General features: G+C 41.9%; 4 protein-coding genes, 1 long non-coding RNA gene and 2 pseudogenes across 7 annotated transcripts; 4 read left to right on the top strand and 3 right to left on the bottom strand.

The window, feature by feature from the left end:
• Window positions 1-29,714: 29,714 nt before the first annotated feature.
• Window positions 29,715-31,258, bottom strand: LOC137760985 (peflin pseudogene; annotated as a pseudogene).
• Window positions 31,259-35,839: 4,581 nt separating this feature from the next.
• RHBDL2 (rhomboid like 2) lies at window positions 35,840-89,386 on the top strand. Its single transcript, XM_068539563.1, has 8 exons — window positions 35,840-36,058; window positions 60,952-61,218; window positions 65,752-65,900; window positions 69,732-69,844; window positions 81,927-82,027; window positions 83,691-83,751; window positions 87,921-87,982; window positions 88,748-89,386. The coding sequence occupies exons 2-8, from the start codon at window positions 60,973-60,975 to the stop codon at window positions 88,925-88,927; spliced, it is 912 nt and encodes a 303-aa protein (XP_068395664.1). The 5' UTR covers window positions 35,840-36,058; window positions 60,952-60,972; the 3' UTR covers window positions 88,928-89,386.
• On the bottom strand, window positions 43,831-107,810 carry LOC137762128 (uncharacterized). 2 transcript variants are annotated; one of them, XR_011073499.1, is made up of 3 exons: window positions 107,477-107,810; window positions 105,607-105,692; window positions 43,831-44,048 (listed from the first exon to the last, which is right to left on the bottom strand). It is a non-coding gene; the product is annotated as an uncharacterized lncRNA (long non-coding RNA). The 2 variants fall into 2 exon arrangements; XR_011073498.1 differs by lacking the exon at window positions 43,831-44,048 and adding an exon at window positions 78,462-78,581.
• On the bottom strand, window positions 64,353-65,434 carry LOC137761688 (protein LTO1 homolog pseudogene; annotated as a pseudogene).
• On the top strand, window positions 95,171-96,715 carry GJA9 (gap junction protein alpha 9). The gene has a single exon (XM_068539561.1). The coding sequence runs from the start codon at window positions 95,171-95,173 to the stop codon at window positions 96,713-96,715; it is 1,545 nt and encodes a 514-aa protein (XP_068395662.1).
• MYCBP (MYC binding protein) lies at window positions 97,904-104,846 on the top strand. Of its 2 annotated transcripts, none has more exons than XM_068539565.1 (5): window positions 97,904-98,060; window positions 98,255-98,327; window positions 101,937-101,985; window positions 102,230-102,359; window positions 103,270-103,428. In XM_068539565.1, the coding sequence occupies exons 1-5, from the start codon at window positions 97,977-97,979 to the stop codon at window positions 103,282-103,284; spliced, it is 351 nt and encodes a 116-aa protein (XP_068395666.1). In that variant the 5' UTR covers window positions 97,904-97,976; the 3' UTR covers window positions 103,285-103,428. The 2 variants fall into 2 exon arrangements, with proteins under 2 accessions (XP_068395666.1, XP_068395665.1); XM_068539564.1 differs by lacking the exon at window positions 103,270-103,428 and adding an exon at window positions 103,625-104,846 and having other exon boundaries at window positions 97,910-98,060.
• Window positions 107,811-107,975: 165 nt separating the features above from the next.
• Window positions 107,976-124,636, top strand: RRAGC (Ras related GTP binding C). Its single transcript, XM_068539562.1, has 7 exons — window positions 107,976-108,297; window positions 110,009-110,212; window positions 111,180-111,379; window positions 113,959-114,073; window positions 115,046-115,188; window positions 117,460-117,608; window positions 121,728-124,636. The coding sequence occupies exons 1-7, from the start codon at window positions 108,061-108,063 to the stop codon at window positions 121,877-121,879; spliced, it is 1,200 nt and encodes a 399-aa protein (XP_068395663.1). The 5' UTR covers window positions 107,976-108,060; the 3' UTR covers window positions 121,880-124,636.
• The last annotated feature ends 19,543 nt before the right edge of the window (window positions 124,637-144,179 follow it).

The following is a 144,179-nucleotide window of genomic DNA, read 5'->3' as shown; positions in this document are numbered from 1 at the left end:
ATTTATTTATTTGGCTGCTCTGGGTCTTAGTTGCAACACACAGGATCTTCATTGAGGCATACAGGATCTTTTAGTTGTGGCATGCAGGCCCCCCTTTTTTTTTTTTTTTTTTTTGGCTGAGTTGGGTCTTCGTTGCTGCATGCGGGCTTTCTCTAGTTGCAGCTAACAGGGGCTACTCTTTTTTTTAAAATAAATTTATTTATTTTATTTATTTATTTTTGGCTGTGTTGGTTCTTCGTTGCTGTGCGTGGGCTTTCTCTGGTTGCAGCGAGCAGGGGCTTCTCCTGTTGCAGAGCACGGGCTCTAGGTGCGCAGGCTTCAGTAGTTGTGGCACATGGGCTCCATAGTTGTGGCTCATGGGTTCTAGAGTGCAGGCTCAATAGTTGTGGCACACAGGCATAGTTGCTCCACAGCATGTGGGATCTTCCCGGACCAGGGCTCAAACCTGTGTCCCCTGCATTGGCAGGTGGGTTCTTAACCCCTGCACCACCAGGGAAGCCCGAGGAAGGGCTACTCTTCACTGTGGTGTGTGGGCTTCTCATTGTGGTGGCTTCTCTTGTTGCAGAGCATGGGCTCTAGGCACGCAGGCTTCAGTACTTGTGGTGCTCGGGCTCAGTAGTTGTGGCTCATGGCCTCTAGAGCACAGGCTCAGTAGTTGTGGTGTATGGGCTTAGTTGCTCTGCAGCATGTGGGATCTTCCCAGACCAGGGATCAAACCCGTGTCCCCTGCATTGGCAGGCAGATTCTTAACCACTGTGCCACCAGGGAAGTCCTGGCATGCAGGCTCTTAGTTGCAGCATGTGGGATCTAGTTCCCTTACCAGGAATCAAACCCAGACCCTCTGCACTGTGAGTGTGGACTCTTAACCACTGGACCACCAGGGAAGTCCCTCAATAGTCATTCTTAACAAGAATGTGCAGTTTGCTCTAATCACATGCCAAAAGCAAGCTCACCTTATCAGTTAGGCACAGGCAAATTCGAGTCCTCTAATATACATGAGAACCACATTCATCTGAATAAATAAATGATAAAAAGGAAAAATTAACATTAAGAAGTGGAGAGAAATTTCTTAAACACGAAAAGAAAAAAAAAAAAGTATCTTTAACCAATGAAGAGCAGCATTCCAAATGGCAAAGTCCTGAACTATTTCAGTTAAAATATGACAGGGATGACCACAATCACCACTGTTATTAAATATTGCCTTGAAGTTACTACCATATGGATTAGAACAAGGTAATACATTGATAAAAGCATTGGGAAAGAAGAGATACTAATTTTGCTGATATCAACAATGACAAAAAAGCTACTAGAATTAGTAAGAGAATTTGGTAAGGCAGGTGGATGCAAGGTAAATATTTTTTAAAAAGTAAACACCTAGAAATGGAAATGGGAAAACTTTTATTCAATAACACTATAAATACCAAGGAACAGATCAGTATTCCCTATGAACATTGATACAAAAATTCTCAACAAAATACAAGCAAACAGAATTCAGTAGCATACTAAAAACACCCATGACCCAGTGGGATTTATTCTGGAATGTAAGAATGGTTCAACATACAAAAATTGATCCATGTAATACACCACATCAACAAAATGAAGAAAAAACCCCATCATTATCTCAATTGATGCAGAAAAAGCATTTGACAAAATTCAACACCCTTTCATGATAAAAACACTCAGCACAATAGGATTAGAAGGAAATTACCTCAACACAATAAAAGCAAATATCATACTCAGTGGTGAAAGACTAAAAGCTTTTCCTCTAATATCAGGAACAAGGGAAGGATGCCTGCTTTTGCCACTTCTATTCAACATAGTACTGTAGTTCTAACCAAAGCAATTAGGCAAGAAAAAGAAATAAAGTCATCCAAATTGGAAAGGAGGAAGCAAAATTATTTGTTTGCTGGTGTTATGATCTTATATGTAGAAAACCCTAAAGACTTCGTTAGAACAATAAATGAATTTATCAAAGTAGCAGGATGCAAACTCAACACACAAAAATCATTTTCTGTACACAGTGTATAGAAAATGATTTCATAATCTCAAAAGGAAATTACAAGAACAATTCCATTTACAGTAACATCCAAAAATAAAATACTTAAGAATTAATTTAACCAAGGAAGTGAAAGACTTGTACAATGAAAACTACAAAACATTGCTGAAAAAAATTAAAGAAGACATAAATTAATGAAAACATGTCACATGTTCATGGATTGGAAGACTTAATATTGTTAAAATGTCAATACTACCCAAAGTGATCTGCAGATTCAATGCAATCTCTATCAAAATCTCAATGACATTTTTTTGCCAAAATAGAAAAACGCATCCTAAAATTCATAGTGAATCTCAAGGGACTGGAATAGCCAAAAAATCTTGAAAAAGAAGAACAGACTGGAGGCTCACACTTTCTGTTTTAAAACTTAGCTACAAAGCTACAATAATCAGAACAGTGTGTTATTGGCATAAAGACAGACATACAGACCAATGGAATAGAACAGAGAGCCCAGAAATACCCCCTCACATGTATGATCAAATGATTTTTGACAAAGGTGCCAATGGGGAAAGAACAGTCTTTTCAACAAATGGTGCTAGGAAAACTGGATATCCACATGCAAAAGAATAAAGTTGGACCCTTACTTAACATTGTATACAAAAATTAATTCCAAATGGAGCAAGGACCTAAATGTAAGACCTAAGACAATAAAAGTCTTAGAAGAAAACATAGGACAAAATCTTCATGACCTTGGACTTGGTAAGGATTTCTTGGGTATGACATCAAAGGCACTAGCAACAAAAGAAAAAATAGACAAATTGGACTTCATGAAAATTTTTAAAATTTGTGCATCAAAAGACACTATCCACAGAGTAAAAAGGCAACCCACAAATGGGAGAAAATATTTGCAAATCATATATCTGATGAGGAATCAATATCCAGTGTACATAGAAAAGTTTTAAAACTCAACAACAACAACAAAAAACTGATTCAAAAATGGGCAAAGGACTTGAATTGACCTTTCCCAAAGAATATATATGAATGATCAGTAAGCACATGGAAAGATGTTCAACATCATTAGTCATTAGGGAAATGCAAATTAAAACTATAATGATATAACACCTCACACTCACTAAGATGGCTACTATAAAAAAATAGAAAATAACAAATGTTGGTGAGGATGTAGGGAAATTGGAACCCTTGTGCATTATTGATGGGAATGTAAAATGGTATAGCAACTGTAGAAAACAGTACGGCAGTTGCTCAAAAAGTTAAAAACAGAATTACTATATGATCTATCAATTCCACTTCTGAGTATATACTCAAAATAATCGAAAGCAGGATCTTGAAGAGACATTCATGCACCCATATTCATAGCAGCATTATTTACAATAGCTAAAACATGGAAGCAACCCAAGTATCCACTGACTTATAAATGGATAACAAAATGTGGTATATACAAACAATGGAATATTTTTCGGCCTTAAAAGGGAAGGAAATTCTGCAATATGCTACAAAAACATGGATAAACCTTGAGTGAAATAAGTCAGTCACAAAAAGACAAATACTGTATGATTCCTCTTATGTGAGGTACTTAGAGTAGTTAAATCATAGAGATGAAAAGTAGAATAGTGGTTGCCAGGGGCTGGGGGAAGGGAGGAAATGGGGAGTTATTGTTTAATGGATGTAGTTTCAGTTTTACAAGATGAAAAGATTTATGGGGATGGATGGTGGTGATGGTTGCACAACAATGTGATTGTACTTAATACTACTGAACTGTACACTTAAAAATGGTTAAGATGGGCTTCCCTGGTGGCGCAGTGGTTGAGAATCTGCCCGCTAACGCGGGGGACACGGGTTCGAGCCCTGGTCTGGGAGGATCCCACATGCCGCGGAGCAACTGGGCCCGTGAGCCACAATTACTGAGCCTGCGCGTCTGGAGCCTGTGCTCCGCAACAAGAGAGGCCGCGATAGTGAGAGGCCCGCGCACCGTGATGAAGAGTGGCCCCCACTTGCCACAACTGGAGGAAGCGCGCACCGTGATGAAGAGTGGCCCCCACTTGCCACAACTGGAGGAAGCCCTCGCACAGAAGCGAAGACCCAACACAGCCAAAAATAAATAAATAAATAAATTAATTAAAAAAAAAAAAAGGTTAAGATGGTAAATTTTATGTTATATGTATTTTGCCACAACAAGAAAAGGAAAAAAGAAAAAAAAAATACCCTAGGAATAAGTTGAACAAAATCACAGGTCATATATAAAGAATATGATTAAATCTTATTGAACAACATAAAATTAGAGCTAGACAAATGGAAAGTTATGTGTTCTTGGATAAGAAAACAATGTTATAAAAACAAAAATATTTTTTAAATATTTATATTTAATGCAATTCCAGTTAGAATACTGACAGGCAGTTGTTTTTTTTTAATTTTATTTTTTTTAAAATAAATTTATTTATTTATTTTTGGCTGCGTTGGGTCTTTATTGCTGCGCGCAGCCTTTCTCTAGTTGCGGCGAGCGGGGGCTACTCTTCATCGTGGAGCATGGGCCCTAGAGCGTAGGCTCAGTAGTGTGGTGCACGGGCTTAGCTGCTCTGCGGCATGTGGGAGTTTCCCGCACCAGGGTTTGAACCCGTGTCCCCTGCATTGGCAGGCGGATTCTTAACCACTGCACCACCAGGGAAGTCCTGACAGACAGTTTTTTAAAAAATCTATTGAACTGAATTGTTAAAATGATCTTAAACCCATATGGAAGACTATATAACCTAGAATAATCAAGAAAAGTATGAAAATTAAGTACAATGAAGGGAGACTACTTGCTTAACTAGATACCAGAAAACTCAGAAAACTGCTGTAATCAAATTAATACAACATTGGCATAAAAATATACCATCGGAAAGTAATAGAATATCTAGAACTAGATATTAGATTATAAGAGAGTTCAGCATATGACAACACTGTCATTTGTCATAGTCAGAGGGAAAAACATGGTTCCTCTAGTAAATGATGCTGTAAATCTGGTTCTATATATGGAAGAAAATAATTTGACCCCATCTCATACAATTTCAAAACATGGTTTAAATATTATCATTTAAATATAAACATATAATTAAAATCTTAGAAGAAAATCTAGGAGGGGATCTGACATACAACATAGTGACTATAGTTAATAATATTGCACTGTATACTTAAAATTTTCTGAGAGCAGACTTTAAGTGTTCTCACTATAGCACATACAAAAGGTAACTATGTGAAATGATGGGTGTGTTAATTAACTTGACTGTGATAATCATTTCAAAATGCATACCAATACTGATTCATCCCTGGGAATTCCCTGGCAGTTCAGTGGTTAGGACTCCTGCGCTCTCACTGCTGAGGGCCCAGGTTTGATCCCTGGTTGGGGAACTAGGATTCCCACAGCTGCGTGGCCCAACCAAAAAAAAAAAAAAATCATCCTACTGTACACCTTTAAAAAATAGGTGTACAATTGTACACCTTTAAAAAATCATGTTGTACAACCTAAATATATACAATTTTTACTTGTCAATCATATCTCAGTAAATCTAGGGGAAAAAAAGACACCTTCCCCGGTAAAGTAGCTGTGTAAACTGCAGGCTTAAAACATTTTGGTGAAATTTGAATATGTTTACATAATTTAAAGAAGAAAACATTTAAAAATAAAAGCAACTATTTTTATTTTGAATATGTTTTAAAAAAGAAAGAAAATGTAGGAGACCATATGTACAATCTAGGTATGAGGTAGGAGGGTAGCAGACTCAGAGATTATAAAATAAAAGAACTACTTGACCAAATGAAACCTTTTAAATGAATTTATAAAAGAGACAACAAATCTGGGAGGAAAATTCAACAGAGAGAATGGAAAGTTAATATTTATAACACGAGAGGAATACCTACAAACAGACAAGAAGGGGACTGATAACCCTGTAGAAAAAACGGACAGAGAACGTGACGAAGTAATTCATGGAAGAACAAGTCTGAATGGACGAGAAGCATATAAGAAGTGCTAAGTCTCACTAATAGCCAGAGAAATGCAAAATAAAGTAACAATAAGATATCACTTTATATTTATCGAACTGTGAAAGTTAAAAAATTCAGAAAATATTTATTGCTGGTGGAATTGCTGAAAAAGAGGAATTATTATATATTGCTGTAAACTGGTAGAGTCTTTTCCAGAAAGCATTTCAGCAACATCTGTTAAAAATAAAAACATACCTTTTCTTTTACAAATCCCACTTCTGGGTAGACACCCTAAGAAAGAAAAGCACTGGAATATATCTACTTAGATGTTTATTGCCACATTGTTCGCAACAGCCAAACTGAGATTAAAGAGAATATTCATCATTCAAGCAGTGATTGAGTAAAGTATGGTACATTTAATGCAGCTATTAAAAAGCATGGATCAGAAGTATGCAAATTTACATGGTAGGATTTTTGAAAGGAAACTAAGGTATGGAGAAATTACCTAAGTCATCCAAGATGGCACACCTAAAAAGGAGTTAGGGCCAGGATTCAAAAAGTCTGGGTCAGAGTCCATGAATCAGCCACTATACTATGTTCCTTCTGAGGGGGAGTGACTAGAAAGTTGGTAGAGGATGACAAATAAAAGGGAGAAAAAGAGAGAGGTCGCTAAATACCATGAACGTTTAGAGGATCATGGAACAAAGGTGGAATAATTATCTGGTAGCAACTGTGTCGTCCCCCAAGTCCTTCCCCGCCCAAGACAGGACAGGACAGGAGAGGCTCCCCTTCCTAGCTCTCAATGTGGTATGGGAATGGTGACTTTTCTTAGGTTACCAGAGGTCCTTCCGGCTTCCTTTGTTGGGTTACAGAAACTTGGCAACAGGTACCACAGTGCTTTGGGGCTTCTTACCATCCCTTCCTGAGCTGATCCTGTGTCTCCTCTCTGTTGGTGTGGCTCTGACTGCCCCTGCTGCTGGCCACTGCTGGTGCAGCTATTATCATTCCCAGAGATGGGAGACAGTGGAAGACTCTCTTCTCTCTGCCATGTAGCAGAGTGACGTGGTTAAGACACAGACCTGGGCACCTGGTAGATGTGGTTTCAAATCCCAGCTCTGTTATTGACCACTTGTGTTAGCCTAGGCCAGTCACAACTTCTCTGAGTATTAACTTGCCCACCTGTATAATGAACCTACATTACAGGTCAATTGTCAAAAATAACTGAGTAATGTATCTCAAATTCTTAGCACAGCTCTTATTAATAAAGTTCGAAAGTTTCCCTCAGTAACCCACAACCTTTCTTCCCATTATTTGCAATGGGACTCCAACAAAGAAAGAAGTTGGGCAGTGAGCAAACTGTTTTGCTTTCATATCTTCTAAGAAAATTTTGAAAAATTGTATACTCCTATGCATATATTTAAGCTGACATTTAAATTTTTTCACTCAGATGAAATATCGTAAAGAATAGGATTTCCAGCATATTGCAGATATTAACAATTTGAACTCAAAAAAACCATTATGTAACTATTTTGAATATATTGAGTAGAATCTGAACACTATCAAGTGGTCTAGAATGAGAGTTCTGACCAATAAGGGCACCATATCAGATAGTGCTTGACCAAACTAAGAAAAGTATGACCATGACACCACCACTGGATATTTGTTACTGCCAGAATCTTGATATCATTGCTGCAGGCTTTCAGAATCACAAATTGGATCTTTACAAGTGTCCAGTGTCCCAGCCTTGAGCATCTTACTGGTTATTGGCCCATGGCCAGTTGATAGGGGAGAGAGAAGGAAAATACCTGTCTCCCTTCAACCTTCTGTCATATAGTTTGGGCTTCTCCCTCCCACTGAGACCATAAATGGGACATTCCCTCAAAATAGGAAGGGTGCTCAGGTCAAAAAACAAGAAGGTACCTTTCAGAAATGAATAATAAAAACAGTAGCCAATATTTATTGAGAGATATTTACATGCAAGTTTTACATATGTTTACTCTGTTAATGCTCACAATAGCTCTATGAGGTACATTGCATTATTATGCTATGTGGTAGGCTAAACCATGGCCCCCAAAGATATCCACTCCCTAATCCCTAAACCTGGCAAAGGGTAAATATTACCTGTTATATACTAAAGAATTTGCTGGTCTTATCCCTGTGAAGTGAATTATATCTCAAACAAGCTGTTATAAAAACTTATTAATACATGGGATTTCCCTGGCTGTCCAGTGGTTAAGACTCCTTGCTTCCACTGCAGGGGTCACAGGTTCGATTCCTGGTCCGGGGAACTAAGATCCCACCTGCCAACACGGCATGGCCAAAACAAACAAAAAAACAAACAAACAAACAAACAACTTATTAATACATAGTAGAATTGCTATGGACGATAACTCTGATTTCACCTTGAAGGTGGATCTGTGGCTGCCAACAGTTCCAGAGTCACATAATCCCAGTATTTTAACCAGAAAGGAAAGGAGCATCTTTCTCCCAACTCTGCTTTGAAAAATCTCAGGGAAAATGCTGATTCACCTGTTTTGGGTTATGCTCGCATCCCTGTGTCCCAGGGAGTTACAGGTCTGTGATCAGAAGTGAGGGAGGAGTCTGGGAGGACAAAAAACAGGATTCCACTGCATTAGGGAATACATGCAGAATTAATTGCAGAAATTGCCTAGAGAAGTTTGGCAGAATCCGAGAGGGAATATTGGAGCTTGAATATCAAGAGTCTGCCACCAAGGAGCAGCAAGCGCACAGTTAGATCAGGCATGTTTGTTTGCTTTGAGGAGTCTCAGTAGAGACGCACGATTTAAGGAATTAATTAAAGCTGTAGCCATTGTCTTAATAGCTTACAGGGCTGTAAGGTAAATTCAGAACCAACACTCTGGCCAGCAAAGAACTTAGAACAATGTAGAGGAAGAAGTTCAAAGCTATAAACACCATACACACGCAGGGATAGATAGATAGATAGATACACAAACTGATTAGAGTAGTTGTTTTTCGGAAATGTGCTTGAGGGACACACTCATTTTTTTGTTTTCATTTTTGTATTGTTTAAATACTTTGCAATATTTTATAAGAAATAAAGATTTTTTTAAAAAAACAAAAACTGTGCGAAAAAGAAATGGAGCTCACTTTATTGTCAGACTGTCCTTATCTTCTCCAGGACTCTTCACTCTCACTGGCTATTAAAAGTAGATTAGGACTTCCCTGGTGGCGCAGTGGTTAAAAATCTGCCTGCCAATGCAGGGGATACAGGTTTGAGCCCTGGTCCAGGAAGATCCCACATGCCGCGGAACAGCTAAACCCATGCACCACAACTGCTGAGCCTGCGCTCTAGAGCCCGTGAGCCACAACTACTGAGCCCACGAGCCACAACTACTGAAGCCCACGCGCCTAGAGCCCGTGCTCTGCAACAAGAGAAACCACCACAATGAGAAGCCCGCGCACTGCAACGAAGAGCAGCCCCCACTCGACGCAACCAGAGAAAACCCGTGCGCAGCAACGAAGACCCAACGCAGCCATAAATAAATTTATTTTAAAATTTAAAAAATTTTAAAGAAAGTAGATTAGAAAAAAAGTGTGTATTTTATACTCCATACATGTAAAACAAAAAGGGAGAGGTGTACATTCACATACCCTTAGATAATCTTTGGAACAATAAACAGGAAACTGGTAGAAGTCAATTATTCTTGGGAGGAAAACTGCAGGATTGGAGGATAGAGGAGGGTACTTTTCATTGCATACTGTTGACAGTGTTTGAATTGTTTTACTATGTGACTGTATTGCCTATTAAAAATAATTTTTAGGGACTTCCCTGGTGGTGCAGTGGTTAAGACTCCGTACTCCCCATGCAGGGGGCCCAGGTTCGATCCCTGGTCCGGGAACTAGATCCCACATGCATGCTGCAACTAAGAGTTCACATGCCACAACTATGGAGCCCGCCTGCAACCAAATAAATAAAGACCCGATGCAACCAAATAAATAAATAAATATTTTTAAAAATAATAATTTTTAAAAAATTGAAGTATAGTTAATTTACAATGTTGTGTTAGTTTCAGGTGTACAGCAAAGTAATTCAGCTATTATATGTGTGTGTGTGTGTGTGTGTGTGTGTGTGTGTTCTTTTTCAGATTCTTTTCCATTATATGTTATTACAAGATACTGAGTACAGTTCCCTATGCTATACAGTGGGCCCTTATTGTTTACCTATCTTATATACAGTAGTGTGTATATGTTAATCCCAAACTCCTCATTTATCTCCCCCTACCCCCGCTAACCATAAGTTTGTTTTCTATGTCTGTAATTCTGTTTCTTTGTTGTAATAAGTTCATTTGTATCATTTGTTTTAGATTCCACATATAAGGGATATCAGATGATATTTATCTTTCTCTGTCTGACTTACTTCCCTTAGTATGATAATCTCTAGGTCCATTTATGTAGCTGCAAATGACATTATTTCATTCTTTTTTATGGCTGAGTAATATTCCATTGTATATATATACCACATCTTCTTTATCCATTCATCTGTCAATGGACATTTAGGTTACTTCCATGACTTGGCTCTTGTAAATAGTGCTTCTGTGAACATAGGGGTGCATGTATCTTTTCGAATCATAGTTTTGTCTGGGTATATGTCCAGGAGTGGGATTGCTGGATCATATGGTAACTCTATTTTTAGTTTTTTTAAGGAATCTCCATACTGTTTGCCATAGTGGCTGCACCAATTTACATTCCCACCAACATTGTAGGAGGGTTCCATTTTCTCCACACCCCCTCCAGCATGTGTTATTTGTAGACTTTTTAATGATGGCCATTCCAACTGGTGTGAGGTGATACCTCATTGTAGTTTTGATTTGCATTTGTCTAATAATTAGTGATATTAAGCATCTTTGCATAAAATTAATTTTTTTTAAAAGTAGCATTCAGAGATTGAATAAAGGTGGAATGGTAGTATCTGAGGCAGAGAGGGTAGATAGCTATCTCCACATATGTGCCAGTCCCCTCCTACCCTGACTCCCTATACTGCAGAAGCTGGAAAGCTAGAACTACATTTCCAAACCTCCTTGCAGCTGGATGTGTTTTAAATTCCCCGATGCATGCCTAAGGGGCTTGTTGAATCTGGAACTGAGTTAAGTGGGGGAGAAGTGAGGCAGCATGTGAGGATTTAAGGTGTCATCACTCTGGCAGTGGCTTCCTCTTCCCCACATCTTGGCTAAGGTGTTGGGTTCTCAGAACCAATAGTTGGGACAACAACTTCCTAATTCCCCAGTTTTCTGATGTGGCAGAGATAACAGTTTTCTTGGTGAAAGCTGTGCCTGACTTACATCAACCCCCATTCAATAACCAGCTCTAAGCATAGATCATTACAGTTTGTGAGTCTTGTTTGCAGCAGTCTCTGTGAGGTATATGGGGCCAGTCTCAAGTTGATGTACCTGACAGGGGCGGTCTTGAAGGTTAAGGGTGTAGTGGACACTTGACATTTCTTTAGGGCCCTCCGCATTGGAACCCCCTGTCCTGCATTTGGGGAATTCTCTCGGTTATGAAGCTAATCTATGGGGCCTATCAATCATCCTCTACAAAAGCTGAAGTGCTAGGAACTTCCTTTCCACATCCCTTGCAGCTAGAGCATCAGCATGTGGACAAGGCTCTGCCAGTCCAACACACCTGCCTCAAAGCTGGCTAGAAAAACTGGTTTCAGGAAGATCACTTCCTGGAAAAGCAGTGGCTGCAGAGGTAGTGGTCAGTCCAGTACTGAACACTGGTTGTATCATCGGCACAGTCTTCATGTCCAGAGTTCTGTAGCCATGGCAGTGGTGTCCTTATCACCAGACCAGTTCTGCACCTTGATATTAGCTGTTTCTCATTGTGTGGCCTAGAATGTGAGTCTTCTCTTCAGCTCTCCCACTGATTCTATGAGCTATTTAATATCCTTTTAATAAATTTCTTTTCTGCTTAAAACACGCAGAATTCGTTTCTGTTGTTTGAAATTAAGAATCTAGATGGATACAAATAAAGAAGACAAATCCTCCCACTTAGGTAGGGCTTTTGCCAGCAAGATTTGCAGTTTAAGGAACACACTTTGTGTTAACACAAGTATGGTAATAAGTGATAGCATGTATTCACCTGTGCTGTCATGTATCTTACTTATATTAGTCAGGCTTCTTTGGAGAAGAATAGATACATCAAATCGGCTCATACAGTTAGGGAGGCTGAGAAGTCCCACAGTCTGCTGTCTACAAGCTGGAGACCCAGGAAAGCCGGTGATGGTGACGTAATTCAGTCCAAGTCCAAAGGCCTGAGAACCGGGGGAGCTGATTGTTTAAATCCCAGTCTGAGGGCCAGAGAAGACAAGATGAGATGTCCCAACTCAAGCAAGTAGGAAGCAAAAAAGGATGAATTCCTCCTTCTTCTACATTTTGTTGCTCTATTCAGCCCCTCAATGGATTGGATGATGCCCATTCACATCTGGGAAGGCAAACCACTTTACTGAGTCCGCGGATTCAAGTGCTAATCTCATACAGAAAATCCCATCCATTCTTACAGACACATGCAGAAATAATGTTTAACCTGGGCACCCCTTAGCCAGTCAAGTTGACACATAAAACTGACCATCACATACTGTATTGATAAGGATTCTTTTGGTTGTAGAAAAACCCGAAAAACTCAATACAAATCATATTAGGCAAAATGGGAAAAATATTTTGGGCTCATCAAATCTGTTGCCTAGAGGAGAGTTAGGAATACAGGTGGGCTGCAGGACTCCCTCCCTATTTTGTCTCTGTTTTTTTGTTTTGTTTTGCTTTGTTTTTAGCACATTGGCTTCATTTTCTCTCATTGGTAACTGGCTTTCTCTACATGGCAGGAATGTGACTAGCAGGTCCTAATTTTTTCAATGTACAACTTCCACCCCTGGAGAAGGATGAACGTTATCAATTCAAGCCTGAAAAATCCTGGAGAAGGAGTTTAATTGGCCTGACTAGAATGAAATGCCCTCCCCAGACCAATCAACTGTGGCCAGGAGCGATGTGATTATGTAAAAATATGGTATCTCCCATGGGAGTCATATGAATTGTGAGAAGGGAGGAGTTAGTGTCCAAAACAAAGGAAAAGTGCTAGATGTGCAATACCACAGGTATTTATTATGGTCCACCTGACGATCACATACACACATATGTATAGGCACACACACGTGCTCTTTCTTCCCACACATACTTTTCCAAAAATTCCGTATGTAATACAATGCAATTAAACCATATACAACTTCAAGCACATTCACATCCAAAATTACACCTAGTTATTGAATCCATTTCTGAGTACCGAATCTCTAGGTGATGTCTAATCTCAATCAGATTCAGATCTTACAACTTACGGCCAAAATGATACATTTAACTATAAGCAATATACCATATATAAAACAGTACAGGAAAAACAGCATGACCTTGTTGTGGGCTGAATTATAGTCTTCAAAAATTCATATGTTGAAGACCTAATCCTCTGTACTTCAGAATGTGGCTGTATTTGGATAGTGTCTAAAGAGGTAATTAAAGACATTATTGGGGTGGGCCCTAATTCAATAAGACTGGTGGACTTACAAGAAGAGGAAATTTGGACACAGACATATACAGAGGGAAAATACAGGGAGAAGATGGCCATCTATAAGCCAAGGAGAGAACCTCAGAAAAAAATAACTCTGCCAACACCTTGATCTTGGACTGTAACCTCCACAACTGTGAGAAAATAAACTTTTGCTGTTCAAGCCATCCAGTCAGTAGTACTTTGTTATGGCATCCCTGGCAAATTAGTACAGTCATCAATTAAAACTCTCATTTTAAAAAGGGGGAAAATGGGTGTCACAGTGGTTAAGAATCCGCCTGCCGGGCTTCCCTGGTGGCGCAGTGGTTAAGAATCTGCCTGCCAATGCAGGGTACACGGGTTCAAACCCTGGTCTGGGAAGATCCCACATGCCGCGGAGCAACTAGGCCCGTGAGCCACAATTACTGAGCTTGCGCGTCTGGAGCCTGTGCTCCGCAACGAGAGGCCGCGATAGTGAGAGACCCGCGCACTGCGATGAAGAGTGGCCCCCGTTTGCCGCAACTGGAGAAAGCCCTCGCACAGAAACGAAGACCCAACACAGTCATAAATAAATAAATAAATAAATAAAATTAAAAAAAAAAAAATCTGCCTGCCAATGCAGGGGACACGGATTCGAGCCCTGGTCTGGGAAGATCCCACATGCCACAGAGCAACTAAGCCCGCGGGCCACAACGACAGAGCCCACATGCCACAACTACTGAAGCCCGTGTGCCTAGAGCCTGTGGTCCGCAACAAGAGAAGACACCGCAATGAGAAGCCCGCGCACCACAACGTAGAGTAGCTCCCGCTCACCGCAACTAGAGAAAGCCTGCGCACGGCAACGAAGACCCAACTCAGCCAAAAATAAATAAATAAATAAAATAAATTAAAAAGAAAAAGTAGGGGTGGGGATAAGATACAACATACAGATTTATTCCAAGCCCTGATAGAATATGGTAAGGCCTACACATTTCATAGATGTTCATTCATTAACTCATTTTCCTGACCAGGTCACCACATTTACACCTCTGGAGGGTACCATTCGCATGATAGCAGGTGTGCACTGAACAACCTGTGCAGCTGTATGTAGAGGTCACTTCCTTCCAGTAAGTAAATTCCTTGGTTAGAGAATCTGGTCATCCTGGATTATGACCATGAAGAGATTTTCCTTGTCCAGGATCCTTCAGAAATACTCCTTGAGAGGGGGATAGGAGAGGACTCCTCTCCAGGGAGCTGTTTCGATTCAGTGTCACTCCTTGTACTGGTAAAATATTTGGGACTGGAGACTGCCTTAGGGGTTGCACAATAGATCTCAGTTTTTATTTTGTTTTCGTTTCCTGGCAATATAATTTCCTTAAGACTTTTTTTTTTTTTGCTGCTTTGGGTCTTCGTTGCTGTGTGCTTTCTCTACTTGCGGTGAGCGGGGGCTACTCTTCCTTGTGGTGCGTGGGCTTCTCATTGCAGTGGCTTCTCTTGTTGCGGAGCACAGGCTCTAGGCGCGTGGGCTTCAGTAGTTGTGGCTCGCGGGCTCAGTAGTTGTGGCTTGTGGGCTCTAGAGCGCAGGTTCAGTAGTTGTGGCGCACGGGCTTAGTTACTCCGCGGCATGTGGGATCTTCCCGGACCAGGGCTCGAACCCGTGTCGCCTGCATTGGCAGGCGGATTCTTAACCACTGCTACAGCAGGGAAGTCCAAATTTCCTTAAGCCTTAAATTAGCTGGTTGCCATTTAACTTCATGGGGTGGGGGGGATTCTATTATCATCAACTATTTTGATTGTCCATTGCTCCATAACAAATGCTCCTAAAATTTAGTGAATTAAAACAACCACCATAGCTATTTATTTCTCACAATTCTGTGAGTTGACTGTGCTCAGCTGGACAGCTCTTCTCTCCTTTATGATATTAGCTGGGGCTTCGTTAATGCCATGTTCAAATGGGCTGGAACATCGGAAGATGGCTCCCTCATCTCACTGGCAGTTGACTGGGAGCTTAACAATTGGAGCTGTTGACCAGAGTTTCTCCGTCATCCTTCACATGGCCTCTCCACAATCTTGAGAGCATGCCAGCTGGGTTCCAAGAAGTGTTCCAAGTACCAGAAGTAGATGTTAGAGATCTTGTAACCCCTGCATCAAAAGTTAAACAGCATCAATCCCCCCACATTCTTTTAGTCAAAGCAAATTACAAGGCCAGCCCAAATTCAAGGAGAGAGGAAATAGCTTTACCTCTCAATGGAAACAGTGACAAAGAATTTGTAGCCGTCTTTAATCCACCACAGCAACCAATGCTTCTTACATAAAACATGATGTGAAAACCCTTGATCAATACTTTGCTAAGGAGAAGCAGGATCTGGTGCCAGATTATCTGGATTCTGTCACCCACCAGCTAGAATCACTTAATCTTCTATGTTTTAGGATTTATGAGTAAACATATATGTAAAAACTCTTAGGACAGTGTCTGGCACAAAATCTGTACTCTGTAAGTGCTTGTGATTGTTATTAAGGAGGAACCTAAATGGCCTTTAAATGAAAGAAACATCAAATAATTAGGCTTATGGTCTGGAAAACCTTCTTTTTCAGACTAAATTTCAAGTTTATTCAGATGAGATAAAATCTGTGGAATTAAGGTAAATAGGTGGGTGAGAATCAGAGTACATCAGTCAGAGTAATCTAAATGTTCTGCAACCAAATTGTCCTTAGTTCTTTACTTACCTTGAAATAGTTAAGCAAATTATCTAAATGGGGAAATATTATCAGGTCTCGTCCAGAAAAAATTTATAGTAATCATTGCAATTGACCTTGATCTACACTTGGTTGTTTTTTTTGTTTTTGTTTTTGTTTTTTAACACATGCACAAAATCTCCTACAAGGAAGGATTATTAGGCTTAATTTGCTTGAGGACTCTGAGATGCTGATAAGCTTTAAATTCCTGGGTAGCTTCTTCTTCTTCTTTTTTTTAATGTATCTTTATTGGAGTATAATTGCTTTACAATGTTGTGTTAGTTTCTGTTGTACAACAAAGTGAATCAGCTATAAGTATTCATATATCCCCATATCCCCTCCCTCTTGAGCCTCCCTCCCATCCTCCATGTCCTACCCGCCTAGGTCTTCATAAAGCATCGAGCTGATCTCCCTGTGCTATGCGGCTGCTTCCCACTAGCCATCCATTTTACATTTGGTAGTGTATATATGTCAGTGCTACTCTCTCACTTCGTCCAGGCTTCCCCTTCTGCCCCCTGTGTCCTCAATTCCATTCTCTACATCTCTGTTTTTATTCCTACCCTGCCACTAGATTCATCAGTACCATTTTTTTAGATTCCATATATGTGCATTAGCATATGGTATTTATTTTTCTCTTTCTGAGTTTCTTCACTCTGTATGATAGACTCTAGGTCCATCCACCTCATTACAAATAACTCAATTTCGTTTCTTTTTATGGCCGAGTAATATTCCATTGTATATATCTGCCACATCCTCTTTATGCATTCATCTGTCGATGGACATTTAGGTTACTTCCATGTCCTGGCAATTGTAAATAGTGCTGCAATGAACATTGTGGTACATGTATCTTTTTGAATTGTGTTTTTCCTGGGGTATATGCCCAGTAGTGGGATTGCTGGGTCATATGGTAGTTCTATTTTTAGTTTTTTAAGGAACCGCCATACTGTTCTCCATAGTGGCTGTATCAATTTATATTCCCACCAACAGTGCAGGAGGGTTCCCTTTTCTCCACCCCCTCTCCAGCATTTACTGTTTATAGATTTTTTGATGATGGCCATTCTGATCCGTGTGAGGTGATATCTCATTGTGGTTTTGATTTGCATTTCTCTAATGATTAGTGATGTTGAGCAACCTTTGATGTGTTTGTTGGCAATCTGTATATCTTCTTTGGAGAAATGTCTATTTAGGTCTTCTGTCCATTTTTGGATTGGGTTGTTTGTTTTTTTGATATGGAGCTGCATGGGCTGCTTGTGTTTTGGAGATTAATCCTTTGTCAGTTGCTTCATTTGCAAATATTTTCTCCCATTCTGAGGGTTGTCTTTTCATCTTGTTTATGGTTTCCTTTGCTGTGCAAAAGCTTTTAAGTTTCATTAGGTCCCATTTGTTTATTTTTGTTTTTATTTCCATTTCTCTAGGAGGTGGGTCAAAAAGGATCTTGCTGTGATGTATGTCATAGAGAGTTCTGCCTGTGTTTTCCTCTAAGAGTTTGATGGTGTCTGGCCTTACATTTAGGTCTTTAATCCATTTTGAGTTTATTTTTGTGTATGGTGTTAGGAAATGTTCTAATTTCATTCTTTTACATGTAGCTTTCCAGTTTTCCCAACTCCACCTATTGAAGAGGCTGTCTTTTCTCCATTGTATATTCTTGCCTCCTTTGTCAAAGATAAGGTGACCATAGGTGTGTGGATTTATCTCTGGGCTTTCTATCCTGTTCCATTGATCTATACTTCTGTTTTTGTGCCAGTACCATACTGTTTTGATTACTGTAGCTTTGTAGTATAGTCTGAAGTCAAGACGCCTGATTCCTCCAGCTCCTTTTTTTCTTTCTCAAGGTTGCTTTGGCTTCCTGGGATACTTCTACCGTGCTTTGTTTTGCATGTAACTTGCATACCATAAGTCTAGTAAAATTTTTTTGTTTTGCTTTGTTTTGGTTTTTATTTCTTCAACCACAAACTTGAAAGACATGGTGCACATTTGCCCAAAGGTAGAATAGACAGAACCTATTTTGTTTATGAATAATCTGCTAATAGAAAATGAGAGCAGAGCCTCCCTTCAAGGTACGATCAAGAAAGAGCTTCAAGGAATGCTTGAACAACAGTAATTTGTCAAGAAAATTCAACAGACTTTCATTAGCTCTCAATCTTTTTAATTCTTTTTTTTTTTTTGGTTGTGTTGGGTCTTCATTGCTGTGCGTGGGCTTTCTCTAGCTGCGGTGAGTGGGGGCTACTCTTCATTGCAGTGCACGGGCTTCTTATTGCGGTGGCTTCTCTTGTTGCAGAGTACAGGCTCTAGGTGTGTGGGCTTCAGTAGTTGTGGCTCACATGCTCTAGAGCTCGGGCTCAGTAGTTGTGGCACACGGGCTTAGTTGCTCTGCGGCATGTGGGATCTTCCCAGACCAGGGATCAAACCCATGTCCCCTGCATTGTCAGGTAGATTCTAAACCACTGCACCACCACAGAAATCCCTCTTTTTAATTCTTTAGTCTCATTCAGTTGTATGTACACATTAATTTCCAGTTTACTATGTCAGAGACTGAGGTGAGAGGGAAATATTTATTTTCAAAATAGTTCAGCATCTCTGTGGTAGCAGCCTCCAAGATGGCGCCCAATAATCCTCGCCTTGTGATATTTATTTATTTCTTATTTAAATTTTTTCCCAGCTTTATTGAGATCTGATTATATGACATTGTATAAATTTAAGGGGTATAACTTGATGATATGGTATGCCTATATATTGCAAAACGATTATCACAATGTTAGTGATGTATAATTACGCATATATGTCACTAATATATAACACATAATTACTTTTGTGTGTGTGTGGTGAGAACATTTAAGATTTACTCTCTTAGCAACATTCCTGGCCTTGTGATATTCATGCCCTTGTGTGTCCCCTCCCACATTTGATAAAGACTGACTTGTGAGATCAGTAGAATTCTACAAAAGTGATAGTATGAACCTATTGAGAATAGGTCATAAAAGACATTGCCTCTTCTGCTTTGGTCCCTTTGGTAACTTGCTTTTGAGGAAGTCGGTCACTATTTTATGAGGGCACTATGTAGCCCTGGGAGATACTCACATGGAGTGGAACTGAGGCCTCCTACCAACAGCTGACACCACCTTGCCACTTGGAAGCAGATCCTATAACCCCAGTCAAGCTTCCAGATGATTACTACTCTAGTTAACATCATTTATTTATTTATATTTTGGCTGCGCTGTGTCTTAGTTGTGGCATGCAGACTTCTCATTTGCGGCATGTGTGCGGGATCTAGTTCCCCTACCAGGGATTGGACCTGGACTCCCTGCATTGGGAGTGTGGAGTCTTACCCCACCAGGACCACCAGGGAAGTCCCTAGTTGACATCTTTATTGCAACCTCATGAAAGATCCTGAACGTTCCAGCCAAGCTGCTCCTGAATTTCTGACTCACAAACACTCCAAGATATAGTAGTTTATTGTTGCTGTAAGCAACAATGCTGTAACCCCCACTAAATTTGGGGGTTAGTTTATTATATAGCAATAGATAATTAATATAATCTCCATTTTCAAGAATAATGACAACGGCCCTCAGTTGACAGACAGCAAGAAAACAAGGACCTCAGTCTGACAACCATAAGGAACTGAATGAACTCTGCCAACATTTAGTGAGCTTCAGATAAGATTGTATCCCCCTTCGACACCTTGATTTTATCCTACTTCGACACTGTGAGGTACTGAGCAGAGGACTCAGCTAACCGGTACCCAGACTCCTTACACGTGGAAACTGAGATAATAAATTTGTGTTGTTTAAAAAAAAAAAAAGAAGAAGAATGGTAATCAGGGAAAAGTTAGCCATAATGTGACCTGTAACAATATAACAAAATCTCCTTCTCCAGCTTTATCCCATGAGATGTACTAAACATCAGTACATTTATTTTGTAAGTAAACTTGGCAAGAAATATCCTATTTAGTCCCCAAAGCTATTCCTAGAGGGCATTGCTAATTTGGGGGATGAACATGTTAGCAGGCATTACGGGAAATGTTACAGAAAAGAGGTCTGACAAGCTTGGGAAGTGCTAGGTGAAGCAAAGTTGAACAGACGTGTCTGTTTGTTACAGGACTTGTTAGAGCCTCATGATGCTGACATGCCCTGTGACTCTTCAAGGGACAGTTTATAATATGAAATATTTTCTACGCTTAATTAACCAAGAAACCCTTCTTTCGGGATCATCTAATGAGACTAGGATCTGTGGAATATACTTGGGACACTGGCCAAAGAGAAATGACCTATGGGATACAATCTTTTCAAGCAGAACACCCCATTGTCAATTTTGTCATTCAGAACTTTCAGAGATAATTATGTCTGCTTCAAGCACATAGAATAAATAGAAGTTTAAAATTCTTCTTGTAATAATCTATAATGGAAAAGAATCTGAAAAAGAAAAAAATATATATATATAAAACTGAATCACTTGGCTGTACAGGTGAAACTAACAGAACATTGTAAATTAACCGTACTTCAATTAAAAAAAAGTTTAAAATTTTATCAAACTGCAAAAAAAATGGCAGTAGAAAAATGAAATCATAAAACCCTGCAAAGAAAACAGGAGATATTATGAACAATCTAGGAGTGAGGCAGATCTTCCTAGCCAATACTGGAAATGCAGAAGCTGTAAGGAAAAGACAGACATATATTTTTTAAAATTTATTTTTTTATTTTATTATTTATTTTTGGCCGCATTGGGTCTTTGTTGCTGCGTGCGGGCTTTCTCTAGTTGCAGAGAGCGGGGGCTACTCTTCATTGCGGTGCACAAACTTCTCATTGCAGTGGCTTCTCTTGTTGCGGAGCGTGGGCTCTAGGCGCGCAGGCTTCAGTAGGTGTGGCACAGGGGCTCAGTAGTTGTGGCATGTGGGCTCACTAGTTGTGGCTCATGGGCTCTAGAGTGCAGGCTCAGTAGTTGTGGTGCACGGGCTTAGTTGCTCCGTGGCATGTGAGATCTTCCCAGACCAGGGCTCAAACCCATGTCCTCTGCATTGTCAGGCAGATTCTAAACCACTGTGCCACCAGGGAAGCCCAGACATATTTTATCATGTAAAAATTAAGCTCTTTTTTTTTTTTATAAATTTATTTATTTTATTTATTTATGTTTTTTGGCTGCATTGGGTCTTCGTTGCTGTGCATGGGCTTTTCTCTAGTTGTGGCGAGCAGGGGCTACTCTTCGTTGTGGTGCGCGGGCTTCTCATTGTGGTGGTTTCTCTTGTTGCGGAGCACAGGCCATAGGCATGTGGGATTCAGTAGTTGCGGCACGTGGGCTCAATAGTTGTGGCTCGCAGGCTCTAGAGCACAGGCTCATTAGTTGTGGCACAAGGGCTTAGCTGCTCCACGGCATATGGGATCTTCCCGGACCAGGACTCGAACATGTGTCCCCTGCATTGGCAGGTGGATTCTTAACCACTGTGCCACCAGGGAAGCCCTTAAGCTCTTTTGTATGCTTAAAAAATTGTAAACAGATTAATTGATGAGAAATAGGTTAGAAAAATACATATTTTCAATTTTGGGCTTATGCATAGGGAATTAATATTTATAATATAAAGATCTCACTAACTGATAAGAAAAGAAAAGAATAATCCACTTAAAATGAGCAAAAGACAGGAAGAGATAATTCACAGAGGCGCAAATCTTAATGACCTACAGCCATTTGAAAAGATGTTCAAACTAACATGTTAGAGAAATGTAAATTAAAGTTCAATGAAATACTACTTTAGACCCATTGGACCAGTAAATATTAAAAAAGATCAATAGCACCTATTACTGGAGGGGTTTTGAGGAAAAAGTGACCCTTACATATTGCTGTCGTAAACGTATATTTTTTAAGTTCTTTTTGGAAAGCCAACTGGCAGCAGCTTCTATAATTAAAAATATGCAACCATCGATCTAGCCCCTGTAAAATCTATTCTATACAAATAAAAGCACTCATATATAAAGACAAATGTATGATAATGGGTATATTAGTTTGCTTGGACTGCTATAACGAAATACCACAGACTGGGTGACTTAAACAACAGAAATTAATTTTCTCACAGTTCTGGAGGGTGGAAGTCCAAGATCAAGGTGCTGGCAGGTTTGGTTTCTCCTGAAGCCTCTCTTTCTTTGGCTTGTATTAAACCACCTTCTAGCTGTGTCCTCACATGGCCTTTCTTGTGCACTGCACCCCTGCTGTCACTTCCTCTTCTTGTAAGGACACCAGTCCATTGGATTAGGGCCCCACCCCTATGACCTCGCTTAACCTGAATTACCTCTTTAAAGATCCCATCTACAAATAAAGTCACATTGGGGTTAGGACTTCAACATATGAGTTTTGGGAAGGGACACAATTCAGTCCATAACAAGATGTTTACAGTGAAATTGTTCATGGTGATAAAATACTAAAAATAAAAAGAATGTTTACCAAGCATAAGAAGTAATATTAAAAGTCTCTTTGTAGCTGCTAATGTGTTTTGTCCCCCCATCCCAACTCTTCCCTCCACATCAGAATGGCCACTATCTTGATTTTTTTCATTTTTTCCTACTTATCTTTATAGTTATTTTTTAAAATTAATTTTTATTGGAGTACAGTTGATTTACGGTGTCGTGCTAGTTTCTGCTGTACAGCAATGTGAATCAGTTATAAATATACATATATCCACTCTTTTTTAGATTCTTTTCCCATACAGGTCACTACAGGGTATTGAGTAGAGTTCCCTGTGCTATACAGTAGGTTCTTATTAATTATCTATTTTGTATATAATAGTGTGTATATGTCAATCCCAATCTGCCAATTTATCCTTCCTGCCCTCCGGCTTCCCACTTGGTAACCATAAGTTTGTTTTCTACATCTGTGACTCTATTTCTGTTTTGTAAATAGGTTCATTTGTACCTTTTTTTTAACTTCTATTTTTTAATTTTATTTATTTATTTATTTATTTATTTATTTATTTATTTATTTGGCTGTGTCGGGTCTTAGCTGTGACACGCAGGATCTTTGTTGTGGCCTGCGGAATCTTTCCTTGCAGCGCGCGGGCTTCTCTAGTTGCGGTGTATGGATTTCTCTCTAGTTGTGGCGTGCAGGCTCCAGAGCACACGGGCTCAGTAGCTGCAGCGTGCGGGCTTAGTTCCCCTGTGGCATGTGGGATCTTAGTTCCCCGACCAGAGATCAAACCTGCATCCCCTGCATTGGAAGGTGGATTCTTAACCACGGGACCACCAGGGAAGTCCCTGTACCATTTTTTTTAGATTCCACATATAAGCAATATCATATGATTTTAGTCTTTTTCTGTCTGACTTACTTTGCTCAGTATGACAATCTCTAGGTCCATTCGTGTCATGTAGTTGTTTTATAATTAAAAATAACTAAAAAATATATACGTATATGAATGTTTAGTTGACTCGTGAAAAACTCAGGTTTGAACTTCCAGGATCCACTTATACAGATAAGGAAGGCTGACTAAGTTATATGCTGGTTAACCCCCTCCTTGTTCAAGAGTCAGCTGTAGATATAGATATAGATATCTGTGTATGTATAAATATGTGTGTATATATAAAATCTAAACAGTATTTTGGAAAATATTGTTAGATTTGTCCTAGGTACTTTATAGTTTTCAAAAATATAGTTAATGATATATTCTTAAAATATTATAATGATATCATTATCATATAAAGATATTATGTTAATTGCTGGTATGTAGCAATTGAATTGGCTTTTGAATATTGATCATAAAGCTGATAAATTTCCTAAATTATTAATTCAAATAAATTGCTTGTAGTTTTTTTTTGGGGGGGGGGGTTTCTATATAAGTAAGCATATTACCTGCATGTAATTTGTTTTGTTTTTTACTTTCCAATTCTTCAAAAAAAAAAGAAGTTTTCTTTTTTTACTTTTCCTTTTTTTTTGCCCATGCCATGCAGCTTGCGGGATCTTAGTTCCCCAACCAGGGATTGAACCTGGGACCAGCAGTGAAAGCACTGGGTCCTAACCACTGGACCACCAGGGAATTCCCCATTTTCTTTTTTTAATGTACAGTCTATCACCTCCAGCATAATATTGAGTAGAAATGGTGATGATGGGCATTCTTGTCTTATTTCTGATTCTAAAGAAAAAATGCTTTTAATATTTCACTATTTGTAGTAGTGGGCCCCTAAGATGGCCCTCAAGGGTCATTACCACTTAATATTCACACCCTTGAGTAGTTTCCTCCCTCAGTGAATCAGGGCTGGTTTCTATGATGGTAGAAGTGATGACGTGTGACTTTGAGGCTAGATGATGAAGGGCATTGTGGCTTCCACCTAAGTACATTGGATTGTTTGCTTTGGGGTGAGTCAGCCACCATGTTGTATGAACTCAAGGAGACCTGTGCAGGGGCCCACAAGGAGAGGAATGAAGGCTTCCTGCTAACAGCCTGTACCAACTTGCCGACAATATGAGTGAGGCACCTTAAAGTGCATCCTCTAGCCCCAGTCAAGCCTTCGGATGACTGCCACCTCATTAGAGTTTCTGAGCCAGGACCATCCAACCAAGATGCTCATGAATTTCTATCCCACAGAAAGTATAAGAGATAATAAATGTCTGTTGCTAAAACTAAGTCACTAAATTTTGGGGTAATCATTTATATAGCAGTAGATCTTTAATGCACTATTTAAATATATTATTTCTCTATAAGTACTACTTTTGCTGCATGCCAAAAATTTTGGCCTGTAATAGTTTGGTTTTAAGTGCATTCTTTTGTCTTTAATTTATTTTTTATTGGAGTATAGTCCATTTACAATATTGTGAAGTATTTTCTAATTTCCATGATGATTTCTTTTTGACCATTGGTCATTTGGAAATATGTATTTTAAATTTCCAGGTATATTTTTTGTTTTGTTTTTATTTATCTTTTTGGGGTTTTTCTTAAATGTTTTATTCTGGTAAAATATACATAACATGAAATTTGTCATTTGAAGCATTTTTAAATGTACAATTCAGTGGCATTAATTATATTCACAATGTTGTAAAACCATCACCGCTATCTATTTCCAAAACTTTTTCATCACCCCAAACAGAAACTCTATAACCATTAAGCAATAACTCCATGTCTTCCCCACCCCTCAGCCCCACCCCTGGTAACCTCTATTCTATTTTCTGTCTCTATGAATTTTCCTTTTCTAGATATTTCATTTAAGTCGATTTTTTGTTATTAACCTTTAGCTTAGTTATATTGTGATAAGAAAATGTGATTTGTATGATATGATTTCTCTGAAATGTCTTGACACTTGTTTTATTACTTAATATAAGTCAATTTTTATAAATATTTTTGTGTTCCTGGAATGATTGGTACAGTGTTCTATTTAAGTCCATTAGATCACGCTTGCTAATTATGTTATTTAAGTTGTTTGAATAAGTGTAGGGATATAAGGAGAAGTTAATAAATGTGTTATTATGGTAAGATATTTTAACATACTCCTCACAATCATTAATATGTAAATATTCAATTAAATTTATCAAAACTAATTAAACAGACTTGAAAAGGAATCCAATAAAATGTACAGAAAGAAAAAATGTAATAACTGACATTAGAAATCCATTGGATGGGTTAAATCACAGATTAAAAATGAAAGAAAGATTTAGTGAATTAGAAGCTGTGCGTGAAGAAGTTACGCAGAACACAACACAGAAACCAAGAGAGAGAAAATATAAAACAGAAGTTTAAAGACAAAGAGTGGACAGTAAGAAGATCCAGTGTCCATCTAATCAGAGTTCCATCCAGTAGGAGATAGCAGAGACTGGAGAAGAGATGCTCTTCAAGAAGGTCCTTGTAAGAATATTCCAGAACTGATAAATAATATCAATTCATAATCAGGAATCCAAATGAATACAAGCAGAGTAAATAAATAGAAAGTCATAATAGTGAAACTTAAAAACAAAGAGAAGACTTAAAAAGCAATGAGATGTACGCTTAAAGATGGTTAAAATGGTAAATTTTATGTTATGTGTATTTTATTCACAAAAAAGTTCTGAGAAACTTACCAAGATCAGCAGTTCTGAATTAAAACCTTCAGCAATCTCTGTAACTTGTGGCATGGTGAACTTCAATACTGTGATCTCAGCCAGGCAGCATGCCCCATATATTAATCCTTCCGTTTACCCTGCTGTTGGTTTTCTGGCAGTTCAAGGGTTCTTAAATTTCTCTAGTGAAATTAAACAAGGGAAAATATCGAGGATTTTTAGAATCTCTTGTTATTTGCCTAGACTTATTGTCATTGCTATTTACTTTTTCTTGGTTGTACTTTTAATTCCCTCTTTAATTTATTTCAACATATTAAACATAATAAAATTACAGTTTATAGCTGATAATAGCAGTATATCTGATCTTTATGAGTATGATTCTCTAGTTGGTTGCCTCTGCTTATCGGCATTTGTTTCTCTGTGTAGTTAGAGACTTTTTAAAAAAATTGTGAGTCATGTTGAAACTTTGTGGGAAAATGTTTGAGGCTTGGATTTAATGATATTCTTCAAGAGGAAGTTTGGGTTTGCTTCTCCCAGATGTCTGTCTGTCCTACCAGTCCAGAAACACTTTAAATTTTCATCTTGGAGTGTTTTAGGTCACACAGCTAAAGTGAGTATGTCCCTAGGTAAATATATATGAGTGGAGGTATGGGATAGAGAATTCTCAGGATAGAGAATTCTCAGGAGAGAGAGTTTTTTGTTTGTTTAATTTTTACTTTACGCTGATCCAAGTTAAGATAGGCCTGCATCCCCCCCCCCCCCCCCCCGTTTTTGGTGTTTGTTTTTAGTTTACCCACTGCCCACGAGGATATTAGTGGTTTGGGGATTGGAGAGGCTCAGCCTTATCTTCTGATTTTACTTTCTGCTCTCCTTAGACTCAGGCTTCCTTACCTCCATAACCCATGAAAACACAGATGCTGGATCACTAGGAATCTGTCTACGCCACTGGGGCAAATACGATTCTCACAATTGCTTACTCCTATTTTCTCTTAGGAATTCCTCACATCCAGTCAAGGTCAGTCATGCCTTAAAAAAGATTTCTTTACATTTTATCTAGTTTTTGTTTGTTTGTTTATTTTTGTTTTGTTTTGTTTTTAAGTTCTGCTGTATTGGGTTTTCTGTGAATGGCATGTCTTTTTTCATAAACAAATATCTTTTTAACAACTTATTTTTCCTTTAGGCATAGAATGGCTTAAAACCATAAGGAAGGGACTTCCCTGGCAGTTCAGTGGTTAAGACTTCGCCTTCTAATGCAGAGGGTGTGGGTTTGATCCCTGGTCTGGGAGCTAAGATCCCACCACATGACTCCTGGCCAAAAAACCAAAATGTAAAACAGAAGCAATATTGTAACAAATTCAATAAAGGCTTTACAGCTGGTCCACGTCAAACAAACAAACAAACCCAAAAAACCTAACAAAGCAAAACAAAACCATAAGGAAAGCTTATTGGGAGGCTTATGTTTGCAGTTCGTCTGACACATTGAGGAAAGAACTCAGCATCTGGGGAACATGCTCCATGCAGTCTGGAAGGATACAATGAGTAGCTTGTTGCAGCCTAGTTTAAATTGCTTCCTGTTAGAGCCTGACACACTAGGGCCTCAGAGCTGTCCAGGTGGTCACTCTGCATACCTCTAGCGACTCACCTGTACTTCTACCGCTCACTATGGATCAGACAGGTAGCTTGGTGGCCAGAAGCCACAGAGACATGTCCTGACACCTGCTAGTGGCTGAGGGAGTCTTCACCTGGAAAAGGTGGGAACATCCTTTATGTCGCCCAGTTTGAAAGTTCAGCAAACCTTCCTTGTTTCATGCTTAGTGTCAGATTTGGGGCATAATTGCATGGATACAAAGATGAAACAGTGAAGGTTACTGTTCTTCAAGAACTCATAATCTCAGGGCATGCCCTTTAGCAGGGAAAGAGAAAGACACACACTCAGGCACTTTAAATACATCGTGGTAGGTGTTAGGATGTGTGTCAGATAATAGAACATGTGTATTGGTCTCTGCACCCAGTTCCTGGCACAGAGCTGCTAAAACCCTTGTAATCTCCTAAGTGGTAAGAGCATCTTTCTTTCTAATGGGGCGACTCTGAGTGGGCTCCTGGATGGGGGCTGGTCACCAGAAGGACGAAGCCATGATTAGAAGCTTGGAATTTTCAGCCCTACCTCCCCACCCCCACTTCTCTAGTAAGGGTAGAGGGATTGGAAATGGAGTTAATAATTGATCATGCCCACATAAGGAAGCCTCTTTAAAGTGCCAGTAGCACGGGGTTCTGAGAGCTTTGAGGTTGGTGAGTACATCCATGTACTGGAGAGTGTGCACCCTGACTCCATGGGGACAGAAGCCCCTGCTCTTGGGACCCTCCCAGACCTCGTCTTACATGTCCTCACCTGCCTGTTCATCTGCATCCTTTATCATATATTTTTTAAAAATTTATTTATTTATTTATTTATTTTTGGCTGTGTTGGGTCTCCGTGTCTGTGCGAGGGCTTTCTCCAGTTGCGGCGAGCGGGGGCCACTCTTCATCGCCGTGCGCGGGCCTCTCACGTCGCGGAGCACAGGCTCCAGACGCGCAGGCTCAGTACTTGTAGCTGACAGGCTTAGTTGCTCCGTGGCATGTGGGATCTTCCCAGACCAGGGCTCGAACCCGCGTCCCCTGAATTGGCAGGCAGATTCCTAACCACTACGCCACCAGGGAAGCCCCTCCTTTATCATATTTTTTAACAAACTGGTAAATATAAGTGTTTCCCTGAGGTCTGTGATCCACTCTAGCAAATTAATCAAACCCTAGTAGGGGAATGTGGGAACCTCCAATCTGTAACCAAGTGGATAGAAGTCGTGGGTAAAAATGTAAAATGAATGGCTAGTGGGAAGCTGCTGCGTAGCACAGGGAGATCAGCTCGAAGCTTAGTGACGACCTAGAGGGGTGGGATAGGGAGGGTGGGAGGGAGACGCAAGAGGGAGGGGATATGGGGACATATGTATACATATAGCTGATTCACTTTGTTGTACAGCAGAAACTAACGCAACAATGTAAAGCAATTATCCAATAAATATATTAAAAAAAAGGAAAGAAGTTGTGGGTAACCTGGGGACCCATTACTTGGGACTGGCTGACATCTGAAGTGGGGATAGTCTCGTGGGACTGAGCCCTTCACCTGTGGGATCTGACCCTCTCTTCAGGGCGATAGTGTCAGAACTGAGTTAAATTGTAGGACACGCAGCTGGTGCCACAGAAAATTGCTTGGTGGTCACACATTTGATGACCGGAAGTGTCAGAAGTGAAGTGTTCTCTTTTTTTTTTGGTGAAAAAAGTGGAACTCCAGAGTTGTATGCTTGTATTGAAGCTTACAGTTGCACCAAACTTTTGGCCCCAAATGAAAACACATACACACACACACACACACACACACACACACACACACACACAAAAGCATTGGCAGTGGGAGGTAGCAACTTGTCCCCTGGGGACTGAAGCCAAGCAGAGGATGGCAGGCAAGTATGAGGAGTCCAAGCTGCAGAGGGGTAGCCTGGCCAAAGATGCCCAGAGAGCAGACTGCCCAAGCTCCCTGAGCAGGCAGCTAGAAGTCAACACACACGGACTTGTGGCTGGTGGAATCCAAGCCACTGGTCGCATGGGCAAATCTCTCACCCTGGTCAGATTCCATTTTGGAGAAACTGGGTTCATCTGACAAGACAGCATGGGTGAGGGAATGCAGGTGCTAATGGTAAGAGGCTGATGAACACTTACCACTGGCGTCAGGGCACAGAAGGGAAAGCTAGAGGCTGGAGTCAGCTGACTGGACACTAACCCCATTGCAATGACCAGCATCTCTTGCACCTGGCGCAAGGCTGTGCCATTTAAATACTCAGGGATGTAAAAGGACATTCAATTTCCAGTCCTCTCCTAGGTCAGGCCCCTACCTGTGTGGCCTCAGCCCAGCTCCCCACTACTTGGTAGCTATGACGCAGACCCCCAGCCCTCTTTGGGAACAATGCTGAACCAGGCAAGGGAGAATTCTTTTTCTAGGAAGGGCAGGAAATGAAGAGAGGCCCACATGCTTCTCCCACCCTAGGAGCCAGGAAAAGTCCCTTGGTGCACTCCCCACTTTACAGATGGGCTGGTCATAGCATCCGAGAAGCTGTCATGGTGACGAAGTGCTCGAAGCTGAGCCGAATGTTGCCCTGCACAGCTGTGTCCTTCTCCCGGAAGGCCTCGGTCAGCACCTGCAGCTGGGTGCACACCTGGATGAAGCGATCTAGCTGCGTGGCAGGACTGGCGGAGCGTGGGCAGTAGCGGGAGACCAGGAGCTGGGTGAACTGGGGGCTCAGATTGTAGCCCATCTGGGACAGAGCTTGCTGCAGCTCTGTGTAGCTAATGGAGCCCGAGCGGTCCTGGTCTTACTGCTGGAAGAGGTTCTTCCACTGCTGGATGAACTTCCACAGGGCTGAGAAACCGTAGACGTCGATGCGGCCTGACTTGGTCTTGTCAAACATGTTTATCATCATGAGGCATGTCTCGTCGCTGAACGAGGACCAGTTGGAGTTGACCAGGGCCTGCTTCAGCTCCCTGATGGAGATATAGCCACTGTGATCGGAGTTCACTGACTGGAACCAGGGGTAAGCCTTGGGATCCACATTGGGAGTGGTGCCACCTGGAGGAGGTGGTCCCTGTCCGTAAGGCCTGGGATGCTGGGCACCATAGGAATATGGAGGTGGTGGTCCATAGGGGCCCCCTGGGGCCGCACCACCATATGGTCCTCCCGGAGTTCCAGAAGGGAGCCCCCCAGCGTTGGGGTGTGCATAGGGCCCTCCACCAGCTGGTGGTCTGTGAGGCCCACCAGGGGCAGGACCTCCTCCATATCCGCCACCAGGGGGTACCCCGCTAGCATATTGCCCTCCAGCATGGGGGAGTCCGGGGTAGTAGCTACCTGGAGGGGTTCCGGGTGCTTGTCCTCCAGCTCCTGGGCAGCCCTGCCCGTAGGGGTAGCTGGCCATGGCGACTCTGTGAAGTGTTCTGTATGAGTAGAAGAGGACACACACGGGGGGAAAGACTGGAATTTTCTCCATACACAGTGGCAAGCTCAGAGTTCCAAGAAGAGTTTACTTTACCCCGCATCTCCACACAAGGAGCTCTCTGCAGCTCCCAGGTTAACTTCTTTTAGTTACACCTACAAGAAGAGACAGAGTAGAGTCTCTCTTCCCCTATGGCCAATTTTTAGGAAAAGGAAACGAACTGGCCCAGCCTGAGTCAAATGTCCTCCTTCTGTGGTCCAGTCACTGAGACCAATGCTGGGCATGGATTACATATATGACAGCCAAAGTCTTGAGGGATGGTGTGGGGAGGAGCTGGGTGTGGTGAGCTGGAAAGATACTTGGCCCTTGTCTTCCTGTAGCACCCAAACCCGAATCAGTCCTACCACCCTACTATCTACCACCCTACTATGTTCTTTGCCAGAGCAGCTAATAGCTGTAGGAGGGGGGGAAAAAAAGCCACACAAACAGTTGTAGAAATTTCAAATGCAAAATCTAAATGGGAAAAGATACTTTTTTTTTTTTTTTTTTTGGGCTGTGAGGCTTGTGGGATCTTAGTTGCCCGTTCAAGGATCGAACCCAGGCCCCTGAAGAGGAAGCACAGAGTCCTAACCACTGTACTGCAAGGGAATTCCCAGGGAAAAGATATTCTAAGTCTCATGATGTTGGCTGGGTGAGGAGGGATGGTGCTAGGTGTGGTGCTTTACAAAGAAGGCTGGTTCACTGACCCCAGAGGGCCATGATCTTTGTATACAATGGAATGCTACTCAGCCATAAAAAAGAATGAAATAATGCCATTTGCAGCAACATGACCTACAGATTATCATACTCAGTGTAGTAAGTCAGAAAGAGAAAGACAGGACTTCCCTGGTGGCGCAGTGGTTAAGAATCCGCCTGCCAATGCAGGGGACATGGGTTCAAGCCCTGGTCCGGGAAGATCCCACATGCCGCGGAGCAACTAAACCCATGCACCACAACTACTGAGCCTGTGCTCTAGAGCCCGCGAGCCACAACTACTGAGGCCGCGTGCCACAACTACTGAAGCCTGCGCACCTAGAGCCCGTGCTCCGCAACAAGAGAAGCCACTGCAATGAGAAGCCCGCACACCGCAACAAAGAGTAGCCCCTGCTCGCTGCAACTAGAGAAAGCCTGCGCACAGCAACAAAGACCCAACACAGCCAAAAATAAAAATAAAAATAAATAAATAAATTTATAAAAAAGAGAAAGAAAAAGACAAATACCATATGATATCACTTACATGTGGAATCTAAAGTATGACACAAATGAACTTATTTACAAAACAGAAACAGACTCACAGACATAGCGAACAGACTTGCAGTTGCCAAGGGGAAGGGTGGTGGGGGAGGAATGGATTGGGAGTCTGGGATTAGCAGATGCAAAGTATTATATAAAGGATGGATAAACAACAAGGTCCTACTGTGTAGCACAGGGAACTATATTCAATATCCTGTGATAAACCATAATGGAAAAGAATATGAAAAAGTATATAGGTATAACCGAATCAGTTTGCTGTACAACAGAAATTAACACAACATTGTAAGTCAACTATACTTCAATAAAATAAAGTTTTAAAAGTGGGGATATGACCCTGGCGTTCACCACAGTCCAAGGTCAGGCTCTGAATTTTTCAAGCTTAGAAACATGAGCTTGTCAATATTTCAGAACCGAAGTGATTTGTAGGTACTGATCCACATGAATGAGATCATAAGCAACCAATGTACAAACCCTGAATGAGAATTTATTAACTTACAAAATGTATTTAAGAGTATATCAGCCCTCCCCAGATCTGTTTTTCAAATACCTTTTTGAACCCCAACTCAATGCCGAACCCTGTGCTGGGTGCTGGGGACACAGAGATAAATTAGATACAGGCTTTGCTCTCTGAGAGCTCCCTAACTTACGTGTGTGTTGGGTGTGGGCAGACACCTTTGCTCTCTGAAATCACACAGCTTGGGAAGCCAAATCACAATCAGGAAGCAGCTCATTGAGGGTGAAAGAAGAACAAGGGAGGTTGGTTGGAGGGTTGGACTGCTCAGTGAGTGGTGTCTTCGGCAGCCTGGGTCCTGCTTTACTTGGTGGGGAGAACTGGGTACTGGAGTTGACCAGGCACAGCCACTGTCCCTGTGCAGTTCTGCGACCCAGCACTGCCACTGTTGGCTTCAGATGCTCTTTGCACTTTTATGGCTGCCCTCGGTCCTTTCGAGCAGGACCTTCTTTCTGTAGACAGTTCCCGTCTTACGGGAAAACTCCCTCCAGTCCTGGGAGCCTGTGGTGTTGGTGGCATTCCCCACGAGTCTCATCCATTTCGCAATGATCTTAATGTCATATCACTCAGGACACTATCTGCTTTCCCTGGTTTCTCACTCCCTGAGGGCCCCTCACTCTTGCCTCTTTGTTAATCTGTGTCATTCTGATTGGGTTCTCACCACCCCTCTGTGAGCCTCTACATTACTTTGGTCATGTTTCTCTCATCCTAACCGTTTTTTCAAACATTTGACAATTTCCTTCAATCTTTGGTTGAACCTCTTTCCCTCTAACTCCGAACAGGTGACCTTGCCACCTACTTTAGTTAGAAAATAGGGATGGGGTGCAACTTCCTTAAGCTCCTGACAAAAGGTTCTAGTGCTTTGGGGCATCTCCAAGTGCCACCCCTCCCCACTTCAGCCTACTTCCTCTGTCCCTTCCAGTTCTCATCTGCTTTTATCACCTTCCTGCTCAATCCCTGTAGTGCACAGGATGCCTGGTGCTATAGACTGAATTGTGTTCCCTCTCCCTCCACTTCATGTGTTGAAGCCCTAAGCCCCCGTGTGACGGTGCTGGACATGGAGCCTCTGGGGGGTAATTAGGTTATGAGGGTGGAGCCCTCATGATGGGATTAGAACCCTTCTAGGAAGAGACAACAGAGAGCTTGCTTCCTCTCTCTGCTTTCCACCATGTGAGGATACGGCGAGAAGGTGGCCATCTACAAACCAGGAAGAGGGCTCTCACCAGACACTGATCTGCCAGCACCTTGATCTTGGTCTTCTCAGCATCCAGAACTGTGAAAAATGAATGTTTGTTGTTTAAGCCACCCAGTCTATAGTATTTTGTTATAGCAGCTCGAACTGACTCAAATCCTTGGCTCTCACTACTGGCCTTTCCTCTTTCTTTCCCCTGCTCTATGCTCTGCATGTCCCTTGATGTTTCCCAGAGTCCTGTCCTAGATTTCCTTTTCTCCTTTCTCTGGTCTCTCTCCCTGAGTGATCTCATCCACTCCCAGGGCTTCAGCTGCTATTTCTGTGCAACTCCTAAATATCTTCTTCCCAGCTGTTTGCTTCCCCTCTGTGAGATACTAGAAAATACATATATTGGTCTCTGCCCCCGGTTCCTGGCACAGAACTCCTAAAACTGTTGTAATTTCCTAAGTGATAAGAGCGCTGCAAGCATCTTTTTGTTGTAATATTTGGTCTTTGACTCTGTCCCTGACACAGAGCTCTTAAAACCCTTGCAAACTCCTAAGTCCAGATAAGAGTACAAGGAGCATCTTTTGTTCGAACAAGGCCGCTCTGTGTGGGCTCCTGAATGGGAGCTGGTCACTAGGAAAACCCAGCCAGTATTAGAACACTGGAATTTTCAACCCGGCTCCCTCCACTCCTTTAGAGAGGATAGAGGGGCTGGAAATGGAGTTAATAAATGATCATGCCTACGTGAGGAAGCCTCCATAAAATCCCAATAGTAGGGGGTTCGGGGACCTTCCAGGTTGGAAAACACATCCACCTAGCGGTAGGGTGGTACATCCCAACTCCACGGGGACAGAAACTCCTGTGCTTGGGACCCTCCCAGACCTCGCCCTATATATCTCAGGAAGGGAACACGAGAACCTCTGATCTGTAGCTAAATTGGACAGAAGTTGTGGGTAAGCTGGGGACCTACTTCTTGCAATTGGCTTCTGAAGTGGAGGGCAGTCTGAGCCCTTCACCTGTGGGATTTGACACTCTCTTCAGGTAGATCATGTCAGAACTGAGATAAATTGTAGGACACCCAGCTGCTGTTGCAGAACTGTTTGGTGTGGGGAAAACCCACACATCTGGTGTCAGAAGTGTTGTGTGGTAGTCCTATATGAGTAACGGAGAAACACAGGAGGGAAGACTGTTTTTTTTTTTTTTTTTTCCTTAGTCGCCCTCCCACCATCCATTCTCTCTACCCGGCTCTGCCTTGCTCCGTGTCTTGGGGCGCTGACCCCTGTGGATTGCATCAATAAGCTCTCTTGCCCTCCGGCTTCTTGTTGAGTTGAGCCAGTGAGAAGAATCAGGAAATAGGAAGGCGGGAAAAGAAAGAAGTCCTCCTGCTGAGGTCTTTCCCCAGAGAGCTAAGAATGCCGGGCAGGAGACCCAGGAGGGTAGGACTTGGAAGAGGATCGGAGTTCAGGGCCTCGGCCAACGAGAAAGAGCAAAGGGGCGGTCACAGGCTCTCTGGCTCAGACCCAGGCAGGCGGAGCGAGAGAACTCATTCATCCAGGGCCAGCCCAGGGCTGAGACTGCCGAGCTGGCTGGACCGGCCCAGGCCCGTCTCAGGGCTGGGAGCGGATTTCCTCGGGCTCCCTCCCCCGGGGGCTGGGTCGGAGGGAACCTGTGCGGAGGATTTTAGTTTGGGGAGGGACCTAGGAGTGCCTGGCAGGGAGGGAACTTCAGGGCAGCTGAGGCAGTCCCTTGGCCTGGAACACGGGGAGCAGCCTGTCCTGCCTGGAACGGCCCTTGGCCTCCCCGAGGTAAGCTGCGTGAGCTGGTAGCTGGCGGACCGGGTCCCTCTGTCTGGCGGGTTGGGGGAGAGCCCGAGGCCCAGAGCCAACCGTGGGGTGCCCCTTGGCAGCCTCCTTCCGCAGTAGCCGTCACGAGTGGCCGCTTGGGACCCTGCCACTTTCATTTTAAAAGTTGGCAGCACGTTGGGCCAGGAGTCAGGGGGCTGGCTCTGACTCACCCCCCTCCCCCATGGCCGGAGGACCAGGTAATGCCATTGCGCCTCCCAGCGCTGGTCAATCACTGGCCTTCTTTCTCTCCCTTCATCCCATTCTCCTCAGTGACTTGCCTCCCAGTTTTTTCCTCCCTCCAGCTGAGCCAGACGCTAGTCCTCCTGTGCTGCCGGACCTCTGCCCCGGAGACCACAGCCAGGGGAGACATCTCTGGCTTCTTCCTGCACAGCAAGTCTCCAAGGTTATTTGTTTCCTCCTTCCTGGTACGGGTGTCTGAGGGATTCTGTTCACTCCTTCATCTGTTACTATTCATTCGTTTATTCATCGTTCTTTGAGCAAGTGGCTGGATCCTCTCTGGTGGGTAGGGCTGGGGTTGGGTAGGGGTGGGGTTAGTTTGGGGTGGGACACACAATTTCCTCTCTTCCTGGGAATAAGAAAACTGAAATTTATTTCACAAATGTGTAGTGATCGTCTATAATCTGGTGGCCAGCGTGGCAGAGTGGAAACTCATTTTGGAGTCATAGACATACTTGGATTTATATCCCGCCTCTTCCTGAGTCTCAGTTTCCGTATCTCTAAATAGTATTGTTATGAAGATGACATGAGAAGGTACATGTCAAGCACCAAGCCGAGTGCCAGGCACACACTGGGGCCTCAAGAAACATCTCTACTCTTTCCTTCTTCTTTGGCCCCCTTCCTGCCATGCCCCTCCCTAACTGCCACCTTCTCTATCTTGTAAAGATGTATCAGACACCCGTGGCCTTGAAGGCACTTGGGCAGACCTGGAAACACTGAGCTGGGAGTGAAGAAGGTGGTGGTGAAGGGAGGGGCTGAATAGGGAAAGCGCCTCCTGCCGGTTTGAGGTAAGAACACCTGCCAGGGCTGGAACCTCTAGTTGGAAGGAAAGGAAGGCTCTCCTGCTGTGTTTCTGAATTTGCATACTCACACTGAGCCAAAGATAGGAACTACCAGTTCCTAAAACCAACTCTGCCTGGCCTCAAGTTACAGGCTTGTAAATGCATAATCTCATTTAATCATAACCCTGTTACATTATTTTTTTTAAAAAATTATTTATTTATTTATTTATTTAATTTATTTATGGCTGTGTTGGGTCTTCGTTTCTGCGCGAGGGCCTTCTCCAGTTGCGGCAAGTGGGGGCCACTCTTCATCACAGCGCGCGGGCCTCTCACTATGGCAGCCTCTCTTGTTGCGGAGCACAGGCTCCAGACGCGCAGGCTCAGCAATTGTGGCTCACGGGCCCAGTTGCTCCGCGGCACGTGGGATCTTCCCGGACCGGGGCACGAACCCGTGTGCCCTGCATTGGCAGGCAGACTCTCAACCACTGCGCCACCAGGGAAGCCCACCCTGTTACATTATTAACAGCCCCATTTTACAGATGAGGAAATGAAGATACAAACAAACAAAGGGATTTGCCTAAGGTCACATGGCTAATAAGTAGTGCATCCAGAATTCAAATCTAGCTCAGACTCTAGACTCCATGGGCTTTGTTTAACTCCTTGCTGTCCTTCAAGCTTCTGTGTATCAGAAAGAACAAAAGGGCATCAGCATTCCCCCAACTTCCTAGATACTGGCTTCTCACTTCCTGTACATCTCCTGCTCTGGGCTGCTTCATCCAAGTGGGAAAGAGCACACTCCTTCCCTGATTCGTTTATTAATTCACTCATTCATATTTCATTCATTCAGTCAAGTGCTCTGTTAGTCCCAAGAGGGCAGGGACCATGTCTGTGTTCACAGTTTATAACAAGCACCCTATATGTCCCTGATAGAGAAATGTTCAATGAATCCTTTGTGAGTAAATGAATTCAACAAACATTAATTGACGCATTCTGTGGGCTCCATAATAGGGATTCAAAGATGAAGAATCCCTATTAAGAATCTATCTTCAGGGCTTTCACAGCCTTGTGGAGGAGACAGTGATAATACAAAGAAGACAACTGTACCTTAGACAGGAGCAGAGGTTGCTGAGGGGACTAAGAGCGGCATTTAATTTTACCATGTCTGCTTTGTTCGCTACTGCATCCAGTGCCTAGCACCATGGCATGCACACGGTAGATGCTTAATAAGGCTTTGCGGAGGAGGTTTAGGATAGTCTTGAAGACAGTGTTAGGCCTTTCCCAGAACAAATTAGAGAGAGAAGATATTCCAGCAGAAGGAGATGCTCCTGAAAAGGCCTAGTGGAGGGTGGGAGCTGGAATTGCATGGGGCTTAGTAAGGCTGAAACTAGTGGTTACCAGTGGGGAGAGGGGAGGGGGAGGGGGAGGGGGAAGGGCAAGATAGGGGTAGGAGATTGAGAGGTTCAGGCTACTCTGTGAAAAATAAGCTGCAAAGATATATTGTATAGCACAGGGACTATAGCCAATATTTTATAATAACTTTAAATGGATATAATCTATAAAAATTTTGAACCACTATGTTGTACCCCTGAAACTAACATAATATTGTAAGTCAACTATACCTCAATAAAAAATTAATTAATTAAAGGCAACAAGAAAAAAAATGAAGGTGGATTCTCTCATAGACAGAAAATTATTCTGGTTTGACTCACTGGCTTGACAGTGAGGACTGGTTTTGACAATTGGATTGTATGGTAGACATTTTCCATAAACTGAACAGGCTAAATCTGTAGCTCCAAGGCTTGGATGAAGATATATCTAAAGCGTGTCTCTAATAAAGACTATGCCAGAAAATTCTGTCTTGGAACCAATTTTAATTTGTGAGAAATAATTTTAGTTGTTGACTTAAAAATGTATGAGAGTAACATAGCTTGTCCAAAATTCTTATGGGGATTCATGAGCAAAAAACATGAAGACTACAGGTGTATGGCATAAATAGCATCACCGGCCAGGTGCATCATGGTGGGGATCCTGATCAGGTGAGGTGAAGTGGCTTGCCTGGAGGTAAGAGGGGGCAGAACCGGAGCAAGAACCAGGGTTTTCTGAGTGCGGTAATTGTAGTGCTCTTTCTATGACCCCAAACTTCCTCCTTCCTTCCTTCTTCCACTTACTTGATGGTTTATTCAGCGAACACTTAGTAGGCACCTTTAGATGGAGTAAAAAAAAGAAACATTTCCTACCTTCCTGGAGCTTACAGACAACAAATAAACAAACCAGTTATTTTTAGATAGTGGTAAGTACTAGAAGTGAGTTAGCAGGGGGATATGATAGCGAATGTGGGGTGGGCGGAGGTTGGCCTGCCACTTCAGAGAGGCCCGAAAAGGAGCTAGCCTTGAGGCAGGAGAGAGCTTGGTGTGTGCCTGAGACAGGAAGACGCCCCGTGGCAGCAGCACAGAGATGTTGGGGGAGTGGTAGAAGGCTACAAAGAAGGCAGGAGCTAGGTCACGCAGCATTTATCAGCCATAGTAAGGATCCTGTATTTATCCTGAAGACAATGGGACACCGCTGAAGGATTTGTAAGCAGAGAGTTGATGCACTCTGATTTATGGTTTGGTTTTGTTTTGGAAGGGGGGCAGGAGCGGAAGCAGAGATGGAGACTAAATGGGAGGCTCTGGCAGGTGAGACACCTGCAGTCTACCCTGCTGAGGGGTATGAAGATGAACAGTGTTAATGGGAAGGCAGAATGGTCTGGGATGTCATGTCGTCTTCTAGTTCTCCTGAGGAGTGCTGGTAGCTATTGCTGTATAACAAATCACCATGAAACGTAGTAGCTTCCAACAACAACCATTTGATTTTGTCATGATTCTGTGGGTCTGGAATTTGAGTTCAGCTGAGCAGTTCTGCTGCATGTGGTGTCAGCTGGGGTCATTCCCTTGGCTGTATTCAGTTGGTGGCTGAGCTGGGCTGGAAGGTCCAAGAAGGCTTCACTCATAGGTCTGGCACCTTGGTGCTCTTCTATGTGGCCTCTCTCTCCGTGTGAGTAGCTTGGGCTTCCTCATGGCATGGTGGCCTCAGTGTAGGTTGACCTTCTTATATGGTGTCAGGCTTCAAAGAGGGAGCATTCTAAGAAGAACAAAAGTGGGACTGCAGATCTCTCCAGGCCTGGCTTTGGGAGGTACCCAGCACTACTTCTGCTGCGCATTATCAGTCAAAACCAGTCACAGGACTGGCCCAGATTCAAAGTGGGGAAACAAACCCACCTTTCACTGGAGGAATGGCAAGTAATATGCTCCGTCTCTAATCTGCCACACTGGGCTTCTGGAAACTGAATAACCACAACTACCCTGATGATGTTGACCCACTTTTAAATCTAAACCACAGTTTAGTAGTCTCGCCCTCTTACCTGCGGTTTTGCTTTCCCCTGGTTTCACTTACCTGAGGTAACCTTGGTTTGAAAATATTAAATGGAAAATTCCAGAAATGAACAATTCATAAGTTTTAAATTGTGCATTGTTCTGAATAGCTTGATGAAATCTCGAGCTGCCCTGCTCCATCTGGCCCGGGATGTGAATCATCTCTTTGTCCAGTGTATCCTGCCCGTTCACCTAGTAGCAGTCTTGGTTATCAGTTGAGGTATTGCAGCGCTTATGCTGAAGTCACCCTTATTTTACTTAATAATGGCCCCAAAGCACAAGAGTAGTAATGCTGGCAATTTGGATCTGCCACAGAGAAGCCATAAAGGTGAAAGTTCTCGACTTAATAAGGAAAGAAAAATGGGGACTTCCTTGGCAGTCCAGTGGTTAGGACTCTGCTTCCATTTCAGGGGCACTCTGCATCCCTGGTAGGGGAGCTAAGGTCCCACAAGCTGCATGGAGTGGCCAAAAAAGTAAATAAGGAAAGAAAAAAAATCGTTGCTGAGGTTGCTAAGATCTATGGTAAAAATGAATCTTCTGTCTGTGAAATTGTGAAGAAGGAAAAAGAACTTCGTGCTAGTTTTGCTGTCTCACCTCAAACTGCAAAAGTTACAGCCACAGAGAGTGATAAGTGCTTAATTAAGGTGGAAAAGGCATTACATTTGTACAATAAGGTATTTGGAGAGAGACTGCATTCACATAAATTTATTACAGTATATTGTTTTAATTATTCTATTTTATTATTAGTTATTATTTTTAATGTCTAATTTATAAGTTAAACTCTATCATAGGTATGTACCTATAGGAAAAAAAACATTGTATGTCTAGGATTTGGTGCTATCGGCAGTTTCAGGCAACCACTGAGGGACTTGGAATGTATCTCTGTGGATAAGGGGGGACTACTGTATACTGTGTTGGAACAATTTATAGTCTTTATTCGCCACTGGATAGGGAGGGCCTGGGGAACAGGAAGCGGTTTTGTTTTTGTTTTTTTCTTTGTGTTTCCAGAGCCTAACATATACAAGGCATTCAGGGTATGTTGTCCAATGAAGTCACACATCACATAAGAATTCATTGGTTATCAAACCATAGTGTATATGAGAATCCCCTGGGAAGCTGTTAAAGAGACAGGCAGATTCCTGGGCAAGACCCCAGCCCAGAATCCAAATCTCTAGGGCAGGGGGTTTGCGTCTTGGCTGCACATTAAAAAATCCCAGTGCCCAGGCCCTAGCTCCAGAGGCACTAATTCCACTGATCGGGGTGAGCTCAGACATCAACACTGTTTTACAGTCTCCTCAGACAATTCTGATGTGTATCCAGGGTTAAGAACTACTGCCCTAGGATTAGAACCAGCCATCTTCACCTGACTTCTCCAGATGATTCTGAGGTAGGTGGTGACCAGCTGTCCTTGGTGTGCCCAGGACTATCCTGATTTTAGCACCCTAAGTCCCATATCCCAAGAAATCCCTAGTCCTGTGCAGATCAGCACAGTTGGTCATTATCCAACCGTTATTTAAGAAACATTGTAGATGAGGCAGTGAAAGCCTTTTTGAAAAATACCTGGAAATATCTAATGAAAGCAACGATTCTGCCTCCTTACTTAAGGGACTGAAATAGTATCATAATGTTATCAAACAGAGCCAACTCTTTGAATTAAGGAGGATTGTTGCAGAGCGCCGTGCTCTGGTGGGCTAGGTCATTAACCTAGTTAAATAGTGTGTCTGTCTTTGGGAATTCTTCCAGACTCTATTCCTTAGTGTACATGAGGCAGCTCTGAAAGCCTGACCACAATCAATAAGGATGATGTGTTGAGGATAGCATGAGATACAAGATGAAGTTTTTGTCTCTACACCAGTACGTATTATTATTACTATTATTCGTATTATAATAGAGTACACAAATATATGTAATATCTTAAATAGCTCTGTGGGGTGGCAGTGGGGTATAGTAGAGCAGCTCAGGATCTAGCCTCAGAAGAATGGGATTTTGCTCTGGCTTTGCTGTGACTAGGTGTGCAATCACGGGTGCCTCTTTTTGCCTTAGTCGTTCATCTGTAAAATGGGAATAAAAATGGTGTCTTCTTCACAAGGCAGCTGGGAGGCTTCATCAAAATAACATAAGTGGGACTTCCCTGGCGGTCCAGTGGTTAAGACTTCACTTTCCAACGCAGGGGGTACGGGTTTGATCCCTGGTCGGGGAGCTAGGATCCCACATGCCTCGTGGACAAAAAACCAAAACATAAAACAGAAGCAATATTGTAACAAATTCGATAAGACTTTAAAAATGGTCCACATCAAAAAGAAACAAACAAACAAACAAACAAACAAGTGATGGGAATTCCCTGGCAGTCCAGTGGTTAGGACTCAGCACTTTCACTGCCGTAGGCCCAAGTTCGATCCCTGGTTGGGGAACTAAGATCCTGCAAGCTGCATGGCATGGCCGAAAATTTAAAAAACAAACAAAAACAGAAAACAAACAAACCAACAAACAAATCCCCACAAGTGAAAGTGGTTCTGTGGATTGGGAAGGGGAGGTGTCACGATTGTCTTTGAATGGGAGAGACACAAAGAAGTTATTCCACTGAGAGGTCTTGTACATGACCAAGGTCCTGGTGCCCCCACCCGCGGAACCGCAGCCACAGCTGTGGGATTCCCTCCCTACCTTAGCTGCTCTCACAATTGAGGGCAAGTGTGCTTTGCTTCAGAAGGAAAACTTTTGGAAAAGGCGGTTTGCAAAGGCATTTTTTTCTTTTTTTGTTTTAAAATCCTTTGCCTATTTGTTTCAGGTGTATCCTCAGAGATGTAGCAAAAAGAAAACAACCACAACCACAAACCCATAAATTTGAAAAGCTGATTCTTAATTTCTGGAGCTAAAAAAGCACTCTTTCAGGCTATAACCACACAGTGATTGCTGCAGGCCTCTGGGATGGGGCATAATAATGGTTTGCAGTGTGATGAAGGAGGCTGTTAGTTTCTGTGGCCCCGAGGCCAATGTGGCCTCTCCAATTACCAGGTTGCCTAGCAACACCACCAAAAGTCTCCCCATTAGGCCCAGCTGGGCAGCAATTGGGTACACCCAGCCTAGTCTGTCGCCCAGCCTCCTGGGCACCCTGGCCACATCAAGGCTGGACTCGGCCTCTGCAAGGGCCTCCCTGGTACCAATGAGTGGGTGGGCCAGCTGTTTAAAAAAAACACAATTCAGATGTTTGAAACCTACTTGTTTGAATGCAGCTGGGAAACAGCACAAGTGAATGATCGAAAGCCTCTTCTGCCAAAGGCGAGTTGTCCTAAGATTGGTGCCCTTGGCAGCGCTCTCCTGAGTGAGGTGAAGAAGGGAAGGTGAGCCTGACTTCGTCCTCGGGTTCTCAGAGAATCAAATCCTTTTCCTTTCCTGGACGCCTGTCTCCATCTTGATTCCCTGTGGCAGTAATGGGAGTGGTGGGGATTCCCAGCCCTGCCTGTCAGTTCTTCTGTAGCTCCCATCTGGGAACTCTCAGGGTCTAGTCTGGGCCTGTCTGGGGAGCTGGAAGAAGAAGAGGGAGGTTAGGGAAGAGGGAAGGATGGGATGAAAAGAATCAAAATAAATATGCACACTTCTTGAACACTTGTTACCTAGAGATCACAGGGCAGAGCAACACACGGGGTCTTTGGAGTCAGACACCTTCAAAGGCTCCTGTCCTAGCCTTCTCCTCACTAGCTGTATGACCTTGAGCAAGTTACTCTGGAAGCCTGAGTTTCCTTATCCATAAAATGGGAATGTTATTATCCCACCTTACAAGGTTGTTGTAAGCAGCAATGAAGTGAGTGCTCGTAAAGTGTTTAGCACAGAACCTGGCACACAGTAGGCGCTCACTATTATGGCAACTCTTTTATTTGATTCTTACAATAATTCTGTAAGATATTGCGCGAAGTAGAACTCGGGTCTTCACAGTGCCAAGCACAAGGACTGGTGCTCCTCAAAGACAGGTGACAGTCCCTTTTGTAACCCCTACGGTATGGTGGCTCTGCAGGTCTCCTCTGACAGCTCAGTGATGGCAGAATGATGATGGAGAGGGGAGGGCGTGTGCAGAGGAAAAGTGTGAGGGGAGGTGCTTTTCAATATAAAGTAACATAAAACTCTTAGTTAACGTGGTGTATGTGGAATTCCTCTCTCCTTCCCTTCTTCCTTCCAGTATTCTTTTAAATAAACTTCATATTTTGGAACAATTTTAGATTTACATAAAAGTTGCAGAGAGTTTGTTTACCTTTTACTCAGATACAAGTATTTTCTGAACACCTGTGCACCAGGAACTTTCTGGGCATGAGGAATACAGCAATAAAACTGTGTCTGCCTTCCGTTGGAAGATCACAGAGATTGTGAGATGGAGTGGACCTTGGAGAGCCTTGTCTGTGGTTCTCAAAGGTGCTGAGGCCTCCACCTCACTGGTATAAGTGTCAGAAATTTACTAAATCTATTAAATTAGTTTCTTCAGGACTGGGGCCCAGGAATCTGTATAAAAGCAAATATTGAAAAACAAATGCCTGAGGGGATTCTAAGACATAGCCAGTGTGGGGAACTGCTGGTCTAGTCCCCACTGTTCCCTGTGCAGGTGAGAGGACTGTGGCTCAGAGCTGGGAAGGGACTTGCTCCAGGTCACACAGCCCGGAAGTGGCAGAGTGAGACCGAAAAACAGATCCCCTAGTTCTGTGCTGTCCCTACACTGTGTCTCCCAGACACAGAACAAGAAATGAGTTTAGCTTGCAACAGGAAGACCCCAGATAGAGTTTAGAAGAGTTTCTTGGCTATTCAGGTGTAGTAGTTAGGTCCTTGGTTGCAAGGGATTCTGATTCTGATTCTGGCTGACTACACCAGTAAATGAATTTTATTGAATGCCCATTGGGTAGTAAAATTTTAAAAATCTATTTCGCTCATCGTACTCACACTTCTGGCACCAAATGTGTGGGTTTTCCACACCATGCAATTCTGACACTGGCTACCCCACAGATTAAGGGCTCAGTCCCACAAGACTGCTCCCTACTTCAGATGCCAACTGCAAGCCTGGGCTTCCGGTGCTTCTGACCAAATGGCTATTAATTCGGGGTTTCTGTGACCTCCCCCCCGCTTGTGTTCTATAATTTGCCAGAATAGCTCACAGAACTCAGGAGAGGGCATTACCTACTATTATCAGTTTAGTATAAAGATTACAACGCAGGAGGAGCCAAATGGAAGAGATGCATAGGGCAAGGGGAAGGGACGCAAAGCTTCCGCACCCTCTCTGGGTGCATCACCTTCCCAGCACCTTGATCTGTTCTCCAACCTGGAAGTTCTCCAAACCCATTTGTTTAGGATTTTTATGGAGGTTCCATCACATAGGGATGATTGATTAAATTATTGACCACTGGTCATTAAACTCAATCTCGAGCCCTTTTCCCCTTCCCACAGGTGGGGACTGAAAGTTCCAACCCTCTAATCACATGGTTGTTTCCTCTGGCAACCGGGTCCCCCCCTCTAAGAATCACTTCATTAGCATAAACTCAAGTACAGTTGAAAAAAACTTACTATGAATAACAAAAGATACTCCTCTCACCCCTATCACTCAGGAAATTCCAAGGGTTTTAGGAGATCAGTGCCTGGAGCTGGGGATGAAGACCGAATATGTATTTCTTAGTATATCACAATATCATGGTAGATCACAAAATCACTGGAAGGAAGCAAAGTTTGGGAAATAAACAGAAACACACGGAGACCAGGCACCTATAAGTACACCAAAATCACAGAGCCAGGTAGGCAAAGACAGCCCCCTTGTCGCTGTTGCATGCTCGTTGCTTCAGCCTGCATCAAAGACACAGCTGGCATTGGATTCTGGGTGCCACACTGACTCCAATGGCAAGGCTGGATGGACACCAGATACTGCTGCCACCGCTTTAAAGTGCACTGCTGTCAGAATCTTCCCCATCCCCAGCTCCAGTCCCCAAAATTCTAAGCGAATGCAGCTGATTGTTCAAGCCTAGGTCACATACCTGAGCTCTAGCTGCCTAAGGACCTGGAAAAGTGAGTACTGAGCATTTTTAGCTTTTGTACTGGGAAGTGGTCCCTGCTGCCCACCCAGATTCATGAGATGAGGAATTCGCCGAGAAAACTGACAAATGACCATTACACGCGTTATCAAAAGAATACGGTGGAAGTGTTATAGAACCAAACCGGGGTTGACTCGCCTACACGCTAAAGTCGATCTACTGACACCAGGTTTTGGTGAAGGAAAGTGCAGTGTTTACTGCAGGGCACCAAGCAAGGAGTCCAGGGCAGCAAGTGCTCACAAGACCTGAATTCCCCGATGAGTTTCAGCAAAGCATTTTTTAAAGGCAAGGTGAGGGAGGGGTGACCCAAGGTATGTGATCAGCTGGTGCACAATTCTCTGATGGTGAGGTAACAGGGTGGTAATCACAGGAGTCAACATTATCAATCCTTAGGCTCCAGTAGGCCTGGGGACTATGTGGTCACGATCATCAGGTAGTTAACGTCTTCCATTTGGTGGGTGTTTTAGCATCTGCAAAACAACTCAGGAAATGTGCATCAGATACTATTATCCAGGTACTTCAGAGAGGAGCTAAAGCAGAGGATATGAGGCAGAGGTCTGTCCCAGGAAGACCCCATAGGGTCCTGCTCGGTTATGGAAGTCATTGACTTAAAATTTTCTGGCTATAATTTATAACAATTTTGGGAGACACTATGTGGTATTGAAACTGCTAGGTGGCATTTCGGGGGGCTCTGAGGACCTCCAGTCCTTTATGTCTCAGCACATTAAGAATTCAGCGAGAGGCAAAGTGATAGATAAGAAGTGATTTATTGGAATAGGACACTTGTGATGCTTACAGTCGGGCGGGTGAGAAGGTGCCGTGCTGGAAGAACTTAGTGAGCTACAGTTTTATAATCAAAGGAAAAGTGGGGAGGGGGAAAAAACCACCTTCCTCATTCTTGAGTAGACGTCACGCTTCCATCATCAGCTCCTCCTCTATGTTGGGGCGGGGAGTTTTCTTGTCCCTACGTGGTCAAGCTGGGACTGTCATGGCACTATGGAAAAATTATTTCAGGTCTCAGTACAATGAGGGTCTTTCACTTTGAAATGTCACCTTTCCATAAATTATTGTTTTTTAGGTGTGCAGAGAGCATGTCCTAAGGGTCGTTAACTTACTGAGCTCACTGGACAGGATGTGGGTCTCATGCCACCATTGTGTTATTGTTTTGGGGCATGTCTCATGCTTCTGTAGCATGGTTTTGCTGCTAAGCAAGCCTGCTTGGTTTTATGGTTAAGCAAACCTGCTTTCTTGAGAGATCATTAACTTACAGGGGTCTCCCATAATTTTTTCTTTACTTACAATCCTCTGGTGGAAATAACTATTTAGCTACTTTGTCCCTTTACTCTGTCCATATCAGTATGTAGTGAATGATGGCACCTAAAAGGTCTTTGGAAAAATCCCTTTTCCATGTCAAGTCTCCTGGGTAAATCTTTTTTTTTGGCCACACTACGTGGCATGTGGGATCTTAGTTGCCCCACCAGGGACCGAACCCACACCCCCTGCGGTGGAAGCGTGGAGTCTTAACCACTGGACTGCCAGGGGAGTCCTAAATCTTCTTATGGAAATCTATTTTGCTACAGATTTTTTTTTTTAAAGGCAGATGATTGTTCTGGATAAATGAGCGCAGCCTGCTCTTTCCAAACCTTGGCCAACACACTGGCTCCATGACTTGTAACACGAGCAATGCTTGTAGCAGGTAAGGTCAGGAAGTAGGAAAGTTCTTTCCACTTTTCCTCTTCTTAAGAATAATTTCTAGCTTGAAGGGAAGGTCTTTGGTTCTTGAACGTCTCCATTTTTAACCAGAAGGCTATGAGTCTTTTCTACTCTTCCAACATTCTTTTTAACAATTTACCGCCAGTTGTTCCCTAAGGGTAGGATGAGAACATTTCACGGCAGTGCCACCCACTTTTGATCTGAATGTGTGTGTGTGTGTGTGTGTGTGTGTGTGCGCGCGCGCGTGTGTATTTCAACAAAGAGTTGGCAGCTACTTGCTGCAGATAAGAGGTAGGAGGTGAGGCATAATATCAAGTCAACATTAAAGAAAGCTCAAGAAACCTGCATGATCTTTGCTTAATGAGTAAGAAAGCACAGTCAGTGTAGTAAACAATTTCACTCAATGAGTAACACTGTGATGAGAGTGACCAAGTAAATAATTTGATAGCCGTGAATGTTTTTATATCTCTGTGAGACTATAATGTATTGTAATCATTGCTGGCTTGTTTTGAGGCTCTTGTGCTGTCAAACTGAGCCTCTGAAAATTCTGGTAATCTAGAAAATTCAGATATTCTATCCCAACTATGACCTATAGAACCCATGGAGTATACAGGCCACACCTACACAATTAATGACATGATCTTAGATTAGACTTGCTTTGTGAGGCCCTAGAGAGGGAAACCTTGGACCCAGGAGCAGAAGGGCTGGTGAGCAGATTTCAGCACAGTGTAAGGATGAACTACCTAAGAAGTAGAACTATCAGAAAATACAACAACCCGATTAAAGGACATTCAAGTTCTTTGTAATTTTTCACTACTCTGAATAGTTCTGCACTGGACATCTTTGAAAGATAGCCTTGAGTACTCGCTCAAATACATTTGTAGCATAGATTTCTAGAAGTAGAAAGGTTCTGTTGAAAGGTATACGCGTTTCATATTTTATAGATACTGCCCAATTGCCTTGTGAAAAGGCTGCATCAATTTACACCTCATAAACTGCACCCATTTCCACACAGCCTTGTAAGTATGAATCAGTCTTTTTCATTGTTGCCAATCTGGTCAGTAATGTTTCCAATGTGGTGAACTGTGCTCAGAAACTCAGGTGTGGATGCAGAAGATAAACAGGAATGGCAGGGATGGGGAATGTCAGACTAGAAGCAGCACCTGTGAACATCAAGCACTAGATGCTGGAGATGAGATGAACCAGAGAGAGGCCTCTGTCCTCAAGGAACAGGCACGCAGACAGGTACGGAAGTCAGAGCGTGACAGTGTCTGACCGAGAAGAGAGGTCAAATCAAAATGCCACGATCACTACCAACATGTTCATCTATTTCTGGAATCTACAGTAGGTAGGTCTAGACGTCAGATCCCTTTACTGCACGTGCCAAGGAAGAAAGCAGACACACAGTGAGTCTTAGCTAAACTGAATGGGTCAGATACCTTTGCAGCACAGGAAACATATTTCACTAAAATACCTAAAATGATGGGCTTGAAGTCGTAACATTTCTGGAAATTTTGAAATCTGGAAAAAAAGAGAAAAATTGCGGGGAAATGTAATCCTTGTTTTTCTAGCTCCTTTTATAGATATAAAGTTGTGTTATTCACAATGTGGAACTTTCCTCATGAAATGATCATGTATGATATTTAAATTTACAATAGGGCTTATTAGCACAATGTTAATCACTCCTAATTGAACTTATTTTAAAAAATGCCTTAATATTTGTGTTTAAGAGCTGCTGATCTTTTTTTTTTTTATTAATTTACTTTTTTTTTTTTTTAATTTTTGGCTGTGTTGGGTCTTCGTTTCTGTGCGAGGGCTTTCTCTAGTTGCGGCAAGTGGGGGCCACTCTTCACCGCGGTGCACGGGCCTCTCACTATCGCGGCCTCTCTTGTTGCGGAGCACAGGCTCCAGACGCGCAGGCTCAGTAGTTGTGGCTCACGGGCCTAGTTGCTCAGTGGCATGTGGGATCTTCCCAGACCAGGGCTCGAACCCGTGTCCCCTGCATTGGCAGGCAGATTCTCAACGACTGCGCCACCAGGGAAGCCCAAGAGCTGCTGATCTTAAATCCATACTCATTTTGCCATTTATGAGACATGAAAGAAACTATAAATAATCATCAATATGCAAGGAAAATTAATAAAATAGTTATTTCTACAGACAATGTCTGACCTGGGAGGCTGGGTGAGTGGGAGGTAAGAAGCCTTTATTTTCAGCAAAGTTACTGGGGAAAAATAAATAAAAGGGGAATTCTCTTCTTCCCTAAATTTATTGGATATAACCTATTGTAATGTGGGACCTTGCCTAATGGAATACATTTGAAAATGAATTGTGACCTGATTCCTAGTAACTTGCAGCGTGAAAATAGACCCCAGACTCAGCCCCATCCCTTCCATCTGTCCATCCATCCATCCACATACCCCCTCATCCATCCATCCATAGCCAGTCATAACTAATAATTGTGGAGTGTTTACTATGTGCCAGAAACTGTTCTAAGTGCTTTACATGCATTGTCTCAAATAATTTTCCCCATAATGCTATGAGGTAAGTGCTATCATGATCCCGACTTTAAAATGGGATCTGAAGATTTTCCAATAAATTAAACATAGAATTACCATATGACCCAGTGATTCCACTCTTAGGTATATACTCAAAAGAATTGAAAACAGGTATTCAAATAAAAACTTGTATGGGAATGTTCATAGCAGCTCTATTCACAGTAGACAAAATGTGGAAACGATCCAAATGCCCTTCAACAGATGAATGGATAAACAATATGGTTTTGTTTGTATATCTATCTATACAATGCAATATTATTCAGCCATAAAAAGGAATGATGTACTGATACATGCTACAACACAGATGAACCTTGAACACTTTTCTAAGTAAAAGAAGCCAGACTCAAAAGGCCACGTATTTTATGATTCCATTTATATGAAATATCTAAAATAGGTAAATCCATAGAGACAGAAAGCAAATTAGTGGGTGCCAGGGGCTGGAGGGAGGGGGCAATGGGGAGTGACTGCTTAATGGGTATGGGGGTTTTGTCTGGGGTGATGAAAAAGTTCTGGAACTACATAGTCGTGATGGTTGCACAACACTGCAAATGTATTTAATGCTACCGGATTGTACACTTTTAAATGGTTAATTTTATGTTTATTTTACCACAATTCTTTAAAAATGTAATTTGAGGCTCAGATAATTTAAGTGACTTACTTAAGGTTACTTTACAGCTGATAGGTTGTAGAGCTGTGTTTTAATCCCAGTCATCTGGCTCTATGGCTCATGACTTTAAAAAAAAATTCCAGTGAAAAACTTTATTTTGGGCCATTTAGGAAGTTTAGATACACTGGACTAAGCTGAAAATATCAGTAGCATTGGATACCGTTGATTAAGCCCATGCTGGTGACAAACAGTATAATCTATCTAGTCTTCACAGTGACCTTGAAAATTTAATATTATTGTTTAGTTTGTGTGTGTTTGTGTGTGTGGTAAAATATACATGACATAAAATTTACCATTTTTACCGTTTTTAAGTGTACAATTCATGGCATTCACTGCATTTACACTGTTGTACAACCATCACCATCATCCATCTCCAGAACTTTTTCATCTTCCCAAACTGAAACTCTGTATAGTACCGATTAAACATATAACTCCCTATTCCCCCTGTCTCCCAGCCCCTGGCAACCCCCATTCTATGGCTCATGTTCCCAGGTCCAGGGCTATTGTCTGGGGTTGCACATAAAAATAAGACATGACCACTTTCCAGGTCTGTCTAGCCTGTGTACCTGCCCTCTAGTGACCCTGACACTGTGTCTTTCTCCACCACGTTAGAGAAGTCCAGTTGCAGCACGACAGAGTCATTGAAGTGTGCAGAGGATCCTCTGTGGCCTGTGGCTGGGGAGTGGGAGAAGGAAGCCAGGCGATGGAATATGGTTGGGATGAAAGGCAGGGATGAAGGGATTGCAACAGGAAGCTCTGTTAGGAAGGGTGAAGATGAGAATTGGGAAGATACTGCTTGTCTTCTTTCTTCCCGGATTGTTAGGAGGAGTACGTGAGAATTTGCATGAGGATGTGCTTTGAAGAGACTGGGGTGCTCTGCACACTTCCTTAGGACTCACATCACGACTGAAGCGGACTTGTTTTAAGGGCATAACTCAGCAGAGCAGTTTCAATGGGGGATGCAGACGATAAGATGTTTAGTGGATACAAACTCCTCCTTCAAGACACTAGGCCACGAGGGGAGGGAAGAAATAGTAGTGCTTGAGACTTTAGGGTCCAGCAAAGGTCTCATAGATATGACTTTGTTTTTATTCTACCTTATTTTTTTTAAGTTTAAGGTGTACAGCATAATGATTTGACTTACATACATCACAAAATGATTACCGCAGTAGGTTTAGTGAACATCTGTCATCTCATATAGACACAACATTAAAGAAATAGAAACAAATTTTTTTCCTTGTGATGAGAACTCTTGGAATTTACTGTCTTAACAACTTTCATTTATAACGTACAGCAGTGTTCATTATCTTTATCATGTTGTACATTACATCCCTTGTACTTGGTTACCTTATAACTAGGAGTTTGTACCCTTTGACTACCTTCATCTAATTCCCCCTCCCACCCACCCCTTTGGTAGACACAAATCTGAACTCTTTTTGTATGACTTTGTTTTTGAAGCATAATTGACCTACAACACTGTTAGTTCCTGGTATACAACACAGTGATTCGTTATTTCTGTACATTTCAAAATGATCACCATGAAAAGTCTAGTTGTCATCTGTCACCATACAAAGCTATTACATAATTATTGACTGTATTCCCCACACTGTACATTTCATATCTGTGACATTTATTTTGTAACTGAAAGTTTGTACCTCTTAATCTGCCACCTTTTTCTCACCTCCTCCCACCACCACCCCTCTGGCAACCACCTGTTTGTTCTCTGTATCTATGACTCTGTTTCTGTTTGGTTGTGTTTGTTCATTTGTTTTTTTTTTAAATTTTACTTTTTACTTTTTATTTATTATTTATTTATTTTGCTTGCATCAGGTCTTAGTTGCAGCATGAGGTATCTTTAGTTGCGGCATGTGGACTCTTAGCTGCGGCATGCACATGGGATCTAGTTCCCCAACCAGGGATTGAACCTGGGTCCACTGCATTGGGAGCTTGGAGTCTTACCCACTGGACCACCGGGGAAGTCCCTGTTTTGATTTTTAGATTACACATATAAGTGAAATCATACAGTATTTGTCTTTCTCTGTCTGATTCATTTCTTTTAGCATAATACCCTCTAGGTCCATCCATGTTGCTGCAAATGGCAAGATTTCATTCTTTTTCATGGCTGAGAAATATTCCTGTGTGTGTGTGTATGCACACACACACACCACATCTTCTTTATCCATTCATCTACAGGCTCCAGACATGCAGGCTCAGCAGCTGCGGCTCACGGGCCTAGTTGCTCCGGGCATGCGGGATCCTCCCAGACCAGGGCACAAACCCGTGTCCCCTGCATTAGCAGGCAGATTCTCAACCACTGCACCACCAGGGAAGCCCCTGTGCAAAAGCTTTTAATTTTCATTAGGTCCCATTTGTTTATATTTCCATTTCTCTAGGAGGCAGATCAAAAAGGATCTTGCTGTGATTTATGTCATAGAGTGTTCTTCCTATGTTTTCCTCTAAGAGTTTTATAGTGTCTGGTCTTACATTTAGGTCTCTAATCCATTTTGAATTTATTTTTGTATATGGTGTTAGGTAGTGTTCTAATTTCATTCTTTTACATGTAGCTGTCCAGTTTTCCCAGCACCACTTATTGAAGAAACTGTCTTTTCTCCATTGTATATCCTTGCCTCCTTTGTCACAGATTAGTTGATCATAGGTGCGTGGGTTTATCTCTGGGCTTTCTATCCTGTTCCATTGATCTATATTTCTGTTTTTGTGCCAGTACTATATTGTCTTGATTACTGTAGCTTTGTAGTATAGTCTGAAGTCAGGGAGTCTGATTCCTCCAGCTCCATTTTTTTGCCTCAAGACTGCTTTGGCTATTTGGGGTCTTTTGTGTCTCCATACAAGTTTTAAGATTTTTTGTTCTAGTTCTGTAAAAAATGCCATTGGTAATTTGATAGAGATTGCATTGAATCTGTAGATTGCTTTGGGTAGTATAGTCATTTTCACAATATTGATTCTTCCAATCCAAGAACATGGTATATCTCTCCATCTGTTTGTATCATCTTTAATTTCTTTCATCAGTGTCTTATAGTTTTCTGCATACAGGTCTTTTGTCTCCCTAGGTAGGTTTATTCCTAGGTATTTTATTCTTTCTGTTGCCATGGTAAATGGGAGTGTTTCCTTAATTTCTCTTTCAGATTTTTCATCATTAGTGTATAGGAATGCAAGAGATTTCTGTGCATTCATTTTGTATCCTGCAACTTTACCAAATTCATTGATTAGCTCTAGTAGTTTTCTGGTGGCATCTTTAGGATTCTCTATGTATAGTATCATGCCATCTGCAAACAGTGACAGTTTTACTTCTTCTTTTCCAATTTGTATTCCTTTTATTTCTTTTTCTTCTCTGATTGCTGTGGCTAGGACTTCCAAAACTATGTTGAATAACAGTGGTGAGAGTGGACATCCTTGTCTCGTTCCTGATCTTAGAGGAAATGCTTTCAGTTTTTCACCATTGAGAATGATGTTTGCTGTGGGTTTGTCATATACGGCCTTTATTATGTTGAGGTAGGTTCCCTCTATGCCCACTTTCTGGAGAGTTTTTATCATAAATGGGTGTTGAATTTTGTCAAAAGCTTTTTCTGCATCTATTGAGATGATCGTATGGTTTTTCTTCTTCAATTTGTTAATATGGTGTATCACACTGTTTGATTCGTGTATATTGAAGAATCCTTGCATCCCTGGGATAAATCCCACTTGATCATGGTGTATGATCCTTTTAATGTGTTGCTGGATTCTGTTTACTAGTATTCTGTTGAGGATTTTTGCATCTATATTCAGGAGTGATATTGGTCTGTAATTTTCTTTTTTTGTAGTAACTTTGTCTGGTTTTGGTATCAGGGTGATGGTGGCCTCATAGAATGAGTTTGGGAGTGTTCCTTCCTCTGCAATTCTTTGGAAGAGTTTGAGAAGGATGGTGTTAGCTCTTCTCTAAATGTTTGATAGAATTTGCCTGTGAAGCCATATATTCTTGGACTTTTGTTTGTTGGAAGATTTTTTTCATCACAGTTTCAATTTCACTACTTGTGATTGGTCTGTTCATATTTTCTATTGCTTCCTGGTTCAGTCTTGGGAGGTTATACCTTTCTAAGAATTTGTCCATTTCTTCCAGGTTGTCCATTATAGTGGCATAGAGTTGCTTGTAGTAGTCTCTTAGGATGCTTGGTATTTCTGCGGTGTCTGTTGTAACTTCTCCATTTTCATTTCTAATTTTATTGATTTGAGGCCACTCCCTCTTTTTCTTGATGAGTTTGGCTAATGGTTTATCAATTTTGTTCATCTTCTCAAAGAACCAGCTTTTAGTTTTATTGATCTTTGTTATTGTTTTCTTTGTTTCTATTTCATTTCTTTCTACTCTAATCTTTATGATTTCTTTCCTTCTGCTAACTTTGGGTTTTGTTTGTTCTTCTTTCTTTAGTTCCTTTAGGTGTAATGTTAGATTGTTTATTTGAGATTTTTCTTGTTTCTTGAGGTAGGCTTGTATTGCTGTAAACTTCCCTCTTAGAACTGCTTTTGCTGCATCCCATAGGTTTTGGTTTGTTGTGTTTTCATTGTCATTTGTCTCTGGGTACTTTTTGATTTCCTCTTTGATTTCTTTAGTGATCTCTTGGTTATTTAGTAAAGTATTGTTTAGCCTCCACGTGTTTGTGTTTGTTATGTTTTTTTCCCCCTGTAATTGATTTCTAATCTCATAGTGTTGTGGTCAGAAAAGATGCTTGATATGATTTCAATTTTCTTAAATTTACTGAGGCTTGATTTGTGACCCAAGATGTGATCTATCCTGGAGAATGTTCCATGAGCACTTGAGAAGAAAGTGTAATCTGCTGTTTTTGGATGGAATGTCCTATAAATATCAATTAAATCTATCTGGTCTATTGTGTCATTTAAAGCTTGTGTTTCCTTATTAATTTTCTGTTTGGATGATCTGTCCACTGGTGTAAGTGAGGTGTTAAAGTCCCCCACTATTACTGTGTTACTATCAATTTCCTCTTTTATAGCTGTTAGCAGTTTCCTTATATATTGAGGTGCTCCTATGTTGGGTGCATATATATTTATAATTGTTATATCTTCTTCTTGGATTGATCCCTTGATCATTATGTAGTGTCCTTCCTTGTCTCTTGTAACATTCTTTATTTTAAAGTCCATTTTATCTGACATGAGTATTGCTACTCCAGCTTTCTTTTGATTTCCATTTGCATGGAATATCTTTTTCCATCGCCTCATTTTCAGTCTGTATGTGTCCCTAGGTGTGAAGTGGGTCTCTTGTAGGCAGCATATATATGGGTCTTGTTTTTGTATCCATTCAGCGAGCCTGTGTCTTTTGGTTGGAGCATTTAATCCATTCACGTTTAAAGTAATTATCAATATGTATGTTTCTATTACCATTTTCTTAATTGTTTTGGGTTTGTTTTTGTAGGTCCTTTTCTTCTCTTGTGTTTCCCACTTAGAGAAGTTCCTTTAGCATTTGTTGTAGAGCTGGTTTGGTGGTGCTGAATTCTCTTAGCTTTTGCTTGTCTGTAAAGCTTTTGATTTCTCCATCAAATCTGAATGAGATCCTTGCCGGGTAGAGTAATCTTGGCTGTAGGTTCTTCCCTTTCATCACTTTAAATATGTCATGCCACTCCATTCTGGCTTGTAGCATTTCCGCTGAGAAATCAGCTGTTAACCTTATGGGAGTTCCCTTGTATGTTATTTGACGTTTTTCCCTTGCTGCTTTCAATAATTTTTCTTTGTCTTTAATTTTTGCCTATTTGATTACTATGTGTCTCAGCGTGTTTCTCCTTGGGTTTATCCTGTATGGGACTCTCTGCGCTACCTGGACTTGGGTGGCTATTTCCTTTTCCATGTTAGGGAAGTTTTTGACTATAATCTCTTCAAATATTTTCTCTGGTCCTTTCTCTCTCTCTTCTCCTTCTGGGACCCCTATAATGCGAATGTTGTTGCGTTTAATGTTGTCCCAGAGGTCTCTTAGGCTGTCTTCATTTCTTTTAATTCTTTTCTCTTTAGTCTGTTCCACAGCAGTGAATTCCACCATTCTGTCTTCCAGGTCACTTATCCGTTCTTCTGCCTCAGTTATTCTGCTATTGATTCCTTCTAGTGTATTTTTCATTTCAGTTATTGTATTGTTCATCTCTGTTTGTTCTTTAATTCTTCTAGGTGTTTGTTCTTTAATTCTTCTAGGTCTTTGTTACACATTTCTTGCATCTTCTCGATCTATGCCTTCATTCTTTTTCCGAGGTCCTGGATCATCTTCACTATCATTATTCTGAATTCTTTTTCTGGAAGGTTGCCTATCTCCACTTCATTTAGTTGTTTTTCTGGGGTTTTATCTTGTTCCTTCGTCTGGTGCATAGCCATTTGCCTTTTCATCTTGTCTATCTTTCTGTGAATGTGGTTTTTGTTCCACAGGCTTTAGGACTGTAGTTCTTCTTGCTTCTGCTGTCTGCCCTCTGGTGGATGAGGCTATCTAAGAGGCTTGTGAAAGCTTCCTGATGGGAGGGACTGGTGGTGGGTATAGCTGGGTGTTGCTCTGGTGGGAAGAACTCAGTAAAACTTTAATCCGCTTGTTTGCTGATGGGTGGGGCTGGGTTCCCTCCCTCTTGGTTGTTTGACCTGAGGCAACCCAGCACTGGATCGTACCAGGCTCTTTGGTTGGGCTAATGGCAGACTCTGGGAGGGCTCACGCCAAGGAGTACTTCCCAGAACTTCTGCTGCCAGTGTCCTTGTCCTCACAGTGAGACACAGCCACCCCCCCCCCCCCCCGCCTCTGCAGGAGACCCTCCAACACTAGCAGGTAGGTCTGGTTCAGTCTCCTGTGGGGTCACTGCTCCTTCCCCTGGGTCCCGATATGCACACTACTTTGTGTGTGCCCTCCAAGAGTGGTCTCTGTTTCCCCCAGTCCTGTCTAAGTCCTGTAATCAAATCCCGCTAGCCTTCAAAGTCTGATTCTCTAGGAATTCCTCCTCCCATTGCCGGACCCCCAGGTTGGGAAGCCTGACGTGGGGCTCAGAACCTTCACTCTAGTGGGTGGACTTCTGTGGTATAAGTGTTCTCCAGTTTGTGAGTCACCCACCCAGCAGTTATGGGATTTGATTTTATTGTGATTGTGCACCTTCTACTGTCTCACTGCGGCTTCTCCTTTGTCTTTGGATGTGGGGTATCTTTTTTGTGAGTTCCAGTGTCTTCCTGTCGATGATTGTTCAGAAGTTGGTTTTGATTCCGGTGCTCTCACCAGAGGGAGTGAGAGCATGTCCTTCTACTCTGCCATCTTGAACCAATCTCTCGCTATGGCCGTTTTTCAATTGGGTTGTTTGTTTTTTTGATGTTGAATTGTATGAGTTCTTTGTATATTTTGGATATCAACCCCTTGTCAGATATATCATTTGAAAACATCTTTTTCCATTCAGTAGGTGGCCTTTTCCTTTGTTGATAGTTTTCTTTGCTGTGCAAAAGCTTTTTAGTTTGATGTAGTCTCATTTGTTTATTTTTGCTTTTGTTTACCTTGCCTGAGGAGACATATCCAAAAAAATATTGCTAAGACTGATGTTAAATAGCAGACTGCCTGTGTTTTCTTCTAGAAGTTTTATGGTTTCAGGTCTTACATTTTAGTGTTTAATCCATTTTGAGTTTATTTTTGTATGAGGTGTGAGGCCATCTTTTCCCCATTGTATATTCTTGCTTCCTTTGTTGTAGATTAATTGCCTGTATAAGTATGAGTTCATTTCTGGGCTCTCTATTCAGTTCCATTTATCTATGTGTCTGTCTGTTTCTGTGCCGATACCATATTGTTTTGATTACTGTGGCTTTTTATATAGTTTGAAATCAGAGAGTGTGATACCTCCTGTTTTGTTCTTCTTTTTTAGGATTGTTTTGGCTGGATTACTTGTGAAACTAATAAAGCTTAAGCTTCAGACTTCTACTTGCATGGGCTCCTTCTAAAGCAGTGTACATTTATAATTTTTTTATTTTGTAATTTTAATTTTATATTATTTTTTCCAAAGAAACCCCCCTCCCAAATTGTTTAAGCTTCAGAGTACACAAAATCTGTACCTACTCCTGCATAGAGGGCAAAAATCTAGTGAAATCCTATCATGCAGATATAATCATGGTTAATTCTCCAGATGTTTTCCTGTGTAACAATATATTACTTTTTACAAAAATTGGATTGTACTCTATGTAGTGTCTGGCAATATTATTTTTTTCCCTTAATATATTTGAGCCTCCCCCACCCCTTTTTTTGACCTGAAAACATTTGATTGAAATATTTAAATAGTTCAACCAGAAGTAAAATATTACAGAACTAAACCGAATGGAGAAGGACAGTACAGCTAGCACCATGACACAGGGAGAGGAAAGAGTATGTAGAGCAGGCCTCACTGTTACAGACATGCTGCCTCAGTAACCTATGTATCTGCTTGGTATCACCTAGCACAGCTGTAACTGTACAATTATTTGTGTAATTTTTGTTGACCTCAGCCTCCTTCATGACATTTTAAACACTTTGGGATAGGGATGGTGGCCTGATACAGAGTAGGTGTTCAACAGATATCTGTTGAATAAATCCTTGAGTGTTTGGATGTTGAGGATTGAGTTCAAGGGAATACTGGATGTGGAAATTAGTAGGAACTCAGCCAAGAGTGTCAGATGTCAGAGAATTGTTGGGAAGACGTGTTTTAGCGAGGGTGTTAATGTTGTATCTGGAGAACCAGTAAGGAAGGGTCTACTTAACTCCCAAGTGCTACAGAATGGGCAGGGTGGCATTTTAGAAAGGACACTGATAATTTAGAAGGAGAAGATGTGGGTTTAAATCATTTTTGAGGGGGGAATGGGAAGCGAATTTTTTAACCTATAATGGGGCCCCTAGCATAGTACCTGATATATAGTCAATGCTCAGTAAATCATTTTTGATTCTGAATCAGAAACTAGAGATCTGTGTTTGGCCTGGGAGCAGAAGCAAGATGAAACTGAGAAGGGAAAGGAGATTATTTACTTAAGCTGGACGAAACTGAGTTCAGTTATGCACTGAGCGTGGTTTGGGCTCTGAGATACATCACCTCGTGGCAAAGCTACTTCTTACACTAATGGTTGCTTTGAGAGTCAGTGGCGGAGGGGAAGGAATTGGTATATGAGGTAGAGTTGCCATCCCAAAGTTCCAGTCCGTCCTTTGGGTGGTGTCAGTAGGTGAATCCATAAATGACTTCTGGGGAGTCCTCTCCCTCAATTGGGGAGACTCTAGTACTTTTTCACTGTTACACACTGGTGACAAGGGTATGGATATTACGTGTATTTGGGCACCAGATCTTCAGCTGCCTTCTATTAACACACAGGAAAGGCATTGGAAACCAATGGTTGTGCCAGAGAGCCCAGGAAAGAGCCATGGCCCAAAAACTATAGGGTCATCTGTTTTTCCCTGACATTCATGTCCCTTTCAGGTGGAGGGTGGACCCAGGACAATGGCTGCTGCTCATAATTTGGAGATGGAAGAGGATGTGAATCTGAATAGGGATAGAGAGATGAAAGAAATGCTGGAAGAGGAGAAAATGAGAGAGTACAGGGCAGGTAAAGATCCCTTCAAGCCTAAAAAGGTCCAGAGGATTGTCTCAAAATGGATGCTTCCTGAACCGATGCGAAGAACATACCTGGAAAGAGCTAACTGCCTCCCGCCCCCTGTGTTCATCATCTCCATCAGCATTGCTGAGGTAAGCATTCGGGGTGGTGGGCACTGGTGCAAGGACCCCTGGGGAGTTGTACACACACACTGGGGCTTTAGATCAGGTCTAGATAAGAGACTGGAAAACGTAAGACGTGAGCTTGGCGACGGCAAGTACAGCACACACAGAACTCGACCTCACCCTCTCCAGAGTTCCCTTCCCAGGTTTTTCTTATGTTCCCAGTCACTTTTAGCCAAGGGTTGAGTTTTATTTTTCAAACAACTCCCCTGCCCAGCAGTGACCACAGTTTTAGTGGTTTCGTTTCATTTTAGTTTGTGGAGACTTTAGAAATCAAATAATTTTGGGGTTGCAAATTGGTTTGATCTCATGAACCAACTTTGATTGATTGGTAAGGTCTATCAGGAGCCATATGTTTAGAAGAATTATAGGTTGCCTCCAGATCTCAGTAGGAAAAAAATGGGATCCTCTAATGATGTCTACTATGTGCAGCATGTAGTGGGTTTCAGACTCTGGTCTAGTCAGCCCTTCTGTTTTCCAGAAAAGAGTGCAAGGCCTAGAGACATGGGGTGATTTGCCCAAGGCCACATACTTAGTTATTTGGCCAGGACTGGGCTTCTCCTGAGCCTCATCTCACACAGCTTTTTCTCCCACACCATGATGTCTCATGAAGGAATTGACAGAGGATGGCTGCCTGTGGGGTGTGACTTTAGGGCCATTAGGAAGTCCCTAATGTCATCCTCTTAATTCCCACTGATGCCTCAACTTCCTTATCAGGGACGGTATTAGTCAGGATTCTTTAAAGAAGCAGAACCAATAGGATGTATACACCCTCATACACACACACATTATCTATCTATCTATCTATCTATCTATCATCTATCATCTATCTACATACGCATGTATATGGAGAGAGAGAGATTGATTTATTTTAAGGAATTGGCTCATGTAATTGTGGAGGCTTGGCAAGTTTAAAATCTACAGGGTAGGCCAGGACTGGAGACCTGGGGGTAAGAATTACAGTTGAAGGCCAAAAGCCATTTTAAAAAAAAATTTATTTTATTTATTTAATTAATTTTTGGGGCTGCGTTGGGTCTTAGTTGCGGCATGCAAGATCTTTTTTTTTGTTGCACCGTGCGGGCTTCTTTCTAGTTGTGGCGCACGGGCTTAGTTGCCCCACGGCATGTGGGATCTTAGTTCCCCAACCAGGGATCAAACCCACGTCCCTTGCATTGGAAGGTGGATTCTTTACCACTGGACCGCCAGAGAATTCCCTAATTAAAAATTTTTGAACAAATTTGGGAATTCCCTCGCAGTCCAGTGGTTAGGACACAACGCTTTCACTACCAGGGGCCTGGGTTTGATCCCTGGTTGGGGAAATAAGATCCCACAAGCCACATGGCATGGCCAAAAAAAAAAGAAATTCTTTTTTAAAACAAATTTTTTATTTTGGAATAATTTTAGCTTTACAGAAAATTTGCAGAGATAGTACAGAGAGTTCCTGTATATCCCTCACACAATTTCTCCCATTGCTAATATCTTATATTTCCATAGTACATTTGTCAAAACTAAGAAACTCATATTAGTATATTAGTAATAACTAAACTCCAGGCTTAATTTGGCTTTTACCAATTTTTCCATTAGTGTCCTCTTTCTGTCCCTCTTGTACCCTCGAACCCAGGGTATCATGCTGCATTTAGTTTTCACATTCCCCCCAGTTTACTCTGATCTGTGACAGTTTCTCAGTCTTTTTTTTTTTTGCTTTAAAATATGTTGTTTATTTTTTCTCCAATTATAAAAATAATACATTGTCCAAACAGATAGTTTAGGAAACACAAAAATCCACCCAGGAAAATGACAACGAAAGCCCTTTCATCCCACCAGCCAGAGATGAGCGCTGCTGGTGTCTGTACGAAGGCACATCTGAGGCTGTGCGAACCAGCCCTGGGCTCCACAGAACTGAGGTTGGGACTGCAGGCCAGGAACCTACAGCAAGACACACATAAGACGGCCGAGCAGGATAAAGGCGGAGTCTTGTCCTCCAACAACTAGAAGCCGTTTCTTCCTCCTCGGCACATGGTGAGGGCCAGCGTTCCAGGCCCTGCAGAGACCCCCCCCAGCAGCTGCCAGGGGAGCACAGTCTACCCAGATGCTCTGGAATGATTTTGAAATCTGGAGTGGATTCACGGCTACCCGTGTGCTAATTTCACTCACGGCTTCCAGATCTGCTCCCTGGGCCAGTAGCGGGTGGGGAGAGGGCTCTGGCCGGGGTGCCCGAGGGGCCTGGACACGGGCCATCACTTGCAGAGAAATGCCCGGGAGCCATGCATCTCACGGGGGACTGGCCTGCCGGGACCTCACCATGTATAGACGATGCCTTTAAGTCCGGGCAGAAGACAGAGAACTCACACTAAAAGGAAGACTGCAGTAAGGCTCCAAAGTTTCTGCACATAGAGCGGTGGCCTTAAAATCCCCTCCCCTTGACCATTTTTGATGCTACAGAGCCCCATCCACCCGGGGACACAGGAAGAGCACGTCTGGGCTCCCTGGGGACAGGGCTGCCCTTTCCTCCTCTCAGCCAGACGCCCACGTCCATGGCCACAGACGACACCCCAGGGCTCCACGGGGCACAGTGGGGATCTGCGGGCAGGGACCCCGAGCCTGTGGGTGCGACCGCAGTTTCCAGAGCGGGCACCAGGAGATGGGGGTTGGATTCCCAACTCTGCTGCCCGCTGCCTTTGGACCAGGCAGTCTCTTGGGGCTCTGTTTCCTCGACTATAAAACAGGAATAACGCCCACCTCATGGGCTCCTGAAGGGACTAAATAAAACATGAGAAGCAGGTCACAGCACTGGCACATCTCAAGGGTCAATAAATGTCACAGTACCCATCACTCTTTCCCATTAACCTGCTTCGTGTCAACCCTGTGGCTCTCATTTTTTAAAAAACTGTCCCTCTGAGCACTGACCAAAGCCTGGGGGGATAAATGGGAGGTTTATCCTATCCAGAGCCAACCCGAGTCTATATCCAGCCAGGCCTGCCAGGTGGCGAGAAACCGTGAGCCAACGGCCTGGACCCTGGATCAGAGACAGCAGCCCGGCGAGGGCTCTGCCAGGGCTGTGTTCAGACTGCAGAGCAGACAGGGCCCAACAAAGGACGGGCTTGTGCGGAGGGGCCCTGTGGGGGGCACCGAGGCGATGCAGGCAGACCTCGGGGGAAGGAAGCCCTTTCACCGGCCAAGCTGGAACCCTCCCTGCAAAACACTGAATCCCCCATCATTGTTTTGCCTTTAATCACATTTTTAAACACTTAACATACGAACATCTGTTCCTTGATGTTTTGTCTGTTCGTCTGTCATCAAAATGAAAGTCCAGAACCTTCTGTACTAATTTTAAAGTCGGGCTGAACGTTTAGTAATGAACAAAGCTGCTTAAATTTCCCTCTAATTTTGTCTAAGTCTTCGTGAAGTTTATCATAAGTAGGGTTATCATAAGGGAATTTCTGAATCATTGCAATCAGCGATTCTAAGACCTTCACCTATTTGCTGTCTTTCTCAGTGGAGCAACTGTGCAGGAGACATCTCCGAGCAAAAGCGAAACCTTGGTAGCACCTGATCTCAGATCCGATTTTAGCTCCATGAAACGTGCCATGCTGCCTTCCTTCAATCATACCCAAACTACTTCCTTCTTCATAGCCTTCCTGATACCCTTCCCCGTGAAACCTCTCATCCGCCATCACGATGGCATCGAATGTGTCTCGACTCCCGGCTGTGGCGGCAGCCGCCCCGCCCCTGCCCCTGCTCCTACCCCTGCCCGTACCCCTACCCCTCGGGCTCCGCTGCCCTGTGCTGCTGCCGCAGAGCCGTGAGGCTCGTGCACGGACGTACCGCTCCTGGGGAGGCGAAGTCCACTTCCTAGTTTCAGTCTTTGCTTTCCATGGCTTTGATAGTCTTGAGGAGTACTGGCCAGGTATCCTGTAGAATGTCCCCCAATCTGGGTTTGTCTGATGTTTTTCTCGTGATTAGACTGAAGTTATGGGTTTGAGGGAGGAAGACCACAGAAGTGAAGTACCCTTCTCATCAGATCACGTCAGGGAGCAGAGGCTAGGGGACATCCACATGACATCCCTGTGACATTAACCTTCATCACTTGGTTAAGGTCGTATTTGCCAGGTTTCTCCACTGTAAAGTTACTATTTTTCCCTTTCCCTCCTCTATTCTTCAGAAACCAGCTGTGACTTAATTTCATCTTAAGCTGTAAATGAACGAAGAAATAGTGAGTTTGGGAAGATGAGGGCAGTGGGTATTTAAGAGAGGAAAGTGGGTTCGAAAGGTTCTTCTTTGCAGTTTGGTCTACAGCTGCTCCTAATCGCTGGAGGAAGTGCCCACAGTTGTATGGTCAGATATATGGCAGGGAATTGAATTCCTGTCATCTTCTGAGCACATGCTAGGGAGTGGCCCTCTTGAGAGCTAATTGTTTGAAACAGAGGTAGTGCCCCTGGGCTTTAATGGGGCCTCTCTCTGCAGAAGGTGTGGTTAACGTCTGTGTCTGCCCCTCCCTGTCAGCTGGCAGTGCTTATTTACTATGCTGTGTGGAAGCCGCAGGAACAGTGGATCACCTTGGACACGGGCATCTTGGAGAGTCCCTTTATCTACAGTCCTGAGAAGAGGGAGGAAGCCTGGAGGTTTATCTCATACATGCTGGTGCATGCTGGGTAAGGACTGACAGTTAAGTCACTGATGTCAGAGGTGACTGTAAGTCATTGTAACCCAGAGCATTTGTTCGGTGCTTTATTATTGATCAGGCACTTTCACGTCCATAATCTTGTTTGATCCTCATGGCAACCCTAGGAGGCATGTATTACTCTTGCTGTTTCGTGTCTGAGGCTTATGGGATGTAGACTCTTGCTCCGTGTCACACAGCTAAGTTGTAGAATGAGGATCTCAACCCATTAGTGCTAACTCTAGGTCCAGTGTACTTTGTATTGCATTGTAACTGCCTAATATTGGTATGTCTGTAGGAATATTGAGAAGAGAAATTGTTACCAAACCAAAAGTGTGTTCCTCAAGCTGTGTGATGTTGTTAAATGTTCTTTTGAAAATGTGAATCATCAGTGGCATCCTCCCCACCTCTGCCAAACACTTAAAAAATTAATTCATGAGCATTTCGATGAGTGTATAATAATGTTCATTTAGAATAATACAAGCAATAGGTGATGTAGAGCCTGCCATTTTTGCTTACAGTTTTTTAAAAAAAATTATTTATTTATTTTTGGCTGCATTGGGTCTTTGTTGCTGCCCGTGGGCTTTCTCTAGTTGCGGCGAGTGGGGGCTACTCTTTGTTGCGGTGAGCGGACTTCTCATTGCTGTGGCTTCTCTTGTTGAGGAGCACGGGCTCCAGGTGCACAGGCTTCAGTAGTTGTGGCTCACGGGCTCTAGAGCACAGGCTCAGTATTTGTGGCGCATGGGCTTAGTTGCTCTGCGGCATGTGGGATCTTCCTGGACCAGGGCTCGAACCCGCGTCCCCTGCATTGGCAGGCGGATTCTTAACCACTGTGCCACCAGGGAAGTCTCTGCTTACAGTTTCTTAAATGCTAACAGCCTTCAATGACCTTGCTCACAATCCGTGATTCACCATGCCCACTGCAGACAGTGAGCAGCTTGCTGCTGGCCCCTCCTCTCTGGTGGACTCCTGGGGTTTCAGATGAGGCCAACTTCATGTATGCAACCTACCCAGCCCTGGACCTTGAAAGATAACTCTGGCCAGTGGCTAAATAGGGATCCATGGCAGGACACAGGGCTCAGAGGCTTGACAAGTTAGGGACAAAATCACCAATTGCCCCATTTCTGTGGATACTTCCACACTTTAGTTTTCCATTTAACAAGTATGTTCGAAGCAAATGTGGCTTCTGCACTCAAAGACTTTAAAATTATAAGGGGGAATAGTCAGTTAAGTAGTAATGCAAGGCAGTATAGTATTACAGTATACTGTAGTTATTTAACCTCTTTGTGCCTCAGTTTCCACATCTTTAAAATGGGGTAATAGTACCTACCTCATAAGGTTGCTGTGATTAAATGAGACAATGCTTTAAACAATTTTTACAGTGTCTGACACATATAGTAAGGCGCTCAAAAAGAATTCGCAAGGCTGTGTAGGACATGTCACATATGCGGTTGTATAAATTAGGGATGCTTTTGGATGCAAGTGACAAGAAAATGTAACAGGGGCTTAAACAAATGTAGGTAAATCTTTTGCCCATATAAGAAGCCCAGCAGTAGCTGGTTGGTTCATCTGTTTAATGAAGCCAGGACTCTTGATCCTGTGCTGACATCTCTGCTTTTCCCTTCGCCTTTCTGTCATGGTTGCAAGTTGGCTGCTGTAGCTCTGCATTCAAAGCAGGAAGGGGGAAGAGGTAGTACCAGGTACTGGTGACATCTATCCCTTTTGTTTAGATAGAGGCTCTCTTAAAAGTCTCCTAGCAGTGTTCTTACCTGCGTCTCATTGGCCAGGACTACGTGACCTGGCTACCCCTAGCTAAGAGAGATTGGGAAAATCAATACCAGCTCTTCTACCCTCACTAGAGGAGGTAGACAAGGGATAAAGAAATGGATGTTGGATTAACTACAGAAATATAAACAGAAAAAGGGGATGATGAGGATGGGGATGGCTTCACAGATGACATGGATTCAAGTTGGACCTTGAAGGGTGCATAGAATTTGGATGAAAAAAATTAGTATTTCTCTTCTGGGTATATGATAGGATCTCAGCATTATGCCACTTCTACTCTAGCTGTTGAGCAGCAGAAAGAGTGCTTGGGGTGATTATTTGGGGTTTTGTGCTATTAGTCACTTTGTCCTCTCACTGTTCCCAGAGGACAGGATGGGATAGCTTTCTTTGAACTTCTTGTTCCAATTCACAAGGTGCACATATTTCAAAAACCTGTTTATGTCTGAGGTCTCCATAAGATTGGCATAATTGTCCTGGCTAGACTGTTCTGTGCTGAATTACGTGTTACCTCTCACATGTCTTTGAAGATGGCTTGTACAGTGATAGTTGTGCCTGGATGCACATGTGGCCTAAAGGTAAGTAATCTGTTCTGTAGGGTTTGCCCAGAGAACCTCTTCAATGGTCTGCTGGATATCTGTTAAGTAAATTAGAATGCAAAAACACAATCCCTAAAACTAATATGAAAGCGGCTGCACTTTGTGGAAGATTCAACACCTGTGTTATTTTTTAACTTTTTGGTTTAACCCAAAATCTCTTAAAAAAAAATAAAGCATTGTGTTACATGGCAAGTAAATTAAGGATTACTGTAATGTGGGAATTTGCTAAATTACATTCAGAGATTCTCCAGAGATGCTTGTGGGGTTTGACAAGTAAAATAATGTGAATTTCACTTAAAAATATTTTTCCCTATTTAAAAAGTATAATAAAAAACATCTGTACTCAAAAATGTTATATGCCAAATTATAGTACATGGGCGATACCAACTTTAGCTATTGTTACTAGGTAAACTTTTTGTTTTCATTCTCGTAAACTTAAAAAGAAAACCTTTTTAATGTAGAACTGGGAATGAGGTTTCTCTTCCCATCTCTGTTTCATTAAAGACTATCCTGAAGGTTGTTTTCAGGATTTTTAAACATCCTGAATGCTGTTTAAAAATCTATTGAAATTTCGGGGCTTCCCTGGTGGCGCAGTGGTTAAGAATCCGCCTGCAAATGCAGGGAACACAGGTTCGAGCCCTGGTCTGGGAAGATCCCATCTGCCGCGGAGCAACGAAGGCCATGCACCACAACTACTTTGCCTGCGCTCTAGAGCCCGCGAGCCACAACTACTGAAGCCTGGGAACCTAGAGCCCGTGCTCCGCAACAAGAGAAGCCACCACAATGAGAAGCTCACGCACCGCAAGGAAGAGTAGCCCCCGCTCCCCGCAACTAGAGAAAGCCCGCACTCAGCAACAAAGACCCAACACAGCCAAAAAAAAAAAAAATCTATTGAAATTTAGACTCAACATGAGTGAATTAGTATTTTCTCAGTACTACTGTGCAACCAAAACAAAAGCAGATGTTGAAGCTGACATATGATGGCAGTTGTCATCTAAACCCCGTAACTGCAAGCTTATTTTCCTTAAAGAAGCCTCATTGCTCTTTGTTTGACATTATCAGTAATTGTTGTAAAACAGAGCTTATAAAATAAATGTATACTTCTGGGGCTTCCCTGGCGGTGCAGCGGTTGAGACTCCGCACTTCCACTGTAGCGGGCACGGGTTCGATCCCTAATCCGGGCACTAAGATCCCACGTGCCTCACAGTGCGGCCAAAACAAAAAGCAAAAGTGTACTTCTAAAATGTCCTTTTATCTGCTTTACATATTGAAGCTTCATGTAAGATTTATTTTTTAAAAAAGTCGCCTAAAAAAAATTGGAAAGTGGAATTCAAGTTAAGCAAGTTCTTAACTAGAAACAACACATCAATGCCTGTTAATCTCCCAAGGAAATAACTGCCTGGGCTAGTCATAATGTTTGACAACTGTGTTTGTCTCTGCAGAGTTCAGCACATCCTGGGGAATCTTGTTATGCAGCTCGTTTTGGGTATTCCCTTGGAAATGGTCCACAAAGGCCTCCGCGTGGGGCTGGTGTACCTGGCAGGAGTGATCGCAGGTTAGTGTTCTGAATGCAACACAGAATCAACACCTCTGGACTCTTAGGAGGTAATAAACAAAGGTAATAAACATTTAAATCAAGATTTGTTGCATTCCTCATATGTGCTAGGGTACCTGATAAGTTAGGAAATACGTTAATTAGAGATAAGCTAAGCGTATAGAGAGGTCTTTGTGCCCATTCTCAGGTATGTCACAGTCACACAGGGTTTTGCACCATTGGAAACTGAGTAGTTTGGTGTTCAGGTGTATATATTGGATAAAGGACTAAAGCCAGAAGGTCCTTATTTGTCAAGACTAATGATTTGGGGAAATAAGGTGATCAAGATTGCATTTAAGAAAGATAACTTCAAGAGAATGTTGAGAACAGCTAAAGGGACCCAAAGACTGGGTAGGGACTATCCCCCTGGGCCTAGCAGCATATGCCAATGATCTCTCATACTGGGTGTGCCAAAGGTGATTCATTAGGGTGTGGGCAGAAAATATCAGAACTCCTATCTATCCATTTATTTATTAGAAACTTTAAAAAATTAAACTTTTTATTTTGAGATAATTATAGATTTACACTGTAAGAAATTAAGTACCTAGAGGTCCCATGTACCCTTTAACCAGTTACCCACAATGGTAACAGCTTGCAAAACTATAGTACAGTATCCTAATCAGGATATCTACACTGATACAAAGTACAAAATATTTCCAACACCACAAAGATTCCTCACAGTTGCATTTTTACAGCCATACCCTCTTCTCTCCCACCCCTTACATGTTCCTTTACCCCTGGCAACCACTAATCTGTTCTGTGTCTATCATTTTCTCACTTCAAGAATGTTATATAAATAGCATAATACAGTATATAGCCATTTAGGATTAGCCTTCTTCGCTCAGCATAACTCTCTGGAAATTCATGTAGGTTGTTGCATGTTTCAATAGTTCATTTTTATTGCTGAGTAGTATTCCATGGTGTGGATGGAAAACCACCACAAGTTTAATCCTTCACTCACTGGAGGACATTCCAGTTTTGGGCTATTACAAATAAAGTTGCTATAAACATTTGTGTACAGGTTTTTGCAAACATAAGTACAGTTTTGTGAACATGAGTTTTCATTTCTCTAGGATAAACATCCAAGAGCAAGTTGGTTGGGTTGTATGGTAGTTGTATATTCAGTTTTTTAAGAACCAGCCAAAATGTTTTCCAGAATGGCTGTTTCATTTTACTTTCCTCCCAGGTTTGTATAAGTGATTCAGTTTTCTGCATCCTCACCACCATTTGTCACTATTTTTAATTAGTTAATTAATTAATTAATTAATTAATATTTTTGGCTGTGTTGGGTCTTCGCTGCTGCTCGCGGGCTTTCTCTAGTTGCCACGAGCAGGGCTACTCTTTGTTGTGGTGCGCAGGCTTGTCATTGCGGTGGCTTCTCTTGTTGCAGAGCACGGGCTGTAGGCACGCGGGCTTCAGTAGTTGCGGCACACTGACTCAGTAGTTGTGGTGCACGGGCGTAGTTGTTCCGTGGCATGTGGGATCTTCCCGGACCATGGCTCGAACCCGTGTCCGCTGCATTGGCAGGCGGATTCTTAACTACTGCACCACCAGGGAAGTCCCTGTCACTATTTTTAATTTTAGCTGTGCTCGCACGTGTGTGATCTCATCATGGTCTTAATTTGCATTTCTCTAATGGCTAATGATGTTGAACATCTCTTCATGGGCTTATTTGCCATCTGTGTATCCTCTTCAGTGAAATGTCTGTTCATGTCTTTTGCCCACTATCTAAATAATTAGATTTTTTTTAACTGTTGAATTTTGAGAGTTCTTCATATATTCCAGATCCCAGTCCTTTATCAAATATGTAGTTTACAGATATTCTCTTTCAGTCTGTAGCTTGTGTTTTCATTGTCTTAACAGGGTCTTTCACAGAGCAAAAGTTTTTAATTTTGATGAAGTCCAGTTTATCAAGTTTTCCTTTTATGAATCGAGCTTTTGGTGTCATGTCTAAGAACTCCTCACCGAGCCCTAAGTTTTGAATATTTTCTCCTATCTTATCTTCTAAAGTTATGTTTTGCACTTTACATTTAAGTATGTGATCCGTTTGAGTTGGTTAGTTTTTGTATAAAGTGTGATGTTTAGATTTTCTTTTTTTTTGTTTATTTGCCTATGGATATCCAAATACTCTGGAATAACCTGTTGAAAAGACTATTCTTCCTTCACTGAGTTGCTTTTATACCTTTGTCAAAAATCGGTTGGCTGTAGTTTTGTGGAACAATTTCTGGGTTCTCCTTTTTGTTTCATTGATCAATGTGTCTACCCCTCCACCAATACCACATAGTCAGTACCACTGTAGCTATATAATAAGTCCTGAAATCAGTGAGAGGGATTCCTCTCACTTTTTGCTCATTTTAAAGATTACTTTATGCATTTTTCTTTTACATAAAGATGGGTGTCTAATTTTCTTTTTTTCCTGCGATAACAAAAAGCTTTCAGTAGTAAGCTACTTAACAGATGTTGCTGAAAAGACAAACACAAAATATGTCTCTTCAAAGACATAACAGTATATTTCTCTTAAGGAGTGATAATGTAACTACTTTTCCAAAAATACTCATGCTATGAAAGGGGCATTTTGAAAACTAGTCAATGGAAATCATTCCATCATTATGTGATTTTGCTCCTGAAGAAGATGCAATAACTCTCACAAGTTCACACTTAAAAAGCCAGGAAACAATTTTCTCAACTGATTTAAAATTTCTCAGTGAAGAGTTCTAGTGGGTTTTTAAACTTATTGACTGTAACACTTTCTGATTAGTTTGCAAGAACAAATGACTGATGTTAGGGAAGGTGGGAATTAATCGCCACATGACAACAAAAGTTTTGCATATTTGGCATAAGTATAGGCGATGATGCAATTCTTCCATTTGAAACTGGACATTGTTTTTAAATTTTATATTTTGGTAATGACAGTGATTAAGAGAAAACTTCCGTGGAAAATAATTGAACTTAGAAGTATATCTTTGCATTTCTGTGTCATGATATTTAACCAGGATTTTTAAAAATAATGAAGCTTATTTAATAACACTGCTCACTGAAAGATCTTCTTTTTAAAGACTATTTTTTAGAGCAGTTTGGGGTTCACAGCAAAACTGAGAGGATGCTATCGAGATTTCCCATTCATCCCCTGCCCCCACACAGGCACAGCCCCCTGCATTATCAACAGAATGGTACACTCGTTACAACTGATTAACCTGCATTGATGTATCACAATCAACCAAAGTCCATGAAATCTAGGGTTCACCCTTGGTATTGTACAGTCTATGGTTTTGGACAAATGTATACTGACATGTATCTGTCATCACAGTATCATACAGAGTAACTGCACTATCCTAAAAATCCTCTATGATCCACCCATTCATCCTTCCCCATCCCCCAACCCCTGGCAACCACTGATCTTTTTACTGTCTCCATCGTTTTCCTTTTCCAGAATGTCATATAATTGGAAAGTCATATAATTGGAATCATACAGTATGTAGCCTTTTCAGATTGGTTTCACTTAGTAATATGCATTTAAGTTTCCTCCATGTCTTTTTATTGCCTGATAAGAATTTTTTATATCATTAATGAAGTAAAATAATTTAAAAATATTGTGTAACCAATATATCCCATCCTTTAAAATTCTGTTTTTGTGTTTTTAAACACATATACATGTAGTGGTACATATACATGTAATTTATAAGTGAATATATCTATACTGCAGTGGTATATGTACATGTAATTTGTAAGCGAATTTACCTATACTGCAGTGGGTAGTTGTATTAGTTTCCTGGGGCTGCCACAGACTGGATGGCTTAAAACAGTAGAACTGCATTATCTCACAGTTCTGGAGGCTAGAAGTCTGAATCCAGATGTCAAGGGCCATGCTCCCTCCGGAACCTATGTGGGAGACTCTGTCCTTGCCTCTGCCTGGCTTCTGGTGGTGGCCATCAGTCTTTGGAGTCCCTTGCCTTGCAGCTGCAGCATTTCAACCTCTGCCTCCATTGTCATATGGCATTCTCCCTTCATGTGTCCCTGTCTCCTCCTCTTATAAGGACACAGTCATGTTGGTTTAGGGGCCCACCATACACCAATATGACCTCGTCTTAACCAGTCACATCTGCAACAATCCTATTTCTACATAAGGTCACATTCCGAGGTGCTGGGGGGTTAGGACTTCAACATATTTGGCGGGGGGGTGGGGGACACCATCTGACCCATGGTGGTGCTCAAAATTTTACCCATCACAACAGTGCCTGCTTCCCAGAGCAGCGGGGACAGAGAGCAGGAAACCATCGTGAGACATGGTAAAGAGATAGGCTTGGCCAGGCTTAGCGATGCAGCTCCCCATCCTACTTCCCTCCTACCTTTGTGGATCCTGTTCTTCCACCTCCTCCTTCTGTTCCTGCACACACCTGTATTTCCTGGCTCCAGCATCTATACCTGTTTCTCTCACAGCTTGATTTCAACCTGTGGAATCAGCTTTGCCCCAGTTTCAGAGTAGAGAGAGAGGAGAGAACGTGAATAACCTGTTCCCATCCTCTGCCTATTTTTGCAATAACTTTTGGCAGGTATCTCTTTGCCATGCCAGTCTCTCCTTCACCTGCTGCTGGTCACCTTCCTCAAACACAGATTAGATCATATTACACCCTTCCTAAAACATTTACAGTGGCCGATAGAAAGCTGAAATGTCCAAGATTGCTCTGCGTTACCCTCCACTGTCTGGCTCCACTGCCTTTCATTCTTTTCTTCTTCTTCTTCTTCTCCTCCTTCTCCTTCTTCTTTTTTAAGGAAGAATAAACTTCTTTATTATGTTTTAAAAAAAGAAATTATATATGAAGAGGTTAGAGGAGACGACGTAAAACTTTTTTAAAATCACTTTTGAGGTGTGATTGACATACAAAATTTTGTACATATTTATACAACTTGATGAATTTGGACATAAATATACACCCGTGAACTCATCACCACATTCTATGCTGTAAACGTATCTATCACCTCTGAAAGTTTCTTCCTGCTCAGTGTCTTTCTTGCTTTGCTTTTTTTTTTTTTAAATGAGGGAAGCAGTAATACTTTATTTTTACCTTTTGACCGCTTTCATCCATTTCTCCCATTGCTTTGCTTTTTTCCTAGATTCCTTCATATGTAACATCATTTTAGTTTCCCTACCCTTGCTCCTGGCAAAGCGTGGTCTTGAATTAGCAGTATTGGTATCAACTGGGACCTTGTTAAAACGCAGAATTTTGAGCCCCACACCAGACCTACTAACTTGCATTTGAACAAATCCACAGGTGACTAGTAAAGATTGAGGAGCGCCGGCCTGCACTCCGCTCAGGGTCTCCCAACCTGACTGACGGTCAGAAGAACCTGGAGAGCTTGTTACAGCTAAAGTTATTCAGATCCCACCCAGATCTACTGAATCAGAATCTCTGAGAGCATGGCCCTAGGATCTGTGTTCTTTTGTTTTTCTGGTTAGTGAGGTATAATTGACATATAATAACTGCTGATGTTTTGATATGTGTATATAACCATGAAACTATCACCACAGTCAAGGTAATGAACGTTACTCCCCCCCCCCCAGTTTCCAGTAACCTGTTGGAATCTCACCTTCCTGCCTCTCTCTGTCCCTCCCTCACCTTCCCCTGGCAACCACTGATTATCATAGGTTCAGGTGTATTTTCTAGAATTTTATATAAATGGAATCATGGAGTATTCTTTTTTTTTTTTGTCACTTCTGTTATTCAGCATAATTATTCTGAGATTTGTCCATGTTACTGTGTGTATGAATAGTTGATTCCTTTTTGTTGCTGAGTAGTATTTCATGGTGGGAATATACAGCAATTTGTTTATCCATTCTCCTGTTGATGGACAAACAACAGGGTTGTTTGTTGTTTGTTGTTTGTTTGGGTTGTTTCCAGTTTGGGGCTATTACAGATGACGCTACTATGAACACTGGTGTACAGTCTTCGTGTGGACAAATGTTTTCAGTTCTCTTGGGTAAATACCTAGGAATAGAATGGCTGGATTCTACCATGGGGTTACTTTTAACTTTTAAGAAACTACCAAACTTTTAAAATAGCTTTACTGAGATATAATTCATATGCCATACAGTTCACCCATTTAAACTGTATAATTCAATGTTTTTAAATTAATTTACAGGGTTATGCACCCTTTATCACAATCTAAATTTAGAATATTTTTGTGCCCCAAAGAAACCCTGTGCCCATTAGCAGTCACTCCCCACTCCTCACCCCAAATCCCTTCCCCAGCCTTAGACAACCACTAATCTACTTTCTGTCTCTTTAGATTTACCCATTCTGCACATTTGATATAAATGGAATCATAAAATGTGATCTTTTTTGACTTTTTTTTCCACTTGGCATAATGTTTTCATCCTTCATCCATGTTGGAGCGTGTATAAGTACTTCATTCCTTTTTATTGCTGGACCACATTCCATTGTATGGATATACCACATTTTCTTCATCCATTCACCATTTGGTGGACATTTGGGTTGTTTACACTTTTTGGCTCTTATTAATAATACTGCTATAAACATTTGTGTACAAGTTTTTGTGTGGATCTCTTGTGTATATACCTATGAGTGGAATTATTAGGTCGCATGGTAACAAAGTGGTACCATTTTACATCCCCACCATAAGTTCCAGTTCCTCCATATACTCATCAATGCTTGGTATGGTCAGTCTTTAATTTTAGCCAGTCTGTTGGGTATATAAAGGTATCTCATTGGGTTTAAATTTGCATTTCCTAATGAGAATGATGGTGAATATCTTTTAATGTGCTCAGTTGCTATCCATATATCTTCTTCAGTAAAGTATCTGTTTAAATCTTTTCCCCATTTAAAAATTGAATTACGGGGACTTCCTGGTGGTGCAGTGGTTAAGACTCTGCGCTCCCAATGCAGGGGGCCTGGGTTCGATCCCTGGTCAGAGAACTAGGTCCCACATGCATGCCACAACTAAGGGTTTGCCTGCCACAACTAAGGAAGCCCACATGCTGCAACTAAGGAGCCCGCCTGCCTCAACTAAGACCCAGTGCAACCAAATTAAAAAAAAATTGAATTGCATTCCTTTACATTCCTTATTATATATTATTATTACAATTTCTTTTTTTTTTTTTTTGGCTGCGTTGGGTCTTCATTGCTGCATGTGGGCTTTCTCTAGTTGCGGCGAGTGGGGGGCTACTCTTCGTTGCAGTACGTGGGCTTCTCATTGTAGTAGCTTCTCTTCTTGCAGAGCATGGGCTCTAGGCACTTGGTCTTCAGTAGTTGCAGCATGCGGGCTCAGTAGTTGTGGCATGCAGGCCCTAGAGTACGTGGGCTTCAGTAGTTGTGGCACGTGGGCTCGTGGGCTCTAGAGCACAGGCTCAGTAGTTGTGGCACACGGGCTTAGTTGCTTTGCGGCATGTGGGATCTTCCCGGACCAGGGATTGAACCCTTGTCCCCTGCATCGTCAGGTGGATTCTTAGCCACTGTGCCACCAGGGAAGTCCCTATTACAAGTTCTTGATCACATATGTGACTTACAAATATTGCCTTCTAGTCTGTTGCTTGCCTTTTCATTCTCTTAACAGTATCTTCTGAAGAGTCAAATTTTTGAATTTTGATTAAGTATAATTTATCAGTTTTTAAATTTTAGGAATTATGCTTTTAGTGTCATATTTAAGAAATTTTGCCTAGCCCAAGGTCACAAAGATTTTCTCTGTGTTTTGTTCTGGAAGTTTTATAATCTTAGGCTTTTCATCTAGGTATACGATCCATTTTTATACATGGTGCAAGATATGGATTGAAGTGTCACTTTTTTGAATGTAAATGTCTAACTGTTCCAGCATCATTGGTTGAGAAGACAATCCTTTCTTTACTGAATTGCCTTTGCATCTTGTCAAAATCAGTTGTCCATATATATGTGAGTTTATTTCTGGACTTTCTGTTGTGTTTCCCTCATATATTTGTATATCTTTACACCAATACCATACTGTCTTGATTACTGTAGTTTTCTATTAAGTCTGGAAATTGGGATGTGCCAGTGCTCCAACTCTGCTCTTTTTCAAAGTTGGTTTGGTTATTCTAGGTCCTTTGCATTTCCATGTGAACTTTAGAATCAGTTTGTCAATTTCTACAAAAAAGTCTACTGGGATTTTGATTTGGATTGCAATGAATCTTTAGATCAACTTGGGGAGAATTGACATTTTAACAATATCGGAGTCTTCCAACCCATGAACAAGGTATGGACTTCTATTTATTTAGGTCTTTCAAAATTCCTTTCAACATCTTTTTTAGTTTTCAGTGTTTAGGTCTTGTACATTTTTTGGGTCAGATTTATTTCTATATTTCATATTTTTGATGTACTGTAAATGGTACTATTTTTAAAATTTCTACTTCTAATTTTTCATTGCTATTACATAGAAATACAGTTGATTTTTTTGTATATTGATCTTGTATCCTCCAACCTTGATAAATTCACTTATTATTCCTAGTAGTTAGTCTGATAGTTTAACTGTTAAACAATGAACTTCTAAAGAGATTTAAATAATAACAAAATCTTGTATATTTGCCCACGTCCTTACCATTTCTAATGCTCTTCATTCCTTTGTGTAGCTCCATATTTCCATCTGATATCTTTTTTTGTCTTCCTGAGGATTTCCTTTAACATTTCTTTTAGCATGAGTCTGTTCGTCATCAATTCTTCCAGCCTCTGTATGTCTGAAAAAAAAATCTTTACTTTGCCTTCATTTTTGTAATATATTTTATTAGGTTTGGAATTCTATCTTGACAGTATTTTTCTTTCAGTACTTTAAAATGTTGCTCTAGTGTTGTTTTCTCATTTGCATTGTTTCCAGTGAGAAATCTGTTGTCATCCTTATCTTTGTTTCTCAGTATGAAGCATGTCTTTTTGTTCTGGATGCTTTTAAGACTTTTAACTGTTTTGAGAATGTGATTTTGTTATGCCTTTGTGTGCTTTTCTTCACGTCTCTTGTGTTTGGGATTTGTTGAGGTTCTTGGATCTGTGGGTTTATAGTTTTCATAAAACTTTGGAAAAACTTTGGCCATAATTTCTTCAAGTATTTTTTTCTGTATCTGCTTTCATTCCTCTTTTCTGGGGACTCCAATTATGTACTTATTATTATACATATCAGAAGACTGCTTGAAATTGACCTATAGCTCATTAATGCTGTATGCATTTTAAAAAATATTCTTCTCTGTGTGTTTTATTTTGGATAGTTTTATTGCCATGTCTTCATGTTCACTAATCTTTTCTTCTGAAATGTCTAATCAGCCAATCAACTGAACAAGTTTATGTTTTCATTTTAGACATTACAGTTTTCATCTTTAGAAGTTTGATTTGAGCCTGTTTCATTTCTTATATAGTGCTATTTAACTTTTGAACATATAGAATATAGTTGTAATAATTATTTATTGCCCTTACTTGCTAAATCTTACACCTGTGTCAGTTTTGGTAGTTTTAATTTTTTTTTTAAATTGAAGTATAGTTGATTTACAATATTGTGTTAGTTTCAGGTGTACAGCAAAGTGATTCAGATATATACATATATACATATATTTTTATTTTTTCCAGATTCTTTTCCCTTATAGGTTACTACTAGATATTGAGTATATTTCCCTGTGCTATATAGTAGGTCCTTGTTGGTTATCTATTTTATATATAATAGTGTGTATATGTTAATCTCAAACTCCTAATTTATCCCTCCCTCCTTCCCTTTTGATAACCATAAATTTGTTTTCTATGCCTGTGTGTCTATTTCTCTATTGAAAATAAGTTCATTTGTATCATTTTTTAAAGATTCCATATAAAGCAGAAACTAACACACCATTGTAAAGCAATTATACTCCAATAAAGATGTTAAAAAAAAAAGATTCCACATATAAGTGATATATTATATTTGTCTTTCTCTGTCTGGCTTACTTCACTTAGTATGATAATCTCTATGTCCATCCATGTTGCTGCAAATGGCACTGTTTTCATTCTTTTTTTATGGCTGAGTACTATTTCACTGTGTATGTATACCACTTCTTTTTTTTTTTTTTTTTACCTCATCTTCTTTATCCATTCATCTGTTGATGGACATTTAGGTTGCTTCCATGTCTTGGCTATTGTAACTAGTGCTGCAGTGAACATTGCAGTGCAGGTATGTTTTCAAGTTGTAGTTTTCTCCGGATATTTGCCTAGGAATGGGATTGCTGTATCATATATGGTAACTCTTTTTTTAGTTTTGGTAGGTTTCTTTGTCTGTTTGTTTTTGTTTTCTGGCTGTGCCACATGGCTTGTGGGATCTTAGTTCCCCAACCAGGGATTGAACCCAGGCCCTCAGCAGTGAGAGCCTGGAGTTCTAACCACTGGACCACTAGGGAATTCCCAGTTTTGTTAGGTTTTAATTGAATTTTTTTCTCTTCATTATGTGTCATATTTTCCTGCTTCTTTGCATGTCTGACAATTTTTGTCTGGATGCTAGACATTTTATCTTTGGATGGTGGATATTATTATATTCCTATAAACATTCCTTAGATTTGTTCTGTAACTCAGTTAAGTTACTTGGAAGCAGTCTGAACTCTAGCTGCCTGGATCTATATGGACCTAGACTCTAGACTCTGTCTCATCAACTTAAAGTTTACTGTGATCTGCCTATGTTCCCCCTTCATGTACTGCAGCCTACAGTCTCTCTCAAGGCAGTAAGCTGGGCAATTAGTCAACTCATCTTATTTATTTCTTGTTTCTCAGGGTTCACTGTCCTTTGTTATCTGATGTCCAGTATCTTGAAGACCATTGTTTCGTGTATTTTGTCCATTGCTTTCAGCTGTTTCAAGCAGGAGGAAAAATTTTATCCTTGTTACTTCAGTGTGGCCAGAAGTGGACATCTGTATTTTAAAAATAAATTTCTCATGATTAAGACACAACCACCCTAGCCCTAGTTTGTAGGTTAACATTTGAAAACCACTGCTTTAATCCTAATGGACTACTTCTCACTGATCTTCAGTCATCCATATAACTTTGTTTCTATGTCTTTGCTATTCCAGATCCCCAAGTCCTGACCTTCTTCCCCCTTGTTTTCCCTGTCCAATCTTAAAGGGTCTTCAGAGTTTAACCAAAATGCTGTCTCCCTCCTCTCAGAGTAGCAGGGCTTCCACCTCTCTGCTGAGAAAGTCATTCTTCCCTAAATGCTTCCATGGCAAATTTATTACATTAAAAAAAATCATAGTAGTTGTTATATTCTGCATTTTATGATAACCGTTTGCTCATCCATTTGTAAGATTCCTAAGGTCAGACACTTTGTCTTTTTTGCATAAAGTAGGTATTGTATTGTATTGTATTCTAAGGAATGAAGGAGGGCCTTGAAGGCAAGAGAATGAGTAATAGAACTAAGCAGTACAGAGAGAACACCTCAGAGTTTCATAAGGTGGTTCTAAAGTCTTGTTTTGGTTCAGGCAATATAAGATTGGGTTAGCAAATAGGTTTCATCTTGCCTGGTGAATGTGACTGAATAGTATGTTAAGAAGGATTCTGAGACCACATCTTGACTCCATGAGAGAGCTAGCCTTTAGATAATAAAATGTTGGAATGTCTCAGGTATTTTGATAGTTTTGGCTGAACATGTAGGATATTTTGAAACAATGGCTAACAAGTATAAAATACATGTCACAGAGTGTTCTAAGCATGATGCACATATAAACTCATTTACTTTTCCTGACAACCCATTGAGGTAAGTTTTATTAGTACCCCCATTTTGTAGACAGGGAAACTAAGGCACAGAGACATTAAGAAACTTGCTCAAGTCACAGTTGGTTATTCTGGCTCCAGAGCCTGTGTTTTTGTCACCGTTATACTGTCTTCATATTGAACATTTAATGTTTCATAAAAATTGAGGGAGTTAGCCCACATAGCTATACTTTTCTAGTATGGAAGGGACAAAGTGAATTTGTTGTTTGTTAATATAATTGTCCAAGCTTCCCCAACTTTTACCTTAGATTAGAAAGATTTATCCTTCATGATTTTTATAGTCATATCTGATTCTTTGTGTTTTATTTCTTTAGGCTCTCTTGCCAGCTCCATCTTTGACCCACTCAAATCTCTTGTGGGTGCTTCAGGAGGAGTCTATGCTCTGATGGGAGGCTATTTCATGAATGTTCTAGTGGTAAGAACTTTGGGAGTGGAATCTATGGACCTTAAATGTTTTTTTTTTTAAAACAATTACTGGTATTTGGTTCAGGGGATCTTCATTTATCAATATTTACTAAGAACACATCTTCCATTTGGCCACAAGAGTTTTCCTTTCATATTTTATCTTTATTTTTTCCCCCGATCTCAAAAATAATGAATATTAAATAAAATTCAAAATTGAAAAATAGGAAGTCAAAGTTGCCAATTTAGTATCTGTTAACAGTTTCATATACATCCTTTCAGACATTTTCTATGTGTATTCAAAATTCTACCAATAATAATGCTACAAAAATGGAACTACCCTTATATTGTTCGCATCTTAACATAAAGTATCCTATCTACTCATGGCAGTACACAGAAATCCAGCTCAGTCTTTTCAGGTGCTCCACATCACGCTCTATATAGCTGTATCCCGACATTTAATCCTTAATTGAAAAGAAATCTCGGGTGATTACAGCTTTTCACATTTCAAAATAATGCTGTAAGGGATGTTCTTTCACACCTATCTTTTTGCATTTGTGTGATTCTTTTTGCAGGTAAATTCCTAGAAGTGGATTTACTGGGTGAAGGCTTTACATTTTCATTGATAAATGCCTCCAGAGTTGCATACAATTTTACACGCCCATGATATAGTATGTGAGATGCCAACCACTTTTTAAAACAGGCTAAAATCCTGACTAAATTAACCCTTTAATCACATAGGTGTGCTTTAAAGATACTCTAGGAGGAAGAAACATGAATCAATTAAAAAACTGCTCAAAAAATAGAAGTCATTTAGAAAAATGTTTTTCAAACTTTGGATTGCAACCCATTAGTGGTTGTGAACGCAGCTGAAGGGATTGTGAAAATCCCTTTACAAACAAAAATTTCAGTACACATCACGTGTAATAAGGATAAGTACTATTTGATTTATGTGTGTTATGTAAATTATTTCTTACTGTAGGTCATGGTCACAACAATTTGAAAATAATTGATTTAGAATAAACACAGCTATTTCAGCATCTCTACTCTCTGGGAAGAGAGTTAACTTGAAAGGGAAGGGAGAGGTAACTCGGGCTGAAGTGGGAGTGTCTTTCTCAGTCTGCTCTGTCCTCTAGTAACACACGAGGGTACTGCAAGCTGGTGTGAGATTTTTCAAAGCTAAAATCCAACTGGGTTGTTTTTGGACCGACATTTAAAATTTTTTGAAATTATCTAAAAAAATAAAGGTAATACTTAAATTTTAGTTGTCTTTGCAAACTCCTACTTAGAAAGAGGGTAAAGATGTATCCAATGAATATTAACCAAAAAACTTGGAAATATTTCATCAGATTTAGTTTGACAGCATGCATTAACTATCTATCTATGACATATTAAGTGTTGATTTTTTATTACTTATATTTAGATTATTTCCTGCTAATAAAATTGTGCCTACTTTATATCAAGGAATTTAATATCATGTTTCATTTTCACTCCAAAGTGCACCAGCACTGTGCTTCCCAAATACATTTGAAAACTGGGCTGTTACACCGATGCTTTGTTTTGCAAATATTTGACACTCACACTTTATTTTAAATGATAAAGCAGATGAAGGGGGAGGACAGTTGAAGTTTCATTTGCCAATAGATAGCTTATATTATTATTTATCTCTTTGCAAGAATTTTCGAGAAATGATTCCTGCCTTTGGAATTATCAGACTACTCATCATCGTCCTTATAAGTAAGTGTGTTTTGTGAACACTTCACACCTTCAATTTTATGGGTTCAACCTTCAGAAAGCCTTCTCACATTTCCCAAACACTAACAAGTAGGATGACCATCAGCCTAGAGTCAGAAAGAATGGTTCGGCTTCACAGCCCTAAGCAGAAAGGTGTGAATGGAGTTTTCACAGACCCTGGTGGGTGGTTCTTAGAAGTGCCTCTGTTTCTTTCTGGAGTGCAGGGAGTCAAGAGAGCAGGGCTCGAGGCACTCTGTCCACTTCAACCACAATACCATCGTTTATGGATTTTAAAAAATATATATATATATTTAAGAATATTTATTTATTTATGTATCTTTGGCTGCGTTGGGTCTTCGTTGCTGCACGCAGGCTTTTCTCTAGGTGCAGCGAGCGGGGGCTACTCTTCGCTGCGGTGTGCGGGCTTCTCATCGTGGTGGCTTCTCTTGTTGTGGAGCACGGGCTCTAGGCGCGCGGGCTTCAGTATTTGTGGCGCATAGGCTTAGTTGCTCTGTGGCATGTGGGATCTTCCTGGACCAGGGCTCGAACCCGTGTTCCCTGCATTGGCAGGCAGATTCTTAACCACTGCGGTGCCAGGGAAGCCCCTGGATTTTTAAAATTTTTTATTAAAAATTTTTTTTATTGGAGTATAGTTGATTTAAAATGTTGTGTTACTTTCTGCTGTCATTTATGTTTTATATACTGGATTTTTCTTGTTCACACGTTAGATTCTGCGTATGATTTTGTCAGAAAGGGAAAGCTTGAAAACAATTCATATAATCCATTTTCTTCCTCAATTTCAGATTAAAAAAAAAACTGATCTAGGATATAAGCATGGAGTGGTGGCTGAGGATTGAGGATGAGAGCAGAGGTGAAGGAAGAGAGGGGTCAGGGAACTAGGAGCATGACTGATGTGGCTTTGGAAATCTCCAAGAATGATAGTCTAGAATTACATGCTGAAAGAGCTTAGGAAGTACGTTCAATCTGGAGAAGAGGTGGAATTTTAGGCGGGTCTGAAAGTCAGGATTTTGGATGGGTGGCAGGCCATACAGAGTAGAAGCAAACAAGAGTGAAGGCAGGGCTGGTAACTTGTATTTCTGGATCTGCTCCTGCTGAAGCTGTATCTGCATGGAGGGTGCGGGGAGAAGGCTGACCCTGGGGCCAGACTGTCGGCTCAGACTTGAAGGCCAAGACAGAAGTGACACTTGATACAGGCTAAGCTTTTGGCTGTCCACATAGTAGGAAAAAATGATTCTGCAAATTGGCATCGAGTTCAAAAAAGAGACTAAATTAAGTTTATGAACAATTTAACTGTAAAAACAATATTTCATCCTGAGAGAAAAGAACTGACTTGTTTCTAGTTTATACCATACCATATATACTGTTTTTCTCCATAAGAAATCCAAAAAGTGAGGGAAACTAGTCAGCACAGAAGGGAGGACAGATGCCTGGGAGTTAGTTAGGAGAGTTGCCGTGCAGGCAGAGCCGTCTGAGTCACAACCAGAACCAAGGGACAAGTCCTTAGACAGAAAAATATTCTTACAAAAGTTACCTGGGTCATCAGTCAATCTGTTTCTTTCAGGTAATTATGAATGACTTTTGTAAAATAAGCCTCAAACCCTCAATGAGGAAAAGGTTTTAATACTCTAATGCCCTTTAATGTTGGAGTAAAAGCCCTTTCCTCATGCACAGGGTTATCTCCAAATACAGTTTATGTAACATTCTGTCATTCTTTCTTTTCTTTTTTTAATTGGGGTATAGTTGCTTTAAACATTCTGTCGTTCTTGAGGTAAGTAATACAATCACTGAATGATGTGCTTTTATTATATCCTACAAACATAGGTAGGACACACTAACATCAACCTTCCCCACAGGCCATTTCTAAAAGTTCTTTGGCCTGGTTTACCTACTACTGAAAATGAGAGAAGTTAGAACAAACTCCGGATTAATGAAATACAAGTACATTTTAATTTTAAACATGTTTCCTTGGGAAAATGTATAGTTTTTTTTTTTTTTTAAATGGTAAATATTATTCCTAATTGTGAAGGACAATTGGCCCTAGGACCTTCCTTCATTAAGCATTATTTGTTGGATCTGTTTTCTAACAAAGCAACTGAGCTTCCCCGGAAAAAGTTCAGGAAATCGCACATTTTCATCCTTCAAAAAAATCCATATAAAGGCATCTCCCTTAAAATGAGTGTCAAATTTTATTGAAGACAATGATTTGGTTTATTGGAATGAGGGCTTCTTTTCAGGTGGGAAGACAGGTCTCAGTTTAGAGACTGCAGCAGCTTAGAAGTAAACTCCCCTGGGAAGCAGAAAGGGCCAGGCAGATGTAAGTCAGAATGGGCCAAAACAAGAGAGAAATTGAATGGAGAAATTGACAGGCTAAGGGTTACAAAGAGTTTTTGAAAGGAGGTCTCCAACTGTGGAAGACTAGACCAAAGTAACTGTCTCCAGTAAGTCAACCCTGTTTTCCAGCAGTGGTTTTCTTATACTTTCCTAGTCCTATCTCGTTATTAAACTGGATCAGGAATTGCAAATGATCGAAAAAACAATATAGCCACATTTATCCAGCATTTTGTGTGATAGTCATTTACAATTAAATTAACATTGAATACTTCTCCTCGACCTCAATTTCTATCCAGTGACTTCAGTGTCAATACTGTATTGAAAGGGAAACTAGCCAGAACACATGGTCCTGATGCTGTTTTCCCAAAGGCAAGGACTAGGTCTTTCTCTCTCCTAGGACATTCACTAAGTAGAGCACAGGGAATTGGGGGATGGGTGTGGAATGTGACAGCTGCAGGAGATGTTTCCAAGTGCACATGTAGGGCAGAGTTCTTCTAAGCCAAGAAACCTGGAAGCTCTTTTAGCATCAGAGGTCTGACTTATTTGAGGAATGTCTAAGTTCTGGCTCTCACTGTTCCATCAGAAGATGTGGACTCATTTCCTTTTTTGGCCCATCTTCTGTACTCCTGATGGTAATCAGAGGCGATTAGTGTGGTGGGTGAGAGTGAAGCCTCCCACAGTCAGACTGCTTAAGGTTCAAATCCCACTACTGCCTCTGAGATGGGCGGCCTTGGGCAAGTACTTAACCTCTGTGTTTTGGTTTATGTATAAAACGCCACCGTCATTCCTCACTTGGGTTGCTGCAGTAGTAGTAATTAGCTTGTCTGCTTGCTCCTGTCTTTGCTTCCTTAGAGTATGTTTCCTATACAGCAGCCAGAATCATCTTTTAAAAACATAAGTCAGACATGTCACTCCTGTGCTCAAAAGCTTCAAAGCGTAAAAGTCAAAGTCCTTACAATGGTCCATAAGGGCCCTACATGATCTGCATCTGCTTCTGTTTGATCTCATCACCTACTACTTTATCCCTAACTTTAGTCCAGAATCACCTGAAGGTCTTGTTAAAACACAGACTGCTGAGCCCTACTTTTAGAGTTTCTGGTTCAGTAAGTCTGGGGTGGGCCTGAGAATTTTCATTTCTAGTAAGTTCCCGGTGATGCTGGGATCCCCAGTGGGGCAGGGAACCATCCTTTGAAAACCACCTATGCAACCAGATCAACTGCTTTGGTATTCCTCAAACACACCAGGTACGGATGGTCCTGCCTTAGGGACTTTGCACTGCCCTCTGCCTAGAGGACTCTTACTTCAAAGGTCAGCATGGCTTGCTCCCTTATCTCTATCAAATGCCATATTCTCCTTGAGATCCTCCCTGATTCTCCAGTTAAAAATCACACCCTACTCCCAGCATTCCCAATTCTCCTTCTTCTCTTTGTGTGTTCTCCATAGCACTAAGCACCATTTGACAATACTGTATTTTTTTCTTATTCATTTGCCTTCCCCAACTAGACTTTCAGTTCCATGAGGCAGTCTGATCTGTTCACGGCAGTATCTCCACCATCTAGAATAGTGCCTGGCACATGGGAGATAATCAATAAATACTTGTTGGATCAATACATCTATAAAATGGGATAATGATAGTACCTATTTCATGGGGTTGTTGTGAGGATTAATGATGGAGGCTAGTACATGTAAAACTCTTAGAACAGTACCTAGCACAGAGTAAGTCTCAATAAACGTTGCTACCATTGCTAGAGGGGAACCAAAAAAAACTGGCACACTATTTTGGAGATCGTGGGGCTTCACTGGGCTGTTTTCCCTTCTAGTTGTGTCGGACATGGGATTTGCTCTCTACAGAAGGTTCTTTGTCCCTGCAAATGGGTCCCCGGTGAGTTCAATTTATTATTTTTTATATTACCTATCATATCAATAGCTAAAAAGGGTCACCAAATAGGGGCAACAATTCTGAGATTTAGGGCAGTCAGTTTTACACTTGGAAGTTAAGAAAATTCCTGAGGAAATCAGCCTTTTGGATTGTCCTTTTCACTTCTCTCTCTCATAGCCCTGACAACTGGCTCTAGTTCTCTGCACCTGCTATATTGGTAGCTATTTCAAAAAACAGGAGTGAAGGGACTTCACAGAGAATAAAATGCAGATTGGAAAGCAGCAATAATTTGGGTCCAGATGAATTTACAATAAAAAGAAAACTGACAAAGATTTCCAGTTTTATTGAAATTGGTCTTTGAATTTGGTAGTTTCCGTTTGACTATCTGTGTGTATTTTTTAATTTAGACATTCCATTTATGTGCGATCAGATTATGCTCCTATAGAGATCCCTCATGGCACCTCAACTCTTACTCTCTTGGTTGGCCTTATATAGAACCATCCTAAACGCAATGATGACCAAGATTAGAGAAATGATGGCTCTGTCTTGTGTACTCAGAGTCAGTGAACTGATATTTTTTTTAGCTTTGCATGATTTGGAATATCTCCTCTCTGTGCACATGGAGTTTTTTTGTCTCTTTTGTCTCACCACCTTGCCGTTCAGACTTTTAAGACTCTTTGACTGGGATGGTATTTGTTTTTTAAACAGCTGAAATATGCAATTAACATTTTCTTCACTTATTCCCGTTTTTCCCCCTTTTTTCTCAAGGTGTCTTTTGCAGCTCACATTGCAGGTGGATTTGCTGGAATGTCCATTGGTTATACCGTGTTCAGCTGCTTTGATAAGGCACTGCTGAAAGATCCAAGGTTTTGGATAGCAATTGCAGCTTATTTAGCTTGCGTCTTATTTGCTGTGTTTTTCAACATTTTCCTATCCCCAGCGAACTGACTTGCCCCTAACACAAACCAATTAATAAAAGGAGTCATCTGGGAAAAAACTGGAGAACTCTCTATGAAGAAACAGAGAAGTCCCAGCAAATGCTAACAATTTTATAAACAGGACAAAACACCCTTGAAGTCGTCAGTTTCAAAGACTGCTTACAAAAGGAGTTAGGGTTTAAGGAAGGGGCTCTTCTGAGTGCATGAGGGGGAAGAGGAAGAAAGAAAAGGGAAGGGAAGTGAGAACTAAAGATTGGCTCTTTCCCAGGTGTGCTGCGTGAGGGTATGTATCCTCTAAAAGAGACTTGCTCTCCTACGAGGGTATACTATAGAGATTGCTTGATAGAATCCACAAATAATGTTCTATGCTGAAAATAAAAACTTTTCACATCTGTCAGACTATTGATTATCACTTTCCATCACTGTTCGAGTCGATAAGTCACTGTTTGGGGTGCTTTATATGCACTATTGCTCATCTTTTTAACAACCCAGAAAGGCAGCTATTACTCTGTATCTTAGAGAGGAGGATATGCGAACTCTTAAAAAAAATCAAGTAACTTGTCTAAGAGGGGGCAGGATTTAAAGGTTGGTAATGACTTGACAGCCCATATTCTCCTGCCCTCCTGGTCTATCAGTGCTGTGTTCCCCAAATACCAAAAGTTTATTGTATCATGGTGGGGCTTCCCTGGTGGCGCAGTGGTTAAGAATCTGCCTGCCAATGCAGGGGACATGGGTTTGAGCCCTGGTCCTGGAAGATCCCACATGCCTCAGAGCAACTAAGCCTGTGCACCACAACTACTGAGCCTGATGCTCTAGAGCCTGCGAACCACAACTACTGAGTCCACGCACCACAACTATTGAAGCCTGCACGCCTAGAGCCCGTGCTCCACAACAAAAGAAGCCACCGCAATGAGAAGCCCGCGCACCGCAATGAAGAGTAGCCCCCACTCGCCGCAACTAGAGAAAGCCCGTGCACAGCAACAAAGACCCAACACAGCCAAAATAAATAAATAAACAAATAAATAAATTTATTTTTAAAAAATATCATGGGAGTATGGGAAGAAACATTTCTAAGGGTGTACCAAGAATGGTAGAAATACCTTATAGAAGAATTCTCTGGATTGCTAGTTTAAGATTCAAGTAGTGTGGGCAACTAAGCCCTTGCGCCACAACTACTGAGCCCGCGTGCTGCCACTACTGAAGCCCGCTTGCCTAGAGCCCGTGCTCTGCAACAAGAGAAGCCACTGCAATGAGTAGTCCCACTCGTTGCAACTAGAGAAAGCCCATGTGCAGCAACAAAGACCCAACTCAGCCAAACAAAACAAAAAAGATTTGAATAGTGTGTCTAGGATCCCAAGGAACCTGGAACTATCTTTCTCGTGCACACTATGTACCTGGACTCTTTTTGGAGTCTCATCTATGATAAGATTCTCATCCTTTACGTGGCTAGTGGCTCTTCTATGAGTGGGTATTTACAAAAGGTAAAATGTCATCTGAAAGCTGGGATGCCTGTGTCCTTTTCTTGTATGGAACCCAGATTGCTGGCCATTCTTTTTCCAAAATAGTAGTTTTAGGTCACCTGAATGCAGGAAATACAATTTTTTCTTCTTTTATCATAAGCATGTTTTATTTAAAACCCACCTAAACATGTTGCTGTATTCTGAAAGGAGGATACATGCTTAATTAGATATAGTGAGAAAAGTAGTATTTTAGCATTTTGAGAAAAGCTGATCTGGGATTTGTTTCAGAATTCTTTAAAATTTGAGTATGAGAATACAGTTATGTTCTTGGTTAAACAAAGATCTTAAAAGAAACTCTTTTACCTTTCCACCCCAAACCTGCTCTTTTCCCTTGTGATGACCATTGTCAACAGTTGGGTGTATATTCTCCTAGACCTTTTTCGACTCAGGATGAGCAGAAAGGGAAATGGCTTTCAGTTGATGGCTGACTCACTCATTGCATTGAACTGCACTGAATCTGCTCTATACCCACCAAGGGATAAATTCAGAGAACAAGTTGAAGATGACTTTGGTATAACTTCTCAAAGCATGATTTGCTTCTCAGATTTACCTAAACTAAGAAAGGTTTGGGTTAATCTCGCTGTTTTAGCTATTTAAATGTACATATGAAATGAAGGGTTTTAACAAGATAAATGAGATCATACTACATGTATTGTTCTGTAACTTGTTTTATAATATGACTTAGGGATCTTTCTGTTAGCCCCTAGAGATCTTTATTCTCTGAATTGTTAATGATAAAGATGTACTATAGTTTATTTAACCATTCCTCTATTGAACACTTAAGTTGTGCTGATTTTGTATTATTACCAACAGTGCTATGTGAACATCCTAGTATGTGCAGTGTGTCTTTGAGAATGAATGAATGAATGGATATTTCAAGCATCCAGAAGCAGAAATGCTATGTTAATTTTGATAGATTTAATCTACCTTTTTTTTTTTGGCCGTGCCACATGGCTTGTGGGATCTTAGTTCCCCAACCAAGGATTGAACGCGGGCCATGGCAGTGAAAGCTCCAAGTCCTAACCACTGGACCACCAGGGAATTCCCTAAATTACCTTTTTAAAAAATAAATAAATAATTAATTAATTTTTGGCTCAGTTGGGTCTTTGTTGCTGGGGCTTTCTCTAGTTGTGGCGAGCGGGGGCTACTCTTCGTTGCGGTGTGCGGGATTCTCATTGCGGTGGCTTCTCTTGTCGCGGAGCACGGGCTCTAGGCGTGCGGGTTTCAGTAGTTGTGGCTTGCAGGCTCTAGAGCGCAGGCTCAGTAGTTGTGGTGCACGGGCTTAGTTGCTCTGCGGCACGTGGGATCTTCCCAGACCAGGGCTCGAACCCGTGTCCTCTGCATTGGTAGGCGGATTCTTAACCACTGCGCCACCAGGGAAGACTCTGAATTACCTTTTAAACAGCTGTATCCATTTATATTCTTACCGATAGCATATGAGAGTAACAGTTTCCTCATACTTTTGCCAAAAGCAGGTATTATAAATCTTGAAAAAATTTACATTTTGATAGTTAAAAAATAATACTTTATTTTAATTTGTATTTCTCTGACTACTAATGAAGCTTAGTGTTTTTTAAGTTTACTAATAATTTATGATTTATATATTACACATAATATATAATTTATATAATACATAATATACAAAATATGAATATATATATATATTTTCCTGATGAAAGGGTTGCATTTAATTTGAAAATTAGCTATAGTTGGCAAAGAAGCCCAGGGAAGAAATATTTATCTGCCATTGCCAACCCACTAGGTCACTAGCTCTGAAGAGAGATCTTTAATGACCTAAAGTGCAATGTAATTGTTAATAATAGAAAACTAGACAGAGAAACAGGATTCATCTAACTATGAAATCGGACATGACCCATTGATTATTAAGACTGATGACTAAGAAGTTATTATCTAGTTAGATTATTTTGGTACTAGAAACATCGTTCACATTACCAAAAACAGTGATGTCTTTCTGGGTTCCCCGGGGCGTAAAGTTACCATTAAAAAAGCACACAAACATCTGGTGTTTTAAATGTGACATCTCTGAATTATAGAGGAGCCATTTATTCAGCTTAATTTGGGGCTCATAATTTTAGTCTCCTAAACTGTGCTGTAGTATTAGAAATGTTGGAAATATTCTTTATGTGTGCTGCCCAATAAGGTAGCCACTAGGCACATGTAGCTATTTACATTTAATTAAAATTAAATAAAATTAAAAACTCAGTGCCTCTGTTACACAAGCCACGTTGCAAGTGCTCAATAGCTATGTGTTTCTAGTGGCCATCTTATTGGACAGTGCAGATGGAGTCTATTCCAACATTGCTGCAAAAAGTTCCACCGGATTTAAAAAAAAAAAGTTCCATTGGGTAGCGCTGTTTTAGAAGCAGGAATGAAGACAGGGAGATGGATTTTAGCTGATGCCTGACTCACTCACTGCACTGAACCAAACTGAATCTGCTCTACATCTGCAAAGGGACACATTCAGAGATTAAGCTGAAGATGGCTGTGGTATAACTTTTAAGCATGATCTGCTTCAGATTTACCTAAACTGAGAAAGGTCTGTGTTAATCTCTCTGTCTTAGCTAATTAAGAGTCATTTGAAATTTTTTCTTTTCTTTTGAACTCTATAGTACTGTATCTGTGTATATTAGTATTTGTGTCATTTGCTATGAAAGCTTTAGGACCTAAGATTTGAAGCTAAATAATAGTACTTCTTCTTTCAGGAAATACCATGCACTTGTCCTTTAAGGAAAAAAAAAAACTTTAATTTCTTTTGGTGATTTTAACAGTAAAGTGCTCATGGTAAAAGAAAAAATTAAAATATATATAATTATAAAAAATTAAGTCAATTGTAATCACACTACCCAGAGATAATCATAGTTAATATTTTGATGAATATCCTAGGCTTTATTGGATGCATCTCTACATATAAATAAACTTACAATAATGGGGCCATATTATTCTATATTTTATAATGTGAATGTTACTGAAACGATATATCAATGTCTTTTTATATTAGTATATATTTATTATTTATATTGGTTGCATAGTACCACACTGTGGATGTACTATTATTTATATGTACAAAACAGTCTTTCTTGTATTGATAATTATTTTGGATATTTTCAAGTTATGATTATTATAAACAACAAGAATAATATCTTTGCTTACACTTTAAAATGCTTTGGATTGTTGGGTCAAAGAGTATAGTACTATTAACATAATAAAGTCAAATAGAAATTTTCTCTATCTCAGGAATACAACACAATTTTAGAAGTTTGATGCTTCTGCAAGTCTTTTGAACTATATAAAGCTTTCAAAAAGGAACTAAAGACTCTAGAACCTGTTATTTAAACAGTCAAAACTTTCACTATTTGACATACCTAATTTAAATAATTAAACTTGTAAGAGAAAACAGATGATTTCTTAATATCTCTTTCATGAAAATTTCAAGTGTGCTTAGAGAGGAAAAATAACAGTTTAGTAAAACAGTTACGAGCTGACCTTAGAGCCACAGTGATTGAGTTTGAATACCAGTTCTAGCTGTGTGATCTTGGGTAATTTAAGGTGTGCCTCAGTTTCCTGATCTGTAAAATGGGGGAACAACATACCTACTTCATAGGATTTTTGTGATGAACATATCTTGTAGCTATAATATCCCAGTATGTTGTTTGATTGTGTAACATTTCCCTTTCTATAAGGGACATAGGACATACATTTATATGTTAAATGAAAGTGAATGAAAATATTCACTCTTTTTTTCTTTCCTTTGGGATATATTTTCTCTTAGATATCCTAGGGTATCAACTCTAATATGGGACCTACTGGCTCATAATCCAAGCATCTATATTATAACTCGCCCCACTGCTCCCTCCACAAAGCAAGCTACATGTCTTAAAAAGGTCAAATACTGTTATAATGAAGATTTCTATAATACTACCACCATACCAATGATCAATTTATTTCAAGCAATATCTAATAACAACCTGGTAGTACAAAATAGTTGAGAATTTTTGGAAAATTTTCACAGCAAAGTTAGTAATAATTTCATAAATATTCATAAATATATTACTGAAATGATTTCTGAAAATGCCCAAAAACTGCCAGAAAGAAACTAGAATTTAGACATTTAAATGTGGATTAAAAAACTAATCTACATTCTTATAGCGAGAGTCAGATTTGTTTCTTTTGGTTTCTTTAAATGCTGTATCTTACTGGATTATGAAATGAAACATGCCTTTTCCTTTGTGCATAAATGAGATTTTAAAATCATTGACTTTGGTTATAGTTTTTATATAAAATAATCTTAATAGGTTTGTAAGATCAAGTCAGTAGTTTTAGGAACCTCTCCAAAAGTTCTCAGTTAAAAAAAATAAAACAACAAACTTCAGCTGAGTAAGAAGACTCTTTTCTTACAGGAATTCCTATAATTCTGTTCTTCATAGGAGGGAATATATACACCCCTCCTTCAGGTATCTTTTTTTTTCTCATTGCATTGTAAGGTCTAAACATAAATGATTTTATATTCCTGACATCTTAAACATATTCTTGGTAACAGATTATTACAACTTTCTAGGGAAAAAAGTAGAGCAACCAGCATGCTGAACGAGTGATGCTTTGTTCATATTTTGGCCATAGGTTTGCCTTAAGAAATAGCACACGCTTCAGAATGGAAGAATTTATCTGCCTCCTATTTGATGGGGTTCAGAGCTAAGATGGCTGACTAAATAAACATGGGGGACTGGAATTTCCTTGGAGGCTTTCTGGAGGAAGTTCACATCCACTCCACCATGATTGGAAAGATGTGGCTCACCGTCCTGTTCATATTTCGAATGCTTGTTCTGGGTGTAGCTGCTGAAGATGTCTGGAATGATGAGCAGTCTGACTTCATCTGTAATACAGAACAACCCGGCTGCAGAAATGTATGCTATGATCAGGCCTTTCCTATCTCCCTCATTAGATACTGGGTTTTGCAGGTGATATTTGTGTCTTCACCATCCCTCGTCTACATGGGCCATGCTTTGTACCAACTGAGAGTTCTGGAGAAGGAGAGGCAGATGAAGAAAGCTCAACTGAGGGGTGAACTGGAGGAGGCAGAGCTTGAAATGCCTGGGGATCGGAGGAGATTGGAGCAAGAACTGCGTCAGCTTGAGCAAAGGAAACTAAATAAAGCTCCACTCAGAGGAACCTTGCTTTGCACTTATGTGATACACATTTTCACTCGCTCTGTGGTTGAAGTTGGGTTCATGATTGGACAGTATCTTTTATATGGATTTCATTTAGACCCTCTATTTAAATGCCACGGCCACCCGTGTCCAAATATAATTGATTGTTTTGTCTCAAGACCCACAGAAAAGACAATATTCCTATTATTTATGCAATCCATAGCTACTGTTTCACTTTTCTTAAATGTTCTAGAAATATTCCATCTAGGTTTTAAAAAGATTAAAAGAGGGCTTTGGGGACAATATAAATTGAAGGATGAACATAACGAATTTTGTACCACCAAGTCAAAACAAAACCTTGCCAAATATCAAAACACATCTGCAAATTCACTGAAACGATTCTCTTTTGCACCTGATTACAGTCTGTTAGTGGAAAAGCAAACACACACAGCAGCGTATCCTGGTTTAAATCCACCTGCATTTCAGACAGATCCTGATAATCACAGTGGAAATGATGACAAAGGCATTTTGGATGAACAGGAAACGCTACTTTCTGAGATGTGCATGCTTAGTACTACCTGTGGTCATCTTCAAAACATCAACTCAAGTAATAAAGAAGACACTCACAAAATATCTGGAAAAGAAGTTAATGGTAACCAGTTGAGGGGAAAAAGAGAAACTGATGGCAAAGACAGCAAAAGGAACCACTACTCTAAAGGTCACTGTTCTATTCCAGGTGATGCTATAGATCTGAACAACCACACGGGGCAGTCACCCCAAACAGCTTTCTCTCTGCCAGCTAACTACACCTGGAAACCGAAATGGCTTCGTGCTGCCTGGGGTCCCTCTGCAGAAAATGAAAACCAGGCATTACCTCCTAAAGGTAACCTCAAGGGCCAGCTCAGAGAGAGCACAATCAGAACCCTTCCTCCTTCACAGGGAGACTTCCATCCACTTGACGTTCCAGACACTCCTGATTCTTTGGGAGGGTTGTCCTTTGAATCCGAGTTGGTCAGAACCTGCAGTAACCCTACTGCTTGTCCTCCAAATCATTTAGTGTCGCTGACAAACAATCTCATTGGTAGGCGGGCTCCCACAGACCTTCAGATCTGAACAGCTGTTGGCTTTTAGACATTCTGTGTATTACATTATCAAAGAAGTAGCTTAATGATGGTCGAGCACAGAAAAAACAGATAGGGCAGCTCTACAGACCAGCTGTTCAGACAGACAACTGCAAACCCATCTAAAAAAGGGAAAATGGCTCTAATTCTGAATTGGGAAGGAGTAGTTTCAAGTTCAAAGACATAGAGTTACCAAGTCAGGACTACTTTTCTACAGGCTCCCTTCAGAATAACACTAATTTTGGGAAAATCACATGTCAGAATCGAAGCTAAATGGAACCAGGTTTTTCCTTGAAGGGAGCACAGCCTTCAGAGATTGTTCTTAATCTATGTTAATTCCCTCTTTTGGTTATTAATCTTTTACTTCTGGACACTGATTAAACTTTGCCCCTGGGACTTAACGCAGTTTCTTTATAGACTGCAACCTGATCTGTCTTGAAGATAATCATAATGTTGCTATCTAGGTAAATAAAATCCTAAAAAGATTGGTCGCTTTCTTTCACCAGTTTATAGTTAGCATCGTGATTTAGTGCCAGGATCGGAGTCTTGGCTCTACTACTCACTGGTTATCTATCCTTGACAGTTTACTAACAGTACGTACCTTACAGGGACGGTGTGAGAATTAAAATAAGAAACATATGTGTTTAATGCACTACCAGGCACACAGTAAGCGCTCAAAAGTGCTAGCTATTATTAGCACATTACTGCTCACCCTCCGGAGGCCCACATCAAGTTGGCCACAAAACAAGGAGACTCCAAATATAAGAGCTGGAGCCCAAACAGACGATTCTAAGCAGTCCTCCAGCCATTGGAAATCCAAGGGTTGCCCTCGTTAGTGCGCCCTTTTTCAAGATGGGAGTCGACAAGCCAGCACACACACGCTGCCAGAGCTTCTGAGGTCCTAGTTGAGACAGATCCGCCCACTCCCGGACCCCAGTCTCTGGAATGAGTTCTAGTGCTCCAGGGCTCAGTAGGCCCCGCCCCCTGGCGCCACGCCCATCTTTGGCCCCACCTGGACACTTGTCCGGAGTTACCAAAACCCAGCCTCCTACTAAGTAACCGAATCTCTGCGAGAACCGGAAGAGGAAGGAGAAGTGCTGCTTTGCTAGACAGAGGGGCGGGCGTACGCAGCCTCCTTTGGCTCAGCTCACTGTGGGGCATTCAGAGCGTCCTGGTCGCCATGAAAACGGGCCGCACCCCGGCGGTCCCGGACCGTGGTTCGCAAGTGCGCAGGCGCACGCGCCCTTCCGCGCATGAGCAGTGCTGCTCCGAGCCCGCCCGCCACGGTCTCCGGCGCCAGCTACGCCGCTGCCGCTGTCACTATGGCCCATTACAAAGTGAGGGGGGCGCGGCGTGGCTGGGGGCGTGCGGGCGGTAGCCAGCCGCTGGTCGGCTCGGGTGGGAGTGGGGGCGCGCGCGCAGATCTGGGGGGCTTGAGGTGGCGAGGCGGAGGCGGCGTTGCCGGACTCCCAGCGCCTTCTTCCTGCTCCGGCTCCCGGGCTTCGGCCACTGACCCGCCGTGTCTCCTCAGGCCGCCGACTCGAAGCGCGAGCAGTTCCGGAGGTACTTGGAGAAGTCGGGGGTGCTGGACACGCTGACCAAGGGTGAGCATGGGCCAGGAGAGGGTTCCTCGTGACCTCGTCGTGCTCCTCGGCGCTGCGCCCCAGACGGGCCGTGGCGTGGGGCAGGAGGGGAACAGGTGGGACCCGTCCCGGGTCCAGCGAGGTGGGCCTCGGGGTTCAGCGGGGACCGGCTCACGCCTGGCTGCCGGCCGCCGCCGGGGTCGGGTAGCCTCGCTCTCGCTACCGCTCTCGCCGCAGGGAGTGAAACTCTTGCAGCTGTTGCGAAGTCCCTCCAACTTCCGTTGCTTTGCCTTGAGCAGCCGCAGTGAGCATGTTTGCTAAAGACCTTGAGAGCCCAACTCCTCCCTCCTGACACTTTTTTCGGAGCCCTCAAAATCCTGTACAGAAACATTTTCCTTCGAACAAAGGGCAAGTGGGGAAATGACCAGGTTTGAAAGCGGGCTATAAAGTAGCTAAGTGAACCTAATCCCTGAAGTAGCGGTTTGGCTGTGGCTTTTCAACCGAACCCCGTTTCGTAGTCTATATCAATTCCTACTTTGTGCAGATTTCACAATTAAAGTAGAATCACAGTTTAAAGAGCTTGAGGGCACATCAAAACGGTTATATTGTTTTCACTTTTAAAAATGGAAGCCGTTACACTGTATCTCTTACTCTGGGGTTTAAGATCTAAGTAGATGAATAAGGTGCTTGAAACTGGGGGGTTCCAAGAAGTAGTGTGGGTACTGCTTATTTCATTAGCTAAGCAGTAAGGCGAATGCCTGTTAGGTATCACTCAACTCACTGGCTGGAACTTTCAAGGGTGCAGAGCAGAGGAGTTGGCAGGGATGATGATCTGGGTCCACATGAGAAGTACAGTAAGTATCTGGGAAATAATTTGGATACCGCTCTTTGGCCAGAAGCAAAAGTTAGGAGAAAATTCTGGGAGAATAACAACTCTGGGTCTTAGCAGAATGCAGGGCTTTTAATTCCCAAGCATGGGCTGGTAATTTTGAGTTGCTACCTTAGGTTCAGGTACCAGTTTCCTATCTCTTTGCAAATAAGTTTCAGTAAACATTTAAGGGACTACGTGAAAGCACTTGTGCTGTCATCTGGGGAGGTATCACAGACTCCTGGAATTTCATCGACCTCCTCCACCTCAAAAAACTCCACAAGCGCACTTCTTTCATTTATTTAACCATTTTATTCAGGTGTCTTTTCTAGGCACCGGGATACAACAGTGGGGGAAAACAAAAGTCCCTGCTCTAAATGAACTTATATCCTAGTTGGGGGAGACAGATAAACCATAGTGTCAACCAGTGGTAAGTGTTATGAAAAAAACATAGCGAAGTAAGGGGATAAGGAGGATGGGTGTGCCATTTTATATAGGGTGGTGAGGCAAGGCCTCTCTTAAGAACATTTGAGCAGAGAGCTGAATGTGATGTTGAGTTTCAGGAAGTGTAAGGAGGCCAGAGTGGCTGGATGGAGTGAATGAAACATACACTGTTAAGGACAGAGAAGTGACGATAGTGGGAGGTAAATGAAGATATTCAGCCTTGTGGCCATACATGGATTTTCCTTCATGAGAGACTGGAAACCACTAGAGGCTTCTTTTCCCTTACTGACATCTACTGGTATTCCCCCTCAACTTTCCCAGATTTCCAGTCTCCTAAGTAACATCAGACAACAGAGTATCTACTGACATGATCTATTTAAAGTTTGATTTTGTGTACTTTACACAGATTTAACTTATAATTTTTATCCAGCTTATTTCCACATTAAAACGCTAACATTAAAACGCTATAGGGATGGCTAAAGATAAAGATAAGTCATTTGGAAGAAGAGGCATTTTAGTTACTTTGAGCACTGTATCAACCTCTAAAAATCCCGGCTGCTAAGGCAAAAAGGGAAACACTGGGTGTAGATTTCTTGTCTGTTTAAAAGGAAGTATATTTCATCTATAGAAAAGCACAGGAAACTTGACATTTACATTATGTTCTGTAATTATCAACCTTGTAACTACCACTGACAGAAATTTAGAAGCTAAAAGAAAGGGTAGGGGAAGAAGGGAAGAAAGGGTAAGAGTATTCATGTCTTATAAAGTTAGAATTTGGTAGAGATCAGTGGAAATTAATGGAAGAAGAAACAGAAGCTTGAGTACATAGGTTCAAGAAAAAGGTAGTAAGTAGAGGAATTAAAGTGTACTGTAACACTGAAAGAAGAGGGAAGGAGAGGAGAGGGTAGTGATGTGTAAATATGCCAATTTCTCAAAAAACAGCGCTGTAAGTACGTTTAGAAGAGTATCAGAACTTAACGTAAGTTGTTAGTATTAGTTGCCCATTTGATTTTTTTAATACTGTCTATATTTGAAGGGTTATTACAACTCTAAAAAAATAAAAGGGAAGCATGTAAGTTGGTTTATGAGGTGTCCTTAAACTGGGGTCTAGATATGCACATTTTTTTTGTGTGTAGATACAGTTTTTTGTCTTTGATCAGAGTTTTCAAGGAGTTCCGTGCACAAAAAAATTAACCACTGGTTTAGAGAGATTTTTACTTGAGTCGTATATCCTAGAAGGAATGTGTTCAATAATAAGATGGAAAAGGTAGTGCTGACATGAACTATTGGATATGAAACCACTGAAGTATATATTTTAATATGGATTTGAGCATGTTGATTACTGGTAAAGTTTTTGGTTGGTGGTGGTTTAGCATGTTGTGTGTGAAACTTCATTCTTGAAGAACGTTTTGAATTCAGAGCTTCTTCCTTCCAACAGTTAACCATAGCCCTGTTGATTCTCTACAGAGTTTATCTCAAACGTATCTACCTTGTTTTCATCCCTCTGTCACTCTAGTGCAGGTCACTCTCTCCCTTTTTTTTTTTTTGGCTGCGCCACGAGGCACGTGGGATCTTAGTTCCCCGACCAGGGATTGAGCCCGTGCCTCCTGCAGTGGAAGCGCAGAGTCCTAACCACTGGACCGCCAGGGAATTCCCAGGTCACTCTTTTAAACTGGATTACCATATCAGCCTCTTAATTGCTCTTCCTGCCCTTAAACCCTTGTCCCACGCGTCAGTCTTCCACACAGGAGTCAAGAGTGATCCTGTCACTCCCCTGCTTATAACTGTTTAATTACATGCCATTTTGTTCTTAGGACCAAGGCCCGACTGAACTTGCAGGATCCTCTAGTCTCCTCCCTAACCACCTTTCCAGCTTCCTTTCCTGCCCCCCTTTTCACAACTCCATCTAGACACACTTGAATTTTCAGTTCCTCAATACGTTGTTCTTTTGCCCCTGGCCTTCCCTTTTTATCTGAAACCATTGCCTAGGTCTCAGGTCTTATTTCTCTTTCTTGGGGACGCCTTCCCTGGTGCCCTGGGCTGAGTTAGGTGTTCTTCCAATGTGCTCCTATAACCCATTACCCTATATTGCTGCTTGATAGTCTTTTTTTGTCTAGTTCCTTGTTTATCTTTTGCACTAGACTGTAAATTCATTGAGAGCAGCGACCTTGTCTATCTTGTTCACCGTGGTATGGACAGTCCTAGCAATGTGCGTGGTGTATAATAGACACTCAATATTTACTGGGGTATGGAATATAATTTCAGCCATTTTAATTTAAGACTTTAATTGTTGTTTGTTTCTGCTTTTTGATTTGCAGTTTTGGTAGCCTTATATGAAGAACCAGAGAAACCTAATAGTGCTTTGGAGTATCCTTTTCATTTTTCAAGTCAGAAAAAGGCCTTTATTTTTTTGAACTCGTATTTTTTCACATAGATATTAACCTTTAAAATACTTTTGATTATTGAAAAAATTACTTTCTTTGAGTATTTGGATTTTTATCTCTGGGTAAATATTTGTGGTAGGGTGGGGTAACTCTCATCAGAGAATTATTTCAGAAGGCTATTTCATTAGTTTCATTGAGCTCAAGTAAATTCTTAACTTTTATATTAGTTTTTTAAAGCATCACTTAGGAGCTGCTACCCCAGAAAATCCAGAAATAGAGCTGCTTCGCCTAGAATTGGCAGAAATGAAAGAGAAATATGAAGCTATTGTAGAAGAAAATAAAAAACTGAAAACAAAGGTAAAATTTTTGAAAGAATTCATATTAAAAATAATGTCACCTTTAATGATTATATGACCAAAACCTCACTAAAATGGACAGTAGGGGAGGGAGGCGGGTGAATATCAATCTCAGTTAACTGCAAGGCCAAGCTGATGCCCTGTCTAGAAAACCACGAGCAGACTGTAAATAGGATGAGCAAAGTGTGGTCAAGAAGAGGTTCTTGGGAACCTTCATCAACAAAAAGGTGAAAATATTGGTTAATGATTAGTGGCTTATAAGTAAATGGAGATTTCTTAGAGTCTTAGGCAGTTGACTTAATAGGTCAATACAGGGCCACTGCTTTGCTAATGGAACCCCTTAGATTGTGCAGTGCACAATCTGCGTAGTCACGTGGTGGCCCTGTAATGTGTTAACTCTGTAAACTTGTTTGCACTTAACCTCGCTACATTTGCTTGCCCTTAATTTTGTCTAGTGCTGAAGTTTTTTCTTTGTTTAAGCTCCCGTGAGAATTTTCATAAAGTTCAAACTAGTCAGCTCTTAAGTCTTTGAGGTTTTACCACATCTGAATCACATAATGCATTTCACTTGACTCTAGGCATTCCTCATGATGTGTTTTATCTTCTCAGCTTTGTGAGATAAGTGACACAGGTGCACAGACCATTTTGTAGGTGAGGAAACTAATGCACAGTGAAGTCTAATTAGCTTCTCAAATCTGACAGCTAACTGGAACAACTCAAATCTTAGCGCAGTGTTGCAGCAGACCCCAGCTCGGCATAACAGAAAATTCAGTGTCTGAAATTATCTGAGATCCCACAGTGCGTAGATGCCACACAACTTTTTGGCACCTTTTAAGTCAAAAGCGTTAGCTGCTCCTCATTGACTGGCTAGATTAATATATGTCACATAATTCTTTTTTTCTGCTTTTTAGGAGAAAGTTCAGTAAACTTACGGTGGAGAGGAAGAAAGTACCTTACTATAAGCCACAACATCTTTGGGAAGATATAGATTATTGCATATCAAGTATTTGTGTAGTGCAGTCATGAATGGGAATTAAGTTTTAGTTTCCCAGTAATTTTAAAGGTTTATTTAAAAAGAACTTTCACTAGGTTTGATTATATTAAATATTAAAATCACTGAGTGGTTTAGAAAGCATAGGATTTTAATATAAACTTACTGATTCAGTAATTAAATTGAATATAATAGTTAACGCATTTTGTTACTATTAAGTTTTTTACCCAATTTAGAATCAAATTCACCTAAACTCCTCTGTCTTTGCCCCATAGCTTGCTCAGTATGAACCACCTCAGGAGGAGAAGCGTGCTGAATAGGATTCTTCTCAGTTGAAAAGACACTGAAAAATGGTTTTGTATGACTTGAATAGTTTGTATAGTATATAATCTTTTCCGAACAGATGCTATAGCACTCTTTTAATATGTTAAATTCACCTATCACACTTTGTTATAAACACATATACTTAGAATCACCAATAAAAACTCAATATAACTTTCTTTGGGTCTTAAAAGCAGGAGAATCAAAAGGGAATCCTGAAAAAAAATCTAAACACAGCCATCTAATTCATTACCTTAAAAGACATTCTGTTTATTAGTCTGACTAGGAATGATGGTACTGGTTGTATTTTAGCCGAGGAAGTTTAGCATGGAGCTATTCCTTGGTTTAGTTCAGGATATGAACACAGGTACAGTCATTCTTTAAAATGAAGATGACAGTGTTGTTTATAGTCTCTGTAGGCAGCTGGAGAGATCTGTGTGACATAAGATACTGTTGCATGGGGTCTCATGAATCTTCTGCTCTTGTTTATATAATGCGGAACAAATGACTCTTCTTTGCCACCACTTTGCCTTAGATAACTGTGTGTGTGCCAGTGTGAACTCTGACACCACGTTTCCTTCTATGCAATCATGCCCTATCTGATAATGTTGCCTTGCTTTCCTGTGTGCTTCCGTGGGTCCCAGTTGCACATTGGCCTTTCTGTGTTGTTTTTCAACTTGCTATAATAGCAGTTATCCTGATTATAATTTATATAACTTTAAAGAGAATCACACCGTTCCCCTGCCTTACTTGTTGCTTAGCTGAACACAGAACAGAGGCAATATAAAATTCTGGGTTCACGCACAAGCTGGGACAAGAAGGGGAATGAGCCATATATCGTGGAAAATTATAGTTTGCGGGTATAATTATATAGTGCTTTTTTCCCCTCAAAGTATTTTTCTAGCCTTGAATTCATTTTATCTTCATTATCCCTGTGAAGTAGGTAGGCAAGTATGAGGGGAGGTGGGGTGCTGAATTTTTAGGCCAAAGACTGATATGAATACAAATTATTTACTAATTGTAGAACCTTGGGCACATCAGTTAATTGCTCTGAGATTCACTTTCCTCATCTGTTAAATGGGAATAATATCTGTGCTGCCTACCTCACAGGGTTGTTGTGAGGGTCAAATGGAATGTATGTGAAAGATTTGTAAATGGTAAAGCACTATATTCTTGTTTGTTAGTCCTTTTTCCTTTCTTGGAAGACCTACAGTCAGATGTTTTGTGTTACTGATCACTTATTTTCCTTATTGATTGACTAGCATTATTAAGAAGTAGTCCTATTTCATGTATTCTGTCCCTGTTGTTAGAGAAATATCTTTATTTTTTGGTGAAAACACACAGAAAACAAAATCCAATGAAAGCTGGCTTAACTAGCAAAAGCCTCAGCACCTGCTGGAAACTGTGACCAAGCCAATCATAAGGGCATTTTAATCAGTCATGTTGGCAGGAATGTGGCAATGGTCTGTGCCTCTTCTAGTCACAAGTTTGTTTTTGGAGGGGAGTCAGATACAGTTGGAAGAACATTTACTTGAATTGGTTTATGTTTTACCCGTTCGAGTGCCTCCTACATGGACAGCAGTGGGCTGAGTGCTAGGTGTTATAAAGGTGAACGACTTGAAGTTAGCTATCAGCCACGTATATAACCAGCTACAGTGTGGGACAGGATGTGCTAAGAACCACAAATAATAATAAAACATGGCCCCATGGGGGTTTTGGAAGACAGGGAGACTTGGCTTCCTTAAGCAATTGGTATGACAGTCCCTTTGTGGACAGGCAAGTAGAAATTTTTTCTGGCAGCCAACCCTCATTTGCTTTTTTCCCAATGGGACTGGTATTAATATTTATGTAAGTCAGATGACTGTCTCTTGTACCATCCTTTTGAACAGAATGGCAACCTGTGGGTTGAATAATCAGACCTTTTGGGGGAACTGACCTGCTTAAACTGCTGTATCAGTCAGTGCTATGAATTCAGGGTCAGCCTGGCCTCTGGAGGTCCTCTTGAACATTTCTATCAAGGATCTGGATGAAGACAGTATACAAGAAGATGCTCAATGGAGTAAAAAAGGATCCGATCCGTTTAGTTCCTGTTTGTTTCAGCTGCCTTACCTATAAAATGTAGATTTCGTTATCTTGCCTACCTCACAAGGTATTGTAAGGATCAAATTAAACATAATGGATGTAAAAGTACCTTGCAAATTGTAAAGGACTACATATGGGTCAGATGGTAGTAATGCTAATTCTCTAAGTGCCACAAAGTTGGAAGGGCTGGTTGGTAGACTATATTGAAATGAGCTTGAAAATGATCAACAATTTGAAGTACCTAAACTTCACAGCCTAAGCCAAAAAGTTGAAATGTCAAGTCTTACATTTAGGTTAAAAAAAGTAGCTATACAAGTTTAGGCACTAGGATTGCTGACAAAGTACTAGTTCCAGTGACTATCAATGTGAACCACTTATACTTCATGGATATTAAAAAAAAAAATTCCATTCTGGAAAGCATTAATATTGTCCAGGTGCTAAACAGTCACTCTGAAGGCTGTATTGGTCAGTACTGCATTGTAGGTGTCAGACATTTGATGGATGTTGACAAGCTCAGTTGCATATAAAGGAGAGTGCATTTGAAACTATAAGGCTGTGTTGTCCATTACGGTAGCCACTAGCCACATCTGGCAATTAAAATTAACCAAAATTAAAAATTCAGTTCCTCAGTCACACTAGCAACAATTGAGCAGTGTAGATGTAGAACATTTCTATCATCAGAGGAAGTGCTATTGGACGTTACTGTAGAAGGAATGGCTGAAGGAACTGAGTATGTTTAATGTGGAACAAAGAAGACAGTGGGTAATGAAGACTGTAATCTAATATTTGAGATGCTGTCGTGAAAAAGATGAAGACCACTGCTTATAGACTCTGGTATATAAGCTCCAGGGAGTGTGATTTTTGGCCTGAATAAGAGACTTTTAAACAAAATTTTACCACAGTGGAATTGGATGCCTATTGAGATAGTGAGCTGTCTTCCCTGGGATCTACTGAAGTGTATGCTGCATGTCTATCAGTCAGAGACACTGTAGAGTGGATTCTCTTTAGGTGAGAGGTTGGACTAGATGACCTCTAAGTATGTGTCCTACCTCTAACTTCGACATTCAGGCAGAACCAAGTCCCAGATTTGCATACATGCTTTCCCTTCATAATCAAGAAGTTAGTTTCCTTGGAAGATCAGTACCACCACCCACGCCCCCTTCAGGAAGAGGATCCTCTTTTGTCAAATTTCCAATTCTAAAGCCTGACCAAAGAGTAAAAATTCCTCTAGCTTTCCCAAACATATTGGTGATAAGCATTTGCTTTGGTTTGCTTTCTTTATTCATTCTTTTGGTTTCTGATCTGAAGGAGGTCATAGACGATGCAATGTTCTATGGGTGGACAGAATTACTGAAGAAGTAGGCTTTGGGTGGGGAGGAGGGGGAATCTGGTCCTGATGAGTGTGAAGTGGCAGGAGTATTCACTGTCAGTGATTTGCTGAAGAAAGAGGATAAGATATTCTCCCTTGCTTGCACTTGCTTTCCTATCAGGGTCCAGTTACCTGCTAGAACGAACTATCTCACCCATGACTCTGCCTTGGTTGAGGCTTTGCCCTCACTCTGGCTGGCTCCTCCTTCATACCTTTGCACATCCCAACCATATCCATCCTTCTAGAACTATTCAGACGCCAGCTCCTTAGAGATGCTCCCATCCACCCAACTCCCGAGCATTTTAATCTGTACCTTTGACCTTACGATTTGATATCTCGTACGGAAACTACTTACGCAGAGGTCCGATCCCCAGTAATCTTGAAGCAACTTGAGGGCAGGCAGGGTCCAAGGCGGTTCCAGTTCTTTGCCCCTTGTGCCCCAGGACTTCGCGGGCATCAATAAATATTGGTTGGGCGAGCACAATAGTAGTAGTAGGACAGTCAATTCTCCCAACTGCCCAGAGAGCATCTCCCATTGTGATGGCCTCCGGAGCCCGGAAGAAAGCAGGAGAGCGGTGAGGAGCAAGGTGCGTGGCTGGGCAGGACCGAAGTGCGGGCTGGGGCGGAGGGCAGAGGGCTCAGGGCTCGGTCGGGCCGGGCCACCCTCCTCGTGACTCCTCCCCCCACCTCCACGGCTCCGAGTCAGGTGATTCCGGGCACGTGACGGGCACCACCTACCTTGCTGCTCCCGAGTGGCAGCTCGGGCGGCCAATGAGGGGCCGGGTCCGGGCGCCGAGCCTATGAGAGACGGGCTCCGGGGGGCGGGCCGCATGGCGGTGGCGGCTGCCGGGGGCGGTGGCGGCGGCGGCCTGGGGAGGCGGCGGCCTGGCTCGGCCTGGCGTGGCCTGTCAGGGCGCGGGCGGCGGCGGCTCCAGCACCATGTCCCTGCAGTACGGGGCGGAGGAGACGCCCCTCGCCGGCAGTTACGGCCCGGCGGACTCGTTCCCAAAGGACTTCGGCTACGGCGTGGAGGAGGAAGAAGAGGAGGCGGCAGCCGCGGGCGGCGGGGTTGGGGCGGGGGCCGGCGGAGGCTGTGGCCCGGGGGGCGCTGACAGCTCCAAGCCTAGGATTCTGCTCATGGGGCTCAGGCGCAGCGGCAAGTCCTCCATCCAGAAGGTGAGTGGGGCCTCGCCGGCCCCTCCGCCCCTCCCCCTCCCTCCTCTCCCCGGGGGCGCGGGTGGCCGCCGGGGGGGAGGCCCCGAGGAGGGCGGCGGCCGGGCTGTCCCAGCGCGCTTTCTCTTCTCCTCCGGGGAGCAGAGCCTGGGCGCGGCCCTCGCCGGGACCCCGATCTTGGAGTCCACGCCCAGGTCAGCCGAGGCCGACTGGGTCCCCGCGCTCCCCGAGTGGCCGGAGCGAGGCAGGTGCCCGTGGCACCTCCTGGGACCTCGCCTCCTGGGACCCAGCCCCTGTGCCATTCACGAAACTGAGACTTGCTCCCCGGTTCTAACTTGGAGAACTTCCCACACTCCCTCCCCGGACCCGGTTGTGTTTGTGTCTCCTCTCACTTCAGGTGATCTGAGTTTTCAGGGCTTCCCAGGTGAGCCCCAGGGAGCAGCCTCAGAAAGAGTAGTGACTAACTCTTTGGCCTTTGTAGTGCCTGCTCTTGTTACTAGTACGAAGGAGACTTCACTGTGACATTTGTGGGATTTGGGGGCTGTTCTTCCACCTATTTTAGTACTTGTGGCCCGGTGAGTGTAATTACTAGTGATTTTCCCCCGTTTGTGTGTGGCTACAAAAATCTTGAGACCTGGAGAATATTTGCAGACCTTTGTCAGTCCATGTGCTTTCACTTGGGGAATGTCGGGAACGGATGGAGGGTTCCTCACTTTTTAATGAGGGGGAAATAGAGGCAGGGTTGACCTCCTTCATCAGCCATCGCTCTTACACACAAAGTGAGCTGGCGATAAAATGCTAGATACCTGGCCTTTTGCCCTTTCCACTCTGTTGCAGAGGTCTCTCCAAAATAAATCTCTGCATGATATTCTGTAGACATGATGTTTTTAAAAAGTAGCCTTCTTCCACATGTAATGGATTACTGTGTTTTATTTATCTTACTTTTACCTTTACAGCAAAATCTGAGTACATTTATGGTAGGTTTTTAGCAAACTGATTTTAATTCTTTTCACTTGTTACTCACTAAGCCTTGGGAGTAACTATCCATTTTCCTCATCTAGAAAGTAACAGGCAAATTTTGTGTTAGAATTGTATAGATTGTGATAATTGTGATTCTTAACAATTGCCTTTACCATTTCTTTGGGAGCTGTCTTTTCCCTGTCAACCCCCATTCTTTCCCCTCCCCACATATATTCCTCCTCCCTCAATATGTCACTTTCTGCTTGGTATAATTTGCCTTTGTTTCATTTTTTCCACAAGACTGCAAACCCATTGAGGGCAGGGTCCAGTCAGTTTCATTTCTGATTATTTCTCAGAGCCTGATGTGGGCATTCCGATAAGTTTTCAGTGAACAAAACTGCCTAAACTTTAGCTCTAAGTTTTCATAATCTTAAAGCAGATTTTGGCAGAATTGATAGTTTTACAGAAAAAAAAATCAAACTGAAATGAGAGACATTGCTACTGCTAGTATTGAATACAGACAGAAAATAGCAGAAACGTTTCAGCTTTTCTGGTGATTTGGTTTCAATAATTTGGTGTCTTCTGTTAGAAGTTAAAGGATAGTGGGTTCCAGTGGATACACCATTCACTTTTTACCTCTTTTAAAATTTTTGCTGTAGGATCAAGTTCTTTAAATTATGTTAATTCAGGGTGGAGTTCTGTATTGTAAATAAAAAGTGGAGTAGTCATTAAATTGTTTTCTTTCTTTTGACAGGTGGTGTTTCATAAAATGTCACCCAACGAGACCCTCTTTTTGGAAAGTACCAACAAGATTTACAAAGATGACATTTCAAATAGCTCCTTTGTGAATTTCCAAATATGGGATTTTCCTGGGCAAATGGACTTTTTCGACCCTACTTTTGACTACGAGATGATCTTCAGGGGAACAGGAGCTTTGATATATGTCATTGATGCACAGGTAGTTAGAAATGATACTGTTTACTTTTCTTCTCTGGTGACGGAAGATGTAGGAACAAAGGAAAGTTGTTTATTTGTCATGTGCTTCTTGCAGCTTATTTCTTGGCCAGTAGATTCCCTAACAGTGCAAGAGATGTACCTGCAGAGGTGCTTTGGGAACAGGCATGCCATTGTACAAGTACAGAATATCAGATGACTAGGAGATATGGTTTATATCCCTGAGTTCTAGTTAGTGAGCAGCGTTCCGTTTTTGTTAATAGTAGATATTGCTGTACTCTATTAACTATTACAGTAGTGATGTCACTCACTGAAAAGGTCTCATCAGTGCCCATAATATAAGGAGGAATGTGAGAACTGAGTCAGTAAATATTAAAGTGAATAGTTTCTTTAGTTGACCAAGTAGGGTTTAGCCCAACTAGCACTTATTGAGGGCCTAGCATGTGGCGGGCACTCAGACTGATGGGACGTGTCTCCATCCTTAAGAATCTTACTTTTTCTAAGCTTAAGCATTAGTTAGGAATGCTTTCTGAGTGACAGGCTCTGTAATGGATGCTTTCGTATACATGACCTAATTAATTTCTTCACAAAACTGGGAGGTAGGTACTGTAATTCCGATTTTATGGATGAGTAAACTGAGATCACAGAGTTTAAGCAACCTGCTTAAAGTCACACATCTAATGAATGGCAGAGCTGGGATTACTTTAAAAATTCTTTTGGGAAGAAGTGTCCATTTCCCATTTCCTTTCCTTATATTATCAGTATTAAAAATTACAAGCATTAACTTGGTAGTTGAATTCTTTATCTTGAGCGATTGAAAATCTGTTTAGTGGTATAAGTTAATATATTTGGATGTTTGAATATTTATGAATAATTAGGATAATATATTTTCTGTGGTTGGGGAAAGAGGTAGTTTGAGGCTTTCTTAACGTAAGATTTCTTTTTAAAAAATATTTTGTTCTGACTTACAGGATGACTACATGGAGGCTTTAACAAGACTTCACATTACTGTTTCTAAAGCCTACAAAGTTAACCCAGACATGAATTTTGAGGTTTTTATTCACAAAGTTGATGGTCTGTCTGATGATCACAAAATAGAAACACAGAGGGACATTCATCAAAGGGCCAATGATGACCTTGCAGATGCTGGGCTAGAAAAACTCCACCTTAGGTAACAACCTGTGTGTTTGATATGAGAGCCCTGAAAAGTGTGTAAATGTATTCCCATCTCTGTCATTACAAACACGTAGCTCTCTGTTACCGGTATACCCTTCCCAAATCTGTAATGTTTTTGATCTCTTTGTTGTTGAATTCAAGCAGGTTTGGGAGCCTGATGTTATTGAGAAGTTACTTTCCCCCTTTTTTGCATTTTCCCAGAGGTGGAAGTCACGTGAAGTGTGTTTCTGTAGGTGTGTTTACAAATTCATCTCAGGAGACTGGAGTCAGGCTGTTTCCTCATGGCATAAATCTGCTTTGGGGCTCCCCTCTCTTGGTTTCATTATTATTATTATTATTATTTTCCTTCTTGCCTCAGTTCAAGGAATCTCTGTCGCATTTGTTGTAAAAGTCTGTAGCTTGAGCTTCCACAGTATCTCTTTCAGTAGGAGGAGCCTTTTAAAGAGGGTACACTTTAAAGTCTGGACTCTAATGTATCTTGTTTATGTTTTTTAAAACACTTTATGCTTTTATGAATCTCTAAAAATTGGGTTAAGTGAGTGTATCTTATCAAGTTTAAAGAACTCTCAAGTTTAAAGAACTGCCGATTCATAAGTAAATATTAAGAAATTATTAAAGAACACCTACTAGATAGGATTGATGATTTGTGTACTTGTGTTCTGAAAGTGTATAAGAAATACTTCCTACATCTTATTTATTTATTTTTTTATGGTTTAGGTAGAAATGACTAATAAAATGTACCCAAGAAAATGTTCTTTTGATGATATAAACAGCTTAAAGGGGAAGCAGGCGAGAGACAAACCATAGCTATTTCCTTATCCCTGGTCTGTTATAATGACTTTTCTATAGGCTCAAGCCAACCCCCATTTTTCAACCCCTAATATTCTCTAGTGCCTCTGGCTCCAAGATCTTTCTGTTATTCTCCTAGGAAACCACATAGAAAAGTCTCATTGACCTCTAGCCTGGATTAAAATATGTGCAAGTAATTCAGGCTTTAAAAAAATTCAGCATTATTTGTAGGAGAAAGTGAAAGTATCGTCCCATAAAATTCCTCAATCTTATTCTTCCACCATGAATGATGGATTTTAAGCCATGATTATCCTGTGTTCTCCAGTGCCCATGGGAACCCTTCTCATCCTCTTAACACCATGTCTGTGTCCCTTTCCAGGGCATCCCACCTCACTGGTACGCACCATCCCTTTTTCCAGTTCTCTGTGGGGCGCTAGGCCTTGTTAACAGCATTAAGCTTTATTAGTAACTAGCAGGCCTATGGATGAGGCTGTATTTGATTTCCAATTTCCAGAAACTTAGCTTACTATAAAATGCCCTGTGGCTTGGAGGTTCTTCCCTGTCCCCATCCACCTCCAAGCCTCATAGTTCCTGCAGGACCTTCTCACACTGCTAAAATATTCCTTTGACCCTAGTGCCTGTGGGGGGATCATCTTGGTCTCACCTGTGCCGTTGTTCTAACATCTAGATTAGAGCCGCATCTAGGTTAGCTTCTTAGGTGAGCTCTTTGAAAGTATCTTTAAATTAGGTACAAAGTGTGATATAAACAGTTATGTGTCTCTGACTTTGTAATTTGTGTTTATAATTATATAATGGATACAACTTTATAACGAAGAGTATGTTTCCTGAGTGAAAAAGTAGGTATTTCCTGAGTGAAAAAGTAGGTATTTCCTGAGTGAAAAAGTAGGTACAGTAGGTAAAAGTAGACCACACTGTTATTGTTAAAGGTCTCTCTCTCAAATACGTGTTTTGTTAAATCTACAAAATTTACTTCACTGTCTATCCTCTTAGGCCTCCAGATAGCTGTTCCATTCTCTCTAGAGCCCCCGCTCTCATCCTCCTTAATATGTTATTTACATAAATTCTAAGCTCCAGTTTTATTCATTCATTTATTCACCAGATGTTTATGAGCACTCTTCAGGGTAGTGGGCCTGCAGCTGTGAGCAAGGCTGACAGAGTCTCTGTCCTCATGGAGCTTATATTCTGATGAATGAGACAGCTCAGAAGCACTTATAAATAAATGTATAGTATAATTTTAAGTACTTACCAGTGCTGTGAAGAAAAACAAATTAGGGGAAAGGGGTTGAGAGTAATGGGTACAGGGGTACTATTTTAGGTAGGGGGGTCAGGAAGGAACTTCCTGAAGCGGTAACATTTTAGTAGAGACCTGTATTGTATTCTTATTTAATAAATGTCACCTATCTCCTATGAGCTTTCTCTTGGTTTTTCTCATGGTTTTTGTCAGTTATGGGCTTAAGAAACCAAGGTTTTTGGATCAGATTGCAAAGACTTAGGTGAATATTCAGGTTTCTGCATCTGAAAATGCTTTCCTGAGTACTGCCTCAATTGCCCTCTGTGTAAATGTGATAAAGGGATGGAGAGCTACAAGCCAGGTGGGGAAACTGCATTTGTCATCTTGCATGATGGGGATGGTACACAAGATAAAGAGGCTTTATTTGAACTTATGGAAATCAAATGTTAAGAAACTTAAAATTTTATGTATCATGATAATTGTCACTGGACTTAAGATTTTTCAAATTAATCAAACTATGTTGTGTTTTTCAGCTTTTATTTGACTAGTATCTATGACCATTCAATATTTGAAGCCTTTAGTAAGGTGGTGCAGAAACTTATCCCACAACTACCGACCTTGGAAAATCTATTAAATATCTTTATATCAGTAAGTGAGCTATTTAATTCACTGTAGTTTCTGGTTCCGTTTTTGTTGAATATATTTGTGTTATCAAGTTCTCCAAAAAATGGCTGGAATTAGTCTGAATCAAGCTTAAGGACTAATGATACAATTAAATGTAAAGTAAGTAATAAAAACGTTTAAAAAATGGCTTATTTTCTAAATTTTTTCCTTAATACTCACTTTTTTTGTTTTAAAATGCCCTGATGAAAAATTTTCTCATGCTTTCTGAATTAATATCTTCATGGTATCTGTTTCCTGAAGGAAGAGTAGAAAGTAGGGTAGACTGGGTTTTGGGAATTGGACTTAATCTCTGCCTTACTGGAGGTCACATTGAAAAATTGATCCTTTCCTTGCTAACTATAATCTGTGTCATATTTCACATTTCTTATTTTGAGGATTCAGCTTAATAAAAAAGGATATTCTTCCAATAAATTTAGCATTCAGCCACTATATTTCCCAAACATTTCTTTGAAGGACTCAATGTGTAGTGATCCCCAATTCTTTGGGCTTTTTGGGTTATGCTAGATGTTAACGTGAAACATTCTTTAATGGTTTGCTAATTGCCACATCACGCCTTTCTGGTAGCAAGGTCATTTGAATCAGAGATTGATTATTGCCACAAAAAGGATTATTGAAAATGTAGCATGGCTTGATTTTTGGAGAATTTTTTGGGTGTGTGTGCGGCGTCTTAGGAAATAATTCATTTAAGTAAAGAGGATGAAGAAAAAACAAATTTGAGTGGTGCGATTATGTCAGTAAATCAGAGCAGAGAAATAATTCCACTTTTATTCTTTGGATAAGAGAAGTGTCTCCTAAGCAAGTACTATTTGCTCTTTTGGTTTTAGGTTGTATAATTAAAAATGCTCTTAGATGTTAATCAGTGATTCAAGATCTTTGATAAGTTTACAAATTGTGATTCTTAAAAAAAAAATGAACACTCAATTTTGTTTTTTCAAGAATTCAGGTATTGAAAAAGCTTTTCTCTTCGATGTTGTCAGCAAAATCTACATTGCAACGGACAGTTCTCCTGTGGATATGCAGTCGTATGAACTTTGCTGTGACATGATTGATGTTGTAATTGATGTGTCTTGTATATATGGGTAAGTTGTACATATATATTTCTGCAAGATCTCAGATATGGGGAAGACTACCAGCTTGATTTGTCAGGGGGATTAATTTCTGAGGCGTCTAGCAAGTACTGTATGAAGTAGAATTGTTCTGACCGTAGTGCTTCAACTTGGAGCATGATTTCTGTGTGGGTGGGCTGCTGGGTCTTACTCCTTCGAAATAGGTGGATGAGAGCGGTGTGACTAGTGCCAGACTTACTATCACTGAAAGTTTCACCTGCTATTATTTGGGGGGTTTGTACTGTGTCTTCTCGCTACTGCGACTTAGCTAGATCAATAAATAAGATTAATTATTTAAAACACTCTGAATAACAAAGTATGTACTGGTTCCTAATTTAATCTCAGGTTTTGTGGAACTGAGGGATCCTTAATCTTTCAGAAAGCTCAGAAACAAGGAAATCAGAATTCTGGATGTCAGAAGAACTTATAAACATTTGACCTGTACATCTCAGTTTCCAAAATAAGTCTCTAAAATATAAACTCTTGTTTTATGCAAATTTACCACACTCTATACAGAAATTTGTAAAAGCTGGCAAAGAAGGGATTTTGTAGAATAGCCCAGAGGACAAGTGAAAACTTTGGTGAACTTACTGGTGTTTCAAAAGCCAGTAACCTCTGCAGCCTCTAATAGCCCTGATTCATCTCATGTATTAATGTCAGTCCTCACAATGCACTTTCTTGATGCTCTGACATTACCTTTGCTTTCTGATACCTGTGTCCTTTATCTGTTGTTCCTCTCTGCTCCACCTAGTCTAAATTCCTCTTTCATCTCTCTGTCCCTACCCTTTACCTTGCTCTCTCCGCCTGACTTGTCAGTGTCTTTGTCCAGCTGCCTCTGGGTAGGAGAATGCATTTGTGTTACCTCTTCTTTACCTGTCTATTCTTGTCTTGCATTCCTGTCTCCCTTTCAGTTTTGTGATTATATGCTCTCCTTTGTTTTTATTCTTTCCACAGTGAAAATGAGATTTTGTCCGTAGGTTATGCAGAAAAGTTTCATGTTCCTATTCCTAATTTTAAAAATGGATGAATAGAACATTCGCCTTTTCTTTAAAACAAATCAAATTTTCATAAGCCAATTTTTATAACTAAAAAAATCAAATTTAGTTATAAAGTTTATTTTCAGTATAAGGTACACTGTAAACTACATTATATATGATAAAGTACATTATAAAAAGGAAGAGAAATAGCTACTACTTCGTTATTCTTAACACAATATATGTGTGCAATTCAGTATGCTTTATTGAAGTTCAGTTTGCTGCTTATTTGATTTTTTTTTTTTTTTTGCCTGCATTGGGTCTTCATTGCTGTGCGTGGGCTTTCTCTAGTTGCGGCGAGCAGGGCTACTCTTTGTTGCAGTGTGCGGGCTTCTCATTGCGGTGGCTTCTCTTGTTGCGGAGCACGGGCTCTAGGTACACGGGCTTCAGTAGTTGTGGCACGCGGGCTCAGTAGTTGTGGCTTGCGGGGTTTAGAGCACAGGCTCAGTAGTTGTGGTGCACAGGCTTAGTTGCTCTGTGGCATGTGGGATCTTTCTGGACCAGGAATCGAACCTGTGTCCCCTGCATTGGCAGGCAGATTCTTAACCACTGTGCCACCAGGAAGTCCTGCTTACTGACTCTTGATTTACGTTTTTTGAACGGGACCGTATTTATTTATTTTAGTTTTTGTATTTACTCCTTTTTCACTGATGGCAGTTTTCATATTTCAGGTCCTTCTTTATTTGTAGAGGGTGTCAGCACCAATTAGTGTGAGGGAAGATTGGAAACCTGCTGTGTTCCATGCATCCTAGGTGAACAAGGTGATGTGAGCGCATGGAATGAATACTGCAGCATGGGCTGGGCACCCATAGCTAAACACAGCTTCTGTTCCAATAAGGGCGAGCCGGCATTCTCCTTTCTCAAAAGACATATATACACTACCAAACGTAAAATAGATAGCTAGTGGGAAGCAGCCGAATAGCACAGGGAGATCAGCTCGGTGCTTTGTGACCACCTAGAGGGGTGGGATAGGGAGGGTGGGAGGGAGGGAGATGCAAGAGGGAAGAGATATGGGAACATATGTATAATTGATTCAGTTTGTTATAAAGCAGAAACTAACACACCATTGTAAAGCAATTCTACTCCAATAAAGATGTTAAAAAAAAAAAAAAAAGATGTTCAGGAAGCTGGGTGGAAAGCCTTATTGTGCAAATGTGACAAAATGCTGAGTTGGGAAACCTCTAATGAATGATACTTTGTTTTAAAACAGGTTAAAGGAAGATGGAAGTGGAAGTGCTTATGACAAAGAATCTATGGCCATCATCAAGCTGAATAACACAACGGTCTTGTATTTAAAGGAGGTGACTAAATTTTTGGCACTGGTCTGCATCCTTAGGGAAGAAAGTTTTGAACGAAAAGGTAATGCATTTTAAAAAGCTTTCTTTAAGTTCTTTGTCATAATTTCTTAGGTTCTTGAAAGCAAGAAAAAACAATATTGCAGTGTTAGAGAATTTACCAGCTCAGACTACTTTTGTACCTTCCCGTCCACGTACAGTGCAGACTTTCTCCTGCCTTTTTTTGGTCTTTTATTTTAAATCAAGTTTTTTATTCCAGCCTCTCTGATTTTACATCCTTCCATTACCTGTCTAACTGCCTACGGTTTGGCTTCCACCTGAACCAGTCTGCTGAGGCTGTTTGAGAGGTTACCTGGTCTCCTTCTTGTTGCATTCAGTGGCCTTTTCTCATTCTGTGGCCTCTTCAGGCTTCTGAAGCATGTGACCCTGTCAGTCCCTCTTCCCTCAAGCTTTCTTCTCCCTGCTTCCCTAAAGCAGAACTTGCCGGGTTCTTCTCTGTGTTTGTTTCTCTGACCACCTGTCCTGTTTCTTCTGTTTTTCTTTTTCTGAGTGTTCTTCAGAGCCAGGTCTCCTGCTCACTTCTTCACTTAATTCTCCTGGTCAGCGCATCTCATCCGTGCCTTCAGTTAATCTTCTCTGTGTAGTTGATTGGAAAATTCACCTCTCCAACCCTGGCTTGGGCCTGTGTTTCCATCCTGTGTTTGGAGCTGTTAGTAAGACATCTTCACTTAAATATTTTATCTTGTCCATGGTGTCAAAAACTGATGAATATTTTCCCCTTTGTTTCATGACCCTCCGGCTACTCTACTTCTGTTACTCGTTATGCCATTTTTCTGGTGTCCAAGCTTAGCTATGTGCAGTCAGGTAGTCGTATGGTGTAATTGCCCATGAGGCTCTTGCAGATCATCTCACAGAGGGCATTCTGTGTTTTCCTTTTTCCATTCTTTTCCTGTGTTACATTCAGTTTTCACCAAATCTTACCATTTGTTTCTTGGAACTGTTTCTCGGGTGTCCTTTCCATTTCCACTGTTGGTGACTCCAATCCGGGTCCTCATTCCTCCAGCCTGTGGTGCTGCATTCAACATATATATTAAGGGCTCAGCATGTGTCCTCTTTTATTCTAAAGGCAGACTAGTTTTCAGAAAATTCCTTTTATCATGTTATTTAACTACTCAAGGATCTATAGTAACTCTCTGTTATTCACTGCAACGAGTCCCTGCTCTTCTGCCTGGGTTTTTGTGATATTAATTAATATTGAATGAATTAATATGATTTCATTGATGTTGATATTAATGAAATATTTTAGATATACAAAGTGTTTTGGGTACAAGAAAAATGTGAGTATTCACCTTTGAGCTTAAGAACTGAAACATGACAAATACATATTTGTCTTCTGTGTGTTTCTCAGTTGAAACCCTCTCTTGCGCTCTGTTGTAGTGTTTTCTTTTTCCTGTGCATGATTTAGTCTTTCACTTCATATCTATCCTTAAACAATATAGGGTATTATGTATCTTTGTGTAAATAATGTCCAAATGTAAGTTGTCTTCTGCAACTTGCTTGTTTCTCTTCATTCAAGATTGTTTTTGAGATTCATCCATATCGATAGATGTAGCTCCAGTTCGTTCATTCAGTTGTCACTGCCACACAGTAGTCTATGGATTGCATGTACCACAATTTATATTCTTCTTGCTGGACATGTAGATGATTTTTAAGATTACAAATAGTTTTGCAAGAAATGCTCATGAACAAGTTTGCCTTTGCACATACGGAGAATTTCTCAAGAGTAATAAGTATTTAGGAGTGGAATTTATAGAGGACATATGTCTTCAGCTTTATTAGGCATTATTGAATTGCTCTCCAAAGTGGCTTTATTTTCACCCCAGACAGTGCTTTGTGGGAATTCTTGTCACTTCAGGTCCTTGATAATATTTGATATTGTTAGACTGTTTAGTTATTGTCAGTCTGGTAGGTGTGAAATGGTATCTCATTTGGCTCCGGTTTTTATTTCTTTAATTACGGGTTAGAGCAAGCATCTTTTTCACTGCAGGTACCCTTTTATGTCTGTTCGGGTGTCTTCTCTGGTAATTTATCTGTTCATATACTTTTATCTTTTTTGTACTGTGTGTTTTTTGTACTTCTTAGGAGTTCTTTATTTTTCTCCATTCTAATCTTTAAAAATTTTAAAAACTTTTGGTTATGGAAATTTTCAAATATACACAAACGTAGACTAGCACAGCAATTCCATGTACCCATCTCCCTGCTTTCACAGTCATCAAGACATGGTCAATCTTATTTGCTGTATATCCTCCTCACAACTAAATTATTATCTTTTGCTCTTTTGTTGTGGAAACTGTCAAACATAAAAAAGTAGAGAAAATAATGTGAGGAACCCCTTTTTATCTATCACCCAGATTCAACAGTTATCAAAATCATAGCCATTCTTATTTGCTTGCTATACCTTTTTCCCTACTGGGTTATTTTGAAGCAGATCTCTAACATCAAATCATTTTGTCTATACAGATTTCAGGAGGCGTCTGTAAGAGGTAGGGCACTTTTTAAAGCATAGCAGTATTACCATCAGTAGATGTGTTTAAAAAAAAAATTAACAGTGATTTCATAATATCATCAAATATCCAGCCAGTGTTCACATTTCCTTGATTGTCAGTTTAATTTTACCATTTGCATAGAAGTCAATTTTAATGTAGTTGTACTTATTAAAACTTTTATTTTTTCCTGAATCTGAAGGACCTCCGTAATTTGACTCTAACCTGCTTATTCAGACTCCATTCCCAGTACTTCTCCCCAAAATTCTCTGCCCCTATCTCCAGCCAGACCAGTGTCTTTCCTGTTTTCCACCTGTGTGCTGTGTTTCCTCATTGCCAGCTCCCTGCTGTTGTCTTGAGATTCTGCTCTTCTTTCCTGCCTGATTAAATCCTGCCTGTATCCTCAGAGCTCTGCCTCACACCTGAAGCTTTCATTGCTGCTCTTGCCCTGCACTTGGCTCTCCCACCTTTGGACTTCTTTCACAGTAGTCATTTTAACATCAGATTGTTGTGATTTCTTTCTTGTGTGCTGTCTTTACATCCCAGTATCCTCGAGGACGTAAGTCCTCTCTTTCTGCTCTGCCCTTCTCAGCACTGGCTTCTATTCTCAAGTTCTCCTCGTGATCTGGAATGGCTCCTGGAGCTCCAGCAATCTTATCCATATTCTGGACATTAAGGAGGAATGGGGAGGAATAGGGAAGTCTTCCTTAAAAGGAGACTTCACAGAAGTCTCACACACTTGAATTTATCTCAGTGGCCAGAATTGGTCATGTGTCCATATGTACCTGTAGGGAGCCCTTTGTTTGACCGAAATCTTATTTGGAAGCCAGTTCATAAAGCAGATGAGGACAGAGCTGCCTTACCTCCCCTATAGGGGAAGCAGGCTTCCTGAGGCTCTGCCTGATGGGCCTCTCTGACACCTCCCAACCCCATGGCTCTACTGAGCAGTTTGCAAAACTGTTGTTCCAACTGTTTCCTTCAGCTTTTCTTTGGCTGCCTCAGAGACTTGTAAAAGGAAAAGCTTGATAAATCAAAAAGTATTTTACTTTCACTTTAGATTTCATTGTAAATTTTCTTAGCAAATTTGTCTTCCTGATTGCTTTTTTATTTTTTAATTTTTTTTATTTTTTTAAAATTTTAGTTTATTTATTTATGGCTCTGTTGGGTCTTCGTTTCTTGTGCGAGGGCTTTCTCTAGTTGCGGCAAGTGGGGGCCACTCTTCATCACGGTGCGCAGGCCTCTCACTATCGCGGCCTCTCTTGTTGCAGAGCACAGGCTCCAGACGCACAGGCTCAGTAATTGTGGCTCACGGGCCCAGTTGCTCCGCGGCATGTGGGATCTTCCCAGACCAGGGCTCGAACCCGTGTCCCCTGCGTTGGCAGGCAGATTCTCAGCCACTGCGCCACCAGGGAAGCCCCTGATTGCTTTTTTATTTACCGTGTTCACTTCCAGGCCCCAGAGGTAACCAGTGTTAACACTTGGGCATACGCTTCATCATGTTTCCGGTGTGAAGAATTCCTCAATTGGATATATGTTTTTAAATACATATCAATTATTTTTTTTCCGTCACCAAATGTTTCCTAGTAGATAGTCTCACAGTTGACATTCAGGAGGCCTGATCTCCTTTTTCTCTCCTGCAGGTTTAATAGACTACAACTTCCATTGTTTCCGAAAAGCTATTCATGAGGTTTTTGAGGTGGGTGTGACTTCTCACAGGAGCTGTGGTCACCAGACCAGTGCCCCCAGCCTGAAAGCGTTGACACACAACGGCACGCCACGAAATGCCATCTAGCCTGAATGCCGGTGGTCGGGGTCTGTGCCAGCTTATTCTTCACTCCAGGGTCAGATGCCACGTGCTACAGGACATGGAAGTTGCCGCTTGTGGGAATCTGGTGCCTGTTGCACTAGAGACAAGGGGTAGAGTTTCTCATTTGGATGAAAACCCCTTCAACCAGTGGTGTGCAACTGAAGCTACTATTTCTTTTTTTTAAAAAAATGGCAAAAAATTCTATAGACCACAGACCTCAAGTGTCTTTCTCCTCTTGGGGGTCCTACTTTAAGTAGTTGGGATATTTTGGACCTGGAGATAACACCACTTACCCATCCTTACCAGAGAATGTTGCTGTCAATTACCAGTTGAAAATAATAGAAAGAACTGAGTTTTTATATGCTTCGCTTAGATTTTCATTTGAGTAGTCTCTGAAAATCCTGCCTTGCTTAAGTTCTAACACTGCCTCTCAGATTTCAATTTTGGACCTTGCACACCTCAGACCTTCTAAATGCATTTGCTTGCTAACTCAGAAGACACATGGTCTGACTGCAGCAAAGGACATTCCTGTATTTGTTTCTGAAGAAATGAGAAAATTGTATGCTGCATCAAGTCGAGAGCAAGGCTCAACAGTGGCCGCTGCATTAGTTCCCTCGGAAGTGTTGAAGAACGAACTTTAAAACAGAAGAAAATTTTTGCACCTGTGTTTTGGGTACCAGATATCTGGGTTCTTGCTCCCACGTTAGATAAATGATTCTGATCACTGTAACAAAGGGAATTAAAAAAAAATTTGTTTTCCCCGCAATCTCCTCCTCTTAGGAGGGAAACTCATTATGTCACTGAATTATGTAGCTCACTTTTCTTTAAACTTGATACCAGCCCCCACATTCCTTTTATTCTGAGCTATCGAGATCCTTTAAGAATTGCTGTTTTGTTGATCCTGAATGACCCTAAGGCGCTGGTGGACTGCCCACTGGGACTTGAAGAGAGCACATGGCACCACGGCGTGTCGTTAAACATACTTCGTCTTCAGTATTCCGATGCCAAGTGTCAACTGTGGTACTTTCTTCACCTAGGATATTAATTCATAATTGTTTCTTTTTGTTGAAGGTTGATACCCTTTTCCATTGACTTAAACTTACACGTTATTTTTACTCCACATGCCCAGTAGTCATATATTCCAAAGCCACTGGACCACTTGAGTACATAAGTGCCACTGTTTAATGAAATATGTATATTCAGGTCTGTAAACCTAACCGTGTGACTTGGAGTGCTTCCTGCAGACGATTCTGACTGTTGAGTATTTACATGGACCATGGTGATATCCAAAAAAAAAAAATGCTTTTATATTTATAGATTATTTCATTGAACTACATAAAATGGGTATCAATAAATGTATTTACTCCAGAATAAGTTTTTTATTTGCCTAAGGTAATAGAAGGTTGGGGTGATGGAACATTGGCTTGTCCTGCTCTGTCATTATCCATTTCTTCTTCTTTTGCTGCCTCATATGGTTAAAATGCCTTATGTTTCAGGACTTCCAAGTTCTGTCCTGTTGCAGGAATTTTCATGCCTTGTGTCCAGATATCATCTCCTGGCCCATTTCTGTTTAGGGTAGGAGGTCTAGGTAAAAATGGTGTTTCATACCAACAGATCTCACTCATGGTGGGGAGTATCCAGGGCCTGGCATAATTGATGTATGATATCCAAACCAGGAAGCGGTTCAGGGGATGAGATGAGTAGAATACAGTATACAAAATTTGTACCGATTCCAGCTCATTTTTCATTTCTTCCAGTTTCTGAGATACTCATTATTGACCCTTCAGTGTAAGTTCTGCTTACACAGTTAGGTTGGGTCTCAACTGGTTGGAGTAAAGTATACATCAGTTTATAGAAAGGAGGGAGGTGGAGGTTGAAAGATCTTTAATTTCATGATTGGGTTACTTTAGTTAATTTTAAAACAATTGGAAATCACAAAAATAGATTTGAAAAAAAGCTTAAAATACTATCTAATCCTGTATCCTTTTTCAAATTATGGGAACTGAAGTCCAGAGGAGTAAAGAACATTGTCTAGGGTAATAGATGGGATGAACATGTTAACTTAAACTCCAAATCAGGGTACTGTTGAGAGCGGAAGGGATGCCATTAATAATTATGCCAGAGCAAAGGGTGTAAACTACGCTGTTCTGGGTAAACCAGGGGGCAACCCAGTCATAGATGTAGTTAGTGGTGAAGTGGGGGCCTGTGCTGCAGACCTGGCAGCCCAGTGCTGCCTGCCTCATCTCCAGCCTCAGGCTCCCATTGGCTCAATGGAGATGATGCCTCAAGATGAGTGTACCGTGGCACATAGGTGCCCAAGAAATATTTTTTCCTACTACTATGGAAAATTATAAATTCAGGGAGTGATTAAGGAGAACAGGTGAAAACTGGTGGAATAGAAATAAAGTGAATGAAGAAAGGGGACAACTCAGGAAAAGGAAATGGAAAAATCAGAAAACTATCAAGGAGGGTTTGCCTGAAATGTTTTGCATCTCGATGGGTGTTTATCTGCACCTGGCTACCTCAGAGAGCTGGGAGAGATGGTGAAATAAAACCTTTTAAATCTTTTGCAGCAGGGTGTTTGAGCTGTTTTACATGCCACTACCTCTCCTGTTCACACACACACATACGCACATTCACACATGCACGTGTGTACACACACAGACACGTATGTAATGATGTCCCAATACAGAATGCTCAAGTTATTTGGAATTGTATTAATTTACCTCCTACGTTTAGCATTCTTTGTGTACACAGAGAAACAAGTGATTTTAAAGATAAAATTACGATTGTCACAAGCTTAATGTGTGTGATTCGTGGGCTTTGTTAAGATTCTCTATCTGTCCTGTTTTGTTTTGCAAATGCTGACAGCTCTTCCAGTTATATCCAGAAGAGGTTCATTAGTGGATATCATTATTGTTTTTCACCTAAGCTAGCAAAGTAACTTTAAACACTCCCCTTCTTTCCCCCAGAGACCCTGAAGGAACACAGTCTTCCAAGGGACTATAGGTGGCAGCTGGGCATAGCTGGATCATATTTCTGTTAATAGCATCTTCCTTGAACTGCTCCTACAGAGTTGGGAGTCTGGACGTGTAAAGAGCACGCAGGAGGGACGTGAAGGGACAGCAACTACTACAGATTATTTCAGGTGGTTTCTATGTGTATTACCTCACGTAATCTTCACAGTACCTGGTGAGGTAGGTCCTCTGTTCTATTTGCAGATGGGGAAACAGGCCTGGCGAGGCCTAATAGTGAGTGGTGGAGCTAGAATTGGAATCCATGCAGTTTGATTCTAGAACCTGCATCCTTAAATCACCACTTGACCTTGCTTCCCTAGTAGGGAGGGAGGGTTTACTCATGGGGTGTTTTGCAGAAAATGAATTCTATAGTTAAATTTTGGAAACAGCATTCTGTAGTCTCTTCTTGGAGATTTACTATGTACAGTCAGATATTAAATTCTCTGAAAAGACCTGCGATAGAGAAATCTGTTTACCTTGGTTTATATCCCACGTTCCTAAGTTTGACTGTTTTAAGAAATGCCTATTCAAGCAGCATATAATAAATATACCGAAGGACACTTTACTGGAATATTTTCAGTGGGATTGGAAATAGGATTTTTATTCCATTTCCCAAGTGTCTTAATACAACCATTAGTGGACTGGTGGTAAAATAAGAGGAAATCTTGTGCATTTTCACAATTGAGATGAGTAGCTCATGCTGTTCCTTCAGCCTGGAATCTGCTTCCCTTGGCTGATTCTGTTCATCCTACCAAGGTCAGCTTAAATGCCATATCTTCTACAAAAGCCCTCTAACCACTCCCCCTCCCCTGCACCTTGACATGGGTGGGTCTGTTCTCTGCTCCCTTTCTTGGTGACTTGCTTATCACCTATCCTTATAGGTAGTGATGGGGAAAGCATATTTTCTAATCTGTAGCATTTCTCCAATATCCCGTATGTTGAAGAAAACCCATGCTCATTTAAATGTCCCTCATTGCAGCTTTCATGTGAAGGCAGTGATGCTTTTCTGGTGTGGGCAGTAGCTTGTCTAGCCTTTTACCCGGTCTGGCTGCAGTGTCCGTTTCCTTAGTGCTTGACCTCTAGGTGGCGGTGTTGTATTATTTAAACTCAAGCTTTCCGGCTCCTGCCCGTTGGCTCCGTTCTGAAAGTTTAAATTACGTGTATCACCCAAGTGTACACTTAACTTAGAGATCCAAAGGATTGCTTAGATTATTTCTCCTGAAATCATATTCAGTGATGATTTGAGACATTGTGTCGGAAGTGAAGCAGTTTGTGATTTTCACTTTTTCTATTCATTATCAGCTTTTTAACAAGGGGTTGGATAGGATGAAGGTCATAACATCCTTTGTTTCATGGATTACGGGTTACAAAGGGGCTTTAAGAAGCCCACACCATCCTCATGCCTGTAGCAGGCAGAACTTGTTCCCTAAGCCATCTGCTGTAGATGTGTATGCTCTTAAAGACTCCCATGGAAGGAAATGCCACATATTTGAATGATAATATCTGCTTTCATCACTTTCTTTTGCCTCAGATGAGGTTTGTTGTAATTATTTCACACTTGAGAGCTAAAACACTGCAAAGGAAAGGCTTCAGCACATTATCCTTCCACGGGCATATCATCTCTCCACAAGCCCCAGCTGTGACTTTGTTCTACAAAGACAAATTTTAATGTAAAAAGAACTAGATACATCAATGCATCTTCAGAACTGTTTAAAATATAATTGAGAAAATTGCAAAAGGACAGTTATAATGAGGAACTGAGTGGAAGGAAACTAGTTACCCCCTGACCCCCCCAAGTAGCCGTTAACTACCAACGTGTCTCTGGAAAAGTGCTGCAACTTCCACTGTAAGATCCTTATACTTTAAAAAGCAACTTTTTGTTCAACATCACTAATTATTAGAGAAATGCAAATCAAAACTACAATGAGGTATCACCTCATGCTGGTTAGAATGGTCTACAAATAATAATAATGTACAAATAATAAATGTGTACAAATACTAAATGCTGGGGAGGGTGTGGAGAAAAGGCAACCCTCTTACACTGTTGCAGCCACTGTGGAAACAGCCACTGTGGAAAACCTCTTTAAGGAGGTTCCTTAAAAAACTAAAAGTAGAGCTACCATATGATCCAGCAATCCCACTCCAGGGCATATATTCAGAAAAGAAGAAAACTCTAATTCAAAAAGATGCATGCACCCCAATGTTCATAGCAACACTACTTACAGTAGCCAAGACATGGAAGCAACCTAATGTCCATCGACAGAGGAATGGATAAAGATATGGTACATATATACAATGGAATATTAGCCATAAAAAAAGAATGAAATAATGCCATTTGCAGCAAACATGAATGGACCTAAAGATTATCATACTAAGTGAAGTAAGTCAGAGAAAGACAAATATCACGTGATATCACTTATATGTAGAATTGAAAAAATGATACAAATGAACTTATTTACAAAACAGAAACAGACTCACAGGCATAGAAAACAACCTTGTGGTTAACAAAGGGGAAGGGGGAAGAGGGATAAATTAGGAGTTTGGGATTAACAGATACACACTATATATAATAAACAACAAGGATGTACTGTATAGCACAGGGAACTATATTCAATATCTTATAATAACCTATAATGGAAAAGAATCTGAAAAAAATATATGTATGTATGTATAACTGAATCACTTTACTGTGTACCTTAAACAAATACAATATTGTAAATCTACTACACTTCAATTAAGAAAAGCATCTTTTGAGCTAAAGTGATGAAATATCAGGAGACATGTGACAATTAATTTGGTTTAATACAACATAGCCTGCAGAACAGACAGACGCTTGGTCTGTAAAAGTGGAACATTAATCTTCTACAATGTTCTTTTTGCTGTTTTTTTTTTTTTCGCCTGCACGGCATGCAGAATCTTAGTTCCCCAACCAGGGATCAAACCTGCAGTGGGAGCACAAGTCTTAACCACTGGACCACCAGGGAAGTCCCTTGTTTTTGTTTTTTAAGAGACGTGCTGGTACACTCATTTTGATAAGTTGTATATACTCTTTCCTTTGTCCTCTCTCCTGTCTCTATTCAAATAGGCATGCAAACTTCGCGTTCCAGGTAATGAGTCAGCTGAGAAGGGAATGTTAATTTATTTGAGCCTATCTTATTCTGAAAAGCAATGGTGGAACTCTTTGTACTGGGGCCTTGTCCCAGCAAGGCATTGGCTTTACAGTTTTTCAAGATGAGCTAAGAAGTAAACCTAGAGCCCTAACCATTTCCCAATAGCTGTGTTTGGAAATTGGAGCTGCCTGCCATTTCTGTGCTTGGAGGATGCTTTATTGCTGCATTGTAGTTCTTCCTGGTTAGAAGAGAAGATTCTAGGACTGAAGGTTCCTTGGGCTCTGTTTCCTCACTACATGACCCCTGTGGCAGGGTATTGATGGGAATGGGATAATTGAGAAAGGCAGGCTATTTGGCAAAAAAGAACTCATTTAAGTGTCAGGGGTCACAGGATCTTAGTGGGGATGTTCTCTGGACAACTCGAGTGATGAGGCTGGAAGGAGGGGAAGGAGGCTGAGCAGAGGGTTGAGAGAGGACGCTGAGTGGGTGGGGGCAGGACTAAGCAAAGGCCACGGTAGATCAGTGGAAGGAGGATCGCTGGGGAGGAAGTCAGAATGATCCTTGCAGTGAGAGGAAAACCAGGTAGACCGAAATGTGAAATGCAGTGGGAGACCTGACGGGTGAGAACAAATAGACCTTAATTTTGCCTAGGAGTATTGGAGACTTGGGAAAAACCTCTGAACTGGAGAGCAGGACCATTTTCAACTCTATAGGTCCTTTACTCTCCTCTCCCAATGTATTATTAAATCCTGAAATGATTTATTCTTGATTTCTTTCAGATTCAAGATAATGGTTATAAAAGTATGTGTCGAACACTGGTATTGGTTTTTATTTTACCCCAGGCCAGACCTGTATCACATTTTATCTCAATTCTTACAGAAGCCTCGGCTTGTCTCTTAGATTCTTCCTTTTCAAAATCTGGCCTAGCCTATCATAATAATAGCATTATTTTTGTTATAATTATTATTAGCAGTAGCATTGGTATTAGACTATTTGACTGCTTACAACTTGCCAGCTATTGTGTTCAGAGCTTTACTTGTGCCTTCTCACGCAATCTGCCAATGTCATGCGGTTGGAGCTATTGTTGTGGTCCACTTTACAGGTAAGAAAACTGAGGCCCAGAGAGGAACTTCCAAGAACCTATTGCTAGTTACTGGCAGAATGTGAACTTGAAGTCCCATCTATCTGATGCCAGAGCAAGGGCCTGCCTTCTTGGTAGTAACAGAGCTCCTTAGAGGCTGAGTCTACAAAAGGAGGAAGGAAAATGGCTAATGGGGACTCTGAACAGCTTGCCCAAGAGCAATTTGAGAGTAGCTGTAGTCATCCATTGTGGCAGAGGCAGGATACCTGTTCACCAAACAAGCTTTCTCTTCTCGGGCACAGGAATAACATTTCCAGCTTCCCTTGCAATTATGGACGGTTATGATTGAATTCTGGCCATAAGAATGTGAGTGAAGTGGTGTACACCACTCCAAGCCTAGCCCATAAAATCCTCTCATGCACGATCCTCCGTGCAAGGTCCTTTCTTTCCGCCAGACGGCTGCCAATGAGCACAGCAACGATGCTGAAAATGCAGAGCCTTGATGTGGAAGGAGCCTGGGTCCCGCGGACACACTGTGCAAGGCTCATCTGCTGACAAGAGACAGTTGCATTGGAATGTTACATAAACTGTGAATAAATGTCCCTGATGTGAAGTCTTTGAGATTATGGACTTGATTTGTTATAGCAGTTGGTATTATCCTAACTTACACACCTACACACTATGTGGGTTGTGATTCTTAGCTAGGAACTCAGGCAGGTAGTGAATGAGAAAGGAAATCATCTCTGGAAAGGAGTGAACCAGAAAGATTCAGATTTTGTGGCCAGTTGCAATATGCCAAAAATAATGTTCTTCAGGCCAAGGAGATGATAATAATTACAGAATTTGAAGCCTGGGGTTTGCTGGATACTCTTCGGGGCCAACTTCTGATGCAAGGAGTTCACTGTATGACTCTAGGAGTCATTGGATGGGCTACCAGGGGTTCGAGGGCTCCTGCATTTGTGTGCAAAATGACATGTACCAACTGGACAGAAGGAACCTGGCTTTTCTTCTCATTCTTCAGTGGGTCTGCACTCAAAAAGGTGAAGAACAGTTGTGAGTCTGAACACAAACCACTTAGGAGGCTGATTTAGAACAGAAATGAAAACCTGACTAGGCTGAGTGTTCTGGATTTCACATTTTTTCCCTGGGTTTCCAATTCTAAGTGGAAAAGGAGAGCTTTTCTTGAAACCAGTACATTAGCAGATGGTGTGAGTGCCAATGAGCGAGTAAAATAGTCCCGGTGAGGGAAATCATGATTATAAAATGTAATTGCCTTGTGGTCAAGTAGCACATTAGGCCAATAGTCTTAGGAAACAAAGCAAGCCTGGATCATGGTTTACCACCTGGCCTTACCAGCCTCCTCATCTCTGTATGTCGGAAGTGTCTTCATCCTTCACATCCCTTGCTGGGGACCTCCTCCTTTAACAAGATTTCCCTGGTCCTGATTTTCCCTTCTTGATCTCACTTCTCAGTAAGACTCCTGGCCCACATTCTGGCCCATCACATCTCCTCTTTTAATTATTCTATATGTATAATGAAATCCTACAAGAGCCATCACTAAGTTAAAGGCAGAGTCTATGCAGTAGCCCTCTTTCGTATCCACCAGGGGTGCTCAAAACAGGCCTGTCCTTAGACTATGTACTCAGTACATACATTACTGGGCTGGGGAATAATGGAAAAAATGTAAATGGCAGGACTAGGAGATACAAATTCTGACCCGTTCAAGACAGTGATGTCTGGGCTTGCTGTGGGTGACCACTATGTACCGATTGCCTGCCCTGGGTCAGGGTCCAGGCCAGATGCTTTCCACTCATTTAACAAATATTTACTGAGTGCCTACTGAGTACAAGGCTCTGTTCTAGGTCCTGAGGATGTATCAATGAACAGGATAGCAAAGTTCTTGCCATTAGAGTGGTGGCTGAATTTCATCCTGACAGAAGTTGGGATGCAGGTGAAGGAAAACAGAGGTTCAGAGAGAAGTGAAGTCAGGTGCCCTGAATTACACAGCTGGTAAGGGAATGTTGATCTTCTAATTCCAAGTCCCAGGGGCTTGTCGACACTCAAAGAGGGTATGGAGGAGAAATAAGAAAGATATTAGAGAACTCCTTTAACAAGGAGTTCTGTTTATTGTTTCCCCCCCACCCCCGTAAGAATGGAAAGCTTCTTTATGTCAAAATGTACTGTAAACAAAACAGGATTAAACCAGAAAAAATGCTTGCCAATGTGTAATAGACAAAGTTTATATATGTATATATATATATATAGATATAGATTTTGGCCTTGCTGAGCGACTTGTGGAATCTCAGTTCCATCACTAGGGATTGAACCCAGGCCACGGCAGTGAAAGCACTAAATCCTAACCACTAGACCACCAGGGAACTCTCAACAAAGTTAATATTCTTAATATAATTTTACAAATCAGTAAGAAACACATTCCAAAATAAAACAAGGAAAAAATATTAGTGTGTGGCATGCACACACAAAGAAGAGGCCCAAAACATGACAAACCATAAAACCTCACAAGTAATAGAAGAAATGCAAATTAAAAAAACAATGGGCTTCCCTTTCTCTTTATCAAATGGACATTTTTTTCAAGGGATGATGCTGGATGAGAGTGTAAGGACAGAATCTTCCATACTTTAGCAGTCAATTTTAGGATGGTTTAAAATTGATTGATTCTTATACATCTTTAAAATAACTTTTAAAAAGCCTCTTCCTTTTTTTACCTTTTTAACAGTGTTTTCCAATTTTTCTACAATGAATATGTATCCTTTTTATAATTAACCATATATATATATATATATATATATATATATATATATATGCATTTAAAAATATCCTATAGTTATTGAAGGGAAGATGAGGAAGAGAAGTTTAGTGGTTTTTAACATGCAGTAGAGCATGGTCCTAGACTCAGAGTAGGGGGACTAAATTGATTGTCTGCAGTTTCCAGTGCATCAAATTGCTCCTCTTTTGTGCTTCCTCACCTGGCCCACGTGTGGCTCTCTTCCTTTTCCCTCCTAGTCAGAGCCTGATCGTCAAGTCCTCCAACTTAGTGTGGTCTGAGCAGTCTCTGCTGTTGTTATGTTGTATGCCTTTTTAGCAGTGGTTCTGAACCCCAGCTGCACTCTAGAATCACTTGAGGCTGATTTAAAAAAATAGCGATACCAGGTCCATCCCAAACCAATTAAATAAGGCTGTCCCCTTGTGACTCACTGTCCGTTAGTGTTGTTGAGGCCCACTGGATCCAACCACATGTAGTTACTTTGGGTGCCCAGGCTTACGTCATGACCATAATGTAAGCTTGTTGAATTGAGATAAATAGGTTTGGTGTCCCAGCTCCTCCGTCACAAAGAATCTGATTTTGCCAATCTTTATTATTATTTTTTGATGCTAACCAAAAATGTCAATAGAGACATGTGAGAGGTGTCAGATGTATATCTGCTGGTCGGTACACTGTTCTTTTTTCTTTTAAATTCCTGGGTTGTGATAGCTCAAAGTATCTGCCGTTAGTACCAGGTTTATGGCAAAACTTTCAAAGCAAGATGAATTTTAATTCACTTGATTAAACAAAGAAATATGTTGCATTGTACTGTTTGACAGAAGCAGTCATTAGCCCCCATAGGGAAGTGACTGTATTTATCCATCTCTGGCACTTGGTAGGTGCCCAATAAATATAGGCAGAATGAATGAATGTATGACAAAATTGAAACCATGGTAGTACAGTGTCTCTAACTTTATACTTGTCTCCTACAAGGGTCTCTAGCTCCTTCAACTACCCCCAGACTACCTTGAACCAGTAAATTATTATTTCAGACTTAAGTTGAATATCATTGTTTTGGTGATGTTTTACCCCAAACAACTTTCAAGCACTAAACACTCTTCAAAGTAAACCAGTTCATGGGCTGAGACAATGCCCAAGAACATTTTCTCCAGAAGTGGGGCTCCTGTAGACGGCCTGTCATTTTCTCAAACTCCAGCATTTGCTCTCATACGAAATTTCCCCTTCCTCTCTCCTCTGACTAAAGACTCCGTGACACAGGTAGGAACCTCATCAAACTTCTCTTGTTGCATCTGCTCTGTCGGCAGACGTGGTACTGTGAAAACAAATGTCACTGCAGCAGCCATAATTTAAGATGTCCTTTTAAAAAATTCCAATTTCATCATTTCACAGAAGAATAGATCAATATTTCTACAGTTAAGAGTTTAGTTAAAAACCCTGCTGTGCAATGAAATAATGCATCTGCTACTGGCGTAGAGCGACTGGGATGTTAATTCCCTGGTTTTGTGTCAGTTAAGGGCAAATTAGCCTTCCAGCACCAGTCATGACTCATTATGTCATTATGTAGAAGGCACTTACTGTACCTCCACTACTATGCAATTTAGATCCAATAAAAATTGTGACAGCGTTTTTATCCACTTCATTAAGCTACTAATTTCTTGTAAAAAAATGTACATTAATCTTTTTATAGCTTCATGCAGAGTGGCATATTTTTAGACTCTAACATTGATTAGGTCCTGGTTAAGAATAATTTTCACAGTACTTTTAAGAAATGTAAATAAAGTTACAATAATTTAATTTTTCAACATAGTTATGACAGTATTGATCTTAAAATGAACATGTTGGCTGAATTAAATGTGGAGCCCAAATGAAATACAGACTGAATATTTAAACATGCAACAAATTACAAAGCATGGCTTAACAACACCCTGCAAACAGAATGAAGAGAGGGAGCGTGAACCTCCGTGGAAAATATTAATTGCTCGTATTTTAAAAGATGTAAATGGGGATTTTTTTTTGACATCTGACTTTTCTTACCCAAATGTTTAAAAAATACAGTAAAAAATTGTCTTCCTCCTTTGATTTTTCATCCCTTGTGAAGTATTAATGACTTTTCTGCCTGAATGCATTAGGGAAAAGTAGAAAAGGAAAAAGTTCCCTCTGCCAGGGTTGCAGTATTAGGTTGGAGTCAAAGAAGATGTGCCCAAGGCTTTCAGAGGGTCCAGTGGGTGGTCAAGGTCAGGGTGTTGGCACCTGGGTACTTGGTGGCAGGAACTGCTCCTATTCACTCCAAGCACCCATCCTACCCAGGTCTTTTTTTGAACAGGGCTGACCAAGCCACGAGTCACGTCCTCATTGGCTGTAAAGGTGAGCTCTAAATGCTGGCTGGTATTTGGTGCAATTACACCTATTTCCCATTAGATCCTGACCTGCTGCACTGGACCTGTCTCTTTGCTCCGGAGTCTGAGCTGCATTCTGACTTTGCTCGCCTCTGGCAGTGGTGTCTTCTGCTCTCCCAGGCCAGGGAACCCCAGTCCTGTCCTGGCTTCCAAACTTACCCCATCCTTGGCACGAGTCCACCATGCTGGCCCCAAGAGGCATGCAGGGAATGAGAGGGGATATGGGATGATTCGACTTTATCACACGAGCTACATAGAGTGGGAACAGTACTGTATTGGTGTCAAAGACTTCGATTCTTCCAGAAAATAGCTGTGTCTCCTCTCCAAGTCTGTCCCTGTCTCCCATATGAAGACTTTGTGCTGGGTGATTACAAAGGGTGGCTATAGAAGTACATTTCTGGGACTGAAGACCTCCCTCTCAATGAAGGAATTCCTCCCTGGGACAGCCCTGGTGGGCTGTGCATGGATGCTTCCAATGTTGGGAAGCTCACTTCTTTTTGTTTTGTCTTTTGATTTTATTGAGTCCTGTATCTCTTGCAAAAGGATTTACAAGTGGGGTTAGAGAAGAGCTTCCTGCCTTGTGATACATTTTTCACTTTCCCTGAGACAGTACATGTCAGAGCAGTTCTAAATGCTGCTGCCAGCCAGTCATGTCTCAGTATGAAAGCTGCTGCGGCTGCTGCTAAGGGCAATTATGTTCCCGTTCCCGCTGTCCAGGCCCCTGGTTCTGGGAGTGCATTGTCCCCAGATAGGCTTTTGAGGGGCCAAAGGCCTGTCCTTCGCCTGGGGCCCAGTTCACATCTCCCTGGCCCTTGTCTGCTCTCTAGAGAGCCCGCAGTGGCTGGAAACGGTCATTCTGCTTTCAGGCTGCCTCAGACACTGGGCTCAAACAGAGCCTCCTTCCCTGGTGCTTCCCCAAAGCCACTCCTCTCTGCAGTTGCTGCACTGCTTCCCAGCTGTTTCCTGCTGGTCCACGCTGCTCTCCTAGGAGCGAGGCTCGTCGTGGCTGCTCTTTTCATCTGTGCGGTGCTTTACCCATTAGGAAGAGCACTTAGTCTCAGACCTCATCTCCTGAGAGCATCACTGCCACTCAGTGAGGCAGGCAGATACACTGTGACCTAGAGAGGCAAAGTGACAAACCCAAGGTCACACGGCTAGGAATCGGTGGAGCCAGGACTGGAAACCTGGCCTTCTCACTCAAGATCCTGTGCTCAGTATATCAGAGCTTACAAAATGCTTTTGGGAGGGGGGCAGAATAGTGGTCAAGTGCTTGGACACTAGAGCTGGGTAGATTTGGTCTCAAACTCCAGCTCTCTTACTTACTAGGTTATTTAGCTAGGGTAAGCTTAGGTAGCTTACCTAACTTCTCTGAACCTCTGTTTCATCTTGTATAAAATGGAGATCAATACTTTTTAACCTCACATGATTGTGGTGAGGATTAAATGAGATAACACATGAAGCACTCAGCCTTGTACCTGGCACATATTAAACTCAATAAATGGTAGCCATCAACATCATCACTATCATCATCAGCACCACTACTGCTTCACTCAAAATCTCACCATAGGGGCTTCCCTGGTGGCGCAGTGGTTGAGAATCTGCCTGCTGGGCTTCCCTGGTAGCGCAGTAGTTGAGAATCTGACTGCCAATGCAGGGGACACGGGTTCGAGCCCTGGTCTGGGAAGATCCCACATGCCGTGGAGCAACTAGGCCCGTGAGCCACAACTACTGAGCCTGCGCGTCTGGAGCCTGTGCTCTGCAACAAGAGAGGCCGCGACAGTGAGAGGCCCGCGCACCGCGATGAAGAGTGGCCCCCGCTTGCCACAACTAGAGAAAGCCGTCGCACAGAAACGAAGACCCAACACCGCCAAAAATAAATAAGTAAAACAAATGTGGGGTTAAAAAAAAAAAAATCTCACCATAACCCTGTGCAGCAGGTATGCATTGATTCAGTTATACATATTTATAATCATAATAGATACAGTTGACAGAGGGAAAAATGAGGTTCAGCGTGGTTTGTGAGGATCTCCTTGAAGCCTGCCCCTGTATTTCTTTCTGCCTGTGCTCAGCACCACTTTGACAAGCCCACACCTACAAGGCTCCCTCCTTCTCCCTTGCCTTCACATGCCCACGCTCAGGGATGATGGCCTCATGGCCCGGTGGTCCCTGGTTCTCAGAAGGCCACCCAGTGACACGGATGCAGTGGCTGGGGAAACAGGATCCAGCCCAGAGGAGGAGCTGAGCTGTGCCCGAAGCACCCAGCCTCCCTCTCCAGGAAGAACTTGTGTTCCGGGGTCACCTAATTACTCCCTGCAGAAAGCTCTTTCAACTTAAGTATAGGGTTCTGGATGTGACGCTGTCTGCAAGGCAACCCCGAGGACTGGCGGGCGGTTAAGTTCTGTTTCTCTTCCAAACAATGATCCCTTCGAGGTTTGTATAAATACTCAATCAGTTTCCTATTATGACAATGTGAAGGAGCAGTTGGTTGCATCTTCATAATTAAGACTTGCAGAAAAGTCAATGGCAGTGAATAAATTAGATGTTTTTACCCTTCGTGTCCTGCTCTTCCTTGTATACCTCAGTCCACTCCTGGGATCAGCTTGCTGGCGGGGCCCTGGATTCCCAGGCAGGCCCGTCCTGAGCATCAGGCTGCAGAGGAGGAGGGTTGTGGGTCACCCTCACCCCACCAGGCTGCAAAATCCCAGAGTAGGAGGGGTTTAGGTTTGCAGGCTCCTTTGCCAGATGGCATTTGATATGAATACTGACATTAATGGCGTTTGGGTAATGATGCTGTCTGTGGCAGGGGCTTTATTACTGTTATGAACAGCGTGGTCCTGGAGGGAACCGTTCTGATTAGTTACCTTTGTGTGTGAGTTGCAAATGTTTAACAGACAATTATCAGGAGATGGTGTTCTAGGGGATTCGGGTTATTCCTGGATTCCCAGGCAGGTTCTGAAATCAGTCTGCATCTTGGAAGAGTCGGTCGCTGCCTGAGATCATTGCCTTCCATGCAGAGCCGGTCACCCCAGTCTTTCCTGTTCGTCCTCCAACAAGGCTTTCCCATTCTCCGGGGTTCTGCTTTGTTGCAACCTCTCCACATCAGATACATCAAAACCCTACCTTTTACACTTCCTGGGGGAGTTTGAGCCTCTTCCTATTAAATATGAATAATAAAATCCTCCGCTTTCATCCTAATGGGGTTAGTAGGAGGTGTTTAGCTTTTTATAGCTACCTAGATGATGGAAGGAGGCAGATGAAGCCATCACAAAATTAAGGAAGAGGTCATCATTAGAAGCCAGGGACCCAAGTCTTTTAAAAGCATTTCTGGTCTTAGTTCAAAGCGTCTCTCGGGAGAGCTTCAGTGAGCAGAGGCCATGGGTTTCCTCTGCTGGAACCAAAGCTTTGGCAAGGTGGCGACTGTGTGTGTAGCAGGTTTCTCTACAAGTCCTGTGGAAGGACCAGTACCTTCAGAGCAAATAAGACCCTTTCAAGATGGATTATCTGGTGGAGGGTTAGGCCTGTTTCCCTACATCAGGCAAAAGCCTTCTGCCCTTTTGAGAAATGAATGAACGAATGAATGAATGGGAACTTAGGTGTTTGGTGGGGTCCTGGAATGGCTTCAGAGGCCAGGCTGGCCATTGCTATGGACCAGATGCTCCTGGGATTTTAGCTATCAGGTAAAGTGGGAAGTCAGGTGGCTGAACTGAACTTCTGGAAACAGCATAAAAATGGATTGTTGTGTGTGCTCCCAGTACAGCTCTAAATCTGAATACAAAATAGAGAAGATGCTCTTTTGCTCCTTTCAGACTAATGATTTTGTCCTTTTTCCCTCTCCTCCTCGTTTTATTTCTTCATCTATAACATCTGCAAGAGGCCAGTCAGAGTAATAAAACTGTGCTAAGCTCGCCTAACGCCAGCCATTGATCCAAGGGTGGGACACGATTAATCAATGGGATTTTAGCAGTGTTCATGTCCCCAAGGGCCATCAAGCCCAAAGGCAGCTCTTGCCTCCGCCAAGGGGAGGCATCTGAGAACTGACGGCGCTGTGATTCTCTGGGTGTGGATTCAGGGAAGTGGTGAGAGGTGGGGTGCCCACCCCCCAGGAACAGCCTTTGTGGCAGTTTCAGACAGCCACTTTGGGTGTTTGATGGCCTTGCTTTTAGGATGTGCACTCACCACTCACTTCCTCTGCAATGTGACATCACTGTGGGATTTGCTTGGCTCCAGGGTACGGGTCCCATGGGAGATGGAAGGGGGTTTCTAGAACAGAGAAAACCTCATCCAACATACTAGGTACCTCTCACATAACTACCGGCCTGGGGAAATGATTTCCTCTAACTCCCTCATTGTGCCCTCGAGGAGACTGAGGCCCAGAGAGGGAAGGGACTTGCCCAGGGTCACATGGTGAATTAGTAACACGTCAGAACTAGAAGTCAAGTCTCCTGGGCTGAGCTCTTCCCCATCCCTGTATCTATAAAGCTGAGTCAGGATTAGAACTTGTTGCAGTCACATGAGAGAATCAAACAGAAGGTTGATACAGCAGTTATAGAGAATTCAGGCAGGGTAGAGACACCCAAACTGAAGAATTCTGTTTGAAAAAATTATAATCCATTTAAAAAATAGGCTGGACGTTCCTTTTCTTCCTTTTTCTTGAATGTGTTTTTTATTGTGAGCTATCACACATATATAGAAAAGTGAATAAAACACAGACACGATTTGACAAATAATTTATAAAGCAAATACTATTGCAGCCACAATCCAGGTTAAGAACTAGAGTATTACCCACTCCCCCAAAGCCCACTGTATGTCCCTTCCTTATCTCACCCCCCTCCCTCCTAGAAGTAATCCTACCTTGACCATGTCCTTGCATTTTTGCATAATGTTCCCACCCAAATAGCTTATTGCTGCTTGCTTTTAAACTTTGGATAGATGGAATCATCTTGTATGTACGTGTTCTTTTGTGTCTTGTTTCTTGGCTCCAACATTATGAGATTCATCCATGTTGTTTCCCGTAGCTGAATTTCATCCATTTTCATTGCTCGTACTTTTTTTTTACATGGAAATTGTCTTAAAGAAACCTATCAGAACCCAGCCCTGTGAAATAAGCGTGATACAGCTCAGCCTAGAGGGTGGGAGTTGGAACAAGAGTGCCCCAGAGAGGTTGTTTTTTGGGCTTTGGTTCTGGCTCTCCTGATTATATGCCATCCTTTTTTTTTTTTTAATAGCATTAGGGACCTGATTGTTTTATGAATTCCCTCAAAACATACACTAATTTAAAGGACACAGGTTTGTGCTGGGGTCCAGATCTCCACACAGCCAGGCCAGGGAAGGGAATCCCAGAATTCCTTACTTTGCAAAGGAGGAGGGTGACACAGACTGCGAGCCCCCTAGGGGCAGGAGCTGTTTTATCTGTCTTACATTCCCAGGACCCAGTATAGAGTCAGTCCACAGCAGGATATCAATAACATTTGTCCACTGAAGGGAAGAATAAAGGTTCTTCAGAGCAGCCCTCTGCAGGATGCCTGAATCTCCTCTACAAAAGGGTCTTCAGTGACCAGTCATGAAGGAACCGTTTCCTTGGTGGGCTGACGGAGGTCTCCCAAATGCAAAAACCAGCTTAGTGACGGAGGCAGGAATCTTGATCATCCTTAGTAACGTTTGTGTCTTATATTCAAAAAGACCTTAGAAAGGTCAGTGTTAACCAGAAATTCACCATTTCTCAAGAAATTACATAAAAGGGAATGTGGGGAAGAGAGGTCTTATTAAAAATAAACACAGCCTGCGATGTGCTTTTGCAGAGAGCTCTGGAGAGCTGGGTGGGGCTGCCCCAGGTCTCCTGCTCTGAGTTGTAGGGTTTGTAGCCACCGAAGCTTCTCCGGCTGGCTCTGAGCCTCCTTGCTTTGGTGGGAGAAGCAGCTGAAAGTGAGGCTGTCTGTGCTGCTTCGTGGGTTGGGCTGGCTGGACAGCAGTCTGATGGGCTCAGCGACCCCCGCCTTACCCGGCCAGGTCAGGCATCACGACGGCTACCATGGCAGCAGCCGATGTATATATGCATCTTGCTGAATTATTTTTGTTTGTTTGTTCATTTGTTTTAAAGCCCATCCGTTGAAGAAATACCTTAAAATATTTAGGACTCTCAAGGCGCACGCATTACAAGATCAACCCCCAGCCCCACCCCCCAGAGCCCCTGGAAGCTTCCAGAACTTTTATGGAATCCATCCTGGAAGTTAAAAATCTATACTTTTCTTTCTTTCTTTTTTTTTGAGGCACTTACTGTAATTTGCATGGAGTTATTTCTGGGATCATTTATTAAGTCAACCTTCCCCAACCAGATGTGAATTCTACGTCTGTTCTGACCACCAGGACTCAGCTAAGGGCTTGGTGGGTACTTGGTGATGGGTAAATATTTGTGGAATGAATGATGAATGTGTGCTGAGGGGGACTGACTCAGGTGTAGACTGAAGGAAAAAGACCAGTCCTCCTCTAACCCCATCCAGGTCTCAGTCAAGGGCAGTTCAGAGCTTTCCGCAGAGAACTACTGCCTGTTAAGCCCCCGGGAGAGCCCTGGAAGGCGCCGCGGGGAGGCCCGCCTTCCTGGAAAGCTTCCCTTGGAATTGTCTTCAAAAGCTGCGACGCAGCCCCCGGAGTTTGAGCACGAATAAATCATTAGCATTTTATTTACAATTCTGGGTTTACAGTTCCTAGAAAAGGATCCTGCTGTTCAGTGTGGATTCCTGCTTTGTTGGCTTTCCGTGGCGCCGCCTTCTTCTGCCGTCTTTGGGGGGCTGGGTTTGCTCAAGACTCATTAGGGCAGGAGTGGGGTGTGGAGCGGGCGCGCGGAGGACTGGCCTGGAGGAAGGGGGATGCGCCTCTCTCCCCGTCTCGTGTTTCCCGACGACCCTGAGCGGAGAAATCGTACCCTCTCCGTTTTACCAGGAAAGCAGGTTTGATTCAAGAAGGATCGGGGACTTGTCCAAGGTCACACAGCTCGTGCTGAAGTTTGCTCCGAATGCTTGGCTTCCAAACCCGTCTCGGTTGCAGTGGACCCCGGGAGCCCTCGGCGCCCCGGCCCGGCTCGGGTCCCTCACGGCGCCCACTCGCCGCGCCCGCTAGATGGCAGCCTTGGTCTCCGCCGCGCCCCGCGGCCGGCGGGGCCTCACCGGAGGCCGCAGCCAAGCCCAGGAGAGTCCGGCCGGAGGCCCCGCGGGCTGCTTCGTGGGAGGCGCCGCCGTGGGCACGCAAGCCCGGGTGACAGAGTCCAAGGGACCAAAGGAAGAGGGTTGCTGGAAGCAGTCCAGTCTCCCCTGCCTGGAATGAGCGGGGGCTTGTTCCGGGCTCTCCCGGCGCAGGGTGCGAGGGCGCAGTGGCCCGGGCTCCAGGACCTCCGCGGGGTGGCGGAGCTTTCAACTCTGGTAGCCGGGGATGCGCGTGCAGGGCCCGCAGGGGGGCCACCGTACCTATCCTGATCCGGGCTCTTTAGAAGTGGAGAGGTTAAGGTTAAGCCTTCTCCCTTCTCCCTTCTTAAGAAGGTTAAGCCTTCTCCCTTCTCTGGGTCCCAGACTTGGGCGTTCTGAGCCTCGCACTAGTGACCCTGGCTCAGTCATTGACGGCCTCTTAGCCACGGCGACGCTCCCCCACCCAAGACGCACAGTGGCTGGCTGAGTCACCCCTCCTTTCCCCATCCCCACGGCCTCAACTCTGGGGAAAAGCGATTGGCTGGCACACCTCGGGACCTGGGCCCAGCCACTGGAGAGAGAGGTTTGTTTGTGCAGAGGAGGTGGCCGTGGTGATGGGGCAAACACTGTCCTTCCCAGAGTAGGGGGGAGGTGGGACCCAGGGGGCTGGGGTCCGTCCTGATGTCTCTGGAGTGTATGATACGAATTCATGGATTTGTTTCATTGGCCTCTTTCTTTGGGAACCCAAGTCCTAGTCCTAGGGGCTCTGCCTTCAGGGTCCTGTGTTACTCTTTTGGGAGCTGCCTCCTGGGCAGGTGAGGTTTACAAACACCCTCTCCCCTCCCTTCTGCAGTCAAGTTCCTTCTCTCCAGGTGGCTTCTCTGCTTTCTAGGAGGAAGGGGGCTCCACCTGAATTTGTCTTGGCTTAGCGGCCATCTTTATGCCCTGGTCAGGGACAGACCTGATCTGCTTCAGGTTCTGGGAAATTGGGCCTTATCATGGCATTGAGGTGGGGACACTGAGGATCCAGGGGGAAGATCTTTGTCAAGGTCGCTCCCAGGCATCCAGGTGTCCCACACCAGGACTCTTGCTGCCGTAAGACCTGTTCAAATGACTTTTCTACTTTAGATCTGACAGTCCTTGCAAAGTTCTGCAGTTTGCATTGATTTTGAGAGGCATCTGAGGCTTCTGGGTAGAATGCATGGATCATTAGGTCCTAGGATTTGGGTCAGGCATTGAAGGGGCATTGTTTTTCCTCGCTGTGGGTCTCCAGGCCATGCCTTCCCCAATCCAGGCCCTGCAGGTCAGGTCTGATGAGGACAGGTCTGTGGAGTTAGAGAATGGTGTTGAGAACATCCCCTGATCGCATCAGTCAGGCAGGGAAAGGGGCCTGCCAGGCAGTGTAGATTGGTGCGAATAGTTGGTATCCACCACATACCCCTCTGTTAAGACCACAATTTCCATGAGAGAGCCGCTCTCTAATAGAGCCTGTCAACTCGGCTTGGGCCACAATGGCTCAGAGCACACCTGCCCCAGAACCCTTGTGAATGTGGGATCCCGGGCGTTAACCGTGCCTTGCCCACGCCGGACGCAGAAGGCGGCGGAATTCGATTTCGAAGGGGACTTGGACCTGGCACCTATCAGACCCGCCATCGAATGACTCGGTAATTATTCCGCACAGCCGCCCAATCGGCCCGGGTCCCCGGCGTGGCCGCCAGCAGACAGAGGGGGAAGGTGAGTGTCCCCGGAGGCCCCAGCGCACGCTCCGGGAGGAGAGGGCCTCTCCGAACCCGCCGGATAAGACCCCCTTTGACCGCGTGCCTGGGCTTAGAGCCGCCGTCTTTATTGGCAGCCGGAGAGGCTGTTTGGGGAAATGGAAAAACTTGTGTCGGCGGCGTCAGTCTTGCAAAGGGGTAGCCAAGCAGTTTGCAGCGCGTTCTGTTCCTCGCGCTGCCGCCACCGCCTCGGCTCCTCGGAGCCTGCTGGGGAGGAGAGAGGGGGAGGAGGTGACCGAGTTCACGTCCCCGCCGCTGCCTCTCCCGGAGTGATGGATGGCTGTCTACTCGGGCGGGGGAGCGCCAGCACAGCTCCCTCTGCAGGGAGCTGCGCTCAGCCTCCCACACCGGGCGCTGCGGCTTTTGGCAAACTCTCTTTCCCCAAATGCTCGGGGAATATGGACCCTGGGTCAGTTAATTTGGCCGGTTACTTCGCGTTAATGAGACCATCCTTTTCGGTTTCATCCCGATCTGTGGCAGTCTTGCGAAAACTTCCATCTCCCGCTCCGGGCTCCGCTGACACCCCCCAACCCCACCATTTACAACTAACCCACGTGGGTCTTCCTTCCAGGACTCACCTGTGTTTCCTTGAGGTGGCACTTTGCGCTTGGGCTAGGGAACAACTTACCTCTGAGAAGACAGATCAGAGATGGTGGGTATCCATTCCTCTCTTCTTTAAAATATTCCATTAATTGAAAGCTCTAGTTAAGCAGTTAATTACAGGAATAGATTCTGTTTTGTCTTTCTTTTCTCCCTACCCCCAAATGTCCTTAGTAAATCTTCAGTAGCTGGGAATTCTGAGATCAAAACCAGGGGGGTGGGGGTGAGGGCTGAGGAGGAGAAACTCTTCCTGTTGGAAGGGGCCTTTATTTTGCAGTTGCTTGGGTCTAGTTCATGATGCAAAACCAAATCCCAGCTGTTGGCTTCAGGGCAGGATGTATGGATG

Source organism: Eschrichtius robustus, chromosome 3 (assembly GCF_028021215.1).
Source record: "Eschrichtius robustus isolate mEscRob2 chromosome 3, mEscRob2.pri, whole genome shotgun sequence".
Classification (NCBI taxonomy): domain Eukaryota; kingdom Metazoa; phylum Chordata; class Mammalia; order Artiodactyla; family Eschrichtiidae; genus Eschrichtius; species Eschrichtius robustus.
The sequence above is the reverse complement of the archived record's forward strand: the minus strand, read 5'-3'. Positions and strand labels throughout refer to the sequence as shown.

Excerpts from the sequence above, each read along its gene's own strand:
- MYCBP (XM_068539564.1), top strand. The coding sequence starts at position 97,977 with ATGAGCAGTGCTGCTCCGAGCCCGCCCGCCACGGTCTCCGGCGCCAGC. Across the intron at positions 101,986-102,229 it reads AAACCTAATAGTGCTTTGGA|TTTTTTAAAGCATCACTTAG; the intron begins GTATCCTTTTCA and ends CTTTTATATTAG. Across the intron at positions 102,360-103,624 it reads ATAAAAAACTGAAAACAAAG|CTTGCTCAGTATGAACCACC; the intron begins GTAAAATTTTTG and ends TTTGCCCCATAG.
- RRAGC (XM_068539562.1), top strand. The coding sequence starts at position 108,061 with ATGTCCCTGCAGTACGGGGCGGAGGAGACGCCCCTCGCCGGCAGTTAC. Across the intron at positions 110,213-111,179 it reads TATATGTCATTGATGCACAG|GATGACTACATGGAGGCTTT; the intron begins GTAGTTAGAAAT and ends TCTGACTTACAG. Across the intron at positions 111,380-113,958 it reads CTAGAAAAACTCCACCTTAG|CTTTTATTTGACTAGTATCT; the intron begins GTAACAACCTGT and ends TGTGTTTTTCAG.
- RHBDL2 (XM_068539563.1), top strand. The coding sequence starts at position 60,973 with ATGGCTGCTGCTCATAATTTGGAGATGGAAGAGGATGTGAATCTGAAT. Across the intron at positions 61,219-65,751 it reads TCTCCATCAGCATTGCTGAG|CTGGCAGTGCTTATTTACTA; the intron begins GTAAGCATTCGG and ends CCTCCCTGTCAG. Across the intron at positions 65,901-69,731 it reads TACATGCTGGTGCATGCTGG|AGTTCAGCACATCCTGGGGA; the intron begins GTAAGGACTGAC and ends TTGTCTCTGCAG.
- GJA9 (XM_068539561.1), top strand. The coding sequence starts at position 95,171 with ATGGGGGACTGGAATTTCCTTGGAGGCTTTCTGGAGGAAGTTCACATC.